Raw genomic sequence first — 142360 nt, 5'->3', positions numbered from 1 at the left:
TTGAAAGTGTCCATTCAATATATTTGAAAAACATGGATTCAGCAACAACCTTCATCCATTAAATGCACCCAAAAAAGGAGACAATTTAAGGATTTACAAAGACGCAAAGTTGAAAATGGCAGGGTGGCCAAACCATTTCACGGGTGAAAGATCTGTAGCAGTTATAATTGTTGTTGACATATTGATGATCATTTATAAGTCAAGCATTAAAGTCGTTTTTATGAGTATGTTCAGGTCTTCCATTATGAATTTATGAGCAGGGTAAAGTCAAAATATCACTGAAGGTTAAAAAGATTAGAACACCATCTTTGACTACTAGCAATAATGGCATTTATTTACTTTGTCACCCATAAAGCAAACCACAAAAGCACTTCTAGAGGGTCTTTGCTGTCAAAACCAACACATCAACAATTAAGATTTCAGGGGGCGTTTGGTATAAAGGTTGGGAAATACATTTCCGGGAATGTGAAGGTAGGGAATCATATTCTCGTGTTTGTTACAAGATGGAAATTGGATGCTCGAGTATAAAGCATTCCTGAGAATGACATAACCAGTGGCGGATCCAGGACCCGAAGTCAGGGGGTTCAAATTTTTCAAATAAGCACATCGATAAAAATATAATTAAAAACAATTGTAATATGTTAATACATCAACATAAGATACCAATACCATAATCATAATTAACTTCAACATGTAGTGGTTGCAGGGACGGAGGCAGAAATTTCTAAAGGGGGACTAAGATCGAAATGAATATGATTTGTGAAAATAATTCAATTCTTATCAAATAAAGAATGTGCCAAAAAAAACATAGGTATTTTAGTGATAACAAAAAAATAGTTTGAGTGCAAGAGATATTTTATATAAAAATAAGAATTATAAGATCATTAACAATTTTTTTTGGCAAACAAAACCAACAACTATATTTGATCATTAACAATTTGAATCTGTTCTGCTAGATTATACTGCAATCTCATTCATAGGTGAGCATATTTATTCAAATATCCATCAATGATTTACACTAACACTTCTAGGAAAGGAAAGCATTGTGTAACCAAGTTTTGGATGTATTAATGAATTCAAATGCTGAGTTTATTTGATAAAAAAAAAAATAAAAAAAATGCTGAGTTTAGACCCTTCCTGGGTTTGAAACGTTTCCTTTTAAGGCTAGCCACGCCGTGGCGAAGTTTGTATGCTCTTCTATAACTCTTCAAAACCTTCTTCATCTCCTTCATCTTGTAACATTTGAAATTCTCTTCTCCATGTTTCCATCTGTTCATCAAAATGTCTTAGTTGTTCTGCAACAAACAGTATATTATTGTAGTTTCTTGCAGTAAAATCTCTACCAAAACTCTCTGCAACTCCTTCATATTTTATCATGAACAGTTTATCCAGCCATTGCTGTGTAATGGCCTTGATCTCTATGTCACTCTCAGCTAACCAGGCAGGCAACTCTTCCACAAAAAAAGATCCCTTCATTGTCCAGAAAGCTATATTTCACTGGTGCCTTTCATCAAACAATTGGTGTGCCCAATTTCATCATGCCCCTTTTCTGCCAATGTCAAACATAATGAAGAGAATGATAACCTTAGCTGCAACATTATGATAATTAAAGGATATAACAAGTGGGAAGAAAACATGAATAAAAAGAGAAAACTCATTCAGGCATTTTGTCATACAATTTACAGACACCGAAATTTCAATGATGATATGAAGAAAGAAACCTATCATTCTTACCCATCCCCTCCCTCACTTTCTTACCCACTCATTTTATGCCTCTAAATCCCAATCAATATGAACACTATCAATCTAATTTCTAAACCATTCAAACGATTGAAAAGAACATTGCACAAAACACAGCTGTAAACCCATTACCTTGACTCCTTGAGTGCAGATTCCCAACACTAGCAACGCAGAGCACTAAGAGTGGCCTTCTCGTGAGATACAGAGATTGAGAGGCGCGCGACGGTGGTGGACTGGTGGCTGGTGGTGCGCCGTGCTCGACTGCTCATGCGTGTGCTTGTTGACGGCCAGACCTACACACCTAGTGAGAGAAAGACTGGGTGAGGGGCGTAAGTCTGTGAGTGTGTGAGAGAGGTGTAAGCAGGGTCATGGGTGCAAATTGAAATTCTCAGGGGGTTCAAAAAAGAAACAATACAAGGGGGTAAGTAGAAATTTTTCTTTTTTCAGGCCCCTCACTGCTATGTGGGTCCGCCCCTGGACATAACTTCTGTCATTTGATTCTCATGAAATGAATTGGGAATCTTAGATTCCCATGGGAAAGTAATTGTAATTTCTCACTACTCACAAATTTCATAATTTTTTTTTATCAATTGAATTTTTGAATTAAATAAAATTTAAAAATATTCTCGGGAATCCTAAATACTAACCAAACACACCTTAAGCCCCTGTTTGGTTCAAAGGAGGGGAGGGGAGGGGAGGGATTTTAATGGAGGGGAGGGGAGGGGAGGGGAGGGAATGGGAAGGGAGGGATTTTAATACTTATTATGTTTGGTTCATAGGAGGGGAGGGGAGGGAAAATAACTTATTTTTATTTGGTTCATGAGGTGAGGGAAGAGAATTTATAATTAAAAATACTTTTATACCATTATATATTTACTTGAATTTAACAACACAATATAACATCTTCTTCATCAACAATTATTCTGCATATTAAGCCTTCACCACACCCTCACAAACCAGAATTTTCGAGACCTTGCACTTGCACAGTGACAAAAAAGAGAAGGTAAATGCACCATTAAATTCACAAATTCATTGCTACACAGTGATCAAAATTTCCCCTGCTCAGAATAAATGAATTGAAATTGTTGTAAACAACAGAACAAAAAAGTTATGATTCATGATTAATAATTTGAGTACAAATACCTTGGGCTTTGTCGTTGCTCCATTTTCATCAGAAACAGTCATGACTAATCTCCGTAAGAAGCAATTAATTCATCATGAACACACACAATTTCTAGAATTCACATGAATGAGTGGATACAAAGTATGGTACGTGCCTAATAAACTGAATTTGAACCTTGTATGCAAATAAAACAAGAGAAAGTGTACCGGTATTGAAAAATAGAGATTACAATTTGAGAAAGGAAGTGAGACAGTGGTGTGTGGAGTGAATATTCAATTTCAATTTTGACAATGAATTGAATGATTCTTATATGAGTTTTGGCACCCTGAGAAGGAGGCGACGACGGCGGAGAGAGACCGGAGAGGGGGGCATCGGCGGCGGAGAGAGTGAGTAGAGAGAGGGGCAGCGGTGGTTGTGAGAAGAAGGGTGGTTGTGAGAAGAAGGTAGGAAATACACGTGAAATGAAGAAGAGAAACCCTAGAATAAAAATTGGAATTTTTAGACTTGTGCAAGGTTATTTTTGTCCGAAATTTATTTCCCCTCCTAATTCCCCCACTTTTGGGGGGAACAAAATATTGGGGTTGGAGGGATTTTGCTCCCCTCCATTTCCCTCCCCTCCCCTCCTAAAGTTTGAACCAAACAAAATCAGTTTTTAAAAATCCCTCCCCTCCCCTCCCCTCCCCTCCCCTCCGTTCTCCTCCAACCAAACAATGCCTAAGTCTTACCCAGAAATGATATTCCCCACAATCAAACTCCCAGCAATATTATTCCCGGGAATGTATTTCCCAACCTTTTAAGCACTTCGACTAAAAATTGAAAATATCAACCAACACTCAAAAATTTGAACAAATTTTAGCTTGAGAAAGTTTATTTAAAGCTCCCCCTTCATCATATAGTGAAGCTCGAAAAAATTAATTTTATTAAATTCTGTCACCCATCCCAAAGGCAAAATACTTTTAAAATTCAAGAATTTTGACTAAAAGTTGGAAATTTTCACCGACACTCAGAAATTTGCACAAATTTTGCCTTGAGAAAGTTTGGTTAAATCTCTCCTTCATCATGTAGTAAATCTCGGAAAAAATAATTTTTTTGAATTACGTCACCCATTCCAAGGGCTAAATAATACCTTTAAACGTCAAGAATTTCGACTAAAAATTAAAAATTTCAACCAAGACTCTAAAATTTGAACAAATATTGGCTCGATAAAGTTTGGTTAAAACTCTCCTTCATGAAATAATGAAACTCGTAAATTTTTTTTTTTTAATTTCGTCACTCATTCTAAGGACTAAAACCTTTAAAATTGAAGAAATTCGACTAAATGTTGAAATTTTCAACTAACACGAACAAATTTTTGCTTGAGAAAGTTTGGTTAAAGCTCCCCTTCAGCATATAGTGAAGTTCAGAAAAATTAATTTTTTTGAATTCCGTCACCCATTCCAAGGGCTAATACCTTTAAAATTCAAATATTTCTACTAAAAATTAAAAATTTCAACCAACACTGGAAAATTTGAACAAATTTTGGCTTGAGAAAGTTTGGTTAAAGCTCCCCTTCATCATATAATGAAGCTCGGAAAATTAAATTTTTTGAATTACGTCACCCATTCCAAGGGCTAATACCTTTAAAATTCAAGCATTTCGACTAAAACTTGAAAATTTTAACCAACACTCAAAAATTTGAACAAATTTTGGCTTGATAAATTTTGGTTAAAGCTCCATTTAATTATATCTAGAAACTCGGAAAATTTAATTTTTTTGACTTACATCACTCATTCCAATTTCCAAGGGCTAATTCAAGCATTTCGACTAAAAATTGAAAATTTCAACCAACTCACAAAAATTTGAATAAATTTTGGCTTCAGAAAGTTTGGTTAAAGCTCCCCTTCATCATTTAGTGAAACTCAGAAAAATTAATTTTTTTGAATTTCGTCACTCATTCCAAGGGCTAATTAATACCTTTAAACTTCAAGAATTTCGACTAAAAATCTAAAATTTCAACCAACACTAAAAAATTTGACAAATATTGGCTTGAGAAAGTTTGGTTAAAGCTCCCCTTCATGAAATAATGAAACTCGTAAAAATTATTCTAGTGGCCTTTAAAATTCAAGAAATTCGACTAAAAGTGGAAAATTTCAACCTACACTCTAAAATTTGAAAAACATTTTGCTTGAGAAAGTTTTGTTAAAACTCTCCCTTCAGCATATAGTGAGCTTCGGAAATTTTTTTTTTGAATTCCGTCACTCATACCAAAGGCTAATAATACCTTTAAAATTCAAGCATTTCAATTAAAAATTGAAAATTTCAACCTACACTGAAAAATTGGAATAAATTTTGACTTGAGAAAGTTTGGTTAAAGAACCCCTTCATCATATAATAAAGCTCGGAAAATTTAATTTTTTTGACTTACATCACTCATTCCAAGGGCTAATTCAAGCATTTCGACTCAAAATTGAAAATTTTAACAAACACTAAAAAAATTGAACAAATATAGGCTTGAGAAAGTTTGGTTAAAGCTCCCCTTCATCATGTAGTGAAACTCGGCAAAAATAATTTTTTTTGAATTTCGTCACCTATTCCAAGGGCTAATACATTTAAAATTCAAGCATTTTGACTATAACTGGAAATTTCCACTAACACTCAGAAATTTGCACAAATTGAGAAAGTTTGGTTAAAGCTCCCCTTCATCATATAATGAAAATCGGAAAAGTTAATTTTTTTGAATTCCTTCACCCATTCCAAGGGATTAGGCTAATACCTTTAAAATTCAGATATTTCGACTACTAACTAGAAATTTCCACCAACACTCAGAAATTTGCATAAATTTTGACTTGAGAAAGTTTGGTTAAAGCTCTCATTCATCATATAATGAAAATCGTAAAAATTAATTTTTTTGAATTTCGCCACCCATTCTAAGGGCTAATACCTTTAAAATTCAAGAATTTTGACTAAAAATTAAAAATTTTAACCAACACTCAAATATTTGAACAAATATTGGCTTGAGAAAGTTTGGTTAAAGCTCCCATTCATGAAATAATGAAACTCGTAAAAATTATTTTTTTTAATTCTGTCACTTATGCCAATGGCTAATACCTTTAAAATTCAAGACATTCGACTAAAAGTTGAAAATTTCAACCAACACTCAAAAATTTGAAAGAAATTTTGCTTGAGGAAGTTTTGTTAAAGCTTCCCTTCAGCATATAGTGAGGTTCGGAAAAATTATTTTTTTTGAATTTCGTCACCTATTCCAAGAGCTAATACCTTTAAAATTCAAGCATTTCGACTAAAAATTGAAAATTTCAACCAACACTGAAAAATTGGAACAAATTTTGGCTTGAGAAAGCTTGGTTAAAGCACCCCTTCATCATATAATGAAGCTTGGAAAAATTAAATTTTTTGAATTACGTCACTCATTCCAAGGGCTAATACCTTTAAAATTCAAGCATTTCGAGTAAAAATTGAAAATTTTAACCAACACTCAAAAAATTGAACAAACTTTGGCTTGAAAAAGTTTGGTTAAAGCTCCCCTTAAGCATATAGTGAAGTTTGGAACAATTAATTTTTTTGAATTATGTCACCCATTCCAAGGGCTAATACCTTTAAAATTCAAGAATTTTGACTAAAAATAAAAAATTTCAACCAACACTCAGAAATTTGAACAAATATTGGCATGAGAAAGTTTGGTTAAAGCTCCCCTTCATCAAATAATGAAACTCGTAAAAATTAATTTGTTTTTTAATTCTGTCACTCATTCCAAGGGCTAATACCTTTAAAATTCAAGAAATTCGACTAAAAGTTAAAAATTTCAAACAACACTCAAAAATTTGAACAAAATTTTGCTGGAGAAATTTTTGTTAAAGCTCCTCATCAACATATTGTAAAGTTCGAAAAAAAAATTTTTTTTTGAATTCTGTCCCCATTCTAAGGGCTAATTACTTTAAAATTCAAGCATTTCAAATAAAAAATGAAAATTTAAACCACCAATCAAAAATTTGAACAAATTTTGGTTAAATCTCCCCTTCATCATGTAGTAAATCTCGGAAAAGTTAAGTTTTTGAATTACGTCACCCATTCCAAGGGTTAACCTTTAAAATTCAAGCATTTCCACTAAAAATTGAATATTTTAACCAACACTCAAAAATTTGAAAAATTAAATTTTTTTCAAGTTCTCAACCATCATCGACCAAGAGCGTGCTTGGTTTTCGTTTAAAAAATCCCAAAATCAACTATGGTAGATTAGAATCAATCTTCATATAAGTCACTTTTACCTAATTCTCTTAGATTAAAAAAAATGATTACTAGTAATAAATTTATGTAATTATTTATTCATTTTCATAGATTACACTTATTTAATTTCGTATGAATTTTTATCTTTAACTTGATATTTCAAAATATTATTATCTATTTCATATTAAATATGATGATAGTTTTGGGGGGGGAATATTAAATGTTTTTCTGATATAGTAAAATGACTTATATACATATAAGCAATTTTTTTAATAAAAAAGTGATTTATAAATAGGAACAAAGGAAGTAACAATATTTAAAAGTCATTTTAAAGAATTGATATCAGATCCAAAATCAATTTTGATAGAAGCTAAAGAGAGAATGACTTCTGCAAATAACATAATCAATTTGGATATTCTACAATTGAGTTTCATATTACCCAAAAAAAATATTTTTTCTTAAATATATTTAAACATAAATCAATTCACTAAACTTTTAAGTCACTTTTGATATAACCAATTCTGATCAAACACATGAAAAAAGCCTAAATGAATTGAATAACAAGATAGTTGCAGGAATCTTATACCAATAGCACAATAAAGGAATAAGCAACCACTAGATAACATATTCTCTCAAAGGTCTTAGAGCATATTTGAGGCAAATTAGTCACTTTAGTGAAACACTTGAAAGGTCCATAAAGAACTTGGTAGTTCAATTCAATTCATGTTTTCGTTTCTTTTCTTTTAGGCTTCTTTTCTTCTGCTTTTTATAAATTGGAGAGATCCTAGTGCGAAAAGGAGAAACATCCTCCTGAAGGGATGTATGTAAGAATATGACTGTCTATAATGTTCTAACTATTTATATAATGTTCCACCACTTATTAGAATATTATCTGTGCAACATTGATTGGAAAGCTATTGTAGCTTGGCGAATCTTGTTATTTCTTTAAACTTGGGACTCCTCCCTGTTCTTCGTTTGATGGATTTGTGGTCATCCAAATTCTTCCATTTTGGATTCTATCATTCTGATATGATACTACATAGAATAAAAGCGGTTTCTATATTCTTACTATCCTTTTTTCCTATAAAAATTGATACAACTGAGTCCTCGTTATTTATTCGAATTAATCCAATTTTATTGAGATTCGCTTAGTATGTTATATAGTATAAAGCTTGATAATATTAAATATGATAATGTATGATAAAAATTTAATACTATACAATGCTTGGACACACATTGTATAACTTATCATATCATTTTAATACAATTATAAGTTTAGTGGAGGGTGTGGTGGTGTTGGAGAATGATGGTGGTGGTGGTAGAGATGACAATAGCAGCAACGACGGAAGATGATAGTTGTGGCAATGGTGGTGAGTGGTGGGTAGCGTTGGTTGTGGTGGCTATGACGAAGGGTGGTGGTTTTAGCGGTAGTGGTGACGGCGGAATTGACCATGGTAGTGGTGGGTGGTGACTGTAGAGTGGTGGAGGTGTGGTAGTGATGTAGCGATGGTGAGGGTCGTAATAAGTTGGTTGTGATCGGTGGCAATGGTGGTGTTGGAGGCAGTGTTGTAGGGCGGTGGTGAAGGGTAATGGTGGTGGTGGGTGGTTGTGGCGATAGGTGGTGGTGATGATGGCGATAAGTTGAAGGTGGTGGTGATGATGTTGATGAAGTTGGTGGGGGTGGAGTGAAGGTGTGAAAAACGACTAGAAGGGGGGGGGGGTTGAATAGCGTTTTCAATATAAAAACTTTCCCCTTAAGATTTAAAGTAAATCTTTTCGGTTTCTCTGAGATAGATGGTGCAGCGGATAAAGATAGAGAGAAGAGAAAAGCACACAAGTATTTTATCCTGGTTCACTTGATAAATCCCTCAAGCTAATCCAGTCCACCCGTTAAGGTGATTTCTTCCTTCTTAGAATGAAGGCAATCCACTAATCAGATAATTGTTACAACTGCACTTGAAACCTACAAGTGACTAACAATACACTGACTTAGCTATCACTAAGATTCACTCTCTTAGTCTTCTCTAGGATCCGATCAACCTTGATCTCCTAAAGGAATCACCACTAAGATTCACTCTCTTAGTCTTCTTAAGGATACTGACCTACCCGGTCCCTTAAGGAAAATCAAACAACTGTTTGAGGTTGGTGTTTACAAAGGTTTGCTTCTAAATAAGCTGAGTGTAAACTAAATAAGAATAGATGAAGAAAGTAGATGCTTGAATCTTTTCTTGTATTGCAGCTCTTTTTTTTTTCTCTCACTCTTTTGCTTTCTTCTTTTCTTCAGCCTTTTATAGTCCAAGGTGCAAAGGATATTTCTGTTGAGAGAATATGACCGTTGGAGGGCATTTCTGGAACTTCCAGAACCTGCTGTGGCTGAACCTTGGTAGGTAGGCTTTTCAGAATAGTACACTGCTCTTGTACTTCTCGATAGAGACATTTGCCTTTAACCATTGACTTCTGATCAGAGTTATGCTTCGTGTAGGAACTTGTGAAGCTTGGTGATCAGAGTCAGAGGGATGCTTAGATCCTCTGACCTTCGTAACTTCTGCTTCTGGATCTTCAGAGCTTCTGAACCTTCAGAGCCTCTGGTCCCTCAGAGCTTCTGGTCTTCAGATCTTCTGATCCTCAGATCTTCTGATCCTCTGATCCTCAGATCCTCTGATCTTCAGATCCTCTGATCTTCAGATCTTCTGATCTTCTGATCTTCAGAACTTCTGACGAATATATCTTCTGGTGTCAGAATCAGAACCTGTTTGTCAAAACACTCAAGACAAACATTAGAGTATCATAGTTGTTCATCCACAAATAAATACTTGTTATCATCAAAACATAGAGTTGTACCACATGACCAAATCTTGATCTTACAATCTCCCCCTTTTTGATGATGACAAAACCATGTATTTTGATGAACAACTCTAAACAAATAAACTGAATACACTCAGAGTATAAGGTATCAGAGTTAAAACTTATCCTGATGTGTATAGTTTATCTTGCTCCTTCTGAATCCAAGTCTCGTGCTTGATTCTGAGCTAAGCTCCCCCTGAATCTAATACTTAATATCAACGTTAGTAATGTCTAGATTCTGAGCTAAATGATGTAGGAGTTGAGTTGTCAAGATACTATAAGTTCTCCCCCTTTTTGTCATAAGCAAAAAGAATGAAGGTGGAAAAAAATAGTAAGAGTAAAAGACGAAATACTCCCCCTCAGAAGTAATACCAAGGGATACTTGGCTTCTGATTAGCATATCTTCTGATGAGAGCAGAAGTGTGGTTCTGGTGACATCTCCGTTCTGGACAAAATTTCATCTTCAGATACTTCAGAATGAGAAGCTAGGAACCTACTCTTCTTCTGATGACGCAAGTCAGAAGTTGTAGTAGCATCTTCTGATGTTGTTGCTTCTGGTTTGTCAAGTTCTGAGTCTTTGTTACTTTCTGAACCGGTCATGCTCATCTCTACAAGCTTTTTCAGCTAGCTTTGACTTGACCAAATCTTACTCTACTGATGCCTCCAAGATCAACTTCACCTTCAGGTTCAAGTTTTGGATCTTGGGACATATGCCTTTCTCCCGTCATGTGTTGCTTGCATCCACTGTCCAGGTTCCATGGTTGGAGTTTCGATGGACCTATTGAAGATATCTGCAACATATATAATCTTATCCCTAGGTACCCACTTTCTGGGTCCTTTCTTGTTAGTTAGCCCAGAAGTTCTGACAACTTTGGGTCTTTCAGCAGGATAATATACAGGAATTTTTGCATGATATTTAGACATGGAGAAAGATCCCTTTTTACGAGGGTTTTTAGCAACTTCAGCAGGTACAGGGTCAGGCAATATGGTACCAGAGGGAACAAAGCATTCATACAAAGATTTAGCTTTAGGCACAGAGGGCTCATTTCTAATTGGTTTAGAATACCCAATGCCACGCATTCCATTTCTGCTCACGCCATAGATCAATGAAGCCATTAAGCTTCTGTCTACGCTCTTAGCCAGGAATCTTTGAAAAGACTTTTCATACATAGATTCATTTCTACAATCAGAGGCATCACAAGCAACTATATCTTCTAACTTAGCAATCTGGTTCTTAAGCACAGAGTTAGAATTTACCAAAGCATGATTATCAATTTTCAAATCAGAAATAATTTTCTCATGTTCAGAAGGAGTCTTAGAAGCAGCAGATAAGTCCTTTTTCAACTTTTTATGCTTAGACAATAAAGAGTTATACTTATCCATGATATCAGACAAGGCATGTTTCAGTTCAGAGGTTGAGAAAGAAGCAAATACCTCATTTTCATCGTCAGAGTCTGGATCTCCTTCTGATTCTGAGTCAGAGTCAACAGCTTCCTTTGACTCTGTTCCTTTGTCTTTGACAATAGCCATGAGTCCTTGGACTTCACCATCAGAGTCAACATCCTCTGATTCTGATTCATCAAAAGTCACCATCAGACTTTTCTTTGGTTTGAAATGCTTCTTTGACTTTTCGTCCTTTGATGAACCTTTGTATTTGCTCTGCCTGTGCTTCCAGATGCAGTTGAACTTTCTGGATATCAGAGTCAGCTCATCTTCATCAGAATCTTCTGATGCTTCTTCGGATTCTTCTGTTCCAGCTTGGAGAGTCTTAGCCTTTTCAGATTTGGATTTCAAGGCAATAGACTTCTTCTTGTGATCTTGATGTTCAGCACGCTTTGATTCATGACACTTCAGTATGCTTATGAGTTCTTCCAAACTCATCTGCTCAACATCTCTAGTTAGCTCCAAGGAAGTTATCAAAGGCATCCAGCTTTCAGGAAGACCTCTAAGGATCCTCATGACATGATCCGCAGTGGTGTAGCTGTTGCTGAGGGGTCTTATTCCAGCTACGAGCAACTGAAATCTGGAAAACATATCCTCAATGGATTCGTCAGGTTCCATTTGGAAGGATTCATACTGCTTGATTAGAGACAACGCCTTTGTCTCTTTCACTTTCTTGTTTCCTTCATGAGACATCTGCAAGGATTCAAAGATGCCCTTGGCGGAATCACGATCAGTAATTTTCTCATATTCTTCATATGAAATGGCACTTTGCAGAATAGATCTTGATCTGTGATGATCTCTGAATTCCTTCTTTTGATCTTCACTCATCTTCACCCTTGGGATCTTTACACCATGTTCATCGACAGGAGGGGTGTAGCCATCAACAACAAAATCCCAAAGATCAGGATCAAAGCCAAGAAAGAAGCTTTTGATTCTGTCTTTCCAGAAATCAAATCTCTGACCATCAAAGATAGGTGGTCTTGCACTGTATTGATATTTGCTTGTAGTAGTGGTGGCATCCATGAGTTTTTCACACTGGCCCGGATCTACTGAACACTGTTAAGTGTGGTAATCAGAACTTGCGCTCTGATACCAATTGAAGGTGTGAAAAACGACTAGAAGGGGGGGGGGTTGAATAGCGTTTTCAATATAAAAACTTTCCCCTTAAGATTTAAAGTAAATCTTTTCGGTTTCTCTGAGATAGATGGTGCAGCGGATAAAGATAGAGAGAAGAGAAAAGCACACAAGTATTTTATCCTGGTTCACTTGATAAATCCCTCAAGCTAATCCAGTCCACCCGTTAAGGTGATTTCTTCCTTCTTAGAATGAAGGCAATCCACTAATCAGATAATTGTTACAACTGCACTTGAAACCTACAAGTGACTAACAATACACTGACTTAGCTATCACTAAGATTCACTCTCTTAGTCTTCTCTAGGATCCGATCAACCTTGATCTCCTAAAGGAATCACCACTAAGATTCACTCTCTTAGTCTTCTTAAGGATACTGACCTACCCGGTCCCTTAAGGAAAATCAAACAACTGTTTGAGGTTGGTGTTTACAAAGGTTTGCTTCTAAATAAGCTGAGTGTAAACTAAATAAGAATAGATGAAGAAAGTAGATGCTTGAATCTTTTCTTGTATTGCAGCTCTTTTTTTTTTCTCTCACTCTTTTGCTTTCTTCTTTTCTTCAGCCTTTTATAGTCCAAGGTGCAAAGGATATTTCTGTTGAGAGAATATGACCGTTGGAGGGCATTTCTGGAACTTCCAGAACCTGCTGTGGCTGAACCTTGGTAGGTAGGCTTTTCAGAATAGTACACTGCTCTTGTACTTCTCGATAGAGACATTTGCCTTTAACCATTGACTTCTGATCAGAGTTATGCTTCGTGTAGGAACTTGTGAAGCTTGGTGATCAGAGTCAGAGGGATGCTTAGATCCTCTGACCTTCGTAACTTCTGCTTCTGGATCTTCAGAGCTTCTGAACCTTCAGAGCCTCTGGTCCCTCAGAGCTTCTGGTCTTCAGATCTTCTGATCCTCAGATCTTCTGATCCTCTGATCCTCAGATCCTCTGATCTTCAGATCCTCTGATCTTCAGATCTTCTGATCTTCTGATCTTCAGAACTTCTGACGAATATATCTTCTGGTGTCAGAATCAGAACCTGTTTGTCAAAACACTCAAGACAAACATTAGAGTATCATAGTTGTTCATCCACAAATAAATACTTGTTATCATCAAAACATAGAGTTGTACCACATGACCAAATCTTGATCTTACATGGAGATGGTGTCAATGACAACGGTGGTAGTTGTGGTGGCAATGATGGAGGGTGATGGTGGTTATGACACTGGTTTAAATAATTTCAAGTAGCTTATACATGACAATCTTATCAGACATTATCCATCATCTATAAATTGAATTAAATAATCTATCATTTTAATGTATAAATATGGATTGGTAGATAAACCTATATATACAATACAATATATACAATATTAGCACCAAAGAACGAATAAACTCATAATCTATTGTACATGTTTATACTTACATGTCAAATTTGACGTAAAAAATGAATCCTTAGTTCATAGCCATACCCCTCAAATAAGACTTGTTTTGGGGCCCAAATAGCCACTTGGTCCACCATCATCTTGTTCAGTCTAGAAGGCTCACAATCAAGTAAATGTTGTGTTTGTTAGCCAAAATGATCAAGATAAAATATTAACTCTTCCAACCAACTATCCAAACAAATGTTCAGTTGTTTAAGTTAATGATTTAAGACTACACTTGTAAGCTATTATTTCGGAAGCTACTTACAATAACCCGACAAAGGTTAAACATTTTCATTATCGCAAATATCAAACTCTATAAGTACAAGTTTGATCATTCAATAACTTAAGCATTATTCATTGGTCACATATTTCTCTTATAGATTTTGAGACCTTCTCTCTTATCTTGAGCTAACTTGAATGTTGACGTTCCTTTTGTGGATAAATCATCCATCCTAGATTTTCCGCCTCATTCACCATTTGTGTACCGCTATATCTCAAGCAGAGATACATCCCTTCGTTTTTTGGAATAACATTTGGCGCTGCCTATAAGAAGCTTGTAAATCAATTCTCATCATCATGGTTAGAAAATGTCACAAATAAAATTCTCTTATTTTTGTAACTTTATCGTAGTATTAGACTTGTACTAGGTGTAAAGTACTCCTTGTATACTTTGTTTTTCAAAACATAACAACAACAAAATATTTTCATGGAGATTCACCTCCGAAACAACTCAATAAGAACATACTGAGGATCCTACTCCTCGGATATCACATTCCAATACTTTTGTCGGACAAATAGAGAAGCGTATCGAAGACTTAGCGAAATATGTACATGCATCACATACCATAGAAAGGAGAATTATTAGTCATCACGCTAAAAATTTTTGTTGAAAAGTCGATTCTCCATGAGCGGAACAAAAACAAAATGAAACGAGATGAAGCTGAATACAACTATATCTAGTGAGATCAAAATTTGAAAAGTTAAAATTTTGACCAAGATACAAAATTCGTTTTCTAATGAAATCATGTGGGCATTCCTAAAAGCATCAAGAAGCCAACGAGAATAGATTCGTATGTTGGAGAAACAAACTAATTCAGCGGAACACTCAGATGCATTTATTTTCTTTATCATTTTGGAAATCCAAATAGATTGATAGAGAGAAAATACATTAAGCCCATAATCATAAAACAACGACCGGACAAAACCTAGTTAACATAGGGGATAACAAAAATTAAAATCCCAACCATCCACAGGAAAACACAACCTCCTAAACCACCCTATAAAGAGAAATTAATAACTAAAAATCACCCTAAATCGGGGGGAGGCCAAAAGAAACAAAAAGATACAAAGAACCAATACTAAAGGCTAAGAGAGATCCCGACACTCAAGACGATCACCCTCCTTCGTTTCCCTTCACAAGCCGCGCGCGGATAGCCGCATCATCCCCACCATCAAATGTCAAGGTCACAAGCTTGCAAACAAGTCAAACCTTTTTGGCCTACGTCTAGTAACCACCACCCGGAGCACTCCTCAAAACCAATGGAGCTAGTAGGAGAAACTGAGGGCGTAATCACACCTGAGGCAACGCCACCAACATCAACCGCAACCAAATGCATTAATTAGTATGTCGAACTTGTCCTTTAACATCGAGAAAAACAGCTTTATGATGATTATTCCAATTTTTTTCCCTCTTTTCATTAGAGAATGGGATGAAGTTTCCCCGGCATTTTATTACCGATGATAAAAATATGCTTACCCAATATTTTTTCTTAGAAAATTTCAAATTAACAAACTAAATTAAGAACCATCAATTGTGGTAAGATATTTGCCAAATTTATCAGCTACACGTTCTGATATGATATGTCTGATTTGTACAATATTTTGATGGAGATATCTTCAACGCTTCTCTAGCATCACCATGTCTGCCTTATAAAATAAAATAATAGTGGACCTCATCAATTGATCACATATCTATATCAAGAACAGCATACAAATTAGACAGCAAACAGCAAGTGTGCTGGAGAGTGGAGAATTATGGTTTGTCACGGGACCGTTTTCATAGACAGGGACTTGTCATAACTCATAAGTAGTCAAAATATATTGCATAAATCCGGAAAATTCAGAGAATTCTTAAAATTAAATTTCTAAAGTTTAAAAATATTTAATAAAGTTCCACTTTCAAAAAAATATTTAATAAATTTGTTACATGTAAACGAAAATTAACTAATTACACTTTTAGTTGCCTAATATTTTGATTATATACAATTTTCCTCTTTCAATATTTTTTTCAGCCTAATTTATACATATGTCATTTGCAATGGATTAAATATCCATACATTGTCATTATTGTAAACTTTGTTTACACAAATATCCAATTAAATTCCAATAAATATAAAATATTTTTATTTTAATTAAAATTTAAAACAAATGAAACTAATACTGCTACATGACATATTGTGATGTTTTAGACTAAGACCCAGTTTGGAAGAACTTATTTGAGCTTATCTGACAGCATAAGCTCTTATGTGAGTGTTTGGGAGGACTTATGCAAACAGCTTATGACCTGCCATAAGCTATTTTCAGCTTATTTTCATAAGTTACTCATGATATGAAAAACAGTTTATGCTTATATACAGCTTATTTTTAATTTATTTCAATAAATTTTCAAAAACAGCTTAATTAAGCGCTTATGTCATAAGCGCTTATGACATAAGTGCTTATTCATAAGCTATTTTAAAAAACTTATTGAAATAAATTGGAAATAAGCTATATATAAGCATAAGCTCTTTTTCATAAGCTATCCTGGATAGCTTATGAAAATAAGCTCAAAACAGCTTATGGTAGGTCGTAAGCTGTTTGCATAAGCTCTCCCAAACACTGTCATAAACGCTTATGCTATCAGATAAGCTCAAATAAGCTCTTCCAAACGGGGCATAAATCACAATTAAGTAAACTCTCATTTGTAATTTATACAAATTCGTATGAAATGATTACAACTAAGAATAATAAAAACTTCTCTCCATTAATATTTACACATGCAGATTCCTTTTATTGTCATTATAAAGACAAAAATAAGCTTCCCTTTCACTCTATGATTTGCTAATAACAAAATCATCAAGTGGTTCTTTTCTTTCTGCCATAACTTTTCTGGTGTGCACATGATCATTGGTCCCCAAAATTAATGTCGTTCAATCAAAATCTTCTCAATTTGTTAAGGGCACAATAAATTCAGCACTTTTGATTCTTCTTCCTCAATCAAAGTTCATGTGATTAACATTTGTACCTGTCTTCAAGAAAAGTAATTTTATTTTACTGATGCTTGCTATTATCACTTCTCAAATGCTCAAATCCTAAAGATGACAAGACAGTGTTCTTATGGTGAGTTATTTTGGAAAATCATCATGAGGGTTAATTATTGCATAAATAACATGACTATGATAAAGTAACTATGAAGATTTGGTTTTTATATAAAACAAAGAAAGCCGTAAGCATGAAATTGAAGTATTAAATTTGACCTTCTGAAATGAAGTTCAGATATCACACATGCAGAGTGCCTTCAGTGCCATTCTTATTTCTTATAATTATATAAAAACAAACCTCCCTTTCACTCTTTGATTTGATGACAATAAAACCAAGTGGACCATGAATGGCTTTTCTGGGTGCACATCACCCCCTAAAATTTTGGTTTAATCAAAATCCTGTTAACTGTATCTGGTCAGAACACACACTTTTAGGCTTTTGATTCTTCTACCCTCAATCAAAATTCTTGTAATTAAATTATTATAGTTTTCAATAAAAGAACTTCTGCCTAATTTTTTGATGCTATTGTCACTATGTCTCTTCTCAAATGCTAAAATCCTAACCGTATGATCCTTCATAAAGATTATTTTGGGTACTTAATTAGTTGGAAATTGGAATACTTTTTGTGTTGATTAAAGTATTTCTACAATTGGTAATTGTGAGTTTCATTCATGTCGTCTCACGTTCACCATACTCTATGTTTGTATTAAAGTAATTAGATGTTAACTTGAACTGATGAAATGGAGCAAAAATTTTGCTTTCACATATTTTTGCATTAGATGCTTGGCTTTTCTGTTTCCTTTGCATCAAAATTGGAGAAAATTGGGGTTATGAGTTACTCATACATGCACAGTGATAGGAGGCAGTTTTATAAGTTTTTTCTATCGATAAAATGTGATTCGACTTAATTCTCAACTACTTACTTAAGAAATGAAGTGTTAAATCACTAACTCACCTAGTTTACTTAATATTTGAAATATTTAACCGTATGAATATAATCCTTAGACATAAAAATATTAAATACCATCAAGCTTGTCACATTCAAGTTTCAAATTAAGCAATCAATTCAATAGGATTGATGTGTAACTAAAAGACATTAACTTTGACATTATCTGATACTATCGTTTTTCATTGGCGTGTGTATTTTGCATTGTTTTGTGGCCTATTTCTATGCTTCACATTCTAAATGCTACTATCTGTTTTATTAGTTAAAACCACTATCAAACAATGGTGTCCGTGTCAGCATTAAAATGGTTCAGAGAACTTGAGAGGGGGATAGGAACTTGAGAAGAAACCTAGAGGTAATGAATGTCAGCTTCTGTATTGGACGAAAATTGTTATCTTCAATATGCAGATAGATTTATATACAAAGATTACAAAGTGTAAGTAAACATTATCAAAAAAAAAAAACAAAAGTGTAAGTAACTAAAAACAAAGTAATCACTTATGAATGCATAACAAACCAACTACTCGTATATAACTAACTAACTGCATAATTTAGCTAGTTTCTATCATGTGCTTAATATCGAGCCCAAGTTGTTGGAGAGTGGATATTCAACACTCGTAGCTTGGAGAAACTTGATAAATTAATGGGATTGCAAAAGTAGTAATAATAATCTCATAGAAAATATTGGTAGATGAACTCTACTTTGATTTTTCTCTAAAAATGAATTCTTCTCAATGTAATGAGGTTTTCTCTCAAAACTATTAAGTTTTGGTTTTGTTTTGGGATGATTTTTAAATGAAAATCCATTCAGGCTTTTATAACCATCTTTACGTAAATAGTTTGTGGTAATAATTCAAGAGTAGTGATTCATCCACACTTCTATTTTTTTTTTGCATCGCATTTTTTGTCACATCACTCTCATTTCTCTTTTTTCTCTTCATATTCATCAAAGTGGAGATGAAATGGAGATGTTAACAAAACATTATTGATAATTCAAGAGATTTTTACTTCTTTTCTTCAACTTCCCACTTTAAAATTTGCATTTACTCATTTTCTCTCCTCCTAAAAAGAACAGAAACCCATCAATCTCCCCCTCCTGAATCAGGTGGAGGGCGCCATCGATCCAACGGGTCTTCTCCAAAACTTGTATTTTATTTAGGTAAGGATATGGTCACCGCATATGAATTATTGTCATCAATTGGATTTCATTAAGTTGTAATTGCTTAGGTTTGAACATATCACGTAGCCATTGATATCTCACATCAATATCTTTGATCTCGAGTGAAAACTCAAAATCTTGCTCGGGTGGATTGCGCTCTGACTATCACGAAAAACATACCAAAAATATTCTTTGTGGATCCCAAGTCTTTCATAGCAAAACATTTCTTCATTTTTTTCTTCAAATTGTTATTATCGCCATGGTTTTGCCCTATGATTAACATATGGTCAACATACAAGAGTAGAATGATGAAATCACCATCAAAAAATCTCTTTACAAAGACACAATGATCAGAAGTAGTCCTTCGATATCTATGCTCAATCGGGAATAAATCAAACTTCTTGTACCATTGACAACGGTGTCTTATTAAGTCCATATAAACTTGTCTTCAATTGACTTTGAATTCCTCTAAATGCTCCATATAAAATTCTTCTTCTAAATCTCCATGAAGAAATGAAATCTTCGCATCTTGTTGCTCCACATTTAGACTCAAAGTTGCAGCTAAACTAAGAACTGCTGCTCGTTGAAGGCATCTTTACTAGGGGTGAAAAAATGTCTGCACAATCAATGCTTTCTTTTGACTAAACCTTTCACGACTAATCTCACCTTGTACTTATGATAACATATATACAATCGGGGAGAGATGATCCAACTGCTTTTGCAATCTCGAGATTCTTTCATTTCAATTTTTTATCTCACTCTCTTATTTGCTTGCTTGCTTATTCACAAAACCACCCACCACTTTTCAACTATTATTTGTATGAACTATGAACTCACTTGAGCTAGTTTGTTTTCCTAACCCCTTGGATTAGATAATTGTAGCTTCATACTTTTAAATTACTTTAGTATTATAGTGCACTTACTCTAATTTTCGTGTATAATTTTAGGGCAACATTCTTCTTTCACAATACTATGTGACAAGCACCTCAACTCTCTCAGTCGATCTGTGTAGGTGTACATTTTATTAGAACTTATTCTTTTAATTTGTATTAAAATCAAGAAGCATCACTTTTTTTTTCTATAAAGTGAACTACTCATTTTAATGCTGCCAATCTTGTTAAAACAGGTACAATGCACGATCAAAGGGATCAGGTTATTATGTCCATCTCCCATCTTATTGTCGCTTAGGCCCAACATATTGATATCACACCTATCCTGCTTTTTCAATATGGCCCTATTAATTTTGTCAGATTTAAAGACTTTGATATGGAAGGACATAACCTAACCTTTTTAGGTTGCTGCAATACCATTAGAGTGACATGTGGGTAGTTGCTAAGCTATACCTAAATTATGGGTCCATAAAAGTGGTGGAAATTGAAAACTGCAAACCAAAAAGGCAATTTCAAGATGGAGCATGCTATTGCTAGGACTAGAGCTAAACATAATTGTGAGACACTATTGTATTCATTATTATTGTGCATCCAACAAGGGCCAGGCACATAAAAGATATACCAAGATCAAAATCAAAGGGTCTACTTCCATAAAGTTGTCAAGGTGGAATTGGAACATGGAACATGTTTACCATTTTTGTCCACAAGCAACAAGAATATTATACTACAATGCTATATATCCTAGTTTGAATTGAACGAATGACAATGCATGATATTGCATATATATGATGACATCTTTTGATCTTTGCTTTGATCCTCCACTAAATTATTGAACTATGAACTGATTAGATTGCCAATAGTGGTGTTGGCTTCCGTGGGTCAGTGAAAAACTGACCCATTTCACTGACCCACCGTGGTACATTCTATTCTCCACCGTTGGATTTATTGGTTAAATATTAGGTGATTCAGATTGAAGGTTTAAAATAAGCACAATAACAAAAATACCCTTGATCTACTTCCTCATTGGTAACAGTGAACCCCTCTTCCGTTCTCACTCCATCTCTGCTACCAAGCTCAAGGCATACCACTGTGCTTCCCACCTAAGCCACCACTCCATCTCTTCCGGTTCATCTCTTTCATCCATGAATTTGCCTCTTCTTTTACCCCCAAATGTTATTATATTGAAATTACTCAAAATCCTAACTCTAATCCCAAATTGGTACCGAATGATTGAAGCACTTAACTAGTTAATTATTGAAGCAAGCATCGTTGAATTGCAAACCCAGGACATAGAAAGTCCAATAGAAGAAGTGTGTTTGGCTCTGATTTTTTTCTTTTTTTTTAGATGGTGGTTATGGATTTATTGTTAGGTTCTTCAGAAGGCCTTTGTTCTTCCCATATCAGAGCTTCTTGGGATGAGATTTCACTTTGCATGTCATGTTCCTGAAGATCTTCGTATGGAGAAGATAAAGGAAGCTGAAGAGAGGGCCGGGGTTCGACATAGTTTGGAGGACATAGAACGAAGGGAGGTGAAAGGAAAAGAGATGGTGTGGTGGTGCGGATGTGAACAAAAAGAAGAAGATTTTGAAGGAAGCCCAGAAATTGATGTGGATCTGAACAAAAAAAGAATAGATTTTGACGGAAGGTGCGAATAAGAGAGTGAACAGGAGAAAAATGAACTGAAGACACGAATGGTGGGTCTAGTCCATGGGATGTGTTTGTTGAGGTAATGGACCAATTCCATGACTGGTCAGAGGGTATAAGCCTCTTCAGGCATTTTCGCTGACAGTGAAAGAGGAAAGATTGGAGGAGGTGGTGGAGGGGCGGAGGTCGTGGAGGGTGACAACGACACATGTTGCAAGAGACAATCTAGGAGAGACTGGGAGTAGAGGAGAAGGAAGGGAGGTGAAAAAAATAAATGGGCATTTTAGTACTTTAAGTGTGGAACAGTACCTGCATCATGGTGGTTCAATTTCAAACTGAACCACCGAAGACATCGTCGCCAATAGTACTGGAATGAATATAAGAAAATTGACCATAGACAACTGTGGGGTATGAACTATGAAAACACTACAACTACTTTTAAAATCGTGGGGAAGAAAAAGTAAAATTGATGGTGCTCACGTTCTTGACTAGAATAATAATGTACTAATTCTAAACCTCATGACTTTATGGCTTTAGCTTCTACCTTCCATTCAAGAAAATGAAGTGAAAAATAGAGACTTGTGTAATTATAGACAAAACCACCACTCAGAAAGCAATTGAACCATACTTATCCAATTGAAGTTTCAACCACAACATTAACAAAAAAAAATTATGGTTCACTAGTGTAAGAGTGGGCCTGATGATGTTCCTCATTTACAACAAGAATTGTGGACAGCACAATATGATGCATTCCCATATTGATGACAACACCAAATATATTTAATTTCCCTCGTATATTTTGTCATGAATGTGATGGGTAGACTGATTCTCTCTAATGTCAATCTCAATTCTCAATATATTTTTTCATTTCCCATACTTTTTTTTAGTGGGATGGAGGATCACATATTAAACATTTATGTCAAGGATATTTTTAGAATATCATTCACTCGAACACCACCAAACATTTTATGCCAGAGCTAGCTAGTCCAATCCCATTATATCATGTGAAAGAATCTATCCCACCCATCACACACCATAGATCCATAGAGAATATCCTACCATGAAGACCCTAGATAATTTAGTGCTCACTTACCTAGACCAAGGAGCATCTAATTGATTTAGTGGTTAGATTTTGTAGGAGCTAAGTGTATAGAGCAATGAACCAACTACCAAAATTTTTAGGCTTAAATAAGTTTTTCGTCCCTAACCTTTCCATAATACCTGGTTTTCGTCTCTCGCCGGAGCAAAGGTGGGGTTTAGTCCCTAACCTTTGCCAAAACGTTTGGTTTTAGTCCCTCCGGAGCTCTGGGTCAACGCCGGAGCTCCGGTGGCCCATGTGGCATGGCCACGTGGATTAATGAGGCCATGTGTTATTTTTTTTTCTTTTAAATTCTAAAAAAAATTAACTATTTCTTAACACCATAATTAAAACTCTTCATTCTAATCAATATCTTCTTCTTCAACTGAGTTATCATCTTCAGTTTTGTACTTGACCAGAACCAAATCTGTTGTACACCCCAAGCCCCTTCCCATTCCACACAGACAGCACGCATCAAGCACCACTCCTCACCACCACATCAACACCCAAAGAAAAAAAGGGGGAAACATTCAAGAGAGAAGAATATCCGAAATTGCAACCCAAAATGGCACCACGGATCTGAGCATCGAGTAAGAGAGAAAGAGAGAGACCGCGAGCAGAGGGAGAAGGAGACTTGAACATAGCAGATTGGAACCCTAATTTCTGGGTATTGTTTGAGGTGAGAAGGATCTTCTCTGTTGTGTCTTGAAACCCTAATTTATGGGTATTGTTTGAGGTCCAGATGAGGTAGGAGATGAAGGCCTCGAAGGAGAGTGGTCTTCGGTTTCTGGGTCTACGTTTCCTCTTCTCCTTGTCGTTCTTCTGAATCTGGCGCTCGCGGCGGCAAGATCTAGTGCGATCACCATGCCGCTGTTGAAGATAGATTCGAGGATCCTCATGCTTGTGTAGATTGCTTGTTGGAGACGAGATATTTCAATTGATTTGAACTGTATAGAAGTTGTGTAGCAGAGTTATTGTGGAAAAGGGTAGCTCTTGGTGGTGGATGTGTTTATGCGTGTTCTGTGGTGGCTATTGTATCATGGATTTGGTGTCCTTAGCATATGAAAGTATACTTGAATTGGTAGAGTTGGTGATGAAAGTCCTGATACAATGGAGCGAGATTGGGTTTTGGTGTGTTTCCTGGAATGTATATTGTTGCAGAATATAGGCTGGTGATAGTGAGTTAAAACCTAGATTTGGGTTATTTTTTAATTTGGATTCTGGAGATGGTTGTATTAATTTACTTGTTTCTGGAAATTTTTAGTTTGCTAATTTTTTTTTGTTTCTCCTTTAACAAAGATCTTGAATGAAGGATTGCTAATTTTCCTTCCTTCCAACGTGAGTCCTTTTCATTTTCATTTTTCTGGGTTTAAATGAAAGCTTTGTGCCTATGCTGTTAAGAAATGGTTGAAGATGATGATTTAATTATGGTGTTAATAAATAGTTCATTTTTTTTTTAGAATTTAAAATAAATTTTTTTCCACCTGGCCTCATTAAACTGACGTGGCCATGCCACATGGGCCACCGGAGCTCCGGAGGGACTAAAACCAAACGTTTTGGCAAAGGTTAGGGACTAAACCCCACCTTTGCTCCGGCGAGGGACGAAAACCAGGTATTATAAAAAGGTTAGGGACGAAAAACTTATTTAAGCCAAATTTTTAAGTAGTTGGGCAAGATACAAATGATTTTGTATAATGAACGAACTGCATAAATTTTTGTATATTGTTGGATAATGATAAAGAAAATCTCTAACCGTTCACACATCATTCTTTGGTGATTTAGTTTTTCCTTCTCAAAATACTTCTTCCACTTTCTCTCCTATTGCGTTTGTGGTTATTGCTTTTCTTCTTCTCTGGAGTTTCTCTAGAGTTTAACATTGGATTAATTAAGAATATATCTAAGGAAACAACGTCATTAAATTTCATTTCCAAGGTGGTATTGTTACAAATTTATAATGTCCACACAACAGAAAAGTTTATTGGATCCGTGACTAATCCAAAGCTATTTATATCACTCTTTTCCTGTGTTCTAATTCTAACTTCTAATACTAAAAGGAACTATTTAAAATACTTTTAGAAAAAGTCCCGACTAAAAGAAAAGGGAGTGAAAATATGGGTAAAGCATAAATATGTTACCCAAGATGGGGGGAGTTGGGTTTGTGACCACAATCCCCAGAAACAATTAATGGAATGATATAACACTGAGGCCATGACACATGGATATTATATCAGTGGGGAAGTTGATGATGTTTACACTTGAACACACTCCAATCTGTCTAAAGGCCAGAGGAAAGGAAAAGAATAGCACCAGATGTTCCTCCTTTATATTTTCTTTATTTTTAGTTTCTCTTTTTCCATGTTTCATCCATAGTGGGGGTGTTTCCACATTCAAAATTGTAATAAATAAATGTCCCTTTCTTTAGCCTTACTTCAACCATCAAACCAAATCCACCCTTGTAAAGTGGACTCATGGCAGATTGGCAGGTCATTGGATTTCCCTCGTAAAGTAAATTTTACTGTTTGAGATATGATTTCTAGGTGAGTGGTTTATGCCCTGTTTCTTTTGGTGGCTTGTAGATTTTTATATTGACCCACCATACCTTTTCTAAAAAAACAAACATATATCACTCTGTTATTATCCCAAACTAAAACTATAAAGTACTCGCTTTATTTGATAAAAATTAAAATTTTCTTAAAAATCATATTACTTTGAATTTTAGTGTCCCTTCTGAAATTTATGTCTCTATTCTTATTGTCGGGGTGTCTTTCGATGGTACCCTCTTCGATACCATGGAACCTGAAACTCCATTGTAACTTCTAGGAACACCACCACGTAGTTCCGTCATGATTCATCACCTCAACTGAGAAGAACAACGCTGCTGAAACTTGGATGGAGTGGGAAAGAATATTGCAGCTACGGTATTGCAAAAGTGTGGTTTAATTTAATAGTTTAATTTCAATCGTTCAATATTTTAGTAGTATGTTAACAAAATAACAATTAATTTTACTCATACTGTCATACACTAGTAGTACAGGTCCTAAAAACAAATGTACTTTAGACTCAACTATCTCACTCCAATGACAAATTTTGAGTTGTCACTTATTTGATTAATATACTCATATTTTTGTCTAAAGTCATAAGATGAACAATCGTTAGACGTTAACTGCATGTCGATCGACTAAAGTCATCTTTTATGCATTTCTAATAGAACGTACATAATTGATTTTACACATGGAACACATATTTATTTAGGCATACCTAAAAATTTCTCTACCGGCCCTAGTCTAGCAAGAGAATGAACCTTAAAGACAAAGCCTACTGAATATGACATTTGGCGTCAATTTCTAAGAAATGTGATTAAAGATTATAGCCTAACCTCCATTAGCAACATTTTCTTTAATTTGTGAAATTTCTCAATCACTTTCGATCACCGTGACACATTTGGACTTTGTGATTCACTATTTTGAAGATAGAAATTGGAGGTGGTGCTTCGTTTCAAAACTCTCTATCTAACCCCACGTCTCATCATTTCTTTTTCTCCTCACAAGTGACTTGTGACATGGGAGAATAGTTGTGGGGTCGTCCTCTTAAAGAAGGAAACAATGTATTAGGATAGAACAAAAGGAAGCAACAAAATCAATTCTAAGATGATGGACTAACATGAGTGTCCCCTTTCACAAGGTAAGAAAATTAGGGTCCCCATCATGGGCCCTATGCCTGCTTTAATTAGATCAATATTGTACTATATGCTTTAATTTGTTCTTCTATCCCAATACATGGAGCTGCAGGCCCACCCCAACCTTCAACTGAAAATTTGGAATATGTACAAATCAACGATGTAGACAACATATGTGACACACGTCTCTACCAAGTTAATTAACACATTTTCACAAATTCTTCAGCCATAAAGATAAAGAAAGCAACAAATGAGCATGGGTCTAGATGCTTATTATAAGCCTTTCCTTTCCTCTAGTTCATTGAGAACAGAAAAATTAAAACTAAAATGTCCATTAGGTTAAGTGTCATTTTCCTAATTGGTAGCCGTGTGCGTAGTGCGTACGTGACGATGGATTTGAAGTTCTTTTGATATTTTCAATATGCATTATTAATATTAACTAGGATTTTGAGTGAACGGAATAGATAATGATATATCGATAGTGTGATGCGAGTGTTGCAAATGCTTAGCAACAAGTTTGGAGGCGACCCCTTTTCTTTATTTATTCGTCATTATATTTAAATGTTGTTAGCTAGTTTTGTTCTTTAACTGTTAATTTTTCTCTTATAATAATAGAAAACATATATTAATTCTATGATAAATATAGATCACTTTCTTTCAATACTGGACTGATATGGGCGGACGGAATGGGCTAATCAGTATCATGTAACTAATGGGCCGGGCAACCCATGGTCCAGTCGGACCAAAACCCAAGCTATAAATAAAAGAGGACCGCCCAAGCGGTGGGGACCTATCATTTCACGCATTTTTACTCACTTTGTTACTTTCGTTTGTTCTCTCTAAACTGGTTAGCCTTTAGTCTGTGGTTCCATACCGGAACATTGGCGCCCACCGTGGGGCCCTGGATACTTTCCTAGGCTTCAATTTTCACTGCAATGGTGACTCGATCCGGAGCGAACGGAGAGAGGAGTCATGTTCAACAAAATGATGTTCATCCCGATGTTCTTCAGCGGATCATGGACGATCTCAATGAACTTCGTCAACATAATCAACAGTTACAGAATCAACTTACTGACATCAATCAGACTCAGGGTTTACGAGAGGGCGATCGAAGAATGGCTGAGACGGTGGTGGACTTTCAACCTTTTACAGAGGAAATAGCGAACACTGCCGTCCCAGACAATTTAAAGACATTGGAACTTGACTCGTACTATGGCGATTCAGACCCAAAAGACCATTTAGTGTATTTCAACACGAAAATGGTCATTGTAGGCGCATCAGACGCGTTGAAGTGCAAAATGTTGCCATCAACTTTTAAGAAATCAGCGATGATTTGGTTTACCACTCTACCGTCAAGGTCAATTGTCAATTTCACTGAATTATCTACAAAGTTCTTGTCTCAGTTTTCTACCAGTCGTGCACAAAAAGTAACTCCGGCGACATTATTTAATGTTCGTCAAGGACCAAATGAGACTTTGCAGTCTTACATGGGGCGTTTCAATCAATTATCTGTTCATTTGGAGGATAAAATGCCAGAAATTTGCATTGCAGCTTTTGAATTGGGCTTGAAGCCGGGTGGTTTGAACAGTAATTTGAGTAGAAAACCTGTGGAGACAATGGTGCATTTGCGCGAAAGGGTACAAGGGTACATCAGGGAGGAGCAGAGTGATCGGATCAAGAACAACCGCCCGAATGCAGCGGTTCCAGGGCAGAAACAGTAGTTTGAGACGAAGAAGGGAGCGGTTGCAGATCAATATTCGAAGGGATGGACCGAACGTAGCAACGCAGGGTATAATAATCGTAACCGTTATGACGGCCGATTTGATAACCATTCTAATTTCAAAAATCGTGCTCAACCGTATGGAGTGCGTGGGCCAGGGCATTCGATGACGTGGACTCGGAACCAAAATGACCGTGCAGTACCTTTAGCGGTTAATTTGACTGAAGCTTTGCACACGTGTTTGGAGGCGAATGTTATTCGTTTTCCACGGCAGCCAAAGCCGTCAACGGGTTACGTGGACAAGAAGAAGTGGTGCGAGTATCATAGGATTTCAGGGCATAATACTGATGACTGTTTTACTTTGAAGAAGGAGATTGATAAATTGATAAAGGCTGGGTATATGAAGCAGCTTGAGGGGCGAAGCAATTCAGATGAAGCAGGAACTTCAACAAGACGAACCGAAGATGGAAAAGAGATTGAGGGCGATGGTCAAGATAGACAGTCAGATGGAAAAGCAAAGGGGCGAATTCATTCTATTTTTGGTGGATTTCGTGGCGGAGGAATGACTAATTCAGCTCGTAAGAGGTACGTTCACTCCATTAATGCTGTTTACTCTAACGATTGGGGAAGTTGGGCAACCAATCAACCCGATATAACGTTTACTGTGCGAGATTTTGAGGGAATACAGCCTCACGAAGACGATCCAATTGTTGTAATGCTGAGGATTGCTGATTATGAAATTGAGAGGGTACTTCTGGATCAAGGAAGCTCGGCGGATTTGATTTATGGTGACGCTTTTGAAAAGTTGGGGCTAAATGAATCTGATTTGTTGCCTTATGATGGTTCTTTAGTGGGTTTTTCTGGAGAAAAAGTATTTGTTCGAGGATATGTGGAATTGAAAACTGTCTTTGGAGAAGGGAAGAATGCGGAGGCATTTGCTATTAAGTTTTTGGTAGTAAAATGTACTTCACCGTACAATGTACTTATTGGGAGGCCATCACTAAACAGATTGGGGGCGATCATTTCTACAAGACATTTAACGGCGAAGTATCCATTGAGCAAAGGAGGAGTTGGAATTTTAAAGGCTGATCAAATGGTTGCTCGAAAGTGTTATTCAGAAAGTTTTAAGCAGTATGGGCACATGGGTAAGAAAGCAGTGAAAGAGGGGCATCGAGTCTATGAGGTGGATTTAGAACAGTCAGAAATTATTTTGGATCCTCGAGAAGGATTCAGTGAGTACAAGATGAAATCAGAAGAGGAAACTAAGGCGATCCAAATTGGTGAGCGAAACTTGAAAGTTGGTGTCAATTTAACTACAAGTCAGGAAAACAGGTTGGTAAAATTATTATCTGAGAATATGGATTTGTTTGCATGGAGTGCAAGAGATTTACCAGGAATCGATCCGGAATTTATATGTCACAAATTGGCTTTAAATCCCGGGGTGAAACCTATTGTTCAGTTTAAAAGAAAGATGGGCGAAGAAAAGGCAGAGGCTGTAAAGGTGGAAACAAATAAGTTACTGGAGGCTGGATTCATTAGGGAAGTAAAGTATCCAACTTGGTTGGCGAATGTTGTTATGGTGAAGAAGGCTAATGGCAAGTGGCGAATGTGCACAGATTATACAGATTTGAACAAGCACTGTCCTAAGGATTCTTATCCTTTACCGAATATTGATAAGCTTGTGGATAGGGCATCTGGATTCGGAATGCTTAGCCTCATGGATGCATACTCAGGATATCATCAAATAAGAATGTATCAGCCTGACGAGGAGAAAACAGCTTTCATGACAAATCAGGCGAATTATTGCTATCAGACTATGCCGTTTGGGCTGAAGAATGCGGGAGCAACATACCAAAGGTTGATGGATAAGGTGTTTGACAAGCAGGTGGGGCGGAACATGGAAATTTATGTAGACGACATGGTGGTCAAGTCAGAGGAATACCAAAGGTTGATGGATAAGGTGTTTGACAAGCAGGTGGGGCGGAACATGGAAATTTATGTAGACGACATGGTGGTCAAGTCAGAGGAAATGATGGCGCATTGTTCTGATCTCGAAGAAGCTTTTGGCGAACTAAGAAAGCATAACATGAGACTTAATCCGGAAAAGTGTTCGTTTGGAATTCAAAGCGGAAAGTTTTTGGGTTTCATGATCACGAGGAGAGGAATTGAGGCGAACCCTGATAAGTGTAAGGCGATACTCGATATGCAGAGTCCAACCTCAGTTAAAGATGTGCAGAAGTTAACAGGAAGAATAGCAGCTTTATCCAGGTTTCTTCCGTGTTCTGGGGAAAAATCAGCACCATTTTTTCAATGCTTAAGGAAGAACAAAACTTTTCAGTGGACTGAAGAATGTGAGAAGGCGTTCCAAAGTTTGAAGGATCATTTGTCCAAGCCACCAATTTTAGCCAAACCAGTTCCAGGTATTTCATTATCACTGTTTATTTCCATCTCTGATAATGCAGTTAGTTCAGTTTTGTTGCAAGAAAATAAGGATGATATGAGGATCATATATTTTGTGAGTCATGCTCTTCAAGGAGCTGAAATTAGATACCAAAAAATTGAAAAGGCTGCATTAGCTCTAATCATATCCGCCAGGAAATTAAGACCTTATTTCCAAGGCTTTCCAATTGTGGTAAAAACAGATTTGCCACTTCGCCAAGTTTTGCAAAAGCCTGATCTGGCTGGACGAATGGTTTCCTGGGCTGTTGAATTGTCAGAATTTGAAATCACTTTTGACAGGAAGGGTCTGGTTAAAGCACAGGTATTGGTGGATTTTGTTAATGAAATGTCTTCCAGTGAGAAAAATATGGAAGTTGGCGAATGGAGTTTGTCTGTAGATGGCTCGTCTAATGTCAAGGGAAGTGGAGCTGGAATAATCTTAGAAGGGCCAGGTGGCGTCACAGTTGAGCAGTCACTCAAGTTTGACTTTAAGGCAAGCAATAATCAGGCAGAATATGAAGCTATAATTGCAGGTTTGAAGTTGGCGATCGAGATGGGGGTCAAGAGCATAATGATTAAAACAGATTCTCAGATAGTTTCCAGGCAAATTCAGGGTGAATATCAGGCGAGGGACGCACAGCTGGCTAAGTATTTATTGAAAGCTCAGGGATTGATAAAGCAGATAGGCACAGTGCAGGTCAATTATGTTCCGCGGGAGGAGAATACAAGGGCGGATATTCTATCAAAGTTAGCAAGCACCAAGAAGCCGGGAAACAATAAGTCAGTTATCCAGGAAGTCTTAAGTAGCCCAAGTATCGAAGAAGATGAGACAATGATGGTGTTGAATTTAGCGAATTCAGATTGGATGGGGCGTATCAAACAGTGTTTGGAGGCAGAAGGCTCTAATGTGTTGACATTCTCTAAGGATCAAATTCGTGAGGCAAGTCGTTACACATTGTTGGGCGATCAATTGTACAGAAGAGGGATTGAAGTTCCTTTATTGAGATGTGTCTCTAAGGATGAGGCGGAAAGAATCATGTTTGAAGTTCACGAAGGTGTGTGTGCAAGTCATGTAGGGGGAAGATCTTTGGCGGCGAAAGTGCTCAGGGCAGGGTTCTATTGGCCAACTTTACGAGGGGATTGTATGGAATATGTGAGGAAGTGTGGCAAATGTCAAATTTATGCAGATTTACATAAGGCGCCGCCTGAGACTCTTAGCTCAATGAGTTCATCGTGGCCATTTGCAATGTGGGGAGTAGATATTCTGGGACCGTTCACTCCAGCAGGTTCTCAAATCAGATTTATTTTGGTGGCGATGGACTATTTTACTAAGTGGATTGAGGCGGAATCAATGGCGAAAATAACAGCAGAAAAAGTCAAAAAGTTTTATTGGAGAAAATTGGTTTGCAGATTTGGCGTTCCAGCAACTATCGTCTCAGACAATGGAACACAGTTTACAAGCAGGAGTGTGAAGGATTTTTGTGCAGGAATGGGAATTGAGATGCGTTTCGCCTCAGTTGAGCACCCTCAGACAAATGGACAAGTGGAGTCAGCGAATAAAGTCATTCTCAATGGAATTAGAAAGCGTCTAGGCGAAGCTAAGGGATTATGGGCTGAAGAGTTAATCACGGTCATTTGGGCGTACAATACTACTCCTCAATCAACTACTGGCGAATCACCTTTTAAGTTGACTTACGGGGTAGATGCGATGATACCAGCAGAATTGCAAGATGTAACTTTCAGGGTGGCAACTTATAATGAAGAGCAGAACGACATGAATAGAGTGGTTGATCTCAATTTAGCAGAGGAAACGCAAGCAGAGGTTCGTTTGAGGCAGGCGATGGTAAAACAGAGGTCGGAAAGGCGATACAATTCTAGAGTGGTTCCGAGGCAAATGAGAGTTGGTGATTTGGTTCTGCGTAGGAAGGCAAAGGGGCATGATGATTCGAAGTTATCACCTAATTGGGAAGGACTTTACAGGATTCTGCGTGAGCTTGGTCAAGGGGCGTATCATTTGGAGGAGTTATCGGGGCGAAGGGTCCCAAGGGCTTGGAATGCACAGCATCTCCGTTATTATTACAGTTGAAGTGCAGGGTGGTTCGTTCGGTTTGTTTGGTTTTGTACAGTTTGTTTCAGTGTATGTTTGTCCAAGACTATGTTTCGTTGTTTCAGTTTGTGTGTGTTGAAGTCTACATTTGTTGGTTGTATTGTTTAAAGACTATGTTTGTTGTGTAAGACTAAATTCGATGCACTCTTTTCTCTACCCCAGGCGGGAGAGTTTTTAACGAGGCATCAATTATTAATGAATAACAGGTATGCACTCTTTTCTCTACCCCAGGCGGGAGAGTTTTTAACGAGGCATAACCTTTTTAAAATGATCAAGGGCTTATCATTTTATTTATTTCTTTTACCCATAGCGGAAACTTACCAACTAAGGTCTATCAATTGGGCGACGTCAGACAATTGAGAAAAAAGTAAGTCTCTTAAAACAAGAGCATTCGGCCACGAATTCATAAGCACAGTCTTAAATTGGATTTAAGCTTGTCCAAACTAAGCACAAGTCTCCACGTGAGCATACTAATGAAATCAAATATGTTTACTTTGATTTCCATGAGTAACTATGTCAAAAATGAAAAATTTGACTAAGTTATGTTCACAAAGGCCTTATGATTCCAAAGTAGTTGGTTAAGTTTAAACTTTACGACATTTAAAGAGATTCATTCAAGGGTATTTTACTATGTACAGTAAAATGTGGGCGTAACATACTCGACTAAACGACGAAGGCGGATCAAATTTGGTGAAAGGTACAAAAATCCGGAAGGGGATTGATATGGTGCATAGTGATTGAGGTGATGGGCAAAGCGTCACTTAGACATCACATGTCACGCAGAAAGAATTATTTTATAATGATTAGCCTAGTATATTTTTACTTTGTTGATTAGCCTTATTTCATTGAAGCCTGCGTGCTCACAAATTGGTTCACATTGTACACGGGCGTACCAGAAGTTGTGGGCCTTAATAAGACACTTTCGTTTTAGTTCTAAAACATCAGTGTCTTGTGGGCCTGTGGACTGATATGGGCGGACGGAATGGGCTAATCAGTATCATGTAACTAATGGGCCGGGCAACCCATGGTCCAGTCGGACCAAAACCCAAGCTATAAATAAAAGAGGACCGCCCAAGCGGTGGGGACCTATCATTTCACGCATTTTTACTCACTTTGTTACTTTCATTTGTTCTCTCTAAACTGGTTAGCCTTTAGTCTGTGGTTCCATACCGGAACAAATACGGATTATGTATTCGATTCTTAATGACAATAGGAGATACAATTTGTAAGTAATTGTAATTCAGTTGGATACATGTCCAGGTACTCATGATGTTGATCAGAGCTAAACTTGTCCAATTATTTTTTACCAAAATAATAGATAATGATGTTTAATGGATAATTTAATTACTTATCCAAATTAAATTCATTGGAAAGCGGTGGGGAGAGAGAGAGAGGGGAAAGGATGTGACCCCACATGAAATTGATGTGTGATTCTATGCAGAAAAGTGACCAAAGCAATGAAAGTGGGTTAGTTTATTCACACGTCTCTTTCTTAAAAGGGAGACATGGAACAGTGTGGGTTAGTGTTGGCTTGTCTTTCCCTCTGGCAATGATATCATTCAATATTAAATACTGATATGTGGGGTTTTGTTGTTGCATGTGATTGGTAGGTGTAGGTGATTTGAGTAAAGGTCATTTCAAAGCTTAAACAATTTTAGGGGACTCTATTCAATTAAAAAATAATCTCAGGACAAGTGCCATTTGACAAACTCAAGTACTTGAAATCAGTCTTTGACAATCCCAATTATCTTTAAAGAGCCCACTTTTGCTTTAAACAAAGTTACCCTTTCATTAATCAGCAAAATAATGTCGTATTGTTTGTTTCTTAAATTGATTAGAGCTATTTCCTCAAAAAAAAAAAAAAATGACTAGAGCTGGGTGAAAATGGGCCGAGTAGATCTAATAAACTCGTCCAACCCAATCCGATCCAATAGAAAAAATGCGGGTTGGATCGGGTAATCGGGTTAATCGGATGGATTTTACTATAACTCAACCAAGTTCGGATCGGATTTCTGATTCAGTTCAAATCCATCCAACCCAACCCAGAATCCATACATATAATAATAATTTTTTTTTATAATTTTACTCATACTTGGAGTGCTAGTGTTGGAGTGATGACTTTTTGAAACTTTGAGACTTAAGTATTTGTAGTTATTTGTCATATTTGAACTTAAAGTATTTGTTCGTAGTTATTTGTTACATGTCTATATATATTATTTGGCATGTTGGAGACATCTAATTTCTAAGTGTCATGGCATGACATTTAGTGTTGCTTTTCACTTTTTATGTACTATTTATGTTAGATTGTTTCATGTCATTTGGTAATGAAGTTTTATGTTTTCATGATATTTGGTTATATGTCATTTATGTTATATTATTTCATACTATTTGGTATAACTTTTTGTGTCATTTTCATGTTATTTAGTATTATAAAATATTTAGTATTTTTTATAACTTTTTCTGAATTTATAATAATATTTGCAAGATTTTTTAATATTTTAGATATATTATTATTTTAATATAGTGACCCAATCAATCTATCCAACCCAATCCGAACTTCGTCGGGTTGGTTCGGATCGGGTCCGAAGAAAAAATTCGTGAAATCCAACTCAACCCAACCCAGACAATTTTGATCGGTTCGAATTTTATTTTAACCAAAATTCATCCAACCCAACCCATGTGCACCCTTAACTAGAGCTATGATTCAATTATATTTTTCTAATTTTTCACTTCATCTTTTATCATTGCTCTCTTCTATTTTAATCATATAATTCATTATATTTTTTTTATTTCCCTAACTTTTCTTTCTATCACTATCTTCTAAGTTTTAATCCACCGCATTTTCAATTTAAAGTAAATATAAACAAAACTTTTTTCCAATTGATTAAGCTTTCCTTCGAAATGAAATTGATAAGCCCTCAACCATCAACATCTATTCAATCTTGCGATGGTATGTAAAGGGTCCCATTCATCAATGTGGATTGTGGTAGATCCATTAATTTAAGTGCCCTCACTTACAAGTTACTACACTTTAATTGTTCTAATCAATGTATTTTTCATATTATACGAATGTGTTACTTTCCATTTTATTTGTGTTCGGATCATGTTAATTTTTTTTTACAAGATCATGTTAATTTAAATAGTACTTTTTTTTCCTTTAATTCAATTTTGGCTTAAAAGAAATATGGATGATTTTAAATTTATTGGAATAGTGTATGACCCTTGCATCCATACGACTAATAGTGAAAAATTATAATAGTCCAAATCCTTAAAAGAAAGTTATCCTTATGTTGCAGCTGCGCCATGAAATAATCCCAAAAAACAATTGATTAGGAAGAGGATGCAATAAGAAATGAAACTAACCGAGCTCACACCGCATATAAGATGAACACTTACTCAAAAGATGATCAATGTTTTTAATAAAAGCATTATTGTGAATCCAAACACCAAACACATGGTAGAGCATTATTCATAATCAACCACATGAAAAACTAGACTTTTTCATAAAGCACATATCTTTCGAATCATACACCACAATCGTGAACTAAAAACGTACATATTGATGAAATTATATCAAAAAATTAAATTGGTTGATTCTTAGAATCAATCAAACATTAGTTTGGGTGATAAAGAAAACTTGTTCATTAGTAAAGAGTTATTATTTTTTTAAAGCTGAAACACATTTTTATTAAGATGCTTCAAAGGAGTACTACAAGTCCAGGAATAGCCTCAAAAGTCAAAACAACATCATACCCTAAATTATGCCAAGAAAAAGCTTTGAGAAATTATTTTATTAAAACTTTACTAAAAAAAATTCAATAGAAAAAAACTGTAAGAAAAGAAAAATAGTGCCAAAATCTTAAAGAGGTCAAAATACAGCACTACAAAGATTCTACCTCCACAAACACTTAGTTTTCATTCTATCTCTCATATATTATCACAATTATATATCATATTCATTATTTCTTATTCTTCTATTTAACCATCTTTGTAAGTAATAAAATGAAGTTGAAAAGAAGTTGAAAAGATCAAAGGTGGGGGGTCAAGTGGAATCTGATTCACACGTTGTGGAGGACATGCTGGTCATAAAGGGACAGATGGTCCGGATCTTGTGGAGCCCACGGGAAGGCCTAAGATCCCTTCACCGCACAAATTAATCTCCTATAATATTTATGTGTTGTCCCTTTTTGTATAATTCGATGGGACCACCTCTTCCCAAATGAATCAAATCAACAAACAATATAATTGCTTTTATTGAAAAATATTTTTTACCCACCTCAATCTCACCTCCACTTAAATTATAAAATGGGTTAGATTCACTCATACATCTAATTTTCTTCTCTTTACTATCATACTATTTAATATTTATCATATCTTTTATTATTAATTTTCTCATTTCTTTCTTTTTCTATCTGGATGTAAGTGTGATTGAAGTGTGAACAAACAAACACTTTATTATAAAAATAGAAGAAAGAGATCGGAAATAAAAGACATGATGAGTGATATGATAGAAAAAAGAATAAAAAAATTTTGGTGAAAATTAAAAGAATGTAAACGTTCATATGAAAATTAGCTTTATATTTTGGGTGGATTTTTCATTATACTCAGAGAATGAATGAGCACAAAATTCATTTGGCTCACTTGCACTATTTTCTTTCCGCCTAATTGTATTTTTGGGTTCTCTGATTTTGACCATGAGTGATTTTTGTCATATAATAATTTTTTTAACAGTCATTCTACTTTTTAATTGTTGCAAATTATGTCACTATTCATTATTACAAATCAATTTCCTACCTCTTCAAATTCATGATAAACCCCAACAACAAAAAATTGTAATGATAGTTAGAATTTATTTTTTTTTGTTACAAGATAGTTAGAATTTAAGAATGAAACACAAAAAAAAATAATTAAATGTTAGTGTTAGTTTTAGTTAACATTTAACTCTTTTTTTATAATTATAACAATGCATGTTACTAAATAAATGGCCAGGTAGGATGCTTTCGTGTTGGTCGTGTAATTAAGTGTCATGTGTGCATGACTTATCCTAATTATCACATGCCATGCCACTCTCTCGATAATACATATAAACATTTTTTTTACCAAGAAGTGACAAAGGATAAAAATACAATATCAAACAAACTTGAGACACCAAAATTGTACGTTTTAAACACGATGACTTAATTCACCCAATCAAAATATTAAAGAACTAAATGTGCAATTAAATCTTTTTAAAAAAATTAACAATGAGATTAGAAAATATAGATGATAAGGTCAAAATTTATTAAAAAGGAGAAATATATGAATACTCTATGTATGAAAGGTCAAACTGCATAGAGTTGCACGTTTGATGGCCGCTAAAGTTGATGACTACCTGAATGCTAATTGGTGGGATCGACAATTTCCCTCCCTCAATTAACACGGCATTGTTGGCTGATGTATTTAAATGACAGACGTACTTTCCCTAAAAAAATGGTTAAAATGCATTATTGCATACATTTGATTTAATTAAAGAAAAATAAATCCAAAAACTAGGGACGACAATTTTCATCCAACGATGAAGACGAGATCATACTTCTTACTTGATATTTATCTACAAAATATAATGATACGATATTTTTAATATAGAAGTTAAGTAGCTATAATAAACGTAGGAAATGCCCAAAATAATAAATACTTATATCTTGATGATTCAAATATCATTCGTAGAAAACCTTAATTTCTCTATTATAATTTACAACATAATATTACATTTTGAATTGATTAATTAGAAAACTTCAAATATTGTTTGATATCAAATTTTATTTAATATTTAAACTTAATTGTTTTGTATAAGTTTGGAATTCTATATATGTAGGTCGTGAGGCAACCCGTGGAGAGGCGGGGAATGGGGACCTAGAAAAATATACCCCACGCTCAGCTAAAGCTTAACGTGATTTTAAAATGCATGTAATTATAAGTTAACCTCGTATATTTTATATTAAATAGCATGTGCATGCAGATAACAAAATAGATATCTGTAAATCTCACATGCCATGTTACTCTGTAGTTTTGGTTAGATTTTTATATGAGATTTTTACACTGACGTCCAATCACATTATGCCACATAAGACTAAGTAGTTACAAATCTTTTTAATTTTAATTAGTAAATTAATAAATTGCTGATGTGGCAGAAATTAATTAAGTGCATGTGTAAAACAAGTTTACACTGTCAGTGCATCTCCTATTTTCTCTTTTTATATTTGTGTGGTTGATTACTTGATTCCATGAAATCATAAATATTTATAACATGTTTCACAAAAATTCAAAACAGAAAATTTTTCAGATTTCGATTCCCGTAAAAAGCAAACAATTTATATATATGTATTCATCTTTACCCATTTATACTAAAAAATTATAAATATTATTTTTTCATTTTCTTTTAAATGAGAAACTAACACAATAAGTTTCTTTTGTTCTTTCCATATATATATACAACAAAATTATCAGTTGCAAATGTAATTAATTAATGGCTTTTCCTTTCATGAGCTTGCATTATATTTGAGATAACTATTGAGTATTGACTACTACCTCTCAGTATTCCTGGTTGAATGAACTGGAAACTGCAGAATCGTGAATCACAAACAGAAACAAGAAAAGAGGAAAACAAGTAATAATGGCATTGAGGACCGAGTCTGCCATGCCTGCCCGCCTTTGCATTTTTAACTGGATGCCGTGAAATCTCAACTACCAGATCTTTATTTATTTTATTTGCAGTTTTGCACCCACACACACAATAATCACTAGTCATAGTCAAAACCACCATCCTTCCTATTACTCCGTTCCGTACAGTTCTGCCTCGTGCTCATTATACTATTTTAAAATAGTAAAGAAATGAGAGATACTCTTCTCTTGTTATTCCAAATCTTTGCTTACAAGGAAAACAATTTTTTATATGCAAGTAGATGAATTCAATTTTAATCATTAGATTCATTTTGTAACCAAAAAATTATTCGATTCAATTATAAGTTTATAACAGTATAAATTGAAATATTAAATTTTATATAAAAAAATTCATTGAGTAAGTTTTGACTACATTACAAACACAATGTGTGTTGATCACAGTATTAAAAATGACTGTTTGAACCCTCTAATTAAGTGTTTAATTCGAAAACCCACTTTGTAGAAAACTTTTATCACACTCGACACTCAAGTCAAACATATGATGTGATTATCTTCATAGTTTTGTGAAATCGCAAAATAATGCATGTTAGTTAAAGAAAACTACTCTACAATTTGTGTTGTCCCTATAAGGTTATAATAACATGTAAAGATGGATGAAGAAAACGCCATCGTTTTGTACACGCAATAGGCAATATTCTGCAATGATAATAATAACCTATGCAGATTCCCAGACAATGCTGCACCTCTGGTCAGTGTGGGGATATTTTTAATTTTAATTAATTAATTAATTTTGTTGGGTGCACTGGACTGCAACCAACAACCAGTTACGGTGTCGTTTAGCGCACAGGCTTTATGGTCCAAAGTACTGAAGGCTGAAATACTGGTTTGTGTGGCGCATAAAAGAAGAGAGAGAAGAGAAATGGCCGTTGCTTGCAGGCAGGCACTATTCAACAAAACAGCGACATTTGCGCGCGTCCTACGTGTCAGATTTTGCCGCGCACCCCATCACTCGTTGACTTCACGCGCCTTCCATAACGCGTACATTCCTATTACCCCAATTACCATACTTTTGTACTTAATTCTTAGAGGATAATTGCATGCATTATATACACCAGCATTCAACTTCCAACTATACTTACTCTTTAACCTCCTTCCTATCGCTTGAGGTAAAGATGAGGTGACAGATTAATCTCACGACTAATGATCGAGAAATATTCCATGACTACACTGAAATATAGAACAAGAGTAAATAGAATTTAGATCCGGAATGCATTAACTATTTTCTCATACTTTATTTATAATCATTATCAAAAAGAAAATTAAAAGAGCGTGCAAAGTTATTTTACAAAATTAATAAATCAGATTTAAAGATGTGGAAAAATTAAATTTCCAAGTCTAATTTATTTAGGTGACGCAACATATCCCTAAAGTTTATTCACGAAAAAATATCCCTAAAATTTGATCTGTTAATTGTGTAAAAAACCTGAAAGTATATATTTTTTCAAATAACACCATCAGATCTAATTAATCAATACAAAAATCAAATTTATAATAAAGTACTACGAGAATAATGCAGTAAATAACAATATTTTGTATAAAAAGTAAACATTAAATATATGTTTTAATTTCGTACCAGTGTACCACGATCATCATTAACAAAGTAAAAACAGGACGATGTACCCAATTTAGAGGGTACTACTGCCTCCTATCTGACAAGTAGATAGTTTTGGACCTATAGCCCTATACAACTTTTTTACCCTTTTACCCCTTGCCAGACCTTTTAAAGGTCCTGAACTATCTCATCTAAAACAAGCCACCTACGCCCTACAATGTGTACCTCCTATCAATCTTTGTCCTTATTCAATCATCAATAGCACTGCTACAATGAATTTAATCGAATCAAAGACGAAACCGAAAATTAAGCTTCCCCAAATGCAGAAACTGATTCCATAAATCAGAATTGTCAAATAGGAAGAAATCTCTATTATAGGAAATTGGAAATTCCCAAAAACACCATATTATTAAAGTGTCTAACATAGTACATACACTGATACACTCCTATGAACATGAAAATTATGTAAGATTAGCATTGATTTTAAGCTTATTTAAATTTCTATTGTATAAGTTAAGTATTATTGACCAATTTTTTTAGAAATAAGCATAATTGACAGCTAAGTTGATAAACTTTATAATCAAATAAACCAATTAAATGGCAAAAGGAAAATGCATTTCTAGTTTTCTAGTTTCTAGCATTCATCCTTATCTAAAATCTGAAAAAATGTGCAAGTAAACAATAGAAAGATGAGAAGATATGGAAACAAATTGAATTAAATTTCTTGCTTGTGATTTTGTATTTTTCCAATTTGGTGAAAAATATCACTTTGTACTACTACCATCATCAAAAAGCTATGGAGAGATGATAATCAAAATGGACCAAAAAAAATCAACTACCCTTCCAACTAGTCAAGTCATGTTAACATGGACACTAGCATTTTTGTAGGATTTACAGATAGGACAATTGTGTAGGGTAGACCCACAAAGAGTACAAACACAGAGGTGTCTGCAAGGCAAGATAAGCACGCACGATTCCTCTTTCCCACACTTCCTGCACAATCTCCTCCTCCTATCACTCTCGGGCCCACCACACTCCTTATCCTGCACCCCCTGCTGCACTACCGTGCGCCACCCATCATCATCGTTGTTGCTACCGCAGCATGATTCCGCATCATCCTCCGGCGCCGCCATTGCCGGCGGAACAACGGTGGCGTCCTCATCGTCGGAATCTCTGATCTGACACAGCGCGTGCTCCAGATTTGCGCGGAGAGCGTTTGCGGTGGCTTCGTTTGTTTGTGCTAGCTCTCGCCATATCTGATTCTCGATGTAGAGTGATTTCACTCTCTCTTCAAGCGCGAGATTCAGTTTTCCGATTCTCTCGATCTCATCTTCCTTCGTTTTCAGCCTCTTCATCATCCCGATCTCGATCGCTTCCATCAACCTTCTCACTTGTCCTTTCCGTTTCTCCTCCAATTCCATTCTCACCTTCTCCATCTGAAGAATTTCACACAAATTTCACACCAGTTAGAAATCAAGAACAAAGAAAACAGAAATCAAGTGGTTTTTCAGTGGTAGGATGATGGAGATGGAGATTTACGTGTTGTGAGATGAGGTTATCGATGTCGAGTTGGTGGTGGTGGATGTGGAGGGAGATATCTTCACCGAGGAAGGAGAAAGCGTTGTTGCTGGTGTTCTTGTAAGGAGAGAAGAGGTAGTTGTTGTTGTTAATGGCGTCTCTGGAACGTTTTCTCTGGAAGGGGACACCGTTGCTGGTGGCGGTGGTGGTGTTGTGGTGGTTGTAGGTGAGAGTGCTGTCAGATTTCATGGCGGCGGGCGAATCGGCGATGAAGGAAGCGTACTGCGGCGCTGCCGGGAAGAGAGTTTCCGACGCGGTGGTGGTGGTGGCGGAGTGTGGTAGCAAGGAGGAGTAGTTGTTCGCGTTGTACATGTTGACGAAGGTTGAGTCGATTGGATTCGTGATGATTGTTTCTCTGCAAATAAAAGGAAATCAGAGAAAAAAAACAGAGAGAAAACGGAGAGAAAGAAAAAGGAGAGAAAATAAATGTATTACCGGTTGGGAATGAAGTGAGGAGGGAAAAGATTGAGATGGTGAGTCTCAATAGCCATTAGAGACTTGAGAGGAGAGAAAATGTTATGTTTTGTGTTTGGTTTATATGGATGATGAAGAGGATTTTATTGGGTGAGTTTTGCTTTGAGAGTGGAGGATTTGGTATTGGAAACGGTGAGAGAGATATGAAGAGGGTGAGAAATGAATGAGTGTCAGAAAACAATGAACAAAAGCATGCAATCGAGGTGGCAGCAAAATTTCAATAAATTTTTAATCTTATATATAGAAGAGAGAGAGTAAGAGGGTGCATGATTTTTAATTGATATAGTAAGATTTTGTCTATTTATGGATTGCTAAGCTGCTACCTATCAGATTTGATCCTGTCATAGTTATTTACCATATTTTTAGCGTCGTTTCAGCCATGCGCATCTTTGAATTTTTTAATGATATACTAGTATTTCATCTGGTTATATTTTGAAAAGTCATATTGAAAGATTTTAGGGAGGTTGCTGTCAGATGACGCGGATTAATTTATTTAGTTAAGTAAATAAACTTTTCACTACTATTTTTGATACAGAATTATTTTATGTTATTGAAGAATCAATTAGTTTCGTGAAAATCAATCTTTATAAAATATCTAAAACGGATTAAAATTTGGTCAAAATAAATCATGCTTAAAATAACTTACATCTTGGTAACTGCCACGTAAAACCTGCCGACTATGGCTTCCACGTTGGCACCTTACAGTCCAAAACAGATTCATTCATTTTCTATATTCTGCATACTCAATTTTTTGGATTTTGGTTTGTTGAATGCTCTCGCATTACCAAGAAAAATAGCTCAGTTCGCAATATAGGCTAATTGTGTGGGAAAATCTCTCTGCTTTGAATTCGATTATATACAATACATACACTTTGGAGGTACAGGATATTTATACTAAAAAAATTTGCTCTCACATTTTTTATCTGGTAGGAAAATCAAATGTCTCTATTAGGGTAAGACTCTTAAAAATCAAAATCCCATCTTAAGAAATTCAAATAATTGCTTTTTTTACCATTTCGACCAACACTTACTCTCGTCCCTTCTATGGGCATGGGATTCTTCTCAACTTATTAGATATATATATATATATATATATAATTATATATTTTTTTATTACACACTTATTGGATATATCAAATAGTTTGTTCGGAAATTAAAAAGAAATAATAGAAAATCGATTTTTTTTCTATTACTTTATGATGCTTTGGTTTTTAAGGAAAAGAAGGGAACAACGTGAGGATAGTGGGGACCACAAGGGAACACGTGCGTGGCAGGGTTGAGGGGGAACAGTACAAAAGGGTGACGCAGGAGTAGGCACGTGCGAGGTGAGGAACTTTTTTGGCAGTTTTCTCGTTTCACTTTTTTTATGGAAAAAGGAAAATGGTTCGTTGAGTCATGCTGGTGGCGTGGGAAACGTTGCTTCGTTTCGTGCCTGGTAACTTTTGTTAATGCGTTGTGGCACCTTCTGGCTCAAGCTCACTCAAACATGTGGTTGCTCTGCTCCACCGTCCACACGCAAGGATATTATCCCCGAAGAATAGCTCAAATGGTAAGAGCTAGGGACATAAGTGTTGGGTGTATTGAATGGTAAATAAAAAGGGTTCAAACCATGAAGATAACTAATTTACTAACATTAGTAACAACTAAATAAAAAAAAACACGTAATTATGTCATTTGGGGAGAAAATTTTAATATAAATTGAAAATGTCTTATCAATAGTAGTAAGCAACACATATGTTTTACTATGAAAGTAATAAGCAACCCTATGTTTTACTATGAAAGTTAAAAAAAAGTTATTTTTAATGAATTTAAAAATAAATATTACCTTCAAAAAATTAAATTTACTACTTTCCAACTGAATAATAACTCAATATTTTAAAAATGGAAAATGTTGTTTTACACAATGCTAAAAACGCACGACCTTCCACAACATTATTAAACTTTTGATTTGTTAAATTTGATTGTCTCATCTTATGTTGTGGACTTATGAGTCGTCTGAAATAATAATGTTCTTTAAAAATTAAATGAGGCATTAGGCTCGGGCATTCAAGAAAAGAAAAAGAAAGGAAGGTAATTCTAATTCCCCACGGAGTTAGTGTTTGACCCAAACTAAAGATAAAATGTACAGTAAATTTCAATAATTCTCATATTATAAATTATTATCGTAAAAATATTATAAATTATTAAAATATCATGTGAAATTAATATATAATATTAAGAAAGTTTTAAATTAGTATCATGACCATATTACATATTTTGTATGATGAAAAATTAATATTAAGATTTGTTAAGAATTTTATCCATAACTTTGATAAAGATAGTGTTTTTTTTTTTCCCTCATTTGGTGGTCAAAGATATAATAAAAATATGAGAGAATAGAATGTTGCATAAGGACATGATATGATGAGCTATAGTAATAGCAAAATATGTTCTTATCTTATCATGTGCTTAAGGTGGACAGTATAATGATAAGATATGATATAAACATTGAAAGTACATAATTTTTTTTAATTTTAACATTTTAACATAAATAAATAAATTAAATTCTTGATCAAGCCATTTAACTCTTGATCAAACAATTAGATTTCAGAAACCTTGTGCATAAAATTTTGGTATTTGACTATTTGGTGATAAAATAGAAAATAAGGAATAAATGATCATATATAAGCACGGGTACATTCTCACTTGAACATGTTCATTCTATCCGCACAAGCATTTTCTCGATGATTTTATCGTTCAAATTGAAGTTCTAGATAATGTGAACATATTAAATTTGCAGCTCGATTCAGGCCGGGTTGACATCCAATGGACTATTGGTTCATAACAAGTTCATCCGAACTATGTAGATTGGGGCGACGATCCAGTGGAGAGTGGTCAAAGTTCCCAAGATCCATTCTATGAGAGTGTGCTCAGAGTCGGCTTAGCTGACGCTAAAAGGAGGATATAAGAGTTGATCAACCTATATAACCAAGAGTAATTGTTACAATTTAAAATTTAGTTTCGGTCGTTGTGATGAGTGTTTTGCGTAAGCTTAGAATAGGTTCAATCGAAGCTATAGCGTTGGTCACATTCAAATATTTAGCTTCAAAACTTTTATTGTTAATCTCAACACTAACGCTTAGCCGATGCTAAATCATCATTAGTGTTGGCTTTGTCTTACTTAGCATAAGTTAGAAACCAATGCTAAGTAACATTTTTTTAGCATATATACTTGATCACTTATTAAGTTATTACAATCAATTTTGTTTAATAATCTTTCCATCGACAATAAAGTCAAATAACTTAGTCTTTCAATCAAATTATCATAACAGACAACTTATTATAAGGGATCATCATGTGATATGATCTTAAAATGAATTAACTACCTTAAATGATACTCATGATGCTAAAGAATGCATCATGACTGTTCATGCCACGTGACAAAATAAAACCTAACACGACTATAGCAAATGGATTGATTTAATTATTTTAACTATTTTGTTATAATGTGTATGAAAAGAATTTTGTAACGTGAGGTGAATTCCACTTCATTGACGTCTCAAAAGAAATGAACCAGTTTGGTACAACTTGCGAGAAGCACGAAAGCGGTGCCACTTATGAACCAATGGAGCATTAATATAATTTATGGCGTAATGACAAAGTGACTTGATAGATAGAGTGATATGTAGTGTCTTTCTTTTATCTTCCTCGATATGTTCGATCGCAGAATGTGACTTCAAATTTGGCGTTGTTTGATTAGAAAAATGGGTGTTTAAGAAAAGCTGAGCACATTAATTGGAGTTGCTCGTGAAGTAACGTGGTGAATTATGACACATTGGCAACAAACTAGTATAATTGCATTGGAAATATATAGATGGAGGGCCATCTTTTCCATGATCTGAAAACTACTCTATTAGTACCTTTTCTTTTTCAGGTATGACCTTAACTAGACATTAAATAAGACGGAAAAAGTTAAGATAATATATTCAAGGTGATCAACCCAATAAGTAGTAAACAATTTGAGGTTTAAAACAATTGCCAAACGTATCATGATTAGGTTAGAGAGTGAGAGAGGGGGGGGAGTCTTTGCCAAGACGAGTAGACGAGAAGTAGATACCAGATTGATGGCTATTCCTCAACCCTCTTCATGTTTTCCTTTCAATCCTATTATATATTTTCATTCTTCATTATTGCTCACATGAATATACTCCAATTATATAGCCTACTAGCCTAGCTAGTTTAGATTAACAATCAACATGGGTTAGATGAGATTGTTTTTCCGTTGAAAACGCCCTAAAATACATTTGACATGTTAAACACCCACGGAAATATGCAAGTGGTCGCAAAATAATTACTTTAAATTTTTAAAATTACACGAATGCTTCACAAAAGACATCATATATAAGTTTAATAAGATTCTTATGGGTGATAAAACTCACCAAATATTTAATGTTGTTGCATGCCAGGCCAGAACCAAAACCTCTCTTGTTAAAAAATTGTTTTAAGTTAAGATGTTATTTAGGTAAGAACTCATGTGATCGACATAAACATTTTTCATTAATAGTAGATGCCAAGTTAATATTTAGACTAAATTTGTTCAATTTTAAAAATAGATTAAGTTATTTGAGAAACTAAAATTGTATGGACCAAAATTACTTATTTATAAATCTATAGGGACCGGAACTGCAATTAAACTTAAAAGTACTATTTAATTAATTACCTGTACGGAAAGATACTAGGGAAATCATGCATGCGTGTTTGTGCTTGCTTTTCTTTTGAAGCAAATTTTCAGGCATCTTGACTTGTGGAAATATTTTTTTTATGTATATTTTCTTTCTTTTCTCCATCTTAAATCGTGATCTCAACCCTTCTAACTCTCAAATTATGAGAATCTCTCTTTTCTAGCTTTCTCAAATTTTTCATATTTTTTAATTGTAGTCATATTACTTGATGACCTCCACACAAAAAAAATGTTTCCGCTCTAATATGACAATATATCATCCACACCTACTGAGATATATATATATAGAAAGAGAAAAATAAGAAGTAAAAGATACAATATATAATTTGGTAGAAAAATAAAAGAGGTATAAAACAAAAAATAATTGAAATTGAGATGTAAGAGAATTTGTAGTTTGAATTAATAAATGAAAACTCATACAATAATCATATAAAACCTCCCTTTGAACACTTCATCAAGGCTCCATCTCTCATTTTCTCTCTCACTGTCAGAGTATGTGAGAGTAGGAAATAATTAAAGCTTGATAATTAATGAAGGAGGTTGATCTAACTTACAATTTTTAAAGCGGATCCCATTTTCTTGTCTTTATGCATGTTAGGTTTTTCCAAAGTTTTCTAATTGTGCTTATGACAATCTTGAGAGGATGGTTTGCTGAAATGGGTACATGAGTTGAGCTATCATTATTTCTTGTATTGGAAACATACCTTACTTGTGCTCAGGATACCACAAAAGTGGGTTGCTTTATTTCTATCCATGGCCAACGAAAAAATTAGATAGTTAGGTGTTAATTTTCATAGAAATTGCATGATTCATGGGTCTATATATGTGGACCCCTTCCCTCCCTTTTTCTTTTCTAGAGTTCATGATTCTTTTTCTATCTTTATTGATAGGCATACATATATTCAGCATTTCAGCTGAAAAGTCTTCTATTCTTTTTCAATAGTTGGCCATTTCTTATTGAACAGCAGCATGCAACTTCACTATCAGAATTCAATTCCCTATTGCAATGAAAAACTGCCAAAATTGAATAGGTGTGTGTCAAGGACAAGGAAAGTGAGATTTTAGGAAATGGAGCTAAGATGTGGTCAATGGGAATAGTTAGGGGAAAAGTCATTTTTCTCTCATCTCAAGTACACGAATTTTCGATCTTATATAGCAGAGTTTCTCTACGATTCTTTCGCACACAATTATACATCATTAATTTTTGTAACTAATGGTGAATTTAAATAAAATTAACTCATTAAATTAAATAGTATATGGTAATTTATTGACTATAGAGGCGGTATAAATAATCTAAATTCACATTTTCACATATATGCTTTAATTTTTTTTGCAAGGTCTCATAGTGATCCATGTGCATTAATACCTTATTTTCTCCCCCACAAAAGGACATGTCATTTCACATTCATTTGTTACACATTGTCTTCGGTGAAAGATGCTTATTCTAGAGGAACCACATTGGCCGGTAAGGATGATGAGTTTGCACTTGCAAGTAATTGGGGAGGGGGGGTTGTGTGTACATTTCAAGCTGACTCATATGCATTTGTTCCCATATGATTTTGGGGGTTGAAATGGAAGCACCCTATCACTTTTAATAGCAATGATCATTGACCTTGTAGCATAAAACAGAAACGATCAAGATAGATACAGATGAACCACACAGTGCTTGCATGTGAGCAGAAACAAAAGTTTTCAACCAACCTATTGTTTAATTTAGTTGGGAGGGTTAGTTGATTATAACTTGTCTAAAAAGGTGTTAATTTCAAGTCACAATATGATGACGTCGCCAATTGAAATCTTTGGTCCCAAAACTGTTTTTCATTTACAGTCGCATGCACTAATAAAATTTTGACATGCATGTTAATTAAAAACTACTGTACTATCTAAATTTGCAGGTGTCCCCTCATAATTTTTAAATTGGCATATATGCATAATGAAATTTTATTAGTAGGATCGGAGAAAAAAAATGAGACATTGTTCATAGACAGAAAATATTGGTCCCAAGTTACAGTTGGTTCAAGAGTCAAAGCTTCCCTTATTTGATAGAGAAAAAAGCTGAAGCATATACAGCAAATGCTACCATTGGACTCGGTAAATTGGTAATATAAGACAATTAGGCTGAAAAGAGTTGCTCAGAAACCCATTTGGCTAAGATTTTATTTAGTTTATTTTACATTAATTTTTAATATTGTTGTGTTAGGGTTAAAAATGTTTTTAATCCTTGAAAAATACGGATGAATCGAATCTGGATCATTCAAAATTATTTTTCATAGCTTTTGTTCCCAACATTATTGAAATAAGTGAAGTTAGTCATTGTCCTACTTTTTGTGTATTGACGGCGATTTTTAAGGGCCTCAATTATATACTTTAGTTTTAATTTCTTAATATATACCGGTATGGATAGCCTAAATGGTACTTGATAGATCAAAATTTCCTAAGTCTTGGGTTCAAATCACACTGTTATTTATATACCAAAAAATATACAAATATATGATTTTTTTTGTCAAAATGAGATCTTGTTAAGTTGGAAATATGTTTTCATTGGTAAGCCCAAATGATGGTGGGCTTTTAAAAAAGCCTATAAACTGTCAGCCTCCAATAAGTCTCATGGAGTTTGATGATTAGGGCACTATGACCATAAATAGAGTCTTTTTATTTTTCTGATCAAACCAACCATGAATCGTTTTCAACAAAAAAAAATCCGTAGCCTTTGGGCTAGGCCTCTCTGTACCTCTTTGGCAATGACATGTTCAGTTTCGATAAAAGAAAATTAAAAACAATAAATACTGACAAAAAAAATAAAAGTTTTACATTTTTTTGTTGATATACGACTATATTTCAGTGGAAAAAAAAATTTGTGTAGAAATTTTTGACATTAATAATTATCATTTTTTACTATTATAATCTTATATATCTTTCTATTATACCCTTATCAATTAGTAATTCTTAAATACAAGAGTAAAATACACTCACCCCTCAAGATTTGTGAGAATAACACTTAGCTTCATTCTTATCCAAAATATGCACTCCACCCCAATAATAATCTCACAATTACACTTAACTCAATTCTTCTCTAAATTCTACACTCCACCCCACCCCCTTTAACACCATCCAAAAGATGCTAAATCAAAATTAATTAATTTAAATATAAATACATTACATTATCTTCTAACTAAATAATAAATATACTTTTTTAAAAAAAAAAAAGTAGCACGAGATAATCATTGCTCATTCAAGTAAACAAATCCTTGTTATTTGGAGGGCAGCACAAATGATTTACAATAAAGCATGTTCTGGCCTTCTTGGTGTAATTCCAAATTCATAGAACTAGAACATTTCTTAAACGAGAACAACTTCTGTTTTACTTCTTCCGGATCTGAGTTACGTAGCTTCCAGCTAAGTTTGAAATCATCCTCTTCAAGGCAACAACATTTTCCATCACAAATTTAACAAAACTTAACTCAATGTCAGAACCATCAAAACTCAAAAACTTTACCACTAAGTTTACTAAAAAAATTTGTCAATAAGTTTACTAAACTTTCAAAATATAATTGTGTTATGACGATATGTGATTACCTTAGTTATTAGGTTGTATGAGCACTTAAGCACATGACATTTTAAGTTCTAAAATATAAGTTGTTTAAGGTTATACACAGGTATTAAGAACTCATCATTTGATAAATATTTTGACTGAAATACTCCATATTTAAATTTGAGTTATATTAGAGAGAAAAATATTTTGACCATAATAAACATCAAGTTTAATTATTATTTTTTATTTGGAGGTATTTAAAATATTTTATAAATATTTAGAATATTTACAAAATTATAGTATAATTATTATTTGGTTAGAGGATAATGTAATTTATTTATCATTTATATTTTAAATAATTAATTTGAGTTAAAGAAATATTCCGTTAGCATCTTTTGGATGGTGTTAAAGGGGTGAGGTGGAGTGAAGATTTCAGAGAAGAATTGAGCTAAATGTAATTATGAGATTATTATTGGGGTGGAGTGTATATTTTGGATAAGAATGGAGTTAAGTGTTATTCTCACAAACCTTGAGGGGGTGAGTGTATTTTACTCTAAATACAATGTAATCAACGACAATAAATACCGGAGAAAGCAAGAAGCTTAAAAGTAACTCTTAACAAGGAATGAAACTATTAAACTTTCGAAACGATTTATTTATAATTATTTTTCCACGGACGGTGCATATTGTTAGGTCCTTTAGAAGGATCTCTCTTGGATGTGACGGTGGAACACAACAAAATGTGTCGGTTGTTGTCCCTGAGGTCACGACGGAGCTCCAGGTTCCAGGGCGAGGGGATACCTGCAGAAGATACTCTTACGCCCAAGTCAGAGCAAGTGTTGGGAGAGAATCTCAGTAATTCAGTTAGAACTCAAGTGTAAGTGCTAATAATTAATAGCTTGTTATGAAAATGAACGATAAAATTTGTATTTATAGGCTCGGAGCTCATGGTATTTGTCTTGAAAAGTGTGAGGAAGGTCCTTTAAGTTGAACTTTCGAGCGAGCAAATGGCCTATGGTCGTTCTGCCTTAGCTCATTGTTTACGGGCAAACGCTGACCGAGTCATTTAGTCCGCCTTATACCAAATACTTTTATGCATGCCTTAAGATGTCTTCATGTCGGGTGGCTTAGGAGTTGGCCGGAACAGTTGCCTCTACCCTGGATAAATCTTCTTCCTCTTCCACTACCTATGCCTCTACCCCTTTCTCTAACATTTTCGAAATATGATCTTGAGAAGCCTTCATTGAATGCTCCTCTAGTGCTGAACTTCTGATAATCTATTGTTCATTCACCAACAAAGAACTTTGCAATTCATCAAGGTAGGGTGCATTACAAACATCAGCATTATAAAATACTTAGTGGGATTCATGTTGATAACTAAATGAAGAAGGAACAGCGAGATGAGATATAATTTATGCCAAATTTTAAATTTAAAGTCATCATTACAAACGTCAACATTATAAAATAATCACCAAACTAAAACAAAAGGAGTTGAATTGAACTCTAAGAAAGCCATCTGCACATGCCCATTTCCCAAAGAAACAAGTTAATGGCCTTAATCAAGCATATGGCTCTTGAAAACTCAGTGAGTTAGAACATAATTCAGCTATGACCATTTAATGCACCATAGATATAAAGTCATTGTACAAGAAAACAAAAAGGACTCTCAATCATTACATTTTGCAAGATAAATTTGGTATCTGAAATCTACACTTTGACAACTCTTAAAACACATAGAGTTCAGCCAATTCCTCCAAAGACTCAGAACCAAGCTTAGGATCTGCATTTTCTAGCATCCACAATAGATGATCAAAGAGAACCACCTCACAGTTGACCACCAAAACATTTTCATCACTATCATTTTGCTTTGACTTGTTGATCAGAGCATTTAGAAGAGGGTGATTCAGGTACTTGGAGCTGATCACATACCGTTTCCTTGTGCTCCCAACAAATATTGTTTCACAATGTTCATCTTCTTGCATTATGCCATGTCCTGCCCACAAGTCTTCCTTGGTAGATTTGGACCTCAAGCTACTATATGATGAAGATCTTCCAAGTTGCCTTGACAAGCTCTTGCACTTTCTCAGTAATAGATTGATCTTCTTCATGCTTTTTCTTTCTTGTTTTTTGGGGTTGAGATTCAGGGAAGGAAAGGATCAGAGAGAGGAAAAACCAATGAATAAGAAAATGAAAAGAGAGGAGAAAGAGGCTTAAAATACACTCAGAAAAAGTGTTAAGGTACTTTTAAAGAGAGTGAGAGAGGTGAGGTGGGTGCAAAGTCATTGTTTTCCGGTGCTAGAAGTGTGGGGTCAATTTGCAACCAAACATTTTTAGTGACACAAACAAGTCATCTTTTGGATGATACATTTGAGGGCAGAGTGGTTTTAACTTACACTCACAACAGACAGACTGCAGACACAAACTGAATTGCTCTTGTCACTCATCACTGACCAGGTCAGGCATTCAAGTAGAGAGCCCATTGTTTCTCTGAACCAATTTGATTCTGGCCAAGGACTTGAACCCCACTACTCATGCCCATGCCACCCAGAAAGGAAGAGCTTATTTTAAAAAAGAATAAAGAAAATGTGCAATGTGTGTTTGGTTTTCCGTTAGTGAAATTTCATGATCAATCACTCATAGAGTAAAATAAATTATGGATAGTAAAAATTATATATATTTGGGAGTCCTTTTGGACACTTGATTTCTAACCAAAAATTGATTGTGATTGAAGCTAGAGGTTACTGTTAAAAAAAGCTGCAAAACTAATGGCATTATCTTGTGATAAAAATTAGAATTTTATTTTTTTAAAAATGAGTTGAATGTTTAAAGGTGTATTTTCAGGGCTAGACTTCACATTTTGGATAAATAGAATGTTAGTTTTTAAATTTCAAAATTCTTATTCTATAATAATTATCAATTAATTTTGTTTAAATTTTATTTATTATATATTTGTATTGAATTTGATGTGGTTTCATAATCATTTGTGGTTTTTTAACTTGTTGCACAAGTTTAAGTATTTTTCTGTGTACTTTTAAATTTTAATGATGTGTGTGGATCCTCATGGGAACCCATGGGAGGTGAGAAATGAAGATGAGAGAAAAAATCACTCTGGAATAGGGGATGGAGACAGTTATAGATGAAGGAAGCGGGGAAGCATTCCCTTCCCCCGCTCTACCCCATTGCCATCTCTAACTCACATCTCTCTTTTTGGAACTACTGTTTTTACCAAACACAACTTAACACTTTTTTTTGTATTAGTTAATTTTGGGAAGAGAGTTAGAGTGGAAATAGTTATAGGGGAGAGAAGTCTCTAATCTTATTTGGTAGAAGAGAGTGAGATATGGAAGAGAGAAAGATAGGTGGGTCCCACCACATTTTGCGGTCTCCTTCATTTGAATAGAGAGTGTAAAATTAATTTTTTTGAATTATGTCACCCATTCCAAGGGCTAATACATTTAAAATTCAAGAATTTCAACAAACAATTGAAAATTTCAACCAACACTCAAAAACTGAACAAATTTGGGCTTGAGAAAGTTTGATTAAAGCTCCACTTCATCATATAATGAAACTCGGAAAAATTAATTTTTTTGAATTCCGTCACCCATTCCAAGGGCTAATACCTTTAAAATTCAAGAATTTTGACTAAAAATTGAAAAATTCCACAAACACTCAGAAATTTGCAAAAATTTTAGCTTGAGAAAATTTGGTTAAAGCACTCCTTCATTATATGATAAAACTTGTAAAATTTAATTTTTTTTGGAATTCGTCACTTATTCCATGGGCATTTAGCTTTAAAACTAGATAAATTCGAACAAAAATTGAAAATTTTCACCAACACTCTAACATTTGCACAAATTTAGCTTGAGAAAGTTTGGTTAAATTTCTCCTTCATCATATTATGAAACGTGGGGAATTTAATTATTTTCGGATTTCGTCACTCATTTCATGGGCTAACACCTTTAAATCAAAAGAATTACGGCTAAAAACAAAAACAACTACACCGATACTAAATAAATTCATAATTTTAATCCTGAGTAAAACCTAGTTAAAGCCTCCCTCTTTATACCATGAAACTCAAAAAATTTAAATTTTTTAGATTTCGCAACTAAATCCATAGGTTAACCTTTAAAACTCATGAATTTCGACAAAAATTGAAAATTTGCACCTACACTAAAAATTTTGCCCATATTTTACGTTGAGAAAGTTTGGTTAAGGCTCCTCTTAATCATATGACGAAACTCAGAAAATTTAGTTTTTTTTTTTAATTTTGTCACACATTCCAAGGGCTAATACATTTAAAATTCAAGAATTTCGACAAACAACTGAAAATTTCAACCAACACTCTAAAATATGAACAAATATGGGCTTGAAAAAGTTTGGTTAAAGCTCCCCTTCATCATATAATGAAACTCGGAAAAATTAATTTTTTTAAATTATGTCACCCATTCCAAGGGCTAATTCAGAAATTTGCACAAATTTTAACTTGAGAAAATTTAGTTAAAGCACCCCTTCATTATATGATCAAACTTGTAAAATTTAATTTTTTTGGAATTCGTCACTTATTCCATGGGCATTTAGCTTTAAAACTCAAGAATTTCGAACAAAAATTGAAAATTTTCACAACACTCTAACATTTTCACAAATTTAGCATGAGAAATTTTGGTTAAAGTTCTCCTTCATCATATTATGAAACGTGAGGAATTTAATTATTTTCGGATTTCGTCACTCATTCCATGGGCTAACACTTTTAAATGAGAAGAATTACAGCTAAAAACAAAAAAAAACTACACCGATACTAAATAATTTCATAATATTAATCCTGAGTAAAACCTAGTTAAAGTCTCCCTTCTTTATACCTTGGAACTCAAAAAATTTAATTTTTTTAGATTTCGCAACTAAATCAATGGGCCCTTTAAAACTCATGAATTTCGACAAAAATTGAAAATTTGCACTTACACTAAAAAAATTGCCCATATTTTACGTTGAGAAAGTTTGGTTAAGGCTCCCCTTAATCATACAACGAAACTCAGAAAATTTAATTTTTTTGGAATTCTGTCACTCATTCTAAGGGCTAATACATTTAAAATTCAAGAATTTCGACAAAAAATTGAAAATTTTAACCAACACTCAAAAATTTGAACAAATTTTGGCATGAGAAAGTTTGGTTAAAGCTCTCCTTCATCATATAATGAAACTATGAAAAATTAATTTTTTTGAATTCTGTCACTCATTTCAAGGGACAATACCTTTAAAATTCAAGAATTTCGACTAAAAATTGGGAATTTCCACCAACACTGAGAAATTTGCACAAATTTTATCCACTGTTATCTTACTTATTCATAAATATTTATATTTTTATGATAAAATGTTATTTTACACAAAAATAATATTTTATTTTTTCATTTTCTATTCAACCAAATAAGAGAATAGAGAATTCACTTACTATCATATCAAAACAACGGAACCCAAAACAACCTATAAAATATACATTTTTTCTCACATCTTTCTCTCTACTCATATTTTTTTCTTTCTCTCTTATTTTTTCCTCTTGTGATTTTTCATTTTGGTTTTGTCCTTTTCATTTCCTTGGAACATGATTAAGTTTATGCAGACATTTACAAATCAAGGCTGGTTACACTATTCTCGGCACCTAGTCTTTTGCTTTTGGGGTACAAGGAACATAGTCATATATCAAGCTCTTAACAACATACATGTTTGACTTCATTTCAGCTATGCACAAACTATTAAGAACTTTACATGACAGGACAAATAATTCAAGATAACATTTGAGATAAGATGAGTCATTATTCTGACAACTATCTGAAAATTTATATTTTCAGAAAGATATGTTATTTCCTTGCTCTAAATATCTAGATGGTTTCATCAAAAAGAGAAAAACGGGGCCCCTCAATTACACCTAGATGTGCCATGGAGTTAATGACCCACAGGAATGGAACCTTGATTAGGTGCTTCGTCTTATATGGATGATCCTTAAAGTTATGCACGTAACTATTTCTCCCCAAACATCTCCCTTTGTTCCTTTCAGACGTGAGCAATTGGGTGCATCTTGCACAAGTTGATGCACCAAGTGCAATTGCTCAAGTTGCATTTACAACTCACCAAAGGGAACACTTAACACTGAATTTTGTCTGCTTTTGAAACCTAAGAATGGTTGTTTGTCTCTACCATTTTTCGCAATTTAATTTAAGATTTTTTTTATTTAAACTATATGTATCAATAGACAATTTTGTCCGAGTTTGATAGAATCACCATGTGCGACAAAACTCATTCACAAATGTATTTATTTGTACTCGATAGTAAAAGTATCTACAACTAATAGCCGTGAGACTAATTCATAGTCCCACAGTCAGCACACTAGCGATTTGAGCTGATTAAAGAGTTTTTCCATTCATAAGAATTAAAAATCGAATCTATAACCACTTGTTTAAGAGATAAAGTATTAAACCATTATGCAAACTTATATAGTTAGTTAAAAATATTTCTCTACGACATTATTTGAGACAATATAATGAATATATACAATGTAGAAATCTAATAACATGTAAAGCTCAGCCTTAGTTACTCCAACTTTGAACCAAGACTTAGGGCTTTTGATTCATTAATATCTACATTTTATTTCTCTATCAACAAACAATGGTGCACTTTCATAAACATCACATCAGCATCCTTTGTAGTATTTGAATGACAACCAAATAGGTATCGCTTGTTAGAATCATCCAACATCACTCCCTTTCTGGTCCTTCAAAAAAGTGTAACAATTCACAATTGATTTGAATTGAAATCAATATTTATTTTCAAAGGGAATCAATATTGATGGTACTGCCTGGCATATATATTCTAACATGTGATCAGGAAGGGGGAGGGGGAAGGTCCACTAGGAAGAAAAAATGCAGAAAGCCTCACACTCCGAAATTTATTAGGGTTATAATGGACATTTTCTTTCTTAATTGCAGTTTTGGTACTCTAATTGTAACTATGAGTGATTTCAGTTCTCCAATTATATTCTATGCAGATTAAATCTCTCAACTATTTTATTAATGTAAATCAAGTCCTTTTATCATTATCATTCTACTTAAAACTCTTTTTTTCTCTGAGAAAATCTTCACAAATTGATTAATAAATATCATTGGTTCACCTACTGTGTTGCACGGGTACGGGTACGGTACCCGGTACGGGTACGGTATTGGGTACGCGGTACGCGATTTTTGAAAAAACAAGGGTACGGATACGTTAGATATATGTATATTTTTTAAATATAATATATAATAAAATATACATAATATTTAAATATAAATAAATTATGCAAAAAAAAAACAAAACGTCGTCGTTTTGAGCCAGGAAAAAAAAATATAAAGGCCAAAACGATGTCGTTTTGAGCCAGGAAAAAAAAATAAAGAAAAAGGCAAAACGTCATCGTTTTGAGCCAGGAACCATTTTTTTTTTGAACGGGTACGCGGCCAAAACAGCCGTACCCATGCATCACATTTCACCTATGATGCATATAAAGTTACCTACATTTGTGATTTAGACAACCCTTTTATGGTGTCAAAGCTCAGTGGCAATTTTGATTGTCATTTGCAAGATGGCCACTGGTTTGTCATAGACAGCGATTTTGGTTCAAAGACAATGAAAATCTTAAAGCTTCCAAGATCTCATCCTTATAATTATTTTTTTCCTTCTTTGCTGAACTACAAATATTTTATGACGTTGAAGCTAAGCTGAAATGAACTTTAATTATTTATTACATGCTTAAACGGGATTAGCTGGCGGATGGGTCCTTTTATCTGCTCGTCATCATCAACAATAGTCACTTGTGACGAGGATCCTGCTAAATATATGATATAGTTTCCTTACTTCTCCAAGAAGAATGTTGTTAATCAAGATTCATACTTTAATTTAGTAACCAACTACCAAAATATCTCATGCAACACATGTTAGTTTATTAAAATGTAATCAAATTGATAATATCATGAGAAATAATTTTAATTGTAGAAAACTGTTTATAACAATCATTTCCATGATGATTTACAAATATCTTATTATATTTAATGTTGATTAAAAATCAACTGTTGGATTTAAGAAAAAAAAAGTCACTAATGGTTTCGTTTGATTTAATATATAAACTCATGGGAATACATACATGTTATATCATCAAATAACATCACTTTATGAGAAGAAATAGTATAATGTGACTTCATGGGAATAAAGAATCAGGGCTCTAATTTAATAAATTAAGGAGTGGATAAGTAGAAAGGTAATTCAAGAGGGAAGTTAGTTATCAAGTTGAAAAATTGATTTTATAATGTGGGAGACTCTAAAGAAGAATATCATGCAGGAACCTCATCAGTAAAATTTACCAAAACTCCTTCACATGTTTCAAATATTGCAGCAATTTTCATAAACCAGTGAAATCTGGATAATTTGATGCTAGGCCTTCCATAATTGATTAAAGGCTAAAGCTCCAAAATCATTTCTAGGATGAAGCTATAAATCCTAGCTTATGCAACAGACTTAGAGCCTATTTGGATGCGGAACAAAGAGCACTCATTGGAGCTTATCTAGTGCTTTTTCTAGTAGATAAGCCCAATAATTGTCATTAATCCGTATCCAAACGGCAAACAGGATCATAATCAATTGTGGATTTTACAATGGATTTCACAGCACTACCGTATATAAATCACTTCATATAAATGTGTCCAAACACGAATCAGTTCGCTTTCAAGTTTCAACTCACTATTATCATAATCAAGTTTAACAAAATCAACTACAATCACAAATCACAATCAATTCTGATAAAGTTATCCAAACAAGCACTAAATTAAACATTATCTGATGATGCCAAATGAAAAAAACAAGGTGCATGTAAAGAAGCTGCTCGTGTTTAGATTGGAGTGTAATGACACGGCATGTATATCTTGCATATATTTGTTATATTTTAAAATTTAGTCCAATGGGGGGAGGGGGGGGGGGGGGGGAGAGACTTTTCATATATAAATATTCAAGCAAATTTTATGCATTGCACTAAAAAATTAACCTTTTTTCACTAAAAAATACAATGCCTCTTCCAGATCATAATCAGCAATTGGCTGAGAAAATTTGGGGACCTGTAGTCATATATTGTTTCAACTCTTCACTGGCTCCTAACAGGGAGCATTTGTCCCTATAACAAAACAATGCTTATGCAAACTATAACCAGCAATTGGCTGAAAATTTTCCTGACCTTAGTCATAAATTACATCTCAATTTCTCCACTGACTCTCAGCTGGGAGCTGTAAGTTCTGCTAAACATTGAATCGAAACAACATGACATCACCTTCTTGTACAATGTAATCTTTACCTTCAGATCTCAACTGCAAACAACATATTTCAGTAAAATTAGAATGATGGCACACGAGAAAAGGAAATGATTTCCTGTTTATGAATTTGTAGAGGTCCAGCAGGGGAAGGGAAATGAATATTCATTCACAACATAATTACAGCATACATGGATTATTTAAGGAACCAAGCTCTTCCTAGTTCCTACCCACTACTATCAACCCCTTATGTACAAATAATCATGAAGCAGTAGCCATGTAATCCCTTGTTTGGATAGGGGATTTAATTGAGGGAATGTATTTGTTGAGAATTTCAAATTTCTGAAACCAAAAAGAATTTGTTTGCATATCAAATAAGAGAATTTTAAAAATACCAGGTAATTTTATAGGATAATTTCCTAACTCAAGATAAAGGATTTTCACCCTTTTAGAACAAATTCTAAAAATACCTCCTCTCAACTCTCCTCTCTCCCCCCTCAACCTATTAAATACTCTTCATCCAACTTTTAAAATATTTATCCAAACAAAATTGTTCGAAAATGACAATTAATTAAAATACATCAATTTAAGTTGTCAGTTTTTGAATTGATTTATCCAAATACTTGATTTATATATAAATATATATTCAAACAGTTCCAACCTCATAGGTATAACTGTGGCAGAGTATTGAATAGCCTAACTGATATGCCAGCAATGTACCAGTTTATTGTTATAAGACACAAAAACGGGAGAAAACATAAGGATAAGTTCTTGATAAAACCAATGAATTTAGGTCATATTGACAAAAAATTAAAAAATAGATGAGCATTCATCTAAATCACATTTTATAATCCGGTGCTTATAGAAACCAATATAGGAAACAAATAGAAGTCAATAAAAGGGTATGCATTTTACTAAGGCTAACATGATATACATGAATATAAAAGAAAACCTACTTTACTGGGAGGAACATGAAATAAGCAACTTACAACTCCTTTCTCTCGTGCTGCAGCTAATGAACCAGCAGCAACAAAATCATCATAAGACACCTAATTAAAAACAACATTTTTAATGAAGGTTAATGAATGCAGCATGCAAACTTTGACATGCTTAAAATAAACACAACAGCATGCAAAATTACAAATAAAAATAAATAAATTGTCAGGGTGTACTTGATTCAGTTGCCCAAATACAGCAAGAATCAGCTCTTTGTCTATCTTAGTGTGTATCTATAAATCAGAATAAAGAATGCAGAAAACCAATTCTAGAAAATTTAATACAAAACTCTAACATATCAAAACTTGCTATCAACAGTAAGAAAATATGAGTTTCCATGCAAGAAAATTGGAAAGCAGTCAAATCACAATCTGTATGAGAATCAAAATGCAAGAAATTAACAAGCTGAGAGAAGATGGGCTTCAATCAAGACATCTTTCATCCCTTTTGTCATGTAAAATAGACTTCTGGATAGGTTTTCATGGAGTCCTCTCTTTTATTCACTTTATTTTATCTTTACTTAACTTTCATGGCCAGCCACATACAAATGTGGAACATGTCATTAAACAGAAGACTAGATAATAAGAGTAACTTAAGAGATAACTGGTACAATACTAGAAACTAGAATCTACTTACATCTACAAATATGATGCTTAGGTTCAACAGAATTTACCGAAAGTAGTACTAAAAGCCAGGAGTTCTGCAAATACTCATAATTTTACTATTGAAGTTTACCATGTATATAGTCTACCCCCCCCCCCCACATCTAGAATATGGAATATCAAAATCACCTCTTAACCTTTTTCTGTTTTGTTTACAATGCTAACAATACTTTCTAAGCATGTGCTGCAGTGTTGTTAATCGCGGATCACGGAAAATTGCGGAAAGCCAAAAATCCGCTATTTCAAGCCTTCATAGCGGAATAGCACAAAGCCCTCAGAACGCTACGCTATAGCGCCGCTATTTGACAACACTGATATGCTGTCATATATATAAACAGGAGTTCAAAATTATATCCTTGATGCTTACTGTCTCTGCTCGAATGAAACCCTTCTCGAAGTCAGAGTGAATCACTCCAGCAGCTTGAGGTGCCGTCATTCCTAGACAACAGAAGATTTAAAATTTAGAAGAGTAATCCAATCTAACTTTAATCTTTATATTATTCATAATTCAGTTTGGTCAATCACTCAGGTTACTTACTCCATAACAAAATAAAGGAGCATAAGATAATCTAAACACAGGCATTTGTCAACAATAGGAAAAATATATCTCTACATTGCATGTCCAAAGATAAGACTGGCAACATTTTAATAGCTATTATTTGTCAAATTAATAGCTAGGATTTGTCAAATTAAATGAACATGGTTCTCAGAAAAGGATGAAATCCAGTCAAAGTATTGTGCAATGAGTAAGTCTCATCCAGAGAGTAAGCTAACCTGCAAGTATCGTCCATGCTTTTGTTTCCTGAGTTCATATTACGAAAACAAATCAGTTCTGAATAATGAATCAAGTGCTGCAAGCTACTAATTTACCGGTGCATATATGCTTTACAGGATATGCCAAACTGCAACGCTCGCTAAAACTTTTCAAGCTTTTCCTCTTACCTTCTCACCAGACGTAAAATAAGTTCGCAGCCCCAAAAGGCTATAGGTTGCCCTGATTAGGTTACCAAGACCACTTTCACTAACACCAAGAGAGTTCAGATATTCTTTTCTTTCTTCCGTAGCTAGTTCAGTTAGCTCTGCCTCAACCTGCAAGGACACGTTAACCCATCTTACATGACTCTCCATGGACACAATAACAAGAATGTCAATAATTGTTCTTTCAGTATAGAGAGATTATAATCTTACTTTAGGTCCTGTTTGGTTTAAGAAAAAGGTTTCAATTTCCAATCCCAATTTTCAGTTTTAACTACAAAAATGTCAGCTTGTTTTTTGTTTGTATCCTATTTTAAAGTTTTGCATAGGAAACAATGAAAATCGTAAAATGTTCTTTTCATTGTTTGCTGTACAAGATTTTGATAACAAAAAACTACCTCAAAATAATGTAGCATTTTTGTAATTAAAACTGAAAACAGGAAATGAAGATAAAAAATGGAAATGAAAACTAAATAGGTTCTTAGCCTTTCTTTCTCTCCATCCCAGAGAAAAAACCCGCCCCAATTTCTCTTCTTTCCAATTTATTTCTACCTACTTTCTTTCACCATTCTTTTTTCATATCCAAACAAAGTGTGTATATATATATACCTGTGCTGAAACTGTTACGATTCCTGACTGCAGCTCAGATGCAACATTGGTGACATCATTGACATAATTATTTTTTGCAGGATCAGCTAGATCAGATTCTGCAACATTTGCCACATATATAATGGGTTTCATTGTGAGCAAGCAGAGGTGCTTCACAGCATCCCTTTCAGAATCAGTTAAGGTCACAGATCGTGCAGGTTTTCCATCCAAGAGTGCCACGCGAATCTTCTCCAGTGCAGACTTTTCTGCCTCTTCCTAAAATCAAGAATTTCAAAATCAAGCGGAATGATGTATTCTAACTAATAAAAACAAAGACCAATGAAAGGTGGAAATATTTAAAGAATATAACCTTGACTCTTTGTGAATCCTTCGGCTTGCCCTTCTTTAGTTTATCCAGTCTTTTCTCAATCTGCATTTCTAGGAAAGAGGAAAATCTTAGTTCTATCGAGCGATTTTGTCATAGAAATACATAGCAAGTTTTGCGCATAAACAGATAGACTGCAAAAAACTTGAAGGCATTGGTCACAGTAAAAAGAAAGGAAAAAATACAATTACTCCATCCAAATTAGCACAATAAATATGATTGAACTCATTAATGTGTCGCCAATTCCATTTGGAACAATAATAACATATTCAAAGGAAACAAAGGCAGTAAACTTGTGTAGCATGGAAGTTAGTAACCTGACCTGGTCCAAGTCACAGAAAACAAGCTCCAAGTTGATAACATCAATATCAGACTTGGGGTCAACTTTCCCATTCACATGAATAATGTCATTGTCATCAAAACATCGTACAACCTAATGTATAATCAATAGATCCATTTCAATACTAAATCAGATAATGGAGTAAAAACAACCCTGTACGTTTAAGCACAATAATTTCAGAACTCCAAGTTCTGATTAACAATATGTAGATAGCTACTGATTTGGTGCATAATAAGGGAAGACATGGAACAAAAATAACAGAAGTAATGATGAAAGAAAAATGATGACAAGGAAACACCTGAAGTATAGAGTCCACCTCACGAATATGTGACAAAAACTTATTACCCAGACCCTGTAACAGTTGAAGTTAGAATAGGGAATCAAAGAATGTATTTGCAATTTTCTACAACAATAAATAAATTGATAAAAAAAAGTGCGTGTTGACAACCAAACTAAAGAAGGTGAAAAGAAATTATGAAAACCTCGCCTTGACTTGCACCCTTGACAAGCCCAGCTATATCTACAAACTCTATGGACGCTGGAACCACTCGCTGAGATTTACTGAGATCAGAGAGCACATGGAGACGAGAATCTGGAACAGCAACAATCCCCACATTTGGCTCTATTGTACAAAATGGAAAATTAGCAGCTTGAGCCTTTCCATTTTCAACCTAGAAATAAAAGACCAATATCAATTAAATTTCAATATATTATTATAGCATTGGGAACTAGGGCAATATGCACAAAAAACATCAATACAACAATCAGCCAAAAAGTTTAGCAGAAATTAAAGAAACTAAACAATAAAAAAAATCCTCACAAAATTTTGCTAGTCAATTGATTATATTAAGGCATATAAATGTATTCCAAGCATAATGCCAATTTAACAATGACTTTTTTAAAAAAAGTAGTCATGCAAGGTTCATATTTCTCCACAACTATTGCTTAGAGGAAATATAAGTATGGATCCTGCGCCTCTGGTAGATTATCCATTACGTAAAACAACAAACCCAAATAAATTGTCATTACAAAAACCAGAAATTTCAAATCTCATAACATTTACTCTGCTTTTTAGTATGTTTCAGTAAGTTTCGAAATACAAGTCACCCCATCACAAGTAAGAAAGCCTCTTGGTGTATAAGGAAGACATTATGCGTTTAGATTCAACTTCAGCCCACCTGTAAGAATCTGTCTTTATTTTATCATAAATGAATGTGGCAACCTAAACTCGAGCCCATAAGTTTTAGTGATCTACCATAGCACCTGAATAAATATGTAAACGAAATAACAGCATTGCGTGAAGCACCAAGACTTGTGTCAGTTTACAGGACTATTTAATGTGCTCAAAAAGGACAAAAATCTAAAAATCTATAATATTCAAGAGGCAGCATGCATGGGAGTTAAGTATGTTAGAAATATAATATAACCATTCATGTATCCTTTACCCAACAGCTTAAGCTTTGGGGATAATTGGTTCATGACATGGTATCAGGCTTCTGTAACCAAGTGGGCCTAGAATTTGATCCTTATTACCCCATAATTCTAGTAAAAATTTGAATTTCAGCACACGGTAGGTGAGCCTATGCATTGTCCATGCTTCAAGCCCAAGTGGGCTCTTGCACGAGGGGGCGTGATAGAAATACAATATAGATCATTCATGTCTCATTTACCCAACAGCTTAAGCTTTTGGGATAATTGGTTCATGACATGATATCAGAGCTTCTATAACCAAGTGGTCTAGACTAGAGTTTGATACCTGTTGCCCCCATTATTCCGATAAAAAGTTGAGTTTCAGCACATAGTAGGTGAGTTGTGGGCCTGTACGTTGTCCACGCTTCAAATCAAGCCCAAGTGGGCTCTTGCGTGAGGGGTAAGGGGGCGTGTTAGGGGGCGTGTTAGAAATATAATAGAACCATTCATGAGTCCTTTACCCAACAGCTTTTGGATAATTGGTTTATGACAATGTGTATAACTTAGCAGCAAGAACTGGAGTTTTGTTGAAGGCTAAAAGCCTTATGAAAGCAATAATGCATATTGCAAGAGAGAGTGATTAAGAGAAATGGTGTATGGGTTGTACACCTGATCTCTTATGTATAGCCTGACTACAATCAAACAATAGAGTATCAAGGAGAGGATAATTAGGAGTGTGATGTATGATGGCAATTTTTTCAACTCAAAAAAAAATTGAGTAAACAATGAAAGTGCAAAATTGAAAGTAAATTTTAACCAAGGAAGCAACAACAACCACTCCCTCAAAATATTCCCAAGGAGCAACTAAGGGCAAAATTGAAAGTAAATTTTAACCATGGCACATTCAAAGAGTTTCAAAAACAATGAAGCAACAACAACCACTCCCTCAAAATCAATATAAAACAAGGATAGCTCAAACCATAAAGGAAACAATCAAAGCATTGCATCACAGAGCATACCAAAACTAAAGTTTAATTTTGCAAATTAAAAACAACCATTCAATTCCAAAGCTGAAGAACAGATAGAACAAAGACCCATCATTTCAAGCAATACCCAGATGCCAAAAAAACAACATCATTCTCATTTGGGACCAATAACACCCACATAATTTACACACACAAGCAAAGTCAGAGAGAGTGGCTTACCACAGCATTGAAGAGTGTGGACTTGCCAACGTTGGGGAGACCAACGATACCAGCCCTGAGGCTCATGCTTATCTTGGACGATGAAGAAGAAGAGAAAGAGAACCTTGGCTGAACCCCATAACGGTGAGGAGAGTGTATGGTGAAAAGAGTGTGGTTTCTGAAGAGTGTTGACTTCAATGGATGAACGAAACTGGGAACCATGTGAAGGTGATAGCAAGCTACTCTTGCCATTGGTAGCAGGAACAGACAGGGATTCAGAAAGACAGAGTGTTATCTCCAGAAAACATTTTCAATGCGGTTCTATTCCATGCCCCCCGTTTGTGATTAGGTTATGTGCTATGATATGATAAGCCTCAGCTAGTAACTTTCAATTTTAGTTATTGTTTTTATATTTTGGGTTAAATTAATTATTTTTTCATATGAATTATACAAAAATACTTTGTAAGTAGTTCATTCAATTAAGAATAAACGGTCACCGCATGATAGCTTAAGTGTGTGTTTGGATCAGTGTTAGCAGAATTGGATCTGACCAGAATTGGATCTGGTAAACGTGAGTTTGAGTGACGTGATTTATGTTTGGATACATTATCAGAAACGTGATTCTTCTAAGAGAATTCCGTTTGGATAACTTTGATTAGAATTGATTTTGATTGTATGATGACCAAAATGGGTATGAATATTATAATGAATATGAATTAATTTATTAATTTACTTTCACTAAATTAATAATGATATATAATACACTATTAGAAAAATTATTAATTTTATTTCACTAAATAAATGAATATTAAAATTTAATTTCATTCAACCACCATTGTTTTTAAAATTTTGTATTAATATAATGATTTGAATCATATTTAATAAGAAAAAAATAAAAAATTAGCCTTGTACGGTTGGGCACTTGGGCCACTCAGCCCAACACCACAATCTAATTTAACACTAACCCTAAGTTTGTCCCAAAAAAAAACAATAACCCTAAGTTAATAATGCACACACAGTCAATGAGAGGATATATGCAGCCGCCGCACGCAGAGAATAAGGACGGAGGATAGAAGGAAAAAAAAACATAGGTGAGATGACAAACAGTGAAGATCGAAAGCAGAAGAGGAAGTTATGTAGCTTTTCTTTTCTCCAAGTCCTTTCTCTTCTAAAATCATCCCCACATGTCAAGAGTCCAAGGTGCAAGAAGAAAGGGGTATAAACGGAATAAAAAATCAGATGGAACCCAGATCTGGAGAGAATCGCGTCTCTATGACGGAGAAGCAACCCAGAGCATCATCAATGAGATCCGCATCTGGTTGCTAAAATCGATTCCAAAATAGAGCATCCAAACATCAATTTTTGTTGAAGATCCACGTTTGCTCATCCAAACGTGATTTTGGAGGTGTGTGACGCGCAACCAAACACACACTAAGTGGTAAGAGCTGGGAGACATATGGATTGGGTAGGGGAGGTCAAGAAATCGATTCCTGGCGAATGCAATTTATCTTTCCGATATAAAAAAAAATTAAGAATAAACGATTAGCATATATATGAATTATACATCTGAATCAAAAATAAAAAATGATTTCTGAAAAAATAAGGCTCTAGCTCTTTTTTTTCATGAGAGTTTTTGTTTGATTTGAAATGGTGTCCCTAAATAACCATTTCCATGTCTACATTTATCAATCCACATGTTTTTTCGTTTTTTTTTAATATGTATTTTCATTTAACATAGTCATCATTCACTTTCTAAAATCAAGTTTGCTCCATGTTAAGTCAAATTAACCCCAATACGAGACCTTTGAACCCTAATCTCAAACTCGAGATAGAGAAGGAGAAATTGTAGAGCTTGCGTTGGTGAGAAGGATAAGCTGAAGAGTTGGGGTTTGCGATAAGGAGAAGGTGCAAAGTTTCGAGTCGTACGCCACCAATAACGTGTAACGTCACCATTGCACTACCCTCCACCAAGCCACTGCCACTTCCACCACCACCACCCTCCACCCCTGCCATTGTCACCTCCACATCCACCACCATCTTCACCTCGCCCCATCGTCGTCGTTGTCGCTACCACCACCATCATTGTCACCAGATAACACCCACCTTCATCGTCATTACCACCACCTCTATCGTTGTTTCCCTTGTAACCCTCTGATTTCTCGATGGTTAAAATCGTAATATTGAACAAATTATAAAGATAATTAACGGTAGCAGAAATTTGAATCAGAAAAAAATTTCATTAAAAGATAGAAAAAGTGAAATAATCCAAAACCTCAAGAAAAATAATGAAACTGGGTCATCCCTCCCGAGTCAACACACTGGAAGAAACTTCAAGGACGATAATGACCCTAGAACAATAAGGAAATAAAGTTGGTTTAGAGTTACATACTCAACTCCAAATGACCAACTAAAGATCTAAGACATTTAAGAAGCCATACATATAACAACCATCCGAACAAGGAGCGCATATGCTCGTCCCTCGAACGCACCTCAATCGTCTCTAATGGCGCTCCCAATGAAAGGTCCATCTCGAACAAGGCTTCCCCAACGACTTAGCACTCCATCTCAACGTTGACTACATTCATTTGTGGCAGTAAGCGCCCATGCAACATACAATAAAGCACGCAAAGGTCAAATTCAAATATGATGTCAAAAAGGATTTCAAATATGATAACGTGTTAAATAACATAATTCAATATCAAATGTACGAACATGTTAAAATAATATCAAGAAAGTAAACAATCATCTATAAAATGTGTTAAGGGTTAATCTAGGCTATATGCACGTTAAGGTCCATCCCCCCGTCAACAAAATATCCGGATATCAAACACCAAACCATAAAGAAGGCGGGACAAACACGACTCCTCATAAAATCTTAAAATAATTTAAAGAGCAAATTAAACTCCACTACCTTTAACTTTGCTAATACGACACTAACGTCATTCTTCTCTAAATTATACACTCCACTCAACACCTTTTAACTTTTGCAATGGAATATCAAAATCCATCATAAAATGTGTGGCAAAGAAAGTAGAGATGAAATTATTGTCAAATTTTGTAGGGGGATGTTTTTTGTCACAGATATTATCATTAATTTAAATCTGTCTATTTAATCTCATCAGCAATATAAATAAAATTTAACAAGTATTTAAAATTAGAGATAAGTCTTAGACACAAAAATAAAATCCATCGCTAATATTGACATTTTTACGACAAAGTTGTATGTTTGTAAAGCAGTGACGAAATTGATTATAAAAAAATCCTCTATAATACCTGTCACTAATTTCGTTCATGAAATGATTTTAGATAGATATTTTGTGACGAATTATATCTGTCGCAAAAGTTGAGAGATGTACAAAGCAAATAACAAAACATCAAATAAAAAAAAACCTTAATCCCCGTATCAAATATTTTTCAATGATTTCGAATATTAAGTATCAATTAGATTCATCATTATATACCAACAAGAACTAGCACAATTAGTTGATATAGTTGAATTTTTTAACTATCTAATTTAGGCTTTGATTTTTAAATCTCGATGATATTAGTCTCATAACTATTGACGGTGAAAATACTATATATTTTCAAATAAAAGAGGTAGATGTCGTAAAGTAACTTTAATATTAAATAATTTATGAATAATTAATATTTTTGACTTATTAAAATATTGTTTTATAATTAATTGAATTGACGTAGTGGTTCAATGCTTGATCTCTTAAGTACGTAATTTAGAGTTTCATTCTCATCTTCTTGTGAATGGAAAAAACCTTTTTGACGGCCCTATGCCCGTGAGCCTCCTTCAAAATGAGTTGTTTACTAACAGAATTTTTACTAAAAGTAGTGGGAATTAGATGCTTTTTTTTACAGCAGTGAGATAAATTGCACGCTTCAGAAGTCGATCCGTGGACTTTCCCCTCCTCCACCCATATATCTTCAGCTCTTACCACTTGAGTTATCATTAAGGGGCTCAATGATATATGGAAAGTGAGAGAACTTATTTGAGCTTATCTGAAAGCATAAACTCTTATTCCAGGGTTTGAGAAAGCTTATGCAAACAACTTATGGTTGACCATAAGCTGTTTTGGGCTTATTTTCATAGCTACTCAGGATAGCTTATAAAAAAAAGTTTATGCTTATATATAGCTTATTTCCGATTTATTTCAATAAAAATTTAAAAATAGCTTAATCAAATAATTAAGCTGTGTTTCCAAAAGGGATAAATTTGATCGTTGCCTGCTCTTGGAAACTCATCATTAATTATTTTAAATCAAATTGATAGTTTTAGCCTTTAGGCGCAGAAACGCGCGGGAGAAAGAATATGCGATGAAGAAAGTGGGTAGTGACCAGTGAGTAGAAGATCCAAGTCATTTTCGCTGATCTCATCTGTAATGTATCTCATCATGATATGACACAAGAGAGTGCTTGTTTTTTGGGTTACACACGGAAGAAAACAATAAATTGCCTCTAGTCTCCAGTCTCCACTAAATACTAATAATAATAGAATGGAAAAAAAAATCAATGATAATAATAATACAATATAATCATGATCATAATAATAATACTATAATTTAGGTAGCGTTTGGTGACAGAACGGAACAGGACAGAGCAGAACGTGACAGAACATGATGGAACAGGACAATAATGTTCTATGAGTTGTGTTTGATAACTCCAAGTCAATAGAACAGAACCATGATTTTAATTACATATATAACCCTGCATGTTTAATATTTAATTGAGGAAAACAAATTGAACTCAATTGAACATTTTGCATAGAAACCGTTTGTTATTGCTTACTTCATGAAATAATCACTTAAAATAATCACTTATATATTGTTTAAGTTGTTTTAGTATGCTATTGAAAAAAGCAGAAACCTAATTATCTATTTAAGTTATTTTAAGTTCGTTTATTTAGATTAAAAATATTGATTTTTAACTATAATTTTTTAAGAGATTTTGAGAAAAGCATAAGTTGATTCGTGTTCGACTACTCTAATTAAAATCATTTTTTTTATCTCCCCTCATCTATCATCATAGATTTTCATTATAAGCTAAAGTAACTGTTTCAAATAATTTGTTTTCAGCTTCAGCTAAAACAAACACAAAAAGTGATTTTTTCTAAAATAAGTTGAATTAAACGCATTCTAATTGACTCGTTTATCATTGCTTACAAAAACTTATTTTACTTTTGAAAAAATAATTAATTTTATTTTAATTAAGTTGATTTGTGTTTGATTACTCTAATTAAAATCACTTTTTTTTATGTCCTCTCATCTATCATCATAGGTTTTCATGATAAGCTAAAGTAATTGTTTCAAATAATCTGTTTTCAGCTTCAGCTGAAACAAACACAAAAAGTGATATTTGATTAAAAAAATGATTTTTCTTATTTTAAAAGTGATTGTTTTTTATTAAAAAAGTGATTTTTTATTTTAAAAGTGATTTTTTTGATTAAAAATTGATTTTTTCCAAAATAAGTTGAATCAAACGCACTTTTATTGGCTCGTTTATCATTGCTTACAAAAAGTGATTTTACTTTTGAAAAAAATAATTGATTTTATTTTAAGTGGTTTTTTTTTAAAAGTGGATTTTTATTTAACTTTGTCTACAAATATAATAAGTGCTTTCAATTTTATAAGTGATTTTAAATTGTTTAGATACATAAAATTTCAAATATAAATTAGGGGTATTTTTGAACTTGCAAAAGTTTTAAGAGAGTGTTTCGTTCCGTTCCCTTCCGTTCCACCATTTTACAGGGAACCAAAGTGTCCCGTTCCTGAAGCCTTTTGTCCCGTTCCGTGCCATTTTAAAAACACGACAAACACAGAACGGAACTCATGTGTCATGTTCCGTTCTCTTCCTACATGTCTACCAAACGCTACCTTAACTAACATTCACTAACACTGTAAAAGATTTGTATCCGGTATCCAAAAAAAATATATCTTGGAACTTATCTTTTTTTAATATTTTTTCTTCTCTATTTATTATAATTTAGCAAACTATAGTGAATGTTGATTTCATATTTTTGAACCGTCAGTGTGTATTAATTTATAATTATAATATTAGTTTATTAATTATATGTGTAGTGATTTGCTTCAATAAAATTATTATGTAGTGAATGTGTAAAAATATTTTACATAGATATTCAATTGAAATTAACTATTTCCATACATCATGGATAAATTAAAGTCTTAATTATATGTTTGGTCCTTATAATTTCGGGAATCCGTTATTTTGGTGATTATAGACCTTAGAGTTTCAATTTCTCCAATTAAGAATCACTATTTTTTAAGTTAAACAAATTAGATCAAAACTTTTTTTTATCGAATAACTACTAAAATAAATTATAATATTTGGCGTGAAAGATTATATAATTGTTTTTACATGTCATTTTTATAAAAAATTGTTATTTTCGTAAACGCTTTAACTGATACACCGGACCTAGACGTAGTGATATCATTCTCCCCATCGTGGCAGAAGCACTCGCTTTCCGATGGTCCCTTATCTTGGCCATGAAGCTTGGTTTTAGGTGTGTCTGTATGGAAACCGATTGCCTTCACTTATTTTTTTATTAGAAGCATTGAATGGGAGGAGCTTTTATGTGGCGTCCATCCTTTCGAGTTGTTTTGCTTTAATTATTAAATATAAGAGAAAATGGTAGGTATATGGAAAATGTAAATTGTTTTTTACACCGTGAACTAATTACATTTCAAGAAGAGTTTAATTTATATGCATTAACACGTAATGAATTTTACACATGTAATTAATCACATTTTTTCATTTTTATTTTAAATATTTTTACATTTAAATTTAATTATCATATACAAATTGATTAATTCCATCGTAAACCTTTTTACATTGTCAGTCTATAGTAGTTAAACTCTTTTAAAAATGTGTCATATGAAAATAATTTCTTATATATTTGAAATCTAATTAATTGAGTGTGATAGAATTAATTTTTTTAGCCTTAACCAGAGTATTTGTTTCATAGTAGTCGTGAGATTAATATCTAGGTCACGGTTAGTGCGTTAACCGAGGTTGCTGATTACTAATTCAAATGATAAGAATTAGGAGATATAAAACTGATTTACTTTTTTTTTTGGTAGATAACAATGGTAGAACGAAGAGAAAACACCTCCAGACTACCGGACAGGGCGCTAGTGGCATGTTGGGAAGGCCAGCAGAGCGCCGGGGATCTCCCTGAGGAGGGTTGCCCACCAACTGAGATTTTACTGATCCTAGAGGGATTTGAACCCTCGACCTTTGGAAGGTGAGAGCTAAATCCGGAACCTGAAGCCAGTTGTACCAAACCATGTTGGCTACGAACTGATTTACCAATATTACTAACGATTAACATTGCGTATAAAAATAATTGCTCTAACTAGTGTAACATTGAAATTATTCTCTAATAATAATTGAGAAAAAAGATTTCCCAAACAAATAAAACAACAATGAAAATTAGGTACGCTACCTCATCAACCATAACCCTTTTCCTTGGTAGGGTTCATTCCCTTTCCCAATCTCTCACAAATCCCAACGCGTTCTTCCATTCTCCGATCCTTCCTTCAATCTCTGCCATGAGCTTCGTATAGCTCAGACGGTGGTGCTCTGCTCTGAGCAATTCCACACACCACAGACGCTGTTGCTTCTCAATCCTTCTTCTGTTCTCGATCGCTTTCTGTCATCATTTGACCTTCTTTCATGGATGGGTTTGGTGTTGGGGGTGTTCCCAACACACAAGATCTTAAGCAACCGGAACATGTTAGCAAAGGTTCGATTCTTCTTTTTTGATTCGTTTGTTGTAACTTTCTGTGATTGTTTGTTTTGTTTACCCCATTTTAAGAAGTTTTGTTTTTGTAAATGTGAATTGATGTGTGGCTTCTTTGTTGTTCTGGGTTTTTTGATTCAACTGTTGCATGTAGATCTGGGATTGTTTGATGAAATCAATTATTAGCCATGTGGGTGTGTGTGTTTTTCTATTTTGTTGTTTATGGTTTGATATCTTTCAGTTCATAGCAATATACTGATTGTAGAGTACAGGATTTGATGCACTGAAGATGGGTTTTTGTGCTTTTTTTGTATAATGGTGACAATGAGAATATAATCCTTACGCGCCGGTTTGTGTGCTCAAACCTCAATCCTGGTGGCTTGGTTTGTGTGCTCTTTGAAAATATAATCCTTACGCGCCGGTTTACGGGACTAAAAGAAATTTGAGCCATCATCATTATTAATTTTGTTTTACTCATGTTTAGTTGTTAGCTTGTATTATATTTTCTTGGGTGGGTGTCCTGCTTACAGACTTTCTTTCTGAAGTGCAAACTGTATTTTTTTGTGTATTGAACTGTTGTAAGAAATTTGCTGAAAGGTCTTTGACTTAATTTTCTTCTGTTATGCAGAAGGTGCAGTATTTGATTCATCGCAATATGCATTCTTTGGTAAAGATACTGCTGAGGAATTTGAGTTGGGGGGATTAGAAGAGGAAGATGACAACTTGCCTGCTGTTGGGTTCAATGAGGAGGAGTTTTTCCTCAATACTGAAGAGGTTATTTTTCGATCTTCTTATCCCATTTTTCCCTAAATTTCGATTTTTATGTGGTTACTTGTTTGTGCTTATAGTTGAATTGCCTATGTTCTCTTATTTTCATCATCAAGGGGTCCATTCATGCTTTTATGTGGTTTGCCAAAAGATCTTTTTTTAAGTTGCTAGACCTTTTCCCTTTTCTTCTTTAATCCTTTATCTAAAAGCTGACTGTAGAATTTCAAATGCAGTTGTTTTTAGATTAGAAGAATTTCAAACATAGATACAGGATTTTTGATGAAATGCAATGCAACTTGTTTATCATAAATAAGTGTCATTTGCATGATCTCCTTAATCTAACACTAAAACTCCTTATGTGTGTGTATGGATACCAGTTGTGTCAGATGCGAATGGACTTTTATCCTGATTCATAAGAAAAGTTCCATTCACTTTTTGTCTCAAAGTGAGTTCTAATGCCTGTTTTTCATAAATGAAAACGGGTATCCAAACATAGCTTATGTAGTTGCTTGAGTCCAATGTGTTTGCAAGTGGTGCTTGTCTCATGGAAAACAGGATTGGTGATGAATGCAATGTAGTTTGTTTATCAGAAATAAGTGTCATTTGCATGATAAAATCCCTTATGTAGTTGCTTTAGTCAAATGTGTTTTCAAGTGATTCTTGCCGTGATTCTTTATTCCAATTTAGCATGTGATATTGCAGGTGCCATGCTGTCCTATCCTATATGGATAAATATAAATAATAAATAATATAAATTAGTACTGGTGTTATTATATTGGGTTTTTATTATAATGTTTTTATATTGTACACTTGTCGGCCTATTAAATGTTAAGTCCTGTTGACCTACATGGCTACATGAAAAGTTGAAGACCTTTAGAGGTAGGCTAATGGCTAGGAAAAATAAAATTTGAAGGGGCTTGGGATGTTCTAGTTTTGGGGTCAGCTTTGGTTTTGTTTTGTTTTTTCTTTTTCTTTTTCCAAAAGCTGGTTAGTCAGCCACCTCCAGGGGGGTAGGAGAGCTAGCACAATGGGGTTGTTCTATCCCATCTATCTTACACTCAAGTTTTGTTATCCTTAGCAATCCCTCAAAAGCAAGTTGGAGGCTGTGATTAGGATTGGAATCTCGCATTTCTGGCCAGAATCAATAGGATTTGATGATCCTATGATCCTGTTCAGTTATTGTTTTGTAAGGATACCAAGGTAGTCAAAATCAGGATTGTGCCTTTAATTGGGGAGAGGGGTGTTAATCGTAAATTGCATAATCATAAAATTTAGCGAACTTCCTATTTTTATAGATATGCATATAAATTAGCATAAATAACAAAATGACACTTTCAATCACCAGAAACACTTGACTACAGTTTTACTCATAACTCGTAAAACATAATTACATAACTAATAATTCATAGGAATGCCATACTAAAGCAGCCTTGGTACCAGCCCCAGTCCCATTACCACCACTTGACTTTCCAGCCCCAGTCCCACTCTCTCTTCGCCGGTGGAGGAGCCTTGTTGACATTGTTAGAGTGTTGTTGCTGGTGCAGTGGGGAAGAGAAGGGGGCTCATGAACCTGAGTGGGGCAGAGAAGTGGGCTTGGCTGCTAAAAATTAGGGGTTTTGCGAAACAGGTCACGTTTAGGAAGCAGGTCAAACCCGTCACATGGGCTGAGCTTAATCGCATAATCACAATTAAGGTGGGATTTTGATTGCGTTTAAGGTCAAATTAAGTCAGAAAAGGATAATGCCACTGATTTTAATCGCTCAGCTGCGCTGTAATTGCATAATTATAGGATTAAGGGATTAAAATTGGGATTTTGACTACCATGACTGTAGGTCTGTACTCTTGACCAATCTCATATTTACATCCAGTTTGCTGAAGCATAAAGCTGTGCCAGTAAATTATAGTTGTGGTACTTTCTAGTCATTGCTAAAATATTATATTTGAAGTTTATCTGGCTGATTTCAAATTCTTGTTATCAGCAAATTTTCAAAAGGATAGAGAGGCATATGTTTTTCCTGCATTGATGACAGACTAATTTTGCTTTCTTTGCATCTACCAAAAGGAAAAATGGATATCTTACTTTATGAGTGATTTTATGTCGCATATTAAATGCTAGAATTTCTACCAACTAACTGTTATTTTCACCTTACAGGCGGATGATGTTAGATCTCTTTCTGATATTGATGATCTCACCACCACATTTTTAAAGGTATGGAAAATATGATATTGTGCTTTCTCCTAATGCTGGATATATTTGTTAGATTAATGACTGATTACTGTGATGATATTTGTTCAATTTGGCTGTGTTCACTTAAACTTGAAAATACAAAAATTATGTTCAATAAATATCTTTTTTTTTTATATTAAAAAACAAAATTAAATAGATAGAAGAGATAATATATACAGCTAGTGGAGGTTAAGGAACATAGGAATCTGTCACAAATTAATGTGTCTTCATCTAACTACTTAAGCATTGGGATAGTTGGTTCATGAGATGGCATTAGAGGCACCAAGTGGTCTGAACTTTGATTCTTATTGCCCCATTATCAAATAAAACAAAAGTTGAATTTCATCAGAGGTAGATGGGCATGTGCATTATCTACGCAAGGGTCAATTGGGCTGGTGACAAAACTTGCACCATGGCTACCTAATAAATTAAGGGCTAATAGAAAGAGAAGTAGGGTTCAGGGAAAAAGATTAAGAGAGAATTCGGAATTGTAATCTTCTGAATGTAATGAAAAGTGCACATGAGACTTGTTTACATACAAGCTATTAAGGAACTGAAATGTAATAACATGAAGTAAAATACACTGTAACAGTACACTTCTTTAACAATGGAAATGAGCTCTTGCGTGAGGGGGCGTTAATAGAAATATATAATATCATTCATATCCTGTGCATTATCCATGCAAGAGTCAATTAGGCCGGCGAGGAAGCTTGCACCACCTGCTGCCCAATAAATTAAGGGCAATGGGCTTACGTGTTAGGGGTCATGATAGAAACCAATTATTGTAAATTTAACTATTTCCCCTTATGTCAAGGTGTCCTAAATTAGTGGGAATGTCGTCAAATAAACATCCTTCATATTTACTTGCTGATTTCTTTTTGACAAAATTCTGGGTGTTGTTAAAAGTTTGGTAAAGAAGGGTTTTGCAGTAAAATTGGGTTTTGCATTTTTGACTGCTCTTATTCAATTCAACCTATTAGATTTTTGACATTTTAATTTAAGAAACATTATGGATGAAATGAATGAAAGCTAATTTTCATGAATTAATATAAGGAATGAAGCTTTGTTGTATAATTTTGTAAATGTAAATTGTAAATCTGATCATCTTATGAAAGAAGTTTGTATGAAATTTGCAGTCTTAACTTGTGGTTGTTCTGTTGTTATTTTATTTAGTATGTTCTGCTAATTATTTCACCCAATTTTATGTATGTAGATAAATTATGCCTGAGTGATCTATTAATAGTGATACCCGTATAAATTAATTCTATTGCAGATAATTAAATAATTTATTTGAACCATTTCTAAAGAGCCTTTTTATGATTCAGCAAAGACGTATCTTACACATTTACATTTCTTGGACATTGATGCACTACCTTCATAGATTCTTTTGTTCCATGATCCTGGAGCCTATTGCAGCAAATCAAACTTATGAGATAATATTGTATTTCCAATTATTAGCACAGCGTGGATTCTAGGCTCTCTCTCTCTTCCTCTCTTAATTTATTCTTCCATTTTTTATCCTTCCTAGTAGTATATAACCTTGGGTTGGTCAGTCCATTCACTTTGACAATGAAGCTGTGATCTCATTTATAAAAGAAATAAAATAAGAAGGAAAAGTGGAAGAATGAGTTGAACCGTAAGATTATTCTGATTAGCACAAATCGTTTGGGATTTCTAATTTATTTGAATGTCTTGGCAACAATTAGCAATTTTTGTCCAAAGTTTGGTAGTTGCTTGATCTTTTCCATCTTGCGTGCCTTTCCGTGCAATTAATTTTATGGTTCAACTTCTGCTTTAAAAAATTATGCTGATCCCTTTAAATGGCGAATCTTCTGCTTTATGTGAATGGATATTAAGATTAAGCAATTTGATATATTTCAGCTGAACAAAGTTGTTAGTGGGCCAAGAAGCGCCGGAGTCATTGGTGATCGAGGATCGAGAGAAAGTAAGCACTTGTAATGAATTCAGCTATATGTTTATTTATTCTTTTATCTAAAAAACCAATATTACTTATTTGCATTTCATTTTTGTGAATTATATATTTTAACACCTGAGGTGCTTAGGATGGAACTTAAATATTGTTAAAATTCAACAATATTTTCTACATGGGGCATTAAATTGTACTAACAAATACTAATTTTGTGTTCTTAAGACAAGAAATTTTTTGCACCACTATCTTCTAATAATCTACTTGAAAGGCTTTTTCTTAATTCTCAATGTCGATACTGCCTGACACACAAATGAGGATGCAGAAATTGATGATGAATTGGTGACATATAAAGAGGTTGGTCATTAGTCTGAAATGGCAACTTGGTGCTAATAAAGCTACTGGTATGAAGTACAGAGACCACTGTGGTTCTATTGTAGACAGCCTAACCTTGCATTTACTAGAGGCTGTTCCTTGACTTGAATCTGTGACCTCTTAGTCACATAGTCCAACTCCTTGCTGGGGTCCTATCAGGGTTGTCAATAGCGCGCTATAGCGCTGCGGTGCGTAGCGGCCCTTGGCTGCTCCTAGTTGATGTGTAGTGGTGCAGTTCAGAGTAGCGACTGTTGCGGTCGCTAAAGCGGAGGAAATAGCCAGCCCTAGCTGCGCTATTTGGCTGCTATTTGTTGAAACTGATAAAAACCCCAAAACAACCCACCAAATGTTCATGTTAGGGCATTTTGGAGAGGTACTGAACTTGGTCTAATTGAGGAGGATGAGGAGGAAGTGATTTAGAACTTAGGAATTAGAGGCTTAAACTTCTTGGTTACCTTGACTTTGGTTGGTGCCAGTGTGTTTTGTTTAAGACTACATATGATTTTTTAAGGTTAATTATGAGTGCCAGGAATTGAGTACTTTTTACCATTTATATGTACATATATTATATAAACTATACAAAAAATTAAGCATAGTGGCCTTCCCGCTATGCGCTATGCCACAATAGTATTTTTGTGATTGGCCGCTCAACACGCAATTCCAACTGTTGCGCCAAAGTCTCCCCTAAAAATAGGCTGGTCTGGCAGGTGAAACTAATTTTATGATGGGTGGTTATCAAAGGGAAATGTCAAGTTCAAGGAATAGTCATATTATCTATTTATTTTTCTACTTCTCATTTTTCTCTCTTTCCTCTATGCAAGTCAAACCGACTAAGGTGTAAAAGGGTTAAAGGTCTTATCAAACTGAGGAAAATGAAGAGAAATTTGGGTTACACTAATCATACCAGTTAGGCAGTTACCAGATGCTTGAGAGCATGATGTTCTAATCTGAAAATTAAAATTATTTTGTTCTAGTTTCTTCTTTCTTTCTGATTGGAACCCAAAAAAGATAAATGCGAAATTGATAGAAACAAAGGTATATAACAATATTATTGAATGACTGAGAATAGGAGAAAGAATTCTCCTCCAGGGTTTTCCCCATCAACAAAAGGTTTCCCTTTTCATACAACTTTCTATGACCTCTTTAAATGACTCTGTTCGTCCTGATTTCCTTATCTATCTAACTAATGTTTTAACTGTCCTTGGCAACTTTTCTGTTATCTTCTGCCCTACCTATAGTACCTCCCTGCGAGGTTGGGAATTGGTAATTCCTATCGTATTAGAGTTCCTATTGATTTTTGATCATTATATACTATGCTTTACCCTACTGATTTTTAACAATCTTCCAGTTCTCAGCCATTTGTTCATCTTCTACGTAGATTATGACCCTCACACGGTTTACGGGCATTTTTGCTATCGACTAACTGGTTGGTCTCATTGATAACATCTCCCTTGACATATTCCTCGTAAAGAAATTTTTAAGTTCCTCTTTTTCTCACGGGGAGGTGTTAGTGATGTTGGATTTTAGATTTTGATTTTGGTGTTCTTAACTGGCCCTGATAATTCTTGCTCGAGTTGGGCGGCTGGGTAAGCCCGCTGGATTGGCGCAGACATGTGTAACAATGATCCCTCCATTGCCATAATGGATAGCTGGAAACCAGCACCTGGGTATCAATATTGTAAACCCCCCATCCTGTGCATAATTTGCATTTCCTTGACATCCCTTATTAAGTCCATTGCTCGAAACACTTCACTGAGTTTACAGGGCCTTATTCTGCAATTTACCTCTTGCAAACATTCAAAAAAATATCCAAGCAGTCTTCTGATCAGCAACTATAAGTTTCTACTATTTTTATGCTTTTATTTCTGATGTATTAGCAGTTGTGTGTAGCTCGGTTTTAATTCACTTGCTGAATATATTAAGTCACATGTATGTATACAGTTAAAGAGTTGAGATTCTGTTGGCTGTTGTTAGGAGGATAGCACTGCCAACCTCAATATAAGTGCAGAGCACTTTGTATTTCCATTCACTCAATTTATAGAAATAATATCTTGGATTCACATGCAATCAGAGCCCTCATATTTTCTCTCGGAGTTTCTGTTTTATTTTTCTGTTGCTTTTTTCTCTAACTTTCTCATCCTAAGTTTTCTATCAGGGTCACCAATGCCTCATTGTTGAACATACTCCTCCACTGAACTCATTTGTCGGCAGTGTACCACTTCTATGGACATCCCACCAGCTACCTCCGCCAAAATGCTGAATCAAAGCTGATGCAAACCCCTTCGGGGTCATAGTGTTGAGTTTTCTTGCATTAAAATCTGAACCAGTTAAAGTACTCCCCTCCATACAAAAATACACTGAACCTTCTCTGAGGGCTTAATTTGTTGAACTTCAATATTTTTCTGCTTTTACTATCTACTCGGAGGCTTTGCTGGTTGCTACTGTCAAAGGTGCGTAACTCCACCTTTCTTGCCCATAAACAGCCCTCTCCTTAACTGGACTTGACCCATTAGCTTCAATTTTCTCCTCTACCTGCCTGAGAGACTAGGGCTGAGCCAACATCTGCGAGGGCTTTGCATCGGTATCATAATTGTCCAAACTGATTCCCTGTTTCTACATCTACCTACTCACTACCTGTCTGATCTCATCAACTCCAACTGCGTTCTTGATTTTTGAGAACTCTGGATGGTGTTTCTTGCAAAAAAGGCAAAGAAAAACATTTTCAAATGGTTGAGAATGAAAGAAAAAATTCTCCTCCAAGGGTTTCCCTTTTCATACAATAAATTCTTTGCATGACTTCATCTATTTTTATTTCCCTGTTTATCGAACTAGTCCTTTCTAATAGATTGACTAACTTCTTTGACTTCCCTTACCAACTTTTCTCATATCTTCTGCCTAACACTTTCAGCTGTTACTTGCATAGATTTTATTTTTGTTGGGTGCCTGTGCCGTTAAACGTTTCTGATCTCTGTTCGCATCCATCAATGGAAACTGTTGAGATATGTAGAAAAAATAAATAGGGAGTAAATATATTGGTATATTTTATCTTTTATTAGGATAGATCTTTTCCTTATTTAGGTGATTGCTATCCCTAAACTCTTGTATATATATGTACTCAGCTTCATAGAATAATCAAACAGAATATTTCATTTAAGTGGAACCTTTCTATCAAACATGCATTTGTATTTGTAAATATCAAGTCATGTTTACAAGTACATAGAATCCATTGTAACATGCATCTGACTGAAAATGGAACCTTGGGGGATGGGTAACGGGGTACTGCAAGTTTATTTATAACTTAATTGTTTTTTTAGGTGGAGAAGGTTCTCCTGCCAAAAGAAGGGTTCAGGAAAATGTTAGGTCAGTAGTTCGGTGAATGTGTTGAGATTCAATAGGTGTTTGGCTCTTGCAGTAACTACACTGATTCTGGGAGAAGGGCAATAGTTGGTTGTATATGATATTTCATCAGAGGAATTGTCTCTTCTTTTGTGCTTGTTCAGTAGGTCTTTAGCGTATGATTTTGTCAAATTCACTTAACCTTGATGGTTCAAAAAACAAATAGCAATAAATCAGACAGGTTATAAGAAAATTAGTTGCAATTTTGGCGTTTGGAGTTGCATGAGATGATGCATATCCAGTGATTTAATTGAAATATCTATTTTGGCTTTATTGCATCCCCCTCTTCCTAACATGTAAACTTGTTTCAGTTGACTAAATTATTCCTATATTTATACAGATTCTTCTGCTTCTGAATGGTCACAAAGGGATGATATTCCTTACTGGGCTGACCAGCACACTTATGACAGTGAATGTTCTCAGGATGGAAAAAGATGGTCGTCGCATCCCCATTCTTCACTCTCTCATCTACAAGAATCAAAGCCCTTGTACAGAACATCTTCATATCCTGAGCAGCAACGGCAGCAGCAGCACCACCTTCAACATTGCTCTAGTGAACCTTTTTCTAACTGGTTTGATCAGCACTTTTATGATAATGAAACTGCCGAGGATGGGAAGAGATGGTCATCACACCCACATCCCTCCATTGCACACTTACAAGAATCAAAGCCCTTGTACAGGACATCTTCATATCCTGAACAGCAACAGGAGCTTCCTCGTTTTAATAGTGAACCAATTTTGGCACCAAAATCTGCATTTACTTCTTATCCTCCCCCTGGCGGTAGGTCCCAACAGTCTTCTCCACATCACAGTACAGGCCACTTGAACATTCCTTATCATGACGGGGGAGCTCAGATGGCATTATTGTCACAAAACCGTTCTCATTTCTTCAATTCTGCACTACAGTCGAGTGGATCAAAACATGAGTCACATTTTAGTGGAAATTTGCGCCAATTAAGTGCTGGCTCCCCTCTTAATCATCAAATCCAGAATCCATGGGTCAACCATACAGCACTATATCCTGGAGATCATCCAAACCTCCTGAATAATATGCTGCAGCAACAGTTACGCCATCATGATGGATCAGTGTCTTCTCACCTACTGACTCAATTGCAGCAACAGCCACATAGACTGCATCATCCTATTCAGCAATCAGCGGGCTACATGTCAGGTTTCCAGTCCCATTTATTTAATCCCCATCTTTCTTCTGGGTCGTCCATAGTTAACAAATATGAACATATGCTTGGTCTGGGTGATTTTAGAGAGCATAGACCAAAATCAACTCATAAAGGTAGACAGAGTCATCGTTTCTCCCATCATGGTTCTGATGCCAGTAGCCAGAAGAGCGATAGTGGTTCACTACAGTTTAGATCCAAGTATATGACTAGTGATGAAATTGAGAGTATTCTTAAAATGCAGCTTGCAGTAACTCATTGTAATAACCCCTATGTAGATGACTATTATCACCAAGCATGTCTCGCGAAAAAAACTGGGTCCAAGTTGAAGCATTCGTTTTGCCCTACCCAAATAAAGGATCTTTCTTCACGAGCCCGTACCAATAGTGAGCCGCATGGTTTTCTCCAGGTTGATGCTTTAGGGAGGGTTTCATTCTTGGGTATTCGTCAGCCTCGCCCTCTTCTTGAAGTTGATCCTCCTCCAAACTCTTCTACCAGTGCTGGAAGCTCTGAGCGAAATATTTCAGAGAAGCCCCTTGAAAAGGAGCCTTTGTTTGCAGCCAGGGTCACCATTGAGGATGGTCTCTGTCTTCTTCTTGATGTAGATGATATTGATCGTTTTCTACAGTCTAATCAGTTACAAGATGGCGGAACTCAATTAAGACGGAGACGGAAGGTCCTTTTAGAAGGGCTAGCTGCATCACTTCAACTCGTTGACCCACTAGGAAAGAATGGACAGAAAGTTGGGCTTGCTGCTAAGGATGACCTTGTTTTCTTAAGATTAGTATCCCTTCCCAAGGGACGAAAGCTCATAGCAAAGTGTCTTCGGTTGCTTGTTCCTGGTAGTGAGTTCATGCGGATAGTCTGCATGGCTATATTTCGTCATTTAAGATTCTTATTTGGAGGTCTCCCCTCTGATCCTGCAGCTGCAGAGACTACCAGTGACCTTGCTAAGGTTGTTTGTCGATGTGTCCAAGGAATGGATCTCGGTGCTCTTAGTGCGTGTCTTGCAGCAGTGGTCTGTTCCTCAGAGCAGCCTCCTCTACGCCCCCTCGGAAACACTGCTGGGGATGGTGCTTCTCTTATTTTAGTATCTGTTCTTGAGAGAGCTACTGAACTTTTAACTGATCCTCATGCTGCTGCTAGCAACTATAATATAGGTAATCGTTCATTTTGGCAGGCCTCATTTGATGAATTTTTTGGCCTTCTCACGAAGTATTGCATGAATAAATACCATAGCATCATGCAATCGCTGGTTACACAAGGGGCACCAAATGTGGCTGTAATTGGATCAGATGCTGCTAAAGCAATTAGTAAGGAAATGCCTGTTGAACTCTTACGTGCAAGTCTTCCTCACACTGATGACCACCAGAGGAAGTTGTTACTGGATTTTGCTCAGCGCTCCGTGCCTGTGGTTGGACTGAGCAGCTATGCCGGCAGCAGTAGCGGTCACGTGAACTCAGAGACAGTGCTAAGTTGATGCAATGATAATGGTTTTTGGGTTGATGCTCACATCAAATGTACTACCTTCCCATCTGTTAAGTACATTTTATAGCCGCAGACTGAAGTGGAAGTTGAAGTTGCATCCATGGCGAGGTTACTACCTCCTTTGTATACCTATCAATGATGCCATAGCATTGTGACATATTTTCAATCAGGCTCTTCATGTATTGATATACTCAGCTTGATCTATTCCTCTTGTCTTACCTTTTTCTTATGACAGGGAAGCTTATTTTATTGCTACTTGTGGTTGGTAGAAACACTAGTGGTTAATTAGCATGTACATGTTTGGGCACAGATTTGATTCCCATGTTTCTTTATATTATTATTATATATACAAGGCGTGGGGTTGGGCTTTGTAGGGAACCATTATTCTACTGGGTCATAAACTTAATGGGAACCATGTTAGCATTTGCTCAAGTGCATATAGGAACTAGTGAATATTAAATTTTGTTGACCCTGCTGCATAATTTTATCTCATATTTCCTAAATTTTTAATTTCTAGATGTGTTTTCTCATGCCTTCCCTGTATGGTTTGAGTTTCTCATGCCTTCGGCCTTCCCTTACTGTTTAGTTTTATCCAACTGCTTGGTTTGAGTTTCTTAGGAAATTTGGTTAGAGATTCATTTACACTTTTGCTCGCATGGTAATATAGGACCGAAATCCTCTGGTCTCATTTGGTATTTCCTTTTATGTCTCATCAATCAAAATGTGCCATGTTCTAGGAAAAATTCATGTATGGGTTACTCTCATAGTCATGTCTATGTCATAATTTGTTTTGTGAGACTGGGTCGGACACCAAATAGGAACATAGAATCTTAATCTGCCAATATATTGATATATATATGTTATACCAAGCTACTTGAGAAAAGTGCATGCATTAACGATCTCATGGTGTGTTTGGAATTTGGACCATGCAAAGTAGAGTTTATGCGTTAAAATGGAGTTTGAGAAATTAGCAGCATGTTTGGTTTTGTATTAGGGTATCATGAAAGGAAGAATTCAATTTATTGTTTTTCAGATTTTCTATTTATTTTTGCTTAATCATGTTTTTTACTACATCTTAGATGTTTACTTAATTTTCGATAAAGACGATATAAAATTTAGATGTTTGAAGTGCTTATATTTATATCAAATTGATTTTAATCTAAAGTTAAGTAATGTTGCTCTTTAGCCAATTCACTTAATCCTAATGTTACTCGAAATAAGAGTCCATTCACATTGAATTTGAGTTTGTTTACCCATTTGCACTAACATAAATGTGATTTCAATCAAATATCAAAGGACATGAACTCGAAAAGGATGACCAAATTACACTTATGAAGAAAACATGTAATAATGTTAGTTAATGTATTGGTTTTAAAAAAAGTTTAAACAATTGTCTACATTTACCGTTTATCAATATTGAGTAGTGTAAAAATAATTAATTATTAGTAAATACAAAGAGTATACTTGAAAAATGATAATAAATAGTTCTAAAATTCAATAAGGCGTCTTATGTAAAGGGATATCAAATGTGGAAGCGTTTCAATCGGTTTGCTATCAATTGAACATTCCCAAGCATCAACCAAGTGTCATCTTTTCTCCGGTCTTAGGGGATAGTTTGGGTTACTTCTGAAATTTCATGAATATTAATAATAAAGATGCTTGAAGATTGTATTCTAAGAACTTGGTGGCCATACATTCATCAATGTTTAAAATTGTTGCGATAACTTCTATTTGGAATACATTTGTTTAATCATCTTGGCTCGTGTCCAAGACATAAAATTTTACTGCTGATTAGTCCCCTTAGGAGGAGAAAATCCTGAACACAGAAACCTTGCTCTTGAATGCTCAGTAAATAATGATATTTTTGCAACTTGATGAACGCTGAATATTTTCTACACTTTCTTTTGTCATCAGAATATTTTCTACACGCTGTATATTGCATAAGATAATTGTAGAAAAAGAATGTGTCATATGTCATGAACAAATACTGCATTTTATTTACATATGAATTTATGATTCAATTAATGTTTAATTGTAGACTTGCACCAAAAACTAATAAAAAAATAGTAATTCATCTATACCAGTTCTTTATCACAATCGTGCTTACTTCTAAGTGTTCTCTATTCAGTATCAATGTCAATGTCCTATTTACATAGTGCTCCCCTATATTTGCAATTTTGCATCCTAGAGTGTTAGATTCAATATAATTCAGAACGACCTGTTATACAACACCTGATCCTAGTTATCTATTTTTCACATATATGCATGTAAAAATCCCACAGTACCTCACAGTTTGATCATAGGCACTAACTTCTCAAGAGTCCCTGAATCATATTCCTTGCCTCCGCCAGAGGGCATGGACAAGAGACTTCTTTAGCCCACACGTTCTGCATGGTTTGCATGTTCATATCTGCAGGACATTCTTTCTCCAAATGTTTAACTTCCTCTGCATCCATCACATCAGCAACTACATTCTGTTCAGATCAGGTTAGAAGCCTTATTTAGTCAAATACATAAAGGAGCCAAAGAAAATGAAAATGAGATGATGCAAGATAAGAAGTAGTAGGATTTTGTATGATTCTGCACAGATAGTGAGCCACGAATGAAGGAAACATGTAGTGGAAAACAAATCATTGAAAGACATGAAAATAAAATCACATCACTGAATATTGCTTCCTTATTAACAAAAAAATTGACACTATACAAAACTTTCTATTTCTCAACTCCAAAACTTTATGAATTATGATAAATTGATACTATAACAGCTGCATAGGATCCATATATGTTAACTCACCCATGTTCTACCGACACATGCATTGAAGATTATGAGCTTGAGGAGCTTTTCATCAGAACTGCAAAGAGCATCACCAGAAGTAACAGAAACAACAAGGTCTTGGCAAGAATAATCGATAGATGATCCATTGTTTTTGACAGTGATTCTCTTGTACTTCTTCAAAACTCTCCCAACATGATGAGATGAGCTGTTTTGTTCTTGTAGTCTCAACAAGGTTGCTGCCCTTTCAGCATTAGCCCAGCAACAACATGACGATGAGCCATCATCTGCATGAAATAGCGGGGGAAATATTATTCAACAAAATCTTCATTAGAGAAGCTAATGTGTGGTGGAGATAAAAAAAGCATGAAATATGAAGAGGAGATGGGGAGCCTGCTTGGCAGGTTCTGGATTCAAGAATTACAGAAGAGAAGAAGCTTGCTTTTATATGTCAAATAGATCATCCTAGGGCCACGTATTGTCTACCATGTGATTGAAGAAAACACACATGCCAACCCTTTGTAAAGACTAAAGACTACTTGTCCAAATCCTTGCATGATGATGAAATGGTTAAAATATTATGCAATTCTACAGTCTACGTAATGTTTATCTTTTCAGTGAAGTTTGATAACACAGTTTATGAACGATTTATTGCCTCCAGGAAGAAGTTGATGAAGTGCACGATCTGTGACGATTACCATGTATATCAGAGACATCACACACAAGTTGTTTCCAAGTGAATAAGTAAATAAATAATATCGTCATATCATATAAGCACCCAAAAGAATAAGGGATCCATGTCAGGAACTAAAGAGTAGCACAAGCTCAACTTTAGAAGCTAGGAAATAGAGGCTCAAGCAAGCTGAAAAGTGAACATATGTTATTAGGAATAATTTGTAAAGTACGAGTAAGGATGCATAGAAAAACTAGGTAAAATAAAATAGTCAGGGGTTAAACCTCATTGGACCTACAAGCTAGGCATACCCAGGACATCAAAAGCAATCGAGTGTAGCTGACAACTCCATTATAAAACTTCAACTAAAGTTAATCTTCAATGCAAATAACTTACCCAACAAAAAAGCAGCAAGCGGAATGTCCAAAAGAATCCCTGAAGCATTAATTTTTGTTTCTGCACTAAAATTTGTTGTCTTCCTCTCTAGAACTACAAGAAAGACTGCAGAAACCTGTTCACAACAAACAGCCATAAAATTTGTATTCTTTGAGAGCTAAGATATTCATATAGATAATAGATAAATATAATACAATTTACCCTGGATCGAAGTACTATTTGCTTGTGACTCTGGAACTGAGGTAATTGGGAAATCAAACAGGAAAATGAATCTCTGTATGCATTGTATGCATCTTTAGTAGGTCTTGAATTGGTAGACCTGTCACTCCATTGTTTATCATCTACTGATTTTATGGCAATAAATGACACCGGCAGCAACATAAATTTATTTGGGACCCTGCAGAACCAAAGACAAGCAATCAATTTTGTAGCAGAAACTAATCAACATTTATAAAAATCATCAGAATGATGAGTCCTTCATACAATGAATATGGGAAAATAGAAGACTGAAACTGAAATTACAGAACAAATTGATGTATAAAAAGTACTCACAACATCCACATAATGAGATTTATATTTTACAAAATAGTTTACAATTGACAATATTACTTTCTTGAAGAGTGCAGTAAACAAGAACTCAAGCCTAATTATGACTTATGAAGGCCCCAAATGCATACCTTGCATCAAGAATCCGATGAAACGTTGCAGTTACACCAGGTCCAAAACCAGTAGGGAAAGCATGTTTACTTATAGAACCAAAAATATTAACCTATAAAGAAATAAACTATCAACATTAAGTTACAAAATAAGCATAAAATATACATAAATAAATGGAGTGGGTGTTATTGAAGTTACAATATGATGATAGACTAAAACGTGAATGCAGAAACTGCTTCTAACTCCAACAAAGCCTTTCATTTGAAGAGGCTCAAGGCTTGCACCACTTGAGCATGAATTGTTGATGCTAGAGCTAATGTCATGAATGTCAACCACATTTCCCTCAAGAGAAATCAAATTGCCCTCAGGAAACAAGCAGTTTGAATTCTGAGACCCAGGACAAAATTTAGGCCTAGCCACTACAGTCCCAGAGCTCAAAAGAGTGTCACCTCTCTCTTCTGATACTCTGAATTGCTGAATTTGACTATCTTCTGATTCTGTAATATTATCTTCCAGTAGGCCTGTATGACTGACAGGGAGATAAAGACAAACATCTGAACAAACACCTGAGAAATTATCATTGGATCTCAGCAGAAGTTGTTCAATTTTATCTTTAGGCAAAACTGCATCAATGGTAGGAAATAAAGAATCTTTTGCAGATGTAGGTACTGATTTGTAATTGAAGAGAACCTCGTCAGAAATAAATGAAAGGCTCCAGATATGTTTTCTAGAATCAATAAGAAACTTAGCAGTACCACTGCTGCCAAAGCCAGCATCTTTCGTAGAGCTGAAGCAGTCTTTCCTATTATGTTCTATGATGTAATAACCACCAATTTTCAACAACTGAAATGAAGTAAAAAGTGATTTAATGCTCAGGTTCACATTACAAAGGGAAGCAATTTACAAAAGCAGTTAAGGCCAACCATCCAAGGCAAGGATGTTAAAAAGAGTAAATAAAATACCTGATACGTCAAAAATTTCTCAGCTGAGAATTCAAGCAACAATTTTCTTGCAGATAGTTTGGAATTAAAACTCATATCTTCCATACGTGATGTACACCGCAAGATACCCGGGCAAACCTCTCTCTCATTTTGAAGGCCTCTAAAAGTAACCATACAAGATATATCATGAGAAGAAATCAAATTGACAGAATTTTTGTTCATTTCTGATTCCCTGAATGAATTAGAACAGGCACTCAGCCCATAGATGGAAGTTTGAAACCCATCCTTCAATGAGTTTACTGATTCCTTCATAAGTTTCTGCCTCTTAATGGAAACTTGCGCCTCATCATTACCACTTAAACAATATTTTGAATGTTCCGCTGTCCTGTCACTAGAAACATTGCATGGATTTGAACTTCCACTTTTCCCAGAAATTAATAAAATGCATGGCATAAGTATAGCTTCAACAAAAGTACTAGACTTGTTGGATCTCATATTATTGGAACACTGCAAGAATTGATATAGGGGAATTAGCAGTGCAAAATTGTCCACATTTATGTACTATTAAAGGGGGAAAAATGGAATATTAGTATGTATAATGCTATACATGCAAAAGAGAAACCAAAGCAAACACTTTATTATAATCCTTTCATCAGAACTCTTCACTTTTTTTCCGTTTTACCATGCTACAGCTCAAATGAAAGTTCACTTGTAGATTGTACTGGTAATGAAATTAATAACTGAAATTTCAGATTGAATAAACAGTTAAAACATAACCTTATCTTGCAGAGGAAATTTGTGAGAAACCCTAAGCAAATAGTAGGATCTAGGTTCAAGTGTCTCAGTTTCATTCTTATTATTAATACAATGCTGAAGCGGAAATTTTCTGCGTTTAGCATTCTTCCACTGACAGTGAACAAAAATTGATGTCCTTAATTTTGTTTCTGCTAGGCTGCAATTGAAGATTGCTCTGCAAGATAATGACTCATTCTCAAGCAGTGCCCATTGATCCACAAGTCCGTCAATGCCATCCAGAAAAACATCGTAGTCAGTCACCTGTAAATCCAAAATAATAGTGAACGTGAAACACCTAATTCCATGGCATTATAATACTTTGTTGTCTGCTTAGGATTTTATAAGAACTACTAATTCCATGGTTTGGTAATTCAGGAAACTCTAATCATATATTCAGGGTGATTCAACATAGATACAGATTTCGGTAACTGTTAAACTTAAAAGTTTATTAGCTTAAACCATAGTTTTAGATCAAGCACCACTTAGTCCAAGTTATGATAAATGTTATCGAAGTCATACAATTACCAGGCATGAAGAATAGGTGAAAAGTCACAGAACCTCCAGTTACTTTTTGAAGTTCATAAAGACAAAAATAGATAAGAGAAGAAAGTGAATCGCGAAGAGCAATGGTGACCTCATATATTTCGTTGGGGTTCCAAGATAAGGGAAGGTCTGGTATAAGAACATCAATTCCACCAGTAGCATCAGCCAGCTGCAATCTTCTAGTTGATGGATTAATCTGATCATACAAAGCAAGATAATGAGTACTCTAGTAATATCAAAGCTTTATGCCAAAAAGTGTGTTGTCTCCATCTTTCAAAGGTCAAAGAAAACCATTGTGTCACATAAATACGAATGAGACAGAATTATAATGCCATTGCAAAATGCAGCTTACTTGCAAATATTGAAATAAAAGATAAACTTAACCAATCACCTTTAGACAACCAAGCAAAACAATGCCTAAATCTACACTTTGAATGATCCTCCTAATCGGTCTACCATCAAATCTGACTTCATGTGATAAAATACTGAAATGATTGCCAACAGACAATAATTTGCAGTGATTCTCTGACTTTAGCATTCTTAGTAAGGTGTCTATACAGTGGAAGATGAAGATAGACATGGGTACTACCTGAAAACAACAACATAGTGATAACAAATTATATCTTTCAATTATAGTAACAGATACCTTCTGATAGAAAAACTCAATAGCTGTATTCCTTTCCTTTTTCCTTTTTGGGTAAAATAATGAATGTATTTTCCCGTTCATGTTAGACTCAAACATCATAAAGTACCAGAAGCAAGTCTAATGTAAATACAAATACCAATTTCAAAAAACCGCAATGCAGTTCTCTACCACAGCCATTCACGTCATGCCTGCACAGTCCCAAGAAAGCACCATGCTGCCACAAAAAAAGCATTACAACCGGAGTTCTCACTAATGCTGCAAAATTGGTTTCAATGAAGTTCTCCCTACTGTCAATTTAAACATACCGGAGTTCGAAACACTGATGGAGGCAACAGTGAACTAGCATACATCTGAGCAAGCCCTTCTTTCTGGTAAAACCTTGCAACAATAGCTCAACAGAATAAGAACAGAAGAAAAAGCTTCAGCCAAACTAAGAACTCCTGGAATCCAAAGGAAGTAGATTACATGTATTGATCCCAGAATGTCCTTGTCAGATAAGATACCGGCAAACATTTTACGTAAGCTTGACACAAGAAGTAATACCCTGCAAAGCAAAAAATAATAAAAGGGAATAATATATAACTCTTTAGCAATCTTAAACACTCAAGTTCCAAATTAACTGCTATAAAAGGAAATCAAAGAATTTAATACCATAGTCTTGCAGAAAAAGGCAATGACTGGATGAACTTTCCTAGCATACTCGTAGAATGCATAACCACATTACACCTGCAATATCAAACTGAATTATCAATTTATTTCCAAAGAGTATGTATAGACAACTCCACCTATTAAATAGTAAATTTTCAAGGAACAATTAGCTTTGATATTGTAACTTAAAACATACAACAAATCAGAACATGGCTATGTATAACTTCAGTTAGATGCAGTTGTTGGCATTGGTCCAATCACCCATGATGAAAGGGAAGGACGGTAATAAAAGGCTTCTCATTGGCCACATCATACATGAGAAGACTTGGGACAGTAATACTTGAGCATTCATGTGAAACAAATCTGAACAGAAGCAAGCACAATTATGGTAGCAACACATACACAGTTTCCAGTGGGGAGAAGGACTCCACGGTAATGCTAGTCTTGATGCAGGCCCCAAGAATAATAATTTTTGTCCATGAGTACTTTGGATCCATGAAGTGAACATTTCTCACAGATATCTACATAATGATCAAACATCTCAGGCTAGGTAGCACATATACAACATGGTAACTATGAAAGTAAAACAACACAATACTGCTGTAAAACAACCCATAATATTAGTAAAAAATTGCTAAAAAACATAACTCTTGTTAGAATATAATATAAAACCATTGTTAGAATATAATATAAAACCATTCATGTGGCCCATACCCAATAGCTTAAGCTTTTGGGATAAGTGGTTATTTAACATGGTATCAGAGCCTCTATGGCCGAGAGGTCTAGAGTTCGATCCTTGCTCCCCTCATTTCTAATAAAAAAGTGGAATTTAATTAAGCACATGGTAGGTGGGCCTGTGCATTTATCCACGCTTCAAGCCCAAAGGGCTCTTGGTGACAACTCTCAAAGTTATCATGTTTCATCGCAAACATAATAAAATACTATCATTTATCTAATCATTAGATTATTCTCATTCCTATTAGTATAAAAAGTTCAAAAATTATAAAGTATAACTAAGTGTATGTGAAGTATCGAACATAAATTCGTGTCTAACAGCTACTACTTCAAAGTGTGTGCTTTCTTACTCTCAGGTCAAGCAGAAATAGCAAAATTCATTTCACTTACAATGGAACCAATTCTCAGACCATGTATTAGAGTATGTAATTGATCTGTTAAAAGAAGCCACACATCATGGTCCAACTCCAAAGCCATCCCTTGCATGTGAACACCTTTAACCACACCAGTATAAGAACCACACTCACCCTTCCCCTTTATCTCACCCTTCAACCGAGGTGCCCATTTCTCCGAAAGCCGACAAACGCGCAGAACGGAATCATCCACAGTCACATACATCAAACATGACTCCTCCTTCGTCATATAAACCAACCTCTTCTTCAAGCCAGAAACCACAACACGCTTGCCAATGAGTTTGGTCATTACAGGGTGAAACTGCGACGATTCGCCATAGAAATACACAATCTCAGTTTTAGTGAAGGAATGACCATTCTTGTTTTCAATTGAAAACGAAGAACTCTTCAAGTTTTTCATCAGTTCCCTGGAACCGCATAATCTGCATTCACAACACATCAATTGAACCAAAAACCCTGGCAAGTTAGCAGAACCCGAATTCGAATCATCGCCACTCTTTGCGGTGGCGCAAGGGACGACAGAAACAGGGCCGACCGACTTGACGACTCCATGGACGGCCCGGAGATTGTCAGCGCTGCTGCGGCCGGTGCGATTCCGCGATAGGGGGAGCGAATCGGTTAGGGCGAGACCCTCGTTGGGGTCGGAGAAGCACCAATTGATGATCTCCAAGAAGCCGCTGCTGCTACTACGGTGGTCGTTGCCGCGGTGCTTGAAGGGGATGAAGTTCCAAGATGTGACGCGGATTTCCTTGTTGACCGCGGCGGCGCGGAAGCGGAGGAGGTCGCAGCAGACTGTGGCGGAGCGATCGGAGAATCTGAAGCAGGAGCAGGCAGGGTTGGCGGTGTGGGAGGGGAGTGTTAGGGTTCCGATGAGGGTGGTTGGGCGGTGAAGGGGAGTGAGGACGCGGTGGTTGGAGGGGCGGTGCGGGGGACGAAGTGAAGGTGGAGCGGAGAGAGATGCGGCGGCGGTGAAAGGGCGAGGGGAGTGGAGGAGGTCGGCTAGCTTGACTGTGTTTGCGGCGGCGGCGGCGGCGTCTTCCATTTTACGCGCCAAGAGTTGGTGTTTCACATACATGTCCTACTAAATTAAGGGGAGTTGGGTTTGGGGCCCCCCTATGGGGCTCCCCGCCCCACTTAAAGTGGGGAAATTACTGGAACGCCCCCCTTTAATAGAATACGGAAGACACATTTCCGTATTGAATACGGAAGTTTAATATCCGTATTATATTAGTATGTAAACCGGCAAGGGTTTATTCAAACCCATTTCAAACCCATTTCTGTATTTTGCCAAGCTCTTCTCCCCTCTTCAACCTTCGATCTCTGTCGCTCCCCTTGCTTGAACCGTGTACTTGAAAGGTTCCATCATCTCCATCAAAGCTCTTCACAACCCCATTCTCAGAATTGAAACCTAGAGGTAAGGATTTTTGGATTTTCCCCATTTAACTTGAAATTATGTTAATCATTGAACCCTAGGGTAGTCGATTGTTGCTTGTGTAGAGGTATTGTTGGCTGAAATGTCTTGAATGTGGTTTGGGTTTAGGGCCGATAGCTCATTGTCGTTAATGGCGTTTCTGGGTAAATACGGATCACAGGTTTCCGTATTGAATATGGAAAATGGTTTTCCGTATTCAGTATGGAACATGGTTTTCCGTATTGAATACGGAAAAACGTTTTCCGTATTCATCTCAGAACCAAACCCAACACTTATAATTGATTCTGGGTTCAGAATCAATTATAGAAGGTTTCCAAAGCATTTGTGAGTAGTTTCTAGATGCCATAATTGATTATTAGGAAAATAAAAGTTGATCCAAGCATGCATAATCCACAGAAGATCCGATTATCATCTATGTACTTATAAAATTCTAGGAATTTTCCATTTGCTTGCATCATGTTTCTGTCTATGGCTGAAATGGTATATATAGTGAATGTTTGCTCTGAATATATAGTGAGAATGAAGAACAGAAAGAGGTCTCATGCTTCTAGTGAGGATGTCGGGGCTACTGAGGATAGACACCGGCGGTTACATGCTTCTAGCCGGCGCGGCGATCATGCTGCAACCTCTCAGGCGGTGGAGGCTTCAGCTCCAGTTGTTTCTCCGCCGTCTCCCATGATTGAGGTTCCTCTGGTTGATTATCCGCCGTCTCCCACGGTTGAGATACCTACAGTTGTTTCTCCGCCCTCTCCCATGGTTGAGTCATCAGGCGAGGAGTCCTCAGGCGAGGAGTCTTCCGGCGAGGAGTCATCAGGCGAGGCCTCATCCGGCATGGGAGGATCTGACGAGGATAGTATTCCTCCGCCTACTGTTGATGCTGATGTCCTGCCGCCAGAGCAGGGGGAGCAGGGGGCACAGGGTGGCGAGGAGGACCTGATCCAGAGGTTGCCGCCGTTTCCGGGGGGGCCTGTTGAGCTATCGCTCCTCACCCATTATGCTGATCACAAGGCTCCCTGGGCGTGGCATGCACTCCTACGCACAGACGAGCGGTATGTGGACCGTCGACAGTTGAAGGTGGCCACAGCTGGGGGGAAGGTTTGGAACCTTGCTTGTGATGGTGATTCAGACAGTCACAGGCGGGTTCGAGAGTTGATTGAGCAGACGGGTCTTCATCAGCTACCATATTGCAGCTACCCGGTGACAGATGCAGGCCTTATTTTGGCCCTTGTGGAGCGATGGCATGAGGAGACTAGTAGCTTCCACATGCCGTTCGGGGAGATGACTATCACCTTGGACGACGTGTCGGCTCTTCTCCATCTCCCCATGGGGTCGAGGTTCTATACGCCTGGGAGGGGGGAGAGGGACGAGTGTGCAGCGCTCTGTGCTCAGTTGATGGGAGGATCTGTTGGTATTTATGAGGCTGAGTTTGATACGAATAGGTCCCAGACTATTCGCTTTGGGGTCTTGCAGACCCGGTATGAGGCTGCGTTGGCGGGTATGTCTTAATTATTATTGTATTGTCTTTGTATCTATTATTATTGTATTGTTATAAACTATTAACTTAATTCACTTCATTGTAGAGCACCGATATGAGGACGCTGCACGGATTTGGCTGGTGAACCAGCTAGGCGCCACGCTCTTTGCTAGCAAGAGCGGAGGCTACCATACGACCGTCTACTGGATAGGGATGTTGGAGGATCTTGGTCGAGTGTGCGAGTACGCGTGGGGCGCGATTGCGCTCGCTACGCTATACGACCAGCTTAGTCGAGCGTCCAGGAGGGGGACGGCCCAGATGGGAGGTTTTACCTCGCTCCTGCTAGGATGGGTCTACGAGTACCTTTCTGACCGCGTCATTATCCGTAGGGCGGATCCGGAGTACTCGCAGGACCAGCCTAGGGCGCGGCGGTGGGCTATGTCCCGGGTCGGGCATGCAGGCCTTGATGAGAGGCGAGTCATGCTCGATGAGCTGACGGTGGATGACGTTATATGGACCCCATTTGAGGACCATCGGGCTCATCGACCACGGGATCCGAGGGCCATGTATTCTGGCTACATCCGGTCGCCATTTGGCCGTGTTGTTCGACGGCATCTACCAGAGAGGGTTCTGCGCCAGTTTGGCTTCATACAGGATGTCCCTCGACACCCCTCTGAGATCCAGACGTCTGGGTCCCTTGCTGAGACCGCAGATGCTGCCTTTGCTGAGTTTGCGCCGCACCTCCGCCCTCAGGGGATCCCCGCTACATATCCGGGAGAGGTTGTGGAGGATTACATGAGGTGGTACAACGCTGTGTCCCATCGGTTCATCATCCCTGATGATAGGAGGGAGGAGTTCAGTGCAGTGGTAAGTTTGAATTTTATTTTCCATTCAATTGTGATTTTTTGTTCATGATATTTTATTTGTATCTAATGTATCTACATTATTTTTGCAGACTGTTATGCGTCGGGCCGTGGACTTGTTGGAGCAGTCACTCGAGGTGCCAGATGCTCCTGCAGAGGGCACGCATTTCCGATCCCTCACTGAGAGGGCGCTGGATCTTATTAGATCCAATGCCTTCATTGGTACCCAGGGGGTAGCCTTTGCTGCTGTCCGAGGAGCTAGAGCTGCAGGAGGCAGAGGTCGTGGAGACAGAGCGCGTGGAGGCAGAGGCCGTGGAGGCAGAGCCCGTGGAGAGGGTGCTCCTGCAGAGGGTGCGCGTGGAGGCAGAGGCCGTGGAGGCAGAGCCCGTGGACCTAGAGGTCGTAGAGGGGCCGGTAGGGGTCGGGGCGAGTGATTGACTATATATTTGTATATTTTTTTTGTATTTTTATATTATGACATGTGACTCTTTGTATTAGGACTCTCTTTATATTAATCATGCTTTCTATTTTCACTCATTATATGCCGACTCTTGTATTGAAAAAAACCCGTATAACTACACCGTAAATAATCAAAGGCAGGATAAGTAACATAAATAATTCATGGCAAACAGTTTAAAGGGTACACGAAATTATTCAGAAGCAACACGAAAACAAAATTAATCCTCAGTGATATCGATGAAGTCGTGGGGTCCGCTATCCTGTGGAAATACTTTGACTATGTTGGGCAACGTTATATTCAGATAACGAACAGATTTACTCGGTGCAAACACAGCAACCTGCAAGTAAATTGCAAATTTAAAAGATTAATGCGTACTTGTTCAAAGGAAGCAAGATTAATGTTTAAGGTAATAGACCTTTTGGAGAACAAGAACAGATCCAACAGTTATGACATTCCTAAATTCCCCGTCAGTGAAGGCCTTGCGATGGACGCTAGCGTCAACGGTGCCCGTAGGGTCCTAAATCAATGCAATCGTGAGAGAAAATGAGACAACAAATTGACGGTTAAAGAAGCTGGACAAAAGCGAGCAAATACCTTGAGGGTAACTTTGGCATCTCCGAAACCATTGGGAGTGCATGATTTAATAACAGCAACAACACTCTCTACTCTCTCAACATTCGTTGTGATTGTGCCCAGCGGAGTGGCAGATTCCACCAATTGCAGGGCTGTAAGCCAAGCATTTGAATTGAAATCAGGATCGGTTTCGGTTGATCTGTCTTCGAGCAAACGCCTCACAAATTCTTGGGTCGGAATGAGTAGTGTGTTAGGGTTGGATCTACGCCCATACATGGCAGCCTGGACGGCGCCAGCTGGCCCAGGAATGAGAGGACGAGAGCTGCTAGAAGTGCTGCCTTGACGTTTGCAACGGCGGACTAATGCATCCCAGTCTTGTTCCATTGTTTTTTTTTATCTTCGAAAGCAAGACATGAAGAAAAGGATGAAGAAGAATAAAGAACCCAGAGAGATTTATAGCAGAATGGTCAAAAGATTTATGGTGTTTGGTGGATAATACAAGTGTGGTTGGGGTTGGTTGGTGGTAGATAGTAATGTCAGGTTTCAAGTTCGTCATTTAGTGGATGAAAATGACAAGACTCTGATGATGGGGTGGTTGGAAATGACAGGACTCTGATGATGGGGTGGTTGTAAATGACAGGACTCTGATGATGGGGTGGATGAAAATGACAGGACTCTGATGACAGAGTGGTTGTCTATGTTAATTATCCCTGATGCTGATTCAAAATAATAAGGCCCATCAATATAACAATGACCATCAAATTAATATTATTAAAAGCAACAAATGAACATCATAAAGGCAAGGCCCATCAGATTAATATTACAGAGCGTTTACAAATGAATATCACACAAAAGTGTGGTGTCAATCTGAGGTGATGTCTACATAACTTTGGTGAATAAGAGGAACACCAAAAGTAACAAGCCAAGCTTCATATTCTGATGTGAATCTTCCTAAACGTGTACCAATTGCATCCATTTCACTTCAAATTCTTCAACTGTTGCAGCATCCACCACCTCTGCCCACTTCATCATAACCAACTCAGCAAAATCATCTGTGCCAACATAGAGTTTGCACTTTGCCAAAACACACTTGTTGATGTGCCACAAGCATAATAAATGTGTAGTGTTAGGAAGGTTTTGCTTAGCAGCACTCAATAAGGCAAGATCCCTGTCAGTAACAATCACCTTAGGCAACATGGCTTGATCAGCTAATAGAGACTTCATACACTCCAGTGCCCAAACGTAGTCATCTGTGCCCTCATTAACAATGTAGCAAAAGGCTATGGAGTATGTCTTATCTGTGGAAGTCAGTCCAACAATCTCAAGCAAGGGAATTGCATATTTGTTTGTCTTGTATGTGCAATCCATAATCACTACATATGGAAATGTGTTGAACAGTTTGATAGCATTTGGATGAGCCCAAAATACATCCCTAATGACTTCCGATCCAGGCTCATGTCTTTCAAAGTGGACATACTTGTCACCGTCCAACTTCTTCAACAAGTGTTGCATTTCTGTCAATCCCCCGCGGAGGGATTTTCTTAACCTCTTGCAAACACCATAAATCTGAGATATGGTAGTCAAGTTTGAAGGATTGTTTTCCTTCAAAGTCAACAACATCTTTCTCGGTGGAACCCAACTCCTTGTCATTTTTCCCACTTGCTCCTTCTCTCCGGGTTTTAGACGACCAACAAAATTGTGCCCAAGTAGTGACCTAGCTGGTTCATGGTTGTGTATACCTTCCATCACCTTTAGCCGCCAATCTCTATCTATGCCATTTTTCCTAGGTCGTCCTTTTAGTCTAAAAGGACAACCTGTCTTTTGTGATCTCGTCCCTTCAACAAGGTCAGGGTCTCTATAAGGAACATATTTACCATGCTTCTCGCACCCCAACATGACATAAGCTTTTCTGCTTCCATTCCCACCATAATCTGACTTTGTGATCAACGTAACATATCCATTTTCAATCGCAATTCCATGAACCCAATTGATAAGATCATCACGGGTAGGGAAAATCTGTTATAATAATAAGAATTGATTACAAGGGTGATCAAGACATAATAAGAATTGATATATTACACTCTCAAAACAATGCAAAAATATGTTCAAAGAATACCTGATCAGTTGCAAATAAATGCGAGACATCTATACTTATACACGGGGGCACAAATGCTGGTGGTGGCACCTCTGTAGTGGCCTCTTCAGGTTGACCATTGTGAAATCCAGCTTCAATCAATTGTGACTCACCAAAGAAAAATGAATCTGTCATCCCTGGAAGAGAATACGGAAAGTTACATTCCATACTCAATACGGAAATATACTTTCCATACCGAATACGGATTGTTACTTTCCATACTGAATACGGAAAGTACCTTTCCATATTCAATACAGAAGATAACAATCCGTATTATATCACGACTCAGAATTCAAAAACCCATCCTTCTAACTACTTAAACTACTTAATCTAACTACTTAAACTACTTAATCTAACTACTTCCACTACTTAATCCTACAAAATAACAACAAATAAACACATAGACTTACCTCTACTACAACACTTGTTGTAGTGGTGGAGAGCTTGGGAAATGAAGGAGTGGATGGTGGTGGAGAGCTTGGGAATGAAAGTGAGGTAGGAGAGGGTGAGAGAGAGGGTGGTCTGGAGGCATTGAGGAGGTTCAGGGGGGCTGGTGAGGGGTTGGTGAAAGTTGGTGAGGGAGGAGTAATGATGGAAAAAGGGGGAATCCTGTCAGAGTTAAATACGGAAAATACCTTTCCGTATTCATCAAAATATAATACGGAAAGTACCTTTCCGTATTCAGTTAAATTGAATACGGAAAGTACCTTTCCGTAGGGCACTTTTGGGTTTAAAAAAAAAGGGTGGGGCGCGCAGCCCCATAGGGGAGGCCCCAAACCCAACTCCCCGCAGTAAGTGGTCTTTCTTCAGAGCATAAGCTATTGTTTCTTCTACCACTAACAATTTCAAGGAGTAGAACTCCAAAGCTGTAGACATCAGATTTTGTAGAGAAAACTCCTTCCATGGCATACTCGGGAGACATGTAACCGCTGCAAGAAAAAAAGTTGTTATCTTCATGACTAAATTTGGTGTTCATAATTATGGACATAATTTTGAAGAAGTATAGAACTTGGTGAACTCACTATGTCCCAACAATCCTGGTGGTATTTGATTCAGTTTCTTGTAATGTAAACATTCTTGCAACACCGAAATCAGAAATTTTTGGGTTCATATTCTCATCAAGGAGTATGTTACTAGCCTTCAAATCTCTATGGATGATTCTAAGTCTTGAGTATTTGTGAAGGTATAATAGTCCTTGAGCAATTCCTTCTATTATTATAAAGCGCTTGTTCCAATCTAGCAACTCTCTTCCAGAAGAATCTAAAATAAAAAATGAATGTTAAGACCATGAAATAAATTATCATAATTATCAATCAACATAATTTTTGTAACATATTTAGTGCAAAAGGTGAAATGATACTTCATTAATGGATTACAATTTAAACACACTAATGTAAGCTTGATCAACATATATTCTCGAGCTCAACATAAAGAAAGTTGAATCATTCACTTAGCTATCCATTTTTTGCAGTAGAAAATGAAGGATATAGTAGAATAGATTCTCAATTGGAGTCATTTCATATGAGAAACTGCAAAGAAGTTTGAAAAACTGTTTATATCCTTGGCTTGCTACAACTTACAAACTTAGAGTCCTTATAATGTTTTTCAAGTGTGTGTATCAAACAATCAAACACAACTTAATGAGATTCTAACATTTCTCACCAAATAAAAAGAAGTCCAAGCTTTTGTTGGGCATATACTCATAAACCAACATCCGCTCTTTTTGGTGAATGCAGTGACCGATTAGCTGAACGAGATTTGTATGTTGAAGCTTAGATATGAGTGTTAATTCATTTTTGAATTCAATAACTCCTTGTCCAGAAGTATTTGAAAGTTTTTTCACAGCAACTTCTTGCCCTGAAGATATAACTCCCTAAAGATACAACAAATAATGATCATTATTCTAATAGACACTAAGGAGTGCAGAATTTCAATTACTTCAGACACACACACATCTATATATATTCACCAACAAAAAAAAATTAGTCACCTTAAAAACAGGTCCAAATCCTCCCTGTCCTAACTTGTTTTCAGATGAAAAGTCATTGGTAGCCACCATTATTGATGCATAGCTAAATACTTTTAGGTCATCTGCGCCGTTTAAATTGTTTTCTAAATCATTGTCACTAGCGAAGCCCCCAGAAGTTTCGAGATCCTGCACCTCTGTCATCATTCCCTTTCTTTTTTCTGTTCAAATGATAGATGGAAATAATAATCGAAAATCAAAGAGTTGTGACACATATTTAAGTATGCAGTTCAGTTCCTTGGGGAAAAAGGTACTTACCTTGACGCACATATTCTCGTTTGGTTATGGCTCGACACAAAATGGAAAGGAAGATTATGAGCAGAACAGTTGCTATTGCACCAGTCATCCACATCCACCATTTTGAACCTGCATAAAATATTAACATAAGAAATTGATTTGAGTTCTGTTTCATATATCCACTGACAGTTACTACTATGTTGTAATAAAATTTAAGCAAGATTAACTGTGATCAAATCTAACAAAACTCCCACAAATTTCAAATCGAAATCCCAAATCATCAAATATTGTCTGTGACTAAAGTAATATGCTGATTCTTCTCTTCCATGTTCTATAAAAGTGTAGCAACAACTAAGGAAAAGTTTGAATAAGAGTTAAGTTACATTCAACAACTTAAATGCTTCAAATTTGTTTTCGACGTTTTGAGTATGGCAAATTCCACAATCGCATCGCGACCGCAAAAATTGCAAGTTGCACAAAAGAGTTATAAGTGCAACAAGAAGTTGTGAAATGATTACCTTTGTGATGGGTGGTGTTTACTAGCATGTAGAAGGTACCTCCGCCACCTGCAATATTAGTACCTTCGGCCGATGGATAGAAGGTACAACCAGATCCATTACTGTCAAATGATGAGAATCCAACGCAGGTGCAGTTGCTCCAGCACAGAGCCTTACAATCACTTATGCCATAACTCATGTTTTCGACATCTATTTTCATGTTTGGATTGGTGTAACCAGACTTGGACTCAAATTCATCGCCATCGCGCCTGCAGGTAGGTAACTGATCCTCCCACTTTTGGCACCCATCATCAGTGTTGTAACCGTAACAATTATCAGCCCTTGCAATATCATTACCTTTCCCTCCTCTGTTTATCAGCTGACCAGTTTCTAATAGGGTCCATTTTGTATCACTTGGACTCATGAATGTGAAGTAGTACTCTTCTTCATCCTTGTTAGACACAGCCTGGTACTCGGCTTCTGCGGAAATGTGCTCAAATCTACTGCCTCTCAGTTCCCCACTTCTCCAGTAAACTTGTTCTCCTCTCTTAATGACTAGTTCTTTTGTTTTTGGCTCCCAATCAAGCCTGAATGGACCGGGAGTTGGGATCGAACCACTGAAGCTCGAAACCAGTGACCAGTTATGACCAGTTTTGAGATTAACACCTAACTTCATCCCAGGCAGATAAGTGTCAGTGGGATAATCAAAACTTTGCCACAGCATGTTCTTTGTTCCATTGGGGTGAAATTGTTGCAGCACAAAGTTTCCTGTGTCTAACAAAGTGGCCACTGTGTTGTTCACTGGCTGAGGTGGAGAGTAAAGGATTACTGATGTCTCATTTTTGGATTCTAGTTTTAGTACACCAGAGTGGTTCAGTGATAGAGTTGCAGAACCAGGGTCAACAGGTTGATTTCTGTTAGCCAACCAGACTAACCATCCATCTTTTCCTCCAGCATATATACGCAGGTAACCTACAACAAAATCCATGCAATATTTACCTTCTACAGAACATAGTTTTCCCGTGTCATTCAATGTATCTCCTTGTTTCAAAGTGCTATTTGTGGCTATGACATTGAGAGAACCAGTACACAACACCAACAAGCAGGTGAAAACAATGAAAACATGAGGTTTCAGTTCCATTTTTTCACAGCAAACCATGATTAAGTCACAGAATGCTTAAGACTAATCTGAGATTATGTTTTGGTTAGTAGAGATGGTCCATTTGGGATGACAATCTGACATTTTATGGAAGATCATTATCCATTTTTCTAACAAAAAGCAGAAAGCACTTGTTGGAAACATACTTTAGTTGACTTCATGATCACGCTTTAATTACTTTTCTTTTTACTATATTATCATGCATACACACCTCTTGTGTCCATTATGAGCCATATTATTCAACTGATCAGACATTAAAGTACTTGCTTTACTTACAATATTTAATGTTCAGGTAGTTTTAAACTAATTCATGTGATACTTCTCTTCTAGTGCGCTCTCTCAGCTGCTGAGTTTGTGCAGCTTAGTCAGAATTATCGGGCTTAAACTTGAACATACACATAAATGTCAAATTAGGATGCATAGTCACAAATTATTGAATACCCCTTGTTGGGGGAGACATGGGAAATGTGAGATTTCAACTCACACTTGAATTCTCAACAGCTTCACCGTGTCAATGGGACTTGCCGCCTAGCCACATCGCTAGGAGACTTTCAACACAAGGAGCTGTAACCATGACTACACCAACCATTGGCTCGGCTGAAGACCACCAAGAGATTTTGAAACCACAACTTTACAAAAAAAACTTTAAGGTATTAGGTTTATGCATCACATCTCTTATAAAGTCTCCACATCACTCATTCTTAACCAATGTACGACTCCAACCCACACTTAAATTCTCAACGCCCCTCATTTATTTTATTTGAAAGATTCAAATTATATTCAATTACTAAAGTAGAGGCCATAGAACGAATAAAGAAAATAAAGGAAAGATTCAGAAAAGAAAGGAGGAGGACATTATGATGGGATGTTCTTTAGAAAATCCTACATGCATCACATCATTCACATGTATGTTCATATTATTATTACATGATTTTTATTTGGGGATTAAAATAGTGTCGACACCGTTTGGACACTCAAGACAAAATTTTCTGGCAATTGATTTGTGGTCGTTAAAAGCCCCCTTACAAAGTTGATTTTCTAAAGTAGTTATGGTGATTTTTTCCTACAAATTTTCATGCAAACTTATATTTAGTTATTTACTAAAGATGCCTGAAAATAAGACCTAGAAAGTTAAAGAGTCATCAGAGCATAGATCAACCTCTTCAAAAATTATATATAAAAAAAAGCTTTAGCAATGGCAAATCTTTTCTTTGATGAGATAATCTATCACATATTTTTCAGAGATCGCCAATTTCTTAATGCTACCTTACCTTGCAAGACTTTGGGGAGACAGTTAGAGACTAGAAGATTAGAAAACAAGGGGACCTGCACCAATTGCAGACACCACCTCTTCACTCAAAACCTTAAGATATTGATTGTGAGTTTCATTTCCTACATTATCTTTATATAGCTCATTCCTAATCAATGTGGAACTCAACTCTTACTTAAATTCCGAATGAATCTTAATGCATTTACAGTTAATAAGGTGGCAGGCTTGCAGAAGTTGGAAGTATAATCTTCAGTTGCTTTAAAGAGGTCAATGTGAGGAGTACCTCAATGAAAGTTTCCACACAATCCAGAACAGATGGAACTTTGGCTTCTGCAGAATCAGTATATATCTGGAATTAGATGAATCAAGATTCAGAGTTTAATAACAGAACAAACGTCATAATAGTTTAAATTGCTAGTATAACTGAAGGAGCATGAACAGGCGTTGCAGTAAACTATGAAGCTCTTCTAGTTCTCGGAAATAGTAATAATTTCTCAAACAGATTCTGAGAACTAAATTTCTGTACACACTCCTTCCATCTATAGTTCCTACTAAATTTCTGATTCATAGTGCACAACTGCACATTCTTCTTTGAAAAAACAGACTGGAGGCAACAAAATCTCACTCTCAGTCTCACATTTCTTATCTCTAAACATTGCATTGAATTGATTAATCTTCTCTCTGTCTTCCTGACTTTTCTTGATTCGGTGACCTTCTATATACTCCACAATGTTAACTTCAATTAAGAGCATCTAGCCATGGCATATCAAGTTGATCAACAACAAAACATTTAGTCAAAGTTGCGCAAGTAGCGAGCTCTTATTTACGTTTCGTCCAACCTTGTGATTCAAGAAGTGACAAATTGAATAGCCACATTAGTACTAACTGATCATCGATTGCATTTTTTATAATGGAAGCAAAACTAAATAGTTGTTGGTTATAGCCTACAGAGAGTTCTATTATTTCAACAAAATAGACTCCTTGTATCTCAAGCAAGTTTCTAAAATGTCATTCCTTGATTTCTACATAAAAAGTCAATTGTTATGAACATCAAACAGTAGTGTCAATCACATACTGGAACGCCTATCTATCTATACTGTATGTAACTCAGAACCAAATTTTTCATACGTAGAATCCACACCAAACGTTTCTTCGTCCAAGAGACTTGTTCTAACATAATATGCAGGTTTTTTAGGCAAAATGTTCACTTTAGTTTTGTTTGCTAACATTAAAATAACACTGGACATGGTGGGGCGGTCATCTGCGTTATCTTCTACGCATAATAGACCAACATGAACACATCTTAGAACCTCATCCTCAGAAAATGAATTGTTCAGTGCTGGATCAACCACCTGAAGAACCAAACCTGCTTTCCATAGCTCCCATGCCTGTCATATGAGAGTCATAATTTTTCAAGTCAAACTAGACAAAATGAAATTTGTATGGAAAAATAAATCAAGAGGAAAGTTTCCCTTACATGTCCTACTAAATTAAGTGGTCTTTCTTCAGAGCATAAGCTATTGTTTCTTCTACCACTAACAATTTCAAGGAGCAGAACTCCAAAACTATACACATCAGACTTTGTAGAGAAAACTCCTTCCATGGCATACTCTGGAGACATGTAACCGCTGCAACAAAAAAACATGTTATCTTCATGACATCACATACTAAATTAAGTATACATACTTATCAACAGAATTTGGAAAAGTATAGAGCTTGGTGAACTCACTATGTCCCAACAATCCTGTTGGTATTTGATTCAGTTTCTTGTTTCGTAAACATTCTCGCGACACCAAAATCAGAAATTTTTGGGTTCATATTCTCATCAAGGAGTATGTTACTAGCCTTCAAATCTCTGTGGATAATTTTAAGCCTTGAGTATTTGTGAAGGTAAAGTAATCCTTGGCCAATTCCTTCTATTATGCTAAAACGCTTGCTCCAATCTAGCAACTCTCTTCCAGAAGCATCTTCAAAAAGCAAAAATCAAGTTAATGCCACGAAAAAACTTATCATAATTATTTATCAACCATAATTTTTGTCTGCAAATGCTGAAATGATCTGTCTTCATTAGTTGACTATAATTTAACAACATTAGCTTGATCAAACTATATTCTCAGGCTCAATATAAAGAATCTTGAATCATTCGCTTAGTTATCCATATTTTGTTGTAGAAAAGAAGGATTTATCAGAACAGATCCTTATAATGTTTTTTATGTGTATGGAACAGGCAAACACAACTTTTATGAGATTCTAACATTTCTCACCAAATAAAAAACAGTCCAAGCTTTTGTTTGACATATACTCATAGACCAACATCCGCTCTTGTTGATGAATGCAGTGACCGAGTAGCTGTACGAGATTTGTATGTTGAAGCTTAGATATGAGTGTTAATTCGTTTTTAAATTCAATAGCTCCTTGTCCAGAAGTTTTTGAAAGTTTTTTCACAGCAACCTCTTGCCCTGAAGGTAGAATTCCCTAGAGATACAATAAAAAAAAATATCAGTTTTCTAATAGAGACTAATGAGGGCAGAATTTCAATTGTTTCATTTATATATCAATCATCTAATAAACCCTGGTCAAGAAAACAAAATAAGTCACCTTAAAAACAGGTCCAAAGCCTCCCTGTCCTAACTTGTTATCCAATGAAAAGCCATTGGTAGCCACCATTATTGATGCATAGCTAAACAGTTCCAAGTCATCTCCACCACTTATATTTAGTTGTAAATCATTGTCACTAGTGGAGCCCCTAGAGGCTTCGATATCTTGCATCTCTGTCCTTATTTTGTTTGCTTTTTCTGTTCAGATGACAAATGCAGTTGAAAATCGAAAATCAAGGGGTTGTTACATATATACTTAAGTGTGAAGTACAATTTGTGAAAAAAAGTAGTTACCTTGGCGCACATATTTTTGTTTCGTCATGGTGTGACACAAAATGGAATGGAAGATTATGAGCAGAACAGTTGCCATTGCACCGCACATCCACATCCACCATTTTGAACCTGCATATAGAATATTAGCAAGATCAACTGTGATCAAGTTTCACAAAACTCCTACTAATTTTCACCATGGTTCCCAATTCATCAAATACAGTATGTGATTAAAGTAAGATGCAAATTATTTTGTCCTACACGTTGTAAAAGTGAAACAACCACAAAGCTTTTCTCACTAGGTAAAGGTTGCATGGATCAAATGATGAATTGTGTTTGTAGCCAGATCATTTAAATCCAATTCTTCCTTTATGATTTATCCTATTTTCTGTTTTTAACTCTAACTATTAAACTATCCTTCATCCTATACCTTAGTGAAACCTCAATGACCCTATAAAAGTAGTAAAAATTTATAAGCATCAAGAGGTTGTGAAATGATATATAGTACATAGACATACCTTTGTGACGGGTGCTCTTTACTAGCAAGTAGAAGTCTTCACCGCCGCCTGCAATATTAGTACCTTCCACTGATTGATAGAATGTGCAACCAGTTCCATTAATATTATCAAAGGATGCAAATCCAATACAGCTGCAGTTGCTCCAGCACATAGCCTGACAATCACTAATTCCATATCTCACATTTACCACATTTCTTGCCGTGTTCAAATTGGGATAACCAGACTTGTAATCGAATTCATCACCACGAGCCCTGCAGGTGGGTCTCTCCTCCCACTTTTGGCACCCTTCATCAGTGTTATAACCATAACACTTATCAGCCCTTGCAATATCATTCCCCTTCCTGTTAATCAGCTGACCAGTCTCTAGCAGAGTCCACTTTGTAAGCTCTTCACTTGGTGTTGTGAACATGAAGTACTCTTCATCATCATTGAACATAGCATGGTACTCTGCTTCTGCTGAAATGTGCTTAAATCTTTTGTTTCTGAGTTCCCCACTTCTCCAGTACACTTGTTTTCCTCTCCTGGTAACAAGTTCTTTTGTTTTTGGCTCCCAATCAAGCCTGAATGGACCAGGAGCTGGGAGTGATTTACTGAAGCTTGAAACCAGTGACCAGTTACGACGGGTTTTGTGATTAACACCTAGCTTCATCCCAGGAAGCAAACTGTCAGTAGGAAAATCAAAACTCTGCCACAGCATGCTCTTGTTTCCATTGGGGTGAAGTTGCTCCAGCACAAAGTTTCCTGTGGCTAACAAAGTGGCCACTGTGTTGTTCACTGGTTGAGGTGGAGAGTAGAGAATAATTAGTGTCACATTTTTTGATTCTATTTTTAGAACACCAGAGTGGTTCAGTGATAGAGTTGCAGAAGCAATGTCAGCAGGTTTATCTCTGTTAGCCATCCACACAACCCAATCATCTTGTCCTTGAGCAAATATGCGGAGGTACTCAGGGTCAAAATTCATGCAATATTTACCCTTTTCAGAACATAGCTCGCCTGTGACATCAAGTCTATCTCCTGGCTTCAAAGTGCTGTTATTTGAGGCTGTGACAACATGGAGAGAAGCAGTACACAACACCAACAAGTAGATGATAACAATGAAAACATGAGGTTCCCATTGTTCACAGCAAACCATAATTAAGTCACAGAATGCTTAAGACTAATCTGAGATTAAGTTTTGGTTGGTAAAGATAGCTAATATGGGATGACAATCTGTCATTTTAAGGAAGATCATTACTCATTTTTCTAATAAAAAACACTAAAGCAGACTGCACTTCTTTGGATAGACTATTTTTGTTGACTTCATGATTCACGTTTTGCAATTCTTTTTACTATATTAACAATATGCATTCCCCTTTATTGTATCCATTATGAGCCTTATTATTCAACTATGACTTATAGTACTTGCTTTGCTTACAATATTTAATATTCATGTAGTAGTTTTTTCCCTATTTGATGTTATACTTATCATCTAATCGATTGGATGCTTAAACACATCATTTCTATAAAAGAAACTAATCGATTGGATGCTTAAACACAAATTATTGAAACACCCTCAGCAAAAAAAAAAAAAAAAAACATTGTTCAAAAAGTTATTAACATGTCAAGTTGTAAACATCATTCCAACAACACTAGCACAACGAGAGCATCTCCAATGGGGTTGCTTAATCCAGTTAGAGCATTTAAGCAACATTGTTTATTTTAGAGCATCATTGAACAATATGACATGACAGTTCTATTAGCTTAAATATTAGTAAAATAAACAATGTTTGAAGCAAATTCTGCATGAGTTGCTTAAATCATATGTGACAGTTAGGGCCACCAGAATAATACTTAATCAACCAAACTAACAACTTTGCATTAGAGATGCTCTGAGCATGAGCATGAAGTGGAAGTTTCCTGCACCACTAAATTTTAAATTAAACCATCACTGCTAATTTCATACTTCTGTTTAATACAAAGGCAACATGAGAAGGAGCACCTGGGGTGGACCCTGCACGACGACGACGACATATGGAGCGGGTTGACGGTAAGAGCGGTCGGTGATAGGAACATTGAGACGAAGCTATCGGAGGAATTTCCATACTAGAAACCAACCTTCAAAGAATATTCTCAGTCGTCTAAAACTCGTGGTCAACACCCATTGACTTCAAGCTCTGCTTTTATTCTAAAAGCAATGGAGAAAAGAGATGTAAACGTAAGGAAGGACCCAAAAGAAAGTGACGCAAACTAATCACATCATTCATTCAGATGACTCAAATACTCAATGTAGAATAACTTGTGCTGTGACACGTCTATTGAGTGTTATTACCACATCTGAAAATTTTGGGTTTTTTGGTTTAGATTTTTTAGTTGGGATTTTAGAGTGGTGGTGGTGGAGTGGAGTGGTGTACGGTTGGGGAGGAAGGTGGGAGGAAGAGAGGGTGATGGTGGTGCGGAGAGGTAGAGGTAGAGGAGAAGAACTTTTCAACCATTGAGATTAAATTAAAGATTTAATGTTTCGGTCAAATCTCTTTTCTATTTGCCACGTTTAGGGAAATGAATTTTAAAAGTTTAAGACCAACTTGAAAGTGGGTGACCACCACTGCCACTACTGTCACCACGACCTTCCACCATCGTCGCCGCTACCACCTCCCTCCACCGCAACCACCATCACTTATAACACCACCGCTACCACCTTAATCACCACTGAACATCATCGTTATCACCTCTACGGCCACAACCCAACCACCATCCTCCATCACCGTCACTGCCATTATCGCCTCAACCGCCACCGTCATCTTTACCACCCACCAACATTATCTTCATTTTTATAATATATATATATATATATATCATTATTCAATATTTCACGAAACATATATTTATATTTATTTAAATAAAATGATAAGTTATATAATGAATGATTAAACGTTCTATATAACCTAATACTATCTAACACTTCAAAGAAAAAAAAGGAAGCAAAGCAATCTAGCAATATATGAAAAGAAAGCTAACAATCTAACAATACTGACATCTTGGTAGCGTACAAAAAATTCATCTTCGTACGTAGGAACGTTCTAAAGTTTATTTCCTTTGTTAAAAAATTAAATTTAAGATAAATGAATCAAATACATATACATCTTTTGAGGCGAGCTTATAAAAAAAACATCTGAGGCGAAATAAATATTTATCTAAAATCTATAATAATAATAATAATAATAATACTTTCAAAAAAAATATAATAATAATAATAATAAAAGACCAATCACCAGTGGACTTGCTGGCTGCTGCTAGTTGACGATTAGGAAAAGAGGAAGAGAATCCTAATTTAATTTCTGGCAACTGTAATTATTGTCAACCATTTACACAACTTTTGACCAATTTGAATATAGGGTAGAAATTAGTCTCACCAATTTTAAAATGTATAAGGCCCCATCCAATAATTCAATTTTCCTTTTTGTTACCAAAAGGGAGAAATGTTTATGGTTTTTCAGGTTTAAACACATGCAATGTTCCACAACTGTGTGCTAGCTTAAAGTCAAGTGACACCAAATAATATTGGAACCCATTTATGCGGATATATACAATGTTTTCAATAACTTTTGGGGTCGCTCCCTAGTCCCTACAAAAGCTCTTTCCTTTTTTCTCCTTTACCTATACATATTTTGGAAAAATCTTTTGGGATTTCTGTTGAAACCTTGCGTGTGTAGTGTTCTGCAAGGCTGCAATTTCATCCAGAAGGTTTGAGAATGTCGGTTCGTTTGAGGAGAATTTAAGTAGGATAATAGAATGAATGAAATAGAATATTTTAAAAGGAACCCTCAAAGTCTATGTTGATAAGGTATTTTAGATTGGATGCCAAAGAATGCAAAATATACAAGAGAATTTAATTACATCAATCTAATTGTTTTTATTTATAATTTTTTTTTGGAAGTGGATAATATATTAAAACTTAAAGCGCTATAGAGGCTAAAACATCCGAAGACACCAAAAGGTCAAACTCTGGCGGGATTTCCTCAATCCAAACAACGTTGAATATAATTACTCTAACAATAATGATGATTTCATTTCTTCTCATAATGTGTACCATTACTTTTTTTTTCATCGAAAAGGTAATGTGTAGTATTACACAAACAAAATTATTTTAATATTATCGTCATATTATTATTTTTGATAAATATTCTTCACCTGCAACGTGAGCATGGGGCTCTCGTCTTCCAATATGCTCCGCGGGAATGCAATTCACTTGCGGACTAGATTGCCAAGTTTGGTTTGTCTCTTCACTATGGGAAGCACTGGTTTCATCACCCTTTTGGGGAGTGTCTTTCTCTTCTCTTGTTAGATGTTCCTATGAGTAGCTCCCCTCTGCTCTTGTTTAGCCTTTGTGCTGGGGTTCCTTCCCCTCCTCTGTAACCAAAAATAAATATAGTTGGTAATCTAGTTGAAAATTGATAATCTAATTGATAATTAATATGATTTTAGTTTTATATTTCAAAATTTTAAAAAATAAACTAATTTAAATTTTATAAATTTTATGATTTTTAGTTAAAAAAAGTTGTTAACTTTGTAAGTTCACGACTGTCACAAAAAATTATAAAAGTCTTCTACCAACACCACTCTACTTTGCATGGTATAGTGTGCGTAGTGGTTGGAGGGTGGTGTCGGGCGGTTGCAAGTGCACAAGAGTGGCAATGGCGTAGTAAAGTATATTAAATGGTGGTGATACTGACAACAATGGCTAGTCGCGATGAAGGGCATTGGACGACGACGATGGAGGAATCAGTCGGGAGCTGGTAATCGTGAAGGCTAAGTGGTGGTGGCAATGATCATGGTTGATGTTTTCGGCCAATCATGATGGTTTGAGGAATTAGATATGCAACGATAATAGTGATGCTGGAAGGTACATGTGGAAACCGCAATGGCTAAGGGTACCAAGAAGCAATGCAAAATAAAAAGGTGGTCGAGAGAACTAGATGGAACGACAATGGCAACAATTGAGAATGACAGGTGGCACATGGCGTGAGACATGGACTTTTCCCTCCCAGGGATATGACGACACAAAAGAAAAAGGACGAACGTTAAAGCGTTTTGCAAGTTGAGGGGCTTCTGAAGCTATTTTCTAAGTTGAGGGACCAACCTACAGTTAGCATAGAAGTTCAAGGACTAAATTATGTATTCTCTCAAACAATTCTCTTCTACTCTCCACCGTCACGACCACCGCTACCTTCACCTCGAACCACAACAAAGCCACCAGTACTCCATCCCTAAACCTAGTGACCACAATGAAGTAACCAGTGACGGATCCAGAAATTTTATGTAGTGAGGGCAATTTATACATATAAATTCGTAATAAAAAAATTAACCTATTCTATTAGAAGTCAGGACATTTTTTACCAAAGGAGACATAAGTGAAGACATATTTTACCAAATGTGTCATAAAAACCACATACTTTTACTACTCAAATGAGGACATTTAGCAATGTGGAACACAAGTGAGGGCATTTAGCAATGTGGAATATAAGTGAGGGCATTTGGCATTTAGCAGGTGGTTAGGGTCTCAAGTGATACATGCTTGATTCCCCTTAAAAAATGACTTGGGTTCAAGTCTTGTAGATGAAAAAAACTCCGCTGAAAGAGTTAGCTCCACCATGATATGGATGTTTCCGACTCGATCAGGATTGCCTCCTAAGAAGAATATCTATCTTACACAAAAAACAAGTTTGCTTGACACTCTCAACACCTCCATCTCTTAAAAACAGAGGAAAAAAGAGAGGAAAGAAAGATAAGATGAGTGATGTGACATGAAAGAAAGAGAGATATAGGAAGATAAATGAGATGGAAATGAGATGAAGTGAAAGTAAAGTGTAAATAAATAAGAACTCATAAAAGTTTCATAGGGTCACCCACTCACATCACAAATGAACAAAACATATAACAAAACAAAAGGAAAAACACAAGATTTGCATCAAATAGGTACCCGTGGGTACCCCTTGCCGGTACACGCCCCACCCTGTTTATAAATGGGCAGTTAAAATACTCATTTTATCTACCCGCAGGTCCTATTACTCGTGCGGACATTTTTGCCACCCCTACTTGAGGCTATGTGATTATGTTAAATAGGTGAACCACTCCCAACAAAGGATAATGTTTCATCTACACCTCTCTTTTGAGGTGGAGAGGTGGAATGGTGAGAGAGATATGAAGAAAAGAAAAAGTAAGAGAGAGAAAATATGAGATGTGATAGATGATAAGATGAAAGAGATAGAAATAAAAAGAAGTGGAAATGAAGTGTTTAAAAAATGGGGTGTGTATATATCATTACTCCCCAACAAATAACCTCATTATAAGCACAAATAATTAGCCCACGTCCTTTAACAAATATAGTTAATGTACCCCTATGTTCCTTATTAATTGTCAACTTAGAAGAATTTTTTTTGTTAGAAATATCTATCCACTTAACATTTCAAGAGAACAATAAATGATGTTTTTTGAAGTAATGTCCTGGTTGTTGCACAAGTATTAAGAAATACGCCATCTGTTCCTATATACTTCCTCCGTTCCTATTTATCTGTCCAGGAAAAAAGGTTCACACAAATTAAGAAAAACAATTAATTGTGTTGATTTTCATAAAAGTATTATTTGTTTACCTATATCATCCTTTAGAATGAAATTTATATTTCTTCATTTATTGTTTATGTAATAGCATTTCTTGGAAAACATCAATTAATGTTCTCTTGAAACTCTAAGACGACAATTATATATGAACAAAAAAAATTCTTCAAAATGGACAGTTAATAAGAAACCGTGGGAGTAACTAATACTCCCTTCATTTCTATATAACTGATACTTTAAGGTTGTTGCACAAGTATTACTAAGAAATAACAATTAATGTTCTTATTTTATTAAAGTTACTATCTAACTTCTTCTTATACCCTTTATCTCTCTTATTAATTCTAACTTTTCAATTTTTCTATCGCCAATAAATGAAGGGTATATAATTGGAAAAGTATAATTAATGCTCCCTTAAAATTGTAAAAGTATCAAATAAATAGAAAAAAAAAAGGAACGGAGAGAGAAGAAAAACAAATAATATTTTTATAAAAAATAACAAAATTAATTGCACTCCTTAGTGTTTCTTCTCTCTCCGTTAATTAGAAACGAAGGGAGTAGATACTTACTTACATTAAATTTGTCATCAATTGATATTAAATTTTTAAAATTACCTTTAACCCAATTAATTAGAGAATGGAAAGGGAGAGTACTGTCTAATTAATTTGGTAGGTCAACTTATAGCAGTTCATAGAGAAATTAGTCATCAAAGGAGGTAAAATATGTCTTCTAACATTCAAATCATTAAATAAAACAAGCAAGAAAGAGTCTCATAAAACATAGAGCGAAATTACATGTAAGATCTCACTGCTGTTCCGGAGCAGAACCAGACACCTTTTCATTGCTTTCTGCTTCCCCTCCATTGTTTGCAGACGTTCCTTGTGATTTTGCCATCTCCATAACTTCTCCTGGTGGTGGGTGGTCAAATTTGCAGGTTGCACCAAACTTGCAGGTGCCAGTTTTCAAATAATATGGACACATCGCAGCACCCTATCAAGATTCATACAAAAACGTTCCAATATGACAACAGTTTCATGAACCACTTTAAAAATGTAAAGGACATTTACTAGTATCACGTTTCTTTGATTGTATTGTGAGGCTAGTTAAATGGATCTAATTAAAACTAGAGCCTATGGCTAAAAGGACAAAATGCATGACAGTCACTTCATTGAGCACAGTTCATTAGAACAGATAATGAGCATCTACAATAATATCGACTTGAAAAACTTCCACCACATGAAATCTGTGACAGTCCAAGTAACTTCTACTATATTAAAACAACCTCCAAACCTAATCTTGCACCTTTTAAGAATACACAATCAATTTATTAGTTGGAAGGGTTTAACAGAAAAATGCAAATGCAGTAAGAATGTGTACCACGTGTGCACGTTGAGATCAAACATACCTCTCTTCTTGGTAATCCAGCAGGAGTGAGTTTAACAGTTTGTTGTGAGGCCTGCTTTGACAGTAATGGTGCTGAGCGGTCAATTGGGTGATGGAACTTGCATCTTTCCCCAAATTTACACTCGCCATTTTTCATATAAAACTACAAGGGAAATTATTGATCAGCCTTGGTGAGTGGTCTTAATTAAATAGATAGATCCGCAAGAAGAAAATTGAGCACCTAGCCCTCTACATTTTTTACTCTAATACCAAATGGCCTGATGCCCCGAGCAATAAAAGTGACATATACTCCAAATAAATATTAGCTGCTGAAATATAACTGGAACATAACTCAAGTGCTTACATCGCATTCTATCTGTCCAGGCCGCTGAGGATAGATAGGCCCTGCTATTCCCACCTGAGACTGGAAAACAAATCGCATACATGAGATGCATTATCCTTCAAGTATATTCATCAATGGTGATAACTCTTGGAAACAATTTACAGTAATTCAAGAATGGCATGGCAACTTTTCTAAAATGAACAACTTGCTTTCTATATTAGCATTTGTTAATTGTTGTTAATGTTATGGGTTGTGAAAGAGCAGTTCCAAACTAATTCTCTAACTTTCATGAGGCTAAACAGCAAAGTAGCCTAGCCTCAAAGAGACCAAAAAAAGCATACTCTTCGTAGGAGAAAGAAAACGTACTATATGAGCAGGCTCATTTAAAAAAAAAACGATACTATTATGAAACTATGTAATAGTAAAGAAAGTAAAGTTAGCAAACTATGCAGCAGAAACAGAAAATGAGACCTGAGGAACCAGCAATAAAAAGAAAAATGGCAGAGTATGGGCATATACACAGAAAACATATGAGCCCAAACAAGGGTCAAGCAAAATAATAAAGCAAGAGAAACACACACGAAAATCACAAAAACTTCACAGCACACACCCATAAATAACCACATTTAACTACTTGATTGAATTATTGAAAGATGTAATCAGACAAATATTATTTCCATGTAAGAATATAAGGAAGAAGGATTTTTATTTTTGCCATGATCTAAGAGGTCCTATTCATTTCAGGAATCATTCAATAGCTCCATTTACCAGGTTCGACTATATCCAAAAGTATAGAGGCATACCCAAGCCATATTGCATTTATGAACTCTGTATGTCTTATACATAACTATACTTCGATTCATTATATGCAAATGTTTCTTAACACTTCTATGATTTGTTCTGGTTAATAACAAGAGGCATAAGACATCTAAAAGACTAAAACATTGATGCATATTTATGTTTTATACAAAGCAAGTATCTTATCAAGCATAAAGCGAGAAAAATGACCAAGTTTAGATGCAACTTCTAACTTAAATCTCCCATTTTCCAAAATTTCAGATTTTGCTCCAAAGCATTATATAAGCATAAACTATCAACAATTTAGCCTTGCTTCTTCTCTGAGATCAGGATTTGCCCCATTTCAAGGCTAAGGCATGTCACATGTCTCAGTAATGACTTACAATGGTACTCACATGACCAACAAGTAAAAGACCACCGGCAAGAATCTAACCCAAGACCTACAAGTCAATGTCGATCAATCTTACTACTAATTGAGCCAATCCATCAACTTTCTGTTTAAATAATATAGCGATAACAACCATGCCATATCCCACTGCGTAGAGCCAGTAAAAAAGTAGAACAAAAACAAGAACTTCCCAAGTCACCTTTCAATTTTATATCTAAACACACCTGAAATATTCATTTATTTTGAACCCTAAATTCTGAACATAACAAGAACCATCCAAAAATCCCTCCCTTACCCCACAAGAATGAGAATCAAGTGTTGGATTACATTATTTGCAATTCACACCAGCCAATTCTCCAGGTGGAGACTAAGTACAATAACAACTTCCACATTACCGTTGGATTTGACAGCCTGGGTTCATAAGCTTGATAAACAGAGAGAGCTGGATTAAGAGCTCCAATGTTCAGATTAGTAGCTGAAGATGCCAAGACAGAAGACCCCAATGCAGCAATAGATGGACTAACTGCTACACCAAAGTACAGTCATGTGAAACGATTGCTTAGGAAACATCAAAAAATATTAAAAAGCAACTCCATACACATACCATTCTTGTCGGGATGACTGTAGCGGCAAGTGGTACCATACTTGCAACTGATTCATATAAATGAAAATAAAATGGTGAGGACATTTAATTCATTTACTTCTAGTAAAAAGTAGGCAAAAATATATCAATATTTACCTTCCAGTTTTCATGTAGAATGGACAATCCACTTCCCCCTGGGTCAGAAGAGATTTATACAGTGAAAAAACAGCCTTTAAAAAAATGAATGCAAGAAATTGACAGAGGAAGTTGCAATAAACTAACAATTTTTTTACATCCATAAGTATAATTTATAAAACATGAGATAAAAATAAATGATAAGTAAGATGGATTGCCAACTAGCAAAAGCCTGAGTTACAATGCTAGGCAAAACCAATCTACTCAAATATCAGAATTTCTGCTACAATCATTATATAGTGTCAGACACCATTTTGTCCCTACACTCAACACTTCAACAGTCCAAAGCAGCATGAAACAAGAGAAGAATAGAAGAAAAGGAAAACTTGATAATACTAGACAATTTGGTCCTAGTCATTACTTTCATCAATAGAGAATGAGCATGAAAGAATTTAATAGATAATTTACCAGTCTTATAGGAAGCCCTTTGCTATTATTATTCAACAGAGGAGATATAAGAGGCTTGACCGGTTGTGTATCCCCAGTTGCCCCCACTAACATAGGATTTGTTTGTGTCTGCTCAACAGTAAGATTTGGTTCATCAGACAACTGAATCTTGATATCTTTGGGGTGATGGAATTTGCATGCAGCGCCAAATTTACATTGTCCAGATTTCATGTAGAACTGCATAGATATAAAACATGAAGTAAGCCATGTATAAATGATGTCTTATTTATTAGGTGAATATAAAAGATAAATATCTAACCGCGCAAGGGGGCTCTAGTGGCCTTTCAGGTAAGCCGGAAACATCAGAGGAAACCTTAGGGTGGTTAAATTTGCACCTCGAACCAAACTTGCATCTTTGAGTTTTCAGAAAGAACTGCAATGTATTAAACCCAAAATCAATGAGAAAAGGCCCAACTGCATCTGAAAGTAAAATGAAGGAAAAGAATAATTGCCAATTTTACTCACTGGACAGTCTGGTTCTCCTGGTCTCTCAGGGGGAGTTTCACTAGTAACAATATTTGGAACCTAAGCCAACCAATCAAGCATGGGTATCATAAATTAGTAAGCCAGTTCTATCTTTAAGAATGGAAATTGCTAGTTCATCTTTTGTGATCAAAATCGTTAGCCAGCAGAGATAAATCAGAAAAGGTGAGAATGGTAAGAAGAACACATGCCATATATACAGCTTATTGTAGGTCTATAACATGTAATCTCTAACACCTACCATAAACTTTATGAGACCCTGGATACTACTAGAGCAAAAATTCATTGACAGTGTAGTAAAATATCATTCTAATACAGTTAAGCAAGTTCAAAATAAGTGAACTAGTCGTAAACAATCATGTAACACCACCCAAACACAGTTTCATTAATATAAAAAGTTGTAATAGTGTCAAATAAATGTAAGTAAAGTGCCATTATGACAGCATCTACATGCTCAACCCCACAGCTCTCAAATCATAAGCTCTGAAAAATGTGGGGAAGTAAAATAGATGCAACTAATATGTGACAACCAAGCTGCCTAAAACATTTTATCCAACTTGGTTTTTTAATGAAAGGACCAAACATAAAGTGGTGGATTGCCTTTCTATCGAAGAGTAGATCCTGTCAAGATTTATCTCTACTAGTTTTGTTAGTTCAAATGACTAAGAAACATGTTTTTACTGAGTTCCTCAGAAGCCCGCAAGCCAGTTAAGTAATTAAACTTATAATATGATTCATGCATATGATATACATGCTCCAGCTTAATGCAAAGAGTTGCAACATAAGAAATAGTTATTAGCCTTCAATATTATTAGTTTGCATATTATTTTGTTGTACTAAAATTACTCTGTAGTCGACTTATTTGGTCCACTTTATATTCTATTATTATAATCCACAAATAACTATACAGTGTTGGACACTGACATACATAGAAATTAAGGATTTTGCTACAACTATAATATATATATATATAAATATAAGATAGTTGGTTAAACTAGTGCATAATACAACACTATATACATATGTTCATATATGCTCAACTCTATAAATATAGAATCGTAAAAATACATGTCACTTTGCAATAACCAATACTAAATGTAATATACAATAAGATAAAATTTCCGTAGGCATAAATAATACTTATAATAATAATAAACAGTCACCTCTTTCCAATCTGGGATTCCACCCTCAGGAACCCAAATAGGATGGTCAAACTTGCAGCTCTCTCCGAATTTACAGGTTCTTGTGAGCATATAGTGGGCACAATCCTTCTCTCCTGGCCTCTGTGGATACATAGGCATATTGCTTCCACTTTCATATCTATGGCGCTTGGCCAGTGAGTTTGTAGAATACCAAGCTTCACTTGGCCCAATTGTGCTCAAAATGGTTGGATGGTAGAGCGCTATAGTAGATAATAGTATATACAAGAAATTCAAAGCAAATATATTATGTTACTTTGTAAATTTGACTAAGAAAATAATTTTTGACAGAGCCTACATATATAAAGAATATAATATGTATATAAATTATAAAGTGAGGCAACTAAAGCTCATTTAGAATGTATACAAGCTCTAAGTGTAGGTTTGATGTAAATATATCAAAATAATGTAAACATATCTACCATACATTGCAATTCGCAATATATTCCAGAAAGTATGTAAAGTGGGCAACATTGTGGGCGCTCATTGAGGTCAAAAGTTCAAATACGTTTTGGTAGTAACGTGCTAAGTAGTGCAGACTCAAACAAGAAGCCAACTCTAGCACACCTTTTTTAGCGACTATTGTGATTGTTGTTCACATCACGTAGCCCACATACAATCAAAATATCTTCTATGATATCTATATCTTTGCTCTTTCGCAACACCAGCCACTAGTTTGCATTGTATGGAGTTACTAAAACTACATAAATCCCATATAAGCCCATGATGCCACCTTTGTTTATATTCTGACACTTGAAATATGTGGGGGGAAAAAAGATAGAATAGATTACTAAAAATGCAGTAACCAATTCATTAACTGGGATTATGTGATTTACATTGTCACCCTCTTCCTTAGGCAACAAAAATCTCAACTTAAAAATTAATTGTCACTGCAAACCTAAAATGCACCGACCCCTTTGAACAATGAAGTGTCAGGGACTAATCCAACACCTCTCCTTGGCTACACAGCTCTATTTTAAATTCTCATATAACATTTCAAAATCAATCTCGCAAAATATCTTACCAAATCTCTTAAGTTATTCTAAGAGATATGAATCATCTTCTTGTCATAGTAATTTCTTTATAAAGAGAGAAAGCTAGCATTTTGAAATATTATGCCTCTTAGTGTTTTTCTTAAGCTCATCGTCATCGTAGACAATCGTCAAGGTTAACTTCACTTGACTGTAAGAAGGTCAATTAATATATATAAATCATAACTCTCAATTCAGATTTAGTACATTGATACTTTTTTGTTTCTTAATATATTCCAATGCAGTACTCCGGTATTTTTCGGATATTATAGCAGTGTGGCAGTACGCGTCTTGTCGTGACCGACATCCATAGCCACAAATATTACTTGAATTACAAGCACCACATTCACAAATGCAGTACACTATAGATCACACAGGCAGTGAATGCTCAAAAAAATAAAATTAAAAACAAAAAACAGCTTCTGAATTATCTTAAATGTAATTTAATTTCAATTAAAACGAAGATCCAACATTAAACTCGCTCAATCAACCAAAACCTAAACGACGCTAATCCCAATCCACATCAAATCAAGTTACAACAACAAGCAATCAACCAATCAAGCTTTCAAAGGATTTGTAACCAGTTAGATTCATTCATTCATAGATTGAAGAAAAAAACAACAGTATGTTATTATGAACACATATTGAAATAGAATGTTAAGGGGAGAAGAAAGGAACTAACCGTCAACGGAGCGTTTGAGGTCAAGTGCAGAAGAGGTGGCGTTAGCGGCGGCGAAGGCGGAAGACCAGGAAGTAGGTTGAGAGAGCAAGTTGGAGGTGGCGGAAGACTGGATTCTGGAAGTGACACCGGGCGGAGTAATGTCGAAGTCGACGGCGGCGCCGGAGGGGTAGCGGTCTGTGCGGTGGTGGTGGTGGAGGAACATGGTGCTGGCGTCGAGGAATCGAGTTGGCGATGGTCCTACTCCTCCGCCGCCTCCGACTCTGTAGTTGGTAGGGCTGTAGGAGGAAGCGTAGTAGTAGTTTTCCATTTTCTTCTTTTTTCTTTTTAACGAAAATGAGAAAACGATGTTACTGTCATCAAATGAGTGTGATTGCTCTCTTTCACTTCATCGCAAATTGCAACTCTCAAGTTTTATATATCCAATTTTTTTTTATATCAAAACTTTGTCGAGATTAATCTCATAGGTCTGCCGACTATAAAGATACCTTATTCAAAAAGAAAAATACCACCATCAATCAATAATTTTCAACAAACACAAGAAAGGTAAAATATATATTTCTACAATATTGTACAAAAATGATTACCAACTTACATGGAATATTGGGCACAGACATGAAATAAGAAGTCTCTCCCCCTATAGACTATAGAGTTACTAAAAAGATGAAGATACATTACATTCTAATGTTTATTTATAGTTGGTATAGACCAGTGTCCTTGAAAGAAACAAGGATATTTGTAAGCAATTCTTTCTAGCTAGAAATACTCAAAATCTTCATAAGAATCAGGTTGTTCAGCATTGGTAGTAGTATTTTGTTCACTCACAATCTCAGCCATCTTCTTATCAGCAGCCACAGTTTGGTTGCTCAAATACTGTGAAAAATCAACAGTTTCAGGTATAATAGGAGGTGTAGCACTTCTAATAAGAGCCCAATTAACCCCATCAAAAAAAGGATGTTGCTTAATCTCAGTAGCACCTCTCTTATAAGCAATCCTCTTATGAGGCTCTTTCACCAACAACCCTCTAATAAGATCCCTCGCTGCATGACTCACATGACAATTCGAATCTTCTGGAAACCTCAAAGGCTGGCCCACCACATTGAAAAGCGTGGCACGATTCCCAGCGCCCTTAAACGGCGTCGTTCCATGAAGAAGCTCGTAGAGGAATATTCCGAATGTCCACCAATCCACCGCGCTTCCGTGCCCCTCGCCGCGAACAATCTCCGGCGCGAGATACTCGTGAGTTCCGACGAACGACATTGACCGGACGTTCGTCGGCTCCGCCATGAGCTCCGGGAGACGGCCGCCGACCATGAGGCCGAAGTCGGATTTGGATTTGCGATTCTTTTTGTAGGGGAGGATGCGTGGGAAGAAGCTTGAGGGTTGCATGCAGCTTTGGACTTGGTGGTTGCCGTCGTCTATGACGCCGGTGGTGGTGCTGACGTGTGCGGAGGAGGATTTGACGAGGGTGGGGCTGACGGAGCAGCGGAGGGAGAGGTCGAAATCGGAGAGCATGATGTGGCCTTCGTCGCGGACTAGGACGTTCTCTGGTTTTAGGTCTCTGTAGACGATGCCGAGCATGTGAAGGTACTCCAGTGCTAACAAGATCTCTGAACAATAAAACCTGTCAGTCATAGGAAATTAGCACTTTCAATTGAATTGGATTCTCAAATTGAGTGTTGAAAACATGCTTCATGATCAACTTGCAATTCACAATCATCAACTAAGTGCAGTGTGAAATTCTTCTACAATTGACTTTAGAGTTAATATTAATTCGCTAATGCGAGTAGTTTCAACGTGCGTGCTAGAATTGATTCTGATAAAATACAAGTTTTAGAGTTAAAATTAATCCGCTAATGCGAGTAGTTTCTGGGTGCGTGCTAGAATTGATTCTAATGAAATAAAAGTTGATGTTATAACTAGTTGTAATTGCATTACACCGGGTAATGCATAATAAAACTTGCAATTAAGTTTTTCTACTAAGTTAGGAGGATTATTTTCTTTTAATGAACAAAAGGAATTGATTTTAATGTCACCTTTATAGATATTCATGTCACCCAATTTATCGCACTTATAACCCAATTACACACCGCACTCATAAATTATACATTCCAAAGGGCAGAAGAGGGATGACATGGATATCTATAAAAGTGACATTAAAATCAATTCCGTAAACAAAATTGATAGATATAAGAAAATTAGAGTGCATGCATGAGCAAGAAGAATAATGAAGAAACAGAATCAATGAAGTAAAGAAATGCAGTCTGTAAAGAGGAGACAAAATAGTTTTGTCATCTTATAGCTTGACTTAAAAAATGTGTGAAACAATTCAAGTAGTAAACTGAACTTGATTCACAGAAATACTCTAGACATAATTTTATAGTTATAAGGAATACTAGAGCTACCACCTTAGGTTAGGTGATTTATTTCCATCTCCCATTGTTCTGTTTACCTTAGGTTAGGAGATACTCCCTCCGTTCCTAATCTTTTGTTGTTTTAACTTTTGGCCTAAATTCCAAAACTTTTGTTGTTTTACAAATCCAATGCATTTTTTCTCAATTTATTCCATATATACCCTCATTTAATACTATACCTCTCACCTACCACCTCTTATTTTCACCAATCAAAATCATAACAAATTTCTTAACCAATAACTATAATTCTCTCTCTTCACTATAAGAGAACATTAAATAGGGGTGCTTATGTCAACAAATATATCAATGATTGCACTCTTAAACAATGTGCATAACCTTAAACAACAAAAGATCAGGAACGGAGGGAGTAACTATTGTATCAAAAATGTCAATTGATTAACCTACATATATAATATACCACTCTAGTAGATCAATCCACGTCCAATATTTGAGTGTATATGTTTAAGTACTGATGTGTCATTGAAGTGAAATCAACTTATAAGTCACTAACCGTGCAGCTTCTTCGGTGAAATGCCTGTTAGGTTGCTTCAATCGAAGGGAATGCAAACTGCCACAACTACAGTACTCCATGACCAAACAGTAATACTTCTCAGTCTCAAAATAAGAATATAAAGTGGGCAAGAAAGGGTGGTCAAGAAGTCCAAGAATCTCCCTCTCTGTCTGTGCTCTCAGAAGCTTGTTTCTGCTTGCAAGAGACGCCTTATCCATCACTTTCATGGCGAAGAAGGTCCTAGTTCCTTTAAGCTCCACAAGGTACACGCTTCCAATGTCTCCGTACCCTACACGCTTCAGAAGCCTAAACTGGCTAAGGTTAAGACTAAAGCCCTTGGAAACCATGTTAATTGCATCCCACCTCACATCGCCTCCGGTGTGGGGCTTAATCGGTGCACTTGTGCTCTCTAAACTGTCGCTGCGGGAGCTAGATCCGCTCCTGTAGCCATGGTTCTTTGTATGAAACCCCCTTGCAGATGAGGCTGTGGAGAATTCAGACATGTTCCTCATGGATGGTTCCAGTCTCTGAGGTCTAGATGATGGTTTACTTGTTGTTGTCATCTTTGCATTGTTTTTAGAAACTTGGTCTATCTGTGCATGACCTCCTGAGTCATTTGCCAAGTTTGCATCAGTCTTGAGGATTTTTTCTGATGAATTGTTGTTATTCGTCTGCATTTAAGGATGAAACAGAAAGGTTTTATCACTTTGCACAATCATAAATAATTTGGCCGTTACAAAATAACACATCAGATTTTTCTTCAGAAATCATTGGAATGGTTGATTTTCTTTTTATAGTCAATCATTGTAGTTTTAAAATGAACCAACATGAAACTCTTACATCAAGTAAATCAGGCATTTCAACAGGCTTTGATGCCATTAGTGGACAACACAGTTACAACACCCCTCAGGATGAATTTCTGCAAGTGCACATGAAAATAAGTTAGTTATGATAGAATATGTCATATGATAAATATACAAGTGAATCAATATAGCCTCTAATGTAAATCCATATATCCATATGTGTAGAATGCATTTGGATTTCTTGTTATGATTAGATATGTACAAATTATTCTAAAGCAAGAAGTCTGTATATTAAAATGCTTGACTTTTGACATCATGATCATGAAGTTTATAAGGGATGTCAGCCAAACTGATATGGTCAAAGTCAGATACAAATATGATCATTTTTATAATTTATGATACTTATATATCAATATACCTGTACTCATCACAAATGACATATGCATATGTGAACAAATCATTATCGTACATAATGTAGATTCAAGTGAGGAGAAAAGAGAACCCCTTAGAAAAGATGTCAGGGAATGCAGGTCAAACCTGAAAGTAAAAGCTATCAGCAAAACCTGATAATTTCTCAGGCTCTCTGAGAATGACCAAGAGAACTAAAAATAATGTTTCCCTTGCATGGTCAATGGAGAAGCGTCTCTCTTTACATTGAGTTTTGCCACATTTAAAAAAAGTGAAAGAAAGAAAAAAGAAAGAAAAACATGAGAAAGGAAATGATATCTTAGCAACAGCCACAAATAGGAAACACATTTACATATAAAAATAGCAAATTAAAACGAAATGAAATCAATGTGACTGTAAGTACACAGTGCTTCAAATGAAAGATGGATAAAGAGAGAAAGGAAATGGTCGTTACCATGAACACGGATGGATAGGCATTTTATTCTCTATGAAATAGTGGTTTAGCAAATTCTCTTTTTCTTTTTTTTGCCCTTACTCTCCTCTTAGGTGTTGTAGTCAGAAACCAATGCTTAACTGCACCTAACACAATTTCCTCACAGAACTAGTTATATAACATGTGATTTGCATGGGATTATTATACATAATATCTCAATAAGATAAATGGTTGTTTTTAACGGGAAGATACCATAAGATAAATGGTTTACATTTAGATTGAAAATTGTTCCTGATTAGATATGGTAATTTTCTAATATCTTAAAAAATATTACTCCTTAAACCATATTTTTTAATATCTTAAAAAAATAGCAACCACCCGAACGATTTGGCCTACACTAAAACATAATATGGTTTCAAAACTAAAAAGTAAACTTTTTTATTTTAATTATTTATCTTGAAAATTGTTCATGATTAGATATGATAATTTTTTTGGTTTTTAAAAATTTCAAAACATAAACCAAAAGCCACTCCAATCAGGGCCTAGTAATTGATGAAAATTTTGATGGATGAAAATAAGAGGTGGCCATCTAGTCCAGGGTTCGATTCCTGGACGGTGCGTATGGAGAAACATTTGTTGGGAGAGGCCTACCCACTTAACGTGATCTCAGAGCCACGAAGGATTAGTCTCATGGCTGTCGGCTGTGGGGATACCTTGGGAAACAAAAAAAAAATAAGAGGTGGCATGTGAGAGATATAATATTAGGCAATTTCATAGGTACCCATATAAAAATGGAGGGGTTTCATTTTCTTTAGGCTTAATTTATTTTAATTTCTTCAACAACAAACTTTTATAATTTACAATCTAGTCCTTTATAGTTTAGGGATACACTCACCTCCCTGAGGTTTAATAATATTATTGCACTGACCTCCCCTCCAGTTGCAGAATGCATTGACCTCCCCTCCTTCATACATCATTTTGAATAATAGACGGGTATTTAGTGTTATGATGATAAATTTTAGGGGAAGTCAGTACAATAATAAACCTCAAGAGAGTTGGTTAGTGCAATGTTCCCGATAAAATAATGGAAGTTAGTGTTTTGTTAAATAATAGATGAGAGGTTGGTGTAACAATGATTAACCTCAAAGGAGTTTATACTCTAAATTGGAAGGGTTTTCAAACCCTTCCATTTTAAAAGGGTGCCGAAACAACGTCCTATTAAGCAACGCCATAGTATTAAATGAGAGTATAAATGGAAGAAAATGTGATGAATAATATTAAAATTGTAAAACAACGGTTTTAAAAATAAGTGAAAAAAAATTAAACAACGGTTTTAAAATAGAGGGAGTGCAATTAACCCTTACATAACGAGTTTGCATTAGTTTTTATAATTTACACAAAACTTATATCTATAAATATTATATTAATGTTTAATTTTTTTTATATCCAACCGAAGATAGCATCAAATAAGAGAGGAGAGATCGTTTATTGCAAGAAAATATTGGGGCACATGGGATGGAGAGTTTGTCGAGAAATTAAGTTTGCTCACATTATCTAAAAAAAAATTAGTTGATGATAAAAGATAACATTCACAAACTCAATGCTTTAATGTTTTAGATAAAATTCTCGTGTGTCTAACATACTCTTGTTAGCGTACTTGACTTGCCCAATGTAATGTGTGAAGAGATCTGTCCCTATTATGAAGCAATAAAGTTACTTATCTTGTTAACATTTTGAATGCATGTATTAATCACAAGTAGTACAGGAGCACATGGCAGATGCATTGAAAACCACTCAAAGAACTTGACACCAACCCCAAATATTCCCCATAACCAAAAAGTTAGAGAATACAGGAAAGATAACAATCCCATAAACAAAGCAACAGAATGAAAAGGAGGGTGCATGGTCCTACACTCCCCTTTTCAAGTATCCCACACACACAGCCTGTTACATGGAATCAAATAATAATGCGATGTAAAGCAAACTGAACACCTCACATGCCCTTGCCTCACACTTGCACACATGCACATGGTCACTGCCCCCTCCCATAGCCTCCCACCACTTCACAACCATGTTTGGATCAGCTTCTATTTTCTCAAAATCAATTCATATAAGCTTCTTCAAATAATTGATTCCACTTCAGAATCAATTAGAATCCTAAACTTTTTTCTTCTCTCTAATAATCATTTTCCCCTCAATTGTCTATGCAAACCAAACTCAAACTGTCACTCATGTCACACAAATAGAAAACCTTTTTTTTTCTCCTATCTAATCTAATATTATACATAAAGGATTAACTGAAAGTGAACTATAGTTAGCATATTACACATAATCTATGCTCTTCATCTTCACCCTACATTGCATAACTTTTGTTACTTGGTCAATTTGTTCTTCCTTGGTTAAAATTAATGGCGGTGAGATCATGCCAATAAGGAGCATTGGGAGTGCCTGTGGCATGTAATTAAATGGTCATTGGTGAGTCCAGCTGCCTGCATAAATGAATGAAGCACTGTTGGGCCTACAAACCTAAACCCCCTTCTGATCATGTCTTTGCTTATGCTCTCTGATTTTGATGTCTTGACTGGGATCTTGTGGCTGAACTTGTATTGAGTGGAGATTGGTTTGTGATTCACAAAACCCCATATGTATTTGTCAAATGAGCCAAAGTTCTTGATAATCTGTGATAGCCCAATTCACAAAGATTTTATTAGAAAATATTTAACTAGAGTAAAATAGAAGTGACTAAAATTTTGACCAGGTTGATATGGTTTGAAATTTAACATAGAGATCAATCAGTTCAGATATGTCAGGCATTGAGATTTCCATCCTTTTTGGAACTTGTTTATATGCAAACTTTCTTGTAGATAGGCGAATTAAGAAAATAATATAAAATGTAGTTGAAAAATAAGACATTATTGTACTTTTCTTCATTGGTACTCTAACTAACTAATTAATATGATCTTTTTCTATAGAATATTCTCATAATTGGTAAACTAGTGTTCTGGGAGGCATAATGTGTAAAGAAGAGACACAGAGCAAAAAATAGAAATGAAAAGGGCACAGTTGTTGAGGCTGAAATTGTTGTTATACCTCTAAAATTTGGTTAGCATTATCAACAACTCCTCTAACTCTGCTTATATCAATGCCATATTCCAAACTAATAGACACCATTTGCTTATCTGTGAAATTTGCTACAGTTGCTGCATCAAATTCTGAAAACGCAGTCCTGTAGATAATTTAAATTCATTAGTTCATTCATTCAAGGGAAAACCCCACAAAAAGTACATTTTAATTTGAGTTCATATAAAATCATGCATTTAGACACTACTTTTTATATTAGAATCCAACCTGAAATCTTGGCGTTTCTTCAAGATTGAAGTCCAATCAGATCCAACCTGTGCCCCGCTTAGAACAAGAAGTTCAAACAACATCCTGCATATGAAATAGCATTTTTGTTAGCAACAATCAACACCATTTGTCCTTCCCTTCATGTTTATGTTTGGTGTGAATGGATTTGTCTCCAGGAACTCGAGAGTAAAGTAAGTTATTGCAGTTGCGATTGAAAATTCTACAGTTGTGATTGTGATCGCATACTTGTACAGTACATCATGGTGTTCTTTGAATGACAACTGTTAATTTTTCAATCAACGGCTTCAGTGACTTACTTTACTCTCTATAGTGAGTCTCTCACTTTTAAGGAGTCATATCCAGGTCTAAATTATGATTACGTGTGATAAGAGAGAGAAGTGGGGACTTACTTGTCATCATGGACTGGAACTCCCCATTGTTCATCATGATAAGCAACATAAATGGGATCTATTCATAAAAAGAGACATTGAAATTAGCACAATATGAATTTCAGATAAAACACCCAGCACAAATTATAAAAAGTGTGTGTCAAAGCCAATTTGCAATTACCTGAATTGGCAGTGATGAAGCTGCATCTCTTCTCCTCCTCAATTGTCTTTGATGTGAGATTGATTGAAGAATCAAGAGGAACAACTCTTTCAAAATTTGCAGACTTTGATCTTCCATAATGAGAAATCTTCATTTTTCTCTGTGCATGCTGCAGTGCCATGTGTTCTCTCCTCACTGCAGCTATGCTCCCTGGGGCATCAGTGATCAAATTGGAAGAGTAACTCAATGATGCCTCAGCAGAAGCAGAAATGGCAGTATCCTTAAAACTCTTGGACTTCTTCCTCTCAAGAGTTGGGGTTCTTGTGGAATTTTTTGGGGTTGCAATCTTTTCAGAACTTGAGTTCAGCACATTACTCTCATTGCCTCTCTTTACTGCTGAAGGCCTTGGGGACTTTGATTTAGGAGAAATTGGGGGTGTAGATGAAGTCTTGGTTGGAAGTGGAAGTGATGGTGGAGAAAGTGACTTTGGTGGCACTTTCTTGATTGAATTTCTCCCCTCAACAAGGTTAGGAACTCTATTACAAGTTGGTTGAAGGACAGGCCTGCCATTGATTCTAGCCCAAGGAATTGTGGTTGTGGCTTCTAGGCCTACAGTTACTTTGGCCTTGGTGCTGCACATTTTGTAGCCTGATTGTTTTGTGTGCTTATAATTTGGGAAGTGTATTTTGTTGATGAGAAAGAGAGGACTAATGGGTTAGGAGCTGTGATTATAAGGAAACAATGATCAGAGGATAAGGAAGTAATGAGGGATTTGATGAGTAATTGAAGGAGAGGGAATGGAGGGAAGTGGGTTTTTATAACATTTGTGGATGGTGGGGACAGGTAAAGGGGGAACTTGTAACATGGGGAGGTTGGAATCTGCCATACAACCTCTAGTGAGGGGCATTACTTTATTATTTAGACATCTAAACAGATACTTATAAACACTCATTTTCTTTATCTCTTTCTTATAGCATCATTCCATTTATCTCTTTATCTCTTCCTTTCTCACTGTGAATATTGATTAGATGTCTGCACTATATAAATGTCATTTTCTGTATAACATTATGCAAGCTAAACTAAGGGGTAATAAAAATTGTTTTTTGTTGGCACCCCAAATCCACACATATGTCCGAGAGAAGAAAAATAGAAGAAAGAAAAATGAGAGATATGACCAAGGCTTCTAACTTGACCATATGGCAATATGGCAATGTGGGATTGTGGAAAGAATAGAAAGCAAAAAGAGAAAATGAGTGGGATTGTGGATGCATATATTTATGAAAACTGGGGTGAATATGACCAAGGCTTCTAACTTGACCATATGGCAATGTCTCAAAATCAATGCTAATTGAATTGTTATTACTGCTATGCTGAAAATAGGCCTTAGAATTGTCAGAGTTCAATTAGGAGAGAATCATGGAAGCTCATAAATCGGTGGATTCGTTGAGTGGGTTATTGTGCTGTGCTGAAGTCATCAACCATGCTTTTCCTGCATGGAACTTCCCCCATTTCCACTATCCTGCAGTAATGTGCCTCTGTTCCCAAGGATCTTTAGGTTGGAGTGACAGAGAAGGAAGGTAAAAATACAAGAAAAAAAAGACCAATCATTGGTCTATGCCTTTTAGCTGTATGGAATCTCAATCTCATTCTCTTTTTCTCTGTGTGTATGAGAGAGTAAACGGTTTGGGATAGAAAAAAGCTTATGACCCTGGATTAGAATCCTCTCACATCACAATGTTAAGTCAGATATTGTGTTTCTGTTCACATTTAGTTAGAGGGTTACCTATATAATGATTATGAAGATTGAGACATATATAATTTCATGTAAAAGTTATACATGAGATAATCCTGATCCCAGTAACGCCACTTTATAAGCACCATTGCAAAGCACTAGGAACAAAGTTTGTTATGGGATTGAATTGGATGGCATTGTAAGTTATGTAGCTAATAAAATAAGAGGATAAGATCATGTGAGACATTTGGTGGGGTTTTGATGACACAAAACTGAGATTTTTTCTTTCTTTCCTCTTTTACTTTCTTTGTTCCAATATTTCTGTCCTACTTTTGATCTGTAACTTTCCAGGTAAACTGAGTTGCAAATGTTTTCATGAGTGGTCCTTATCATATTCACTCCCCATTATGAGAAGATATCTGTTGAGCTGGGAAAATTGAGTCTTAATCCTTACAGGTTGGCGGCATGACTTGTTCACTTCATTACATATTGACTATGCCACGAAATGTAGGCCCCTACTCAAATTCCCCCACTTTACTCTTTCTTGGATACCCCCTAGGGACTAATGTTGCTAGCTATAATTTCCTCTTTATGATCTCATCTCAACATGCCAAGATATCTTGCTGTTGAAGCTTCCCTAGAGCATCTTCAATGCAAGGTTCTTAGTTTTTATTTTTGAGTTAAAAACTAAGAACTAAGAACTTTACATTGGAGGTGCTGACATGTGGAGCTCTTAGTTCTTCAAAATAAGAACTCAGTTCTTATATAAGGAGTTTTACTTTTTGAGTTCTTAGCTTAAAATATTAATTATTTCTCTCTGATCCAAATTACTTTATTACTTTGAGTTTTGTTTTTTACTTTATGAAAATAAAAAAGTATAAATAATGTGGTTGGTGGGACCAAATAAATAGTAGTAAGAACTAAGAACTCATGGTTGGAGGAAAATTGTTTAAGAGTTGCTTAAGCACATGTGACAATACGGGCCCACATGAATAATGCTAAGAACTAAGAAATAAGAACTAGCATTGGAGATGCTCTTATAATTGAAAGAATTCTTATTAAACCATAGAAGAAATTAAGAAGGCAATTGTTGATTAAAAGAACTTAGCCCTCAGCCGCTTGAAATCAGCTAATTAATGATTAATAGTTGATTTTCTTTTTCAGACAATTGCTTAAGGAATAGGCTTTGTTCTCAGATTAGTTTATAAAATACTTTAAAAAACTCTTAGTTATACTTTGCTGAGAAGTTGGGAAGAAAGAAATAAAGATGATTGATAAAAGTTGTAAACAGTTATTTTTTTTTTTTTGTAAACAGTTGTTAAACTAGGTGGCTTTTAGGGTGCAAGCGCATCCTAGGTCTTGCACCATACATGGCCAAAAAATACCTATTATAGCAGGTCATGTTTACCTGCTAAAAAAAATCAAAACAATAAATGTACTAATAGTACAAAAATACCCTCTCCCATCTCTCTCCTCCTTCACTCTCAACGGCTCCCCTCTCTGCTCTGTTCCATGTCTTCGCCGGCGAACTCCTTCCACGTGTTTCCTTTCTTCTCCGGCGCGTTTCCCCCACTAATGGCCTCTGAACTGACAAGCATGCCGCAAGAGCCTTGCCTCCTCCGTGTCGGAACTCTTCTGGTGTCGCGCCGCCGCAAGCAGTCCTCTTCAACAGCGAGTGTCGCGGCATCCTCCTGTCTGTCGTCGCTGACCACCAATTTAGAGAGTGAGATAAGAGGTGCTGCAGATTTGGGGAGAACCACCAAATCAATAAATGGGTTCATGAAGAAAGTCAACAACCCTTTTTCCTCATCATCATCTAGAAAATTTCAAATACAAGTTTTAATCTCTATTAAGGCATCTGTCCACATCTCTCTGCCTGCCTTATGAGTTCTCCCAGATTGTTGTAGGTTCTGTTCGATTTTTTTGTGTGGGTTCTATTTGATTCGGGTCAGATATGGGATATTGTTGAGAAAGATGATCAAGGGGTTGTTTCATTTTACTTGGGGTACTACTTTGTTGATGCTGTTGTGAGAGAATACCAAAAAGTTGTTTCATTCATGTTTGTTGAAGAGAATTTTGGGTGGGTGACTTTTCAATTTCATTGGATTTTGCTTACTTCTATCACGATATCACCCTCTTGGTTGGAAAAATTATAAATTTTGATGAATGAGATTTCATTGGATTGTTAACAATGAGAACGAGTAAGGTGATTGTTAACTGTTAGTGTAGTTATGGTGAATGTAGATCATAGTGAGTGTATTTTTAATCAATAGGATCCAGACCCAGTTCTAAAAAATCACTACTTGATCAAAGAATCCCTACCCACTTCGCACTTCAGTTGCTTTTTGGTGTTGTGAGCTTGCCCAGATCTGCAATAAATACTCTGATTTGTACTTCAGTGTTGAGGAAAATCACTCAGTGGAGGGGCTTTGTAGTAAGAAACAAAATAAAATTGAAAAAATATATAAAAACCAATTAACAGATGCACCCGGTTATCAATTGCACACCCTGACAGCTGGTGTGTTCCTATTGGTCCAAACATGTATGGCATGGGTGCAAGACCCACCTACTATTGCACCACCTTAGACAACACCGTTAAACTAAAGTAAATGGTGATAGGAAAATAATAAAAACTTGAAACTTAAAGGTTGAAACGTAAGTAAAGGATTGAAAAGTAAAGTAAATTAAAAAAAAAACATAGAGTTGTATTGACTATTGTCATTTACAAATAAGCATCAAACAACTATTTATTTATGGACGCATATCAGAGTTGATTGCAAAGCACGTATACAAACTTTTAGCATCATGACACCCAATCACATCAGTTAGTGGGTTTCCCTTTTTAAGTTGATCAGCTGGCTCCACTATCTCTATTTAACATGAAGCTCCTACATTTGTTGCGAGTGGATCCGTTTTAACGTTCTCTTCTAGTTCCAAACGAAAATATCACCTAAAGTAGGGATTTCCGGTTATCAACAAAAACTAAATTATCTCTTTCAACGTGTTGTATGTCTAGTATTTTACTAGAGCAACAAATTTAGGTTAACAATCTTTCACATTTTGAAGTGCAAATTTGCTGACCAATTTAAAATGTTCAAATCATCTGATTAGCAGATGATCCATCAGCTAACAACTAATTAATCACTAATCTATCAACTAACAACTAACTAATTTAGCTGAAATTGTCTGCTTTATACTGAAAGTTCAAATTGGATAATTAATAGAACCTCAATTAGCACTTTGTGACTTAGCTAATTAAAATCAGATGTCATATTCTTATATGTAGGGGATTCAAGCACCTTGATTGCACGAAGTAGTAGAGCGAGAAATCACAGATAAAGCACACGACATCTTTGGTCACGCAGTTCGGCCAAATTGCCTACCTCTGCAGCTATAAAGTAGCTATAACTCCTTTGTATTACTTGTGGCATGAAGCATGTGGTACCAAGTACAACTTTTAAGGTTACATTGTTATCCTATTTATAGTGGATTCTATTGATCTCTGTTTTACAATAAAATCCTAATAAATCCTATAACAATCCCTTAAAACCTTTTACAATCCACATTAAATCAAATCCTAATAAACTAAAGATTTTAGCCCAAAATATAATGAGTCAAATCTCAACAATCTCCACCTTGGCGAATTCCGAACTCCCCTATGAAGATCTGATGCTTTAGTTTCCTGATTCTGATTTCTGGGATTGAACTCCACCTTGCTCAACACCCTGTTGCTTCACTCCTTCACCTTGGTATCCATCCACTTCTCCTTCCCTGGCGTGGCCATCGCCTCTTGAAAGTAGACAGATATCCACCTTGTTCCGTGTCTTTCAGATCCGTCGGTTTCTCCTCTCACAACGACTTCTGCAATCCTTGTTGACCTCCCTTCGCAGCGGAAGATATCAGCCGTCACTATGGCTACTAACCATCGGCCCCTCCGCATAAGTTACCCGACCGTTACCATGGTTACTAACCATCGGTCCCTCTGCGGAAGTTGTCCAGCCGTTACCATGGTCCCACGAACCATCGGCTCTGATACCACTTGTAGGGGATTCAAGCACCTTGATTGCACGAAGTAGTAGAGCGAGAAATCACAGATAAAGCACACGACATCTTTGGTCACGCAGTTCGGCCAAATTGCCTACCTCTGCGGCTATAGAGTAGCTATAGCTCCTTTGTATTACTTGTGGCATGAAACATGTGGTACAAAGTACAACTTTTAGGGTTACATTGTTATCATATTTATAGTGGATTCTATTGATCTCTATTTTACAATAAAATCCTAATAAATCCTATAACAATCCCTTAAAACCTTTTACAATCCACATTAAATCAAATCCTAATAAACTAAAGATTTTAGACCAAAATACAATGAGCCAAATCTCAACATTATATACCAAATCAACTAATTAGTTGTCAGCGCAGTTAACTGAATTCCTCTTGTTTAGGTGGCAACACATAGCCCCCTACATCCATGCAAGGTTCCGAAGGTGGTAGCTCCAATTCCATTATCATCCAGTGTCCAATGACATATTCAACTACTTCAATAGCCTTTTTTTAGGATGCTTGTAACATCCAGATCTGACGACTGGCCTCACGGTAGCAACAAGAGTCTTTTTTCATCGCGCTTTATCCTCACTTACGCGCTTGCCGGGAAAACTTCTCAGGAGGTCACTCATCTCAATATTGCTCCAAGGCAAGCACATTTAACCTTGGAGTTTGTATGAGTTGGGCTCTCGTGCATCTTGTTGTCATTAGTAGTACTAATCAAATATTTTATGGCGTCCTCAGTTGTATAGTCTCATACCTATACAGCCTTGAAATATCTCTTGTTCGGCTACAAGATCAGTTCAATCATGTGCCCCTTCGCCTAGAAGCCTTCCAAGAGTCGCTCTTTGTCTGTGTCTCACTGCACCAGCGATCACTCCTCGCCCTCGGCAAAGTCGTTTGTCACATGCCCACCAGTTTTCGCTTGGTTCGTCCTCGAACCACATCATACAGGAAGATGTTGACTCTAATACCATTTGTAACATCCCGATTTGGCGAGTGATCTTACAGTAACAACTCAAGTCTTTTTTCATTGCGCTTTGTCCTCACACACGCGCTTCTCGAGAAAACTTCCTAGGAGGCCACTCATCCCAAAATTTCTCCAAGGCAAACACATTTAACCTTAAACTTTGTATGAGTTGGGCATCCAAAAAAATGTATGTTGTTGTCACGAGTAGCACCAATCGAATCTTTTATGTCCTCCTCATATATAGTCCCGTACCGATAGCTATACAGTCTTGGAATACCTCTTATTCGAGTGTAAGATTGGTTCAATCATGTGTCTCTTCGTCTAAAAACCTACTAAAAATTGTTCCATGTCGACATCGGTTGTTGGTGATTCAACTAGCATGTTTGTAATACTACCTAATACGCAAAATAGAGGTGGTTGAGATTGTTATCTTCAAAATAATTTTTTTTTGTTACATCAGAAAACACTAATCAATATTCTTAAATCAGAGATTGCACCTTTGGCCATATATTTCATAAACGCATAATCGAGAAATTAAACATATCCTTTATAATAATTATTACATCTTACTTGCTTTAAAAAACATTATTACATCTTACTTCCAATATAAATAGGTGATTCCCTAATAGAGTACTTCATTAGACCAGGAAAATGGACATTCATCATGAAGTCTTTCCAAGTAATGTTATTTGGATCAAAGCTAAATTTGTCATCCATGCCAGCAACTCCCTCTGTTACCATTCTCAAACTTTCTGCGTTCTTGACATTAAATCTGTTAAGAAACAATACGAAATTCGATTCATTCATATTAGTGTGATTAAATTAAGATTGAATTCTACACACGGCTAATTGGCTATTGATTAGTGGTACCCACATGCCGTCAAAGAGAAAATAAGGTCTGTATAAATCTACATTTTTCATCAACTTCGATCCCTTGCAAGTCAATCAAACATAAAGTAACAATTAGTACAAAGATAGCAAAGCAACGTCATTTTAAGTAAAATTTTCATTCAATGACTTGAATCATGAGCACTATGAATAATACTAAATCTTAAGGGAAAATTAAAGTACCTTATTCTGGCGCCTGAACTGATCATAATCCTCACTAGCAGAGAACAAAGTTAGTTTCTTGGTGAGAGTTATTGGTTTTCCATATTTGTTAATGCATGGATTTTTCGTGAAGTAACAAAGCATCAAGTCTAGAAGATCAGAAATTTTGAAAGGATTTCTCAATGAAGATCCAATATGAGACACCAAATGATGAGATAGATGCTTGGAATTAGCCGCCACCAATGCTACTATCATGAAATTCACCACTATATCGACGGGTATCAATAACATTAGTTCAAAATTATTTTGTTTAATTAAATGCTAAATAAGACATATGTTTAGTACTACAAAAGAATAGATTAATGAAAATATGCAAAACAAAAATGTGTGGAACTCACCACATCTAAAATTATTTCTGGTTTCCCAACAAAGCTTGTCATCGTTCCATTACCATACTTAGCAACCACGAAGTCTATAGTTCTGTAGTAACAAATTTAATTTTACTTACTCGAATGGTTGAGCCCATATGTTTTTTTTAATAATAATTTTTACATAAAAATGTAAGTATAGTATTTAAGTGATAATGTACCTGACACCTTCAACCCAACCCGGGAAAGGTTCTGAGTATGTGCCGAGAATCATAGTGGGGCGTATGATGATTAATGGTAGAGACAAAGTATCTTTCATTTTCACTAAAAGCATTTCAGCCATTGATTTTGTAAATACGTAGGTATTTGGCCAACCATGCATCTTTGCCCTGTATGAATTGTGGATAAACAAAGACAAGATTAGGAAGATGGAGATAAGATACATAAATGTTTTT

The 142360-nt window shown here is 35.8% G+C and overlaps 12 protein-coding genes and 1 long non-coding RNA gene across 20 annotated transcripts in view; 2 read left to right on the top strand and 11 right to left on the bottom strand.

Annotated features, from left to right (window-relative positions):
- Positions 1-973: 973 nt before the first annotated feature.
- Positions 974-2210, bottom strand: LOC130748111 (uncharacterized). Its single transcript, XR_009022589.1, has 2 exons — positions 1873-2210; positions 974-1549 (listed from the first exon to the last, which is right to left on the bottom strand). It is a non-coding gene; the product is annotated as an uncharacterized LOC130748111 (long non-coding RNA).
- A 39637-nt stretch (positions 2211-41847) lies between these two features.
- LOC130748856 (probable BOI-related E3 ubiquitin-protein ligase 2) lies at positions 41848-43429 on the bottom strand. Its single transcript, XM_057602098.1, has 3 exons — positions 43163-43429; positions 42689-43082; positions 41848-42585 (listed from the first exon to the last, which is right to left on the bottom strand). The coding sequence occupies exons 1-3, from the start codon at positions 43216-43218 to the stop codon at positions 42001-42003; spliced, it is 1035 nt and encodes a 344-aa protein (XP_057458081.1). The 5' UTR covers positions 43219-43429; the 3' UTR covers positions 41848-42000.
- A 9520-nt stretch (positions 43430-52949) lies between these two features.
- LOC130748275 (auxin-responsive protein SAUR78) lies at positions 52950-53813 on the bottom strand. The gene has a single exon (XM_057601458.1). It carries the CDS (start codon positions 53559-53561, stop codon positions 53178-53180), a length of 384 nt encoding a protein of 127 aa, XP_057457441.1. The 5' UTR covers positions 53562-53813; the 3' UTR covers positions 52950-53177.
- A 6656-nt stretch (positions 53814-60469) lies between these two features.
- On the bottom strand, positions 60470-67668 carry LOC130748574 (uncharacterized). Its single transcript, XM_057601799.1, has 11 exons — positions 67329-67668; positions 65196-65384; positions 65012-65065; positions 64696-64806; positions 64359-64418; positions 64010-64264; positions 63368-63514; positions 63200-63227; positions 62793-62863; positions 61757-61816; positions 60470-60824 (listed from the first exon to the last, which is right to left on the bottom strand). The coding sequence occupies exons 1-11, from the start codon at positions 67557-67559 to the stop codon at positions 60756-60758; spliced, it is 1275 nt and encodes a 424-aa protein (XP_057457782.1). The 5' UTR covers positions 67560-67668; the 3' UTR covers positions 60470-60755.
- Positions 67669-74758: 7090 nt separating this feature from the next.
- Positions 74759-86806, top strand: LOC130749476 (protein PAT1 homolog). The gene is made up of 5 exons (XM_057602844.1): positions 74759-75075; positions 75701-75846; positions 77993-78049; positions 79949-80012; positions 84106-86806. The coding sequence occupies exons 1-5, from the start codon at positions 75006-75008 to the stop codon at positions 86418-86420; spliced, it is 2652 nt and encodes an 883-aa protein (XP_057458827.1). The 5' UTR covers positions 74759-75005; the 3' UTR covers positions 86421-86806.
- A 1594-nt stretch (positions 86807-88400) lies between these two features.
- Positions 88401-96730, bottom strand: LOC130745983 (CST complex subunit CTC1). 2 transcript variants are annotated; one of them, XM_057598470.1, is made up of 16 exons: positions 95626-96730; positions 94903-95021; positions 94504-94578; positions 94318-94396; positions 94158-94220; positions 93989-94066; positions 93598-93795; positions 93298-93402; positions 92646-92924; positions 91890-92375; positions 91126-91770; positions 90948-91039; positions 90472-90667; positions 90271-90385; positions 89223-89488; positions 88401-88874 (listed from the first exon to the last, which is right to left on the bottom strand). In XM_057598470.1, exons 1-16 carry the CDS (start codon positions 96721-96723, stop codon positions 88833-88835), a joined length of 3936 nt encoding a protein of 1311 aa, XP_057454453.1. In that variant the 5' UTR covers positions 96724-96730; the 3' UTR covers positions 88401-88832. The 2 variants fall into 2 exon arrangements, with proteins under 2 accessions (XP_057454453.1, XP_057454452.1); XM_057598469.1 differs by having other exon boundaries at positions 88401-88902; positions 95626-96728.
- A 16-nt stretch (positions 96731-96746) lies between these two features.
- LOC130745985 (protein MAIN-LIKE 2-like) lies at positions 96747-99960 on the top strand. 2 transcript variants are annotated; one of them, XM_057598473.1, is made up of 4 exons: positions 96747-97062; positions 97595-98575; positions 98661-99421; positions 99510-99960. In XM_057598473.1, the coding sequence occupies exons 2-4, from the start codon at positions 97600-97602 to the stop codon at positions 99849-99851; spliced, it is 2079 nt and encodes a 692-aa protein (XP_057454456.1). In that variant the 5' UTR covers positions 96747-97062; positions 97595-97599; the 3' UTR covers positions 99852-99960. The 2 variants fall into 2 exon arrangements, with proteins under 2 accessions (XP_057454456.1, XP_057454455.1); XM_057598472.1 differs by lacking the exon at positions 96747-97062 and having other exon boundaries at positions 97136-98575.
- Positions 99961-100103: 143 nt separating this feature from the next.
- LOC130745987 (protein FAR1-RELATED SEQUENCE 5-like) lies at positions 100104-103114 on the bottom strand. 2 transcript variants are annotated; one of them, XM_057598476.1, is made up of 3 exons: positions 102995-103114; positions 102567-102721; positions 100104-102466 (listed from the first exon to the last, which is right to left on the bottom strand). In XM_057598476.1, exons 2-3 carry the CDS (start codon positions 102717-102719, stop codon positions 101402-101404), a joined length of 1218 nt encoding a protein of 405 aa, XP_057454459.1. In that variant the 5' UTR covers positions 102720-102721; positions 102995-103114; the 3' UTR covers positions 100104-101401. The 2 variants fall into 2 exon arrangements, with proteins under 2 accessions (XP_057454459.1, XP_057454458.1); XM_057598475.1 differs by lacking the exon at positions 102995-103114 and having other exon boundaries at positions 102567-102974.
- A 200-nt stretch (positions 103115-103314) lies between these two features.
- Positions 103315-106670, bottom strand: LOC130745986 (G-type lectin S-receptor-like serine/threonine-protein kinase CES101). The gene is made up of 6 exons (XM_057598474.1): positions 105366-106670; positions 104869-104976; positions 104575-104771; positions 104247-104457; positions 103607-103844; positions 103315-103513 (listed from the first exon to the last, which is right to left on the bottom strand). The coding sequence occupies exons 1-6, from the start codon at positions 106501-106503 to the stop codon at positions 103315-103317; spliced, it is 2091 nt and encodes a 696-aa protein (XP_057454457.1). The 5' UTR covers positions 106504-106670.
- Positions 106180-113744, bottom strand: LOC130745984 (G-type lectin S-receptor-like serine/threonine-protein kinase CES101). 2 transcript variants are annotated; one of them, XR_009021976.1, is made up of 9 exons: positions 113137-113744; positions 111159-112199; positions 110665-110772; positions 110372-110568; positions 110038-110248; positions 109503-109740; positions 109251-109401; positions 108057-109161; positions 106180-106316 (listed from the first exon to the last, which is right to left on the bottom strand). XR_009021976.1 is itself a non-coding variant. In XM_057598471.1 (8 exons), exons 1-8 carry the CDS (start codon positions 113237-113239, stop codon positions 108865-108867), a joined length of 2346 nt encoding a protein of 781 aa, XP_057454454.1. In that variant the 5' UTR covers positions 113240-113744; the 3' UTR covers positions 107503-108864. The 2 variants fall into 2 exon arrangements, 1 of the variants encoding a protein (XP_057454454.1); XM_057598471.1 differs by lacking the exon at positions 106180-106316 and having other exon boundaries at positions 107503-109161.
- A 4659-nt stretch (positions 113745-118403) lies between these two features.
- Positions 118404-129738, bottom strand: LOC130745200 (zinc finger CCCH domain-containing protein 37). Of its 3 annotated transcripts, none has more exons than XM_057597350.1 (12): positions 125871-126025; positions 125279-125763; positions 123530-123768; positions 122349-122408; positions 122143-122256; positions 121845-122060; positions 121398-121435; positions 121263-121309; positions 121054-121184; positions 119494-119553; positions 119152-119292; positions 118404-118736 (listed from the first exon to the last, which is right to left on the bottom strand). In XM_057597350.1, exons 2-12 carry the CDS (start codon positions 125583-125585, stop codon positions 118551-118553), a joined length of 1539 nt encoding a protein of 512 aa, XP_057453333.1. In that variant the 5' UTR covers positions 125586-125763; positions 125871-126025; the 3' UTR covers positions 118404-118550. The 3 variants fall into 3 exon arrangements, 2 of the variants coding, with proteins under 2 accessions (XP_057453333.1, XP_057453334.1); XM_057597351.1 differs by having other exon boundaries at positions 121054-121181; positions 125871-126024; XR_009021600.1 differs by lacking the exons at positions 118404-118736; positions 119152-119292; positions 119494-119553; ... (5 more) ...; positions 122349-122408; positions 123530-123768 and adding exons at positions 128201-128871; positions 129041-129119; positions 129541-129738 and having other exon boundaries at positions 125598-125763; positions 125871-126899.
- Positions 129739-131557: 1819 nt separating this feature from the next.
- Positions 131558-134624, bottom strand: LOC130748978 (uncharacterized). Its single transcript, XM_057602231.1, has 5 exons — positions 133763-134624; positions 133603-133660; positions 133193-133276; positions 132935-133070; positions 131558-132522 (listed from the first exon to the last, which is right to left on the bottom strand). The coding sequence occupies exons 1-5, from the start codon at positions 134379-134381 to the stop codon at positions 132265-132267; spliced, it is 1155 nt and encodes a 384-aa protein (XP_057458214.1). The 5' UTR covers positions 134382-134624; the 3' UTR covers positions 131558-132264.
- A 6547-nt stretch (positions 134625-141171) lies between these two features.
- LOC130748637 (fatty acyl-CoA reductase 3-like) overlaps positions 141172-142360 on the bottom strand; it is a 5440-nt gene continuing 4251 nt past the window's right edge. Inside the window, exons 6-9 of one of the 2 annotated variants that reach the window (XM_057601869.1) lie at positions 142127-142294; positions 141936-142017; positions 141362-141803; positions 141172-141259 (exon numbers count right to left, since the gene is read on the bottom strand). In XM_057601869.1, the coding sequence (XP_057457852.1) occupies positions 141798-141803; positions 141936-142017; positions 142127-142294 (256 nt within the window). In that variant the 3' untranslated portion in view covers positions 141172-141259; positions 141362-141797. Of the gene's footprint in view, positions 141260-141361; positions 142018-142126; positions 142295-142360 lie in introns of those variants that run through there. The other variant, XM_057601868.1, reaches the window with a different exon arrangement.

This window comes from Lotus japonicus, chromosome 3, assembly GCF_012489685.1.
Source record: "Lotus japonicus ecotype B-129 chromosome 3, LjGifu_v1.2".
Classification (NCBI taxonomy): Eukaryota; Viridiplantae; Streptophyta; class Magnoliopsida; order Fabales; family Fabaceae; genus Lotus; species Lotus japonicus.
The sequence above is the reverse complement of the archived record's forward strand: the minus strand, read 5'-3'. Positions and strand labels throughout refer to the sequence as shown.

Excerpts from the sequence above, each read along its gene's own strand:
- LOC130745986 (XM_057598474.1), bottom strand. The coding sequence starts at position 106,503 with ATGGTTTGCTGTGAAAAAATGGAACTGAAACCTCATGTTTTCATTGTT. Across the intron at positions 104,977-105,365 it reads AAACACCACCCATCACAAAG|GTTCAAAATGGTGGATGTGG; the intron begins GTAATCATTTCA and ends TATTTTATGCAG. Across the intron at positions 103,845-104,246 it reads CTTGGACTTCTTTTTATTTG|ATTCTTCTGGAAGAGAGTTG; the intron begins GTGAGAAATGTT and ends TTTTTATTTTAG.
- LOC130748978 (XM_057602231.1), bottom strand. The coding sequence starts at position 134,381 with ATGTGCAGCACCAAGGCCAAAGTAACTGTAGGCCTAGAAGCCACAACC. Across the intron at positions 133,277-133,602 it reads GTTCCAGTCCATGATGACAA|GATGTTGTTTGAACTTCTTG; the intron begins GTAAGTCCCCAC and ends TTTCATATGCAG. Across the intron at positions 132,523-132,934 it reads ATGCTAACCAAATTTTAGAG|ATTATCAAGAACTTTGGCTC; the intron begins GTATAACAACAA and ends GGGCTATCACAG.
- LOC130749476 (XM_057602844.1), top strand. The coding sequence starts at position 75,006 with ATGGATGGGTTTGGTGTTGGGGGTGTTCCCAACACACAAGATCTTAAG. Across the intron at positions 75,076-75,700 it reads ACCGGAACATGTTAGCAAAG|AAGGTGCAGTATTTGATTCA; the intron begins GTTCGATTCTTC and ends TCTGTTATGCAG. Across the intron at positions 75,847-77,992 it reads TTTTCCTCAATACTGAAGAG|GCGGATGATGTTAGATCTCT; the intron begins GTTATTTTTCGA and ends TTCACCTTACAG.
- LOC130748275 (XM_057601458.1), bottom strand. The coding sequence starts at position 53,561 with ATGAAGAAGATCAATCTATTACTGAGAAAGTGCAAGAGCTTGTCAAGG.
- LOC130745987 (XM_057598475.1), bottom strand. The coding sequence starts at position 102,830 with ATGGAAAGGTACTTTCCGTATTCAGTATGGAAAGTAACAATCCGTATT. Across the intron at positions 102,467-102,566 it reads ATTTATTTGCAACTGATCAG|ATTTTCCCTACCCGTGATGA; the intron begins GTATTCTTTGAA and ends TTATTATAACAG.
- LOC130745200 (XM_057597350.1), bottom strand. The coding sequence starts at position 125,585 with ATGGAAAACTACTACTACGCTTCCTCCTACAGCCCTACCAACTACAGA. Across the intron at positions 119,293-119,493 it reads CTGGACAGATAGAATGCGAT|TTTTATATGAAAAATGGCGA; the intron begins GTAAGCACTTGA and ends TTTCCCTTGTAG. Across the intron at positions 118,737-119,151 it reads CTGGATTACCAAGAAGAGAG|GGTGCTGCGATGTGTCCATA; the intron begins GTATGTTTGATC and ends GAATCTTGATAG.
- LOC130748856 (XM_057602098.1), bottom strand. The coding sequence starts at position 43,218 with ATGGCTATTGAGACTCACCATCTCAATCTTTTCCCTCCTCACTTCATT. Across the intron at positions 43,083-43,162 it reads CCTCACTTCATTCCCAACCG|AGAAACAATCATCACGAATC; the intron begins GTAATACATTTA and ends TTTTATTTGCAG. Across the intron at positions 42,586-42,688 it reads ATAACCTCATCTCACAACAC|ATGGAGAAGGTGAGAATGGA; the intron begins GTAAATCTCCAT and ends GAAATTCTTCAG.
- LOC130745984 (XM_057598471.1), bottom strand. The coding sequence starts at position 113,239 with ATGGAAATTCCTCCGATAGCTTCGTCTCAATGTTCCTATCACCGACCG. Across the intron at positions 110,773-111,158 it reads AAAGAGCACCCGTCACAAAG|GTTCAAAATGGTGGATGTGG; the intron begins GTATGTCTATGT and ends TTCTATATGCAG. Across the intron at positions 109,741-110,037 it reads CTTGGACTGTTTTTTATTTG|ATGCTTCTGGAAGAGAGTTG; the intron begins GTGAGAAATGTT and ends TGCTTTTTGAAG.
- LOC130748574 (XM_057601799.1), bottom strand. The coding sequence starts at position 67,559 with ATGGCAAGAGTAGCTTGCTATCACCTTCACATGGTTCCCAGTTTCGTT. Across the intron at positions 64,807-65,011 it reads AGGTGGACTCTATACTTCAG|GTTGTACGATGTTTTGATGA; the intron begins GTGTTTCCTTGT and ends ATTATACATTAG. Across the intron at positions 60,825-61,756 it reads CAGCACGAGAGAAAGGAGTT|TTGAGATCTGAAGGTAAAGA; the intron begins GTAAGTTGCTTA and ends TGTTGTTTGCAG.
- LOC130745983 (XM_057598469.1), bottom strand. The coding sequence starts at position 96,723 with ATGTATGTGAAACACCAACTCTTGGCGCGTAAAATGGAAGACGCCGCC. Across the intron at positions 93,403-93,597 it reads TTTTGCTTGGTTGTCTAAAG|ATTAATCCATCAACTAGAAG; the intron begins GTGATTGGTTAA and ends TTGTATGATCAG. Across the intron at positions 92,925-93,297 it reads ACCCCAACGAAATATATGAG|GTGACTGACTACGATGTTTT; the intron begins GTCACCATTGCT and ends TTGGATTTACAG.
- LOC130745985 (XM_057598472.1), top strand. The coding sequence starts at position 97,537 with ATGTTTCTGTCTATGGCTGAAATGGTATATATAGTGAATGTTTGCTCT. Across the intron at positions 98,576-98,660 it reads GTATGAGGCTGCGTTGGCGG|AGCACCGATATGAGGACGCT; the intron begins GTATGTCTTAAT and ends ACTTCATTGTAG. Across the intron at positions 99,422-99,509 it reads GGGAGGAGTTCAGTGCAGTG|ACTGTTATGCGTCGGGCCGT; the intron begins GTAAGTTTGAAT and ends TTATTTTTGCAG.